Source organism: Dipodomys spectabilis, unplaced genomic scaffold, assembly GCF_019054845.1.
Source record: "Dipodomys spectabilis isolate Male_0828 unplaced genomic scaffold, ASM1905484v1 ptg000492l, whole genome shotgun sequence".
In the NCBI taxonomy this organism is placed as follows: domain Eukaryota; kingdom Metazoa; phylum Chordata; class Mammalia; order Rodentia; family Heteromyidae; genus Dipodomys; species Dipodomys spectabilis.
This window is the reverse complement of record NW_024871169.1, coordinates 548,726-689,820: the sequence shown is the minus strand read 5'-3', so window position 1 is coordinate 689,820 and position 141,095 is coordinate 548,726. Positions and strand designations below refer to the sequence as shown.

The 141,095-nt window shown below is 45.7% G+C and overlaps 4 protein-coding genes and 3 non-coding genes across 10 annotated transcripts in view; 3 read left to right on the top strand and 4 right to left on the bottom strand.

Annotated features, from left to right (window-relative positions):
• Tbc1d25 (TBC1 domain family member 25) overlaps positions 1–19,635 on the bottom strand; it is a 20,053-nt gene extending 418 nt beyond the window's left edge. The window contains exons 1-6 of one of the 2 annotated variants that reach the window (XM_042669269.1): positions 19,418–19,635; positions 14,897–15,006; positions 12,945–13,099; positions 2,265–2,389; positions 1,934–2,122; positions 1–1,188 (exon numbers count right to left, since the gene is read on the bottom strand). The exon at positions 1–1,188 is cut by the window's left edge and continues 418 nt beyond it. In XM_042669269.1, the coding sequence (XP_042525203.1) occupies positions 1–1,188; positions 1,934–2,122; positions 2,265–2,389; positions 12,945–13,099; positions 14,897–15,006; positions 19,418–19,528 (1,878 nt within the window). In that variant the 5' untranslated portion in view covers positions 19,529–19,635. The remainder of the gene's footprint in view (positions 1,189–1,933; positions 2,123–2,264; positions 2,390–12,944; positions 13,100–14,896; positions 15,007–19,417) is intronic. The other variant, XM_042669270.1, reaches the window with a different exon arrangement.
• A 12,416-nt stretch (positions 19,636–32,051) lies between these two features.
• Positions 32,052–40,086, bottom strand: LOC122098778 (EBP cholestenol delta-isomerase). Its single transcript, XM_042669226.1, has 5 exons — positions 39,995–40,086; positions 37,941–38,311; positions 33,418–33,454; positions 33,108–33,238; positions 32,052–32,489 (listed from the first exon to the last, which is right to left on the bottom strand). Exons 2-5 carry the CDS (start codon positions 38,239–38,241, stop codon positions 32,266–32,268), a joined length of 693 nt encoding a protein of 230 aa, XP_042525160.1. The 5' UTR covers positions 38,242–38,311; positions 39,995–40,086; the 3' UTR covers positions 32,052–32,265.
• Positions 40,087–41,056: 970 nt separating this feature from the next.
• Positions 41,057–57,420, bottom strand: Porcn (porcupine O-acyltransferase). 2 transcript variants are annotated; one of them, XM_042669239.1, is made up of 14 exons: positions 57,306–57,420; positions 56,467–56,651; positions 54,287–54,479; positions 53,768–53,811; positions 53,077–53,258; positions 52,864–52,994; positions 51,287–51,301; positions 51,063–51,188; positions 50,562–50,662; positions 48,080–48,156; positions 47,920–47,983; positions 47,729–47,814; positions 45,258–45,368; positions 41,057–41,471 (listed from the first exon to the last, which is right to left on the bottom strand). In XM_042669239.1, exons 2-14 carry the CDS (start codon positions 56,600–56,602, stop codon positions 41,370–41,372), a joined length of 1,368 nt encoding a protein of 455 aa, XP_042525173.1. In that variant the 5' UTR covers positions 56,603–56,651; positions 57,306–57,420; the 3' UTR covers positions 41,057–41,369. The 2 variants fall into 2 exon arrangements, with proteins under 2 accessions (XP_042525173.1, XP_042525174.1); XM_042669240.1 differs by lacking the exon at positions 51,287–51,301.
• On the top strand, positions 46,847–46,950 carry LOC122098821. Its single transcript, XR_006145811.1, has one exon. It is a non-coding gene; the product is annotated as a U6 spliceosomal RNA (small nuclear RNA).
• LOC122098824 lies at positions 55,362–55,486 on the top strand. The gene has a single exon (XR_006145814.1). It is a non-coding gene; the product is annotated as a small nucleolar RNA SNORA40 (small nucleolar RNA).
• Positions 57,421–70,495: 13,075 nt separating the features above from the next.
• Positions 70,496–108,592, bottom strand: Ftsj1 (FtsJ RNA 2'-O-methyltransferase 1). Of its 2 annotated transcripts, XM_042669272.1 has the most exons (14): positions 108,582–108,592; positions 100,853–101,004; positions 98,762–98,963; positions 98,431–98,500; positions 98,248–98,338; positions 97,591–97,669; positions 95,539–95,591; positions 95,399–95,452; positions 95,215–95,317; positions 95,024–95,107; positions 94,144–94,247; positions 93,877–94,059; positions 76,201–76,352; positions 70,496–70,639 (listed from the first exon to the last, which is right to left on the bottom strand). In XM_042669272.1, the coding sequence occupies exons 3-14, from the start codon at positions 98,880–98,882 to the stop codon at positions 70,549–70,551; spliced, it is 1,185 nt and encodes a 394-aa protein (XP_042525206.1). In that variant the 5' UTR covers positions 98,883–98,963; positions 100,853–101,004; positions 108,582–108,592; the 3' UTR covers positions 70,496–70,548. The 2 variants fall into 2 exon arrangements, with proteins under 2 accessions (XP_042525206.1, XP_042525207.1); XM_042669273.1 differs by lacking the exons at positions 70,496–70,639; positions 76,201–76,352; positions 108,582–108,592 and adding an exon at positions 91,062–91,194 and having other exon boundaries at positions 100,853–101,249.
• Positions 89,232–89,362, top strand: LOC122098823. The gene has a single exon (XR_006145813.1). It is a non-coding gene; the product is annotated as a small nucleolar RNA SNORA51 (small nucleolar RNA).
• Positions 108,593–141,095: the final 32,503 nt, after the last annotated feature.

Below are 141,095 nucleotides of genomic sequence, written 5' to 3'. Positions count from 1 at the left end.
ATCTCGGTGCTCCAGCAAGATGGCCAGGCAGAGGAAGAGCATGAATGGATTCCCCCGACCAAACTCTTGGGGTGGGGGAAGGCCCACTGGAGATGACAATGGCAAGGATTTCCCAGAGTGTCTTGGAGTGCCTACCTCGTGCATCAAGGGGGATCCTATGGTTATGTCACCAGAGGGAGAGGCTTCCTGGGTAGATGGTGGAGATGAGGAAGATGGAGAGTCAGGGCGGGAAGAGGAGGAGAGCAATGGGTCTGGGGAATTTAGCAAGGGTTCAGAGAGGGACTTAGAATTGATGAGGGCAGAGGGGTGGGGTAGGTGGACCAAAGGGTCCGTCATGGGATCCATGGTATCCCTGAGTTGCTGGAGGCCATCCAGGCTAGCTTGTCTCAGGAGACGCCCCCCACCACCAGGCTCTTGGCTGGATTTGGCCAAGTGGCGAACAGCATCTTCGAAGGCACTGCCTTCTCCACCAGCAGGCCTTAGCATGTGCCTCTGTCGAACTGGCCTCCCTCTGTGGCCACCAAAGCCAGTATCTGTCACGTGGCTAGGGGGTCCAACGAGCTCTACTTCATGTTCAGGAGGATCAGGGGGCAATGAGCTCCAGGTGACCTCAAGCATGCGGAGGGCATCATCGAAGGCAAACTCTCTCTTGAGCTCCAGCAATAGCCAACGGTAACAAAAGAAGAGATCATCAGCTCCTGCTTCGCGCAGATACTGGTAGAAGTCAGGGTCAGCATGTCGTAAGAGTAGCTTAAGGTGGGCAAATTTGGTGGCCATGGCACGGCCATCAGGATGGAAGTTGGCGGCCAGGCGCTTCATGATGCCACAAAAACATACAAAGGCATGACCTTCGTGGTCCATGACAGCAAGGATAGGGGATGCCAGGTCACTCATACCCTGGCAGTAGGACACCTGTGGGTGGGTAACCGCATAGGTGGTAAGCAGGTCATGAAGGGCCCGCAGATGTGGGCCATCCTCAGGCCCTGCATAGTAGGGGTGGGCGCGATCTGTGCGTAGCACATCCTTGAGGACTGTGCTGCGGATGAATTCCAGGTCCTCAGGGCTTGCTCGCTGGGCCCACTCACTCTTGAGCTGCTCATACTCACGGCTCTTGCGTTTCATGTAGTCCATCCGCTCACGGCCTGTCAGCCCATCTGGGTATACGTTAAGTAGGTAGCGCCACACCACCTGGTCAGGAATAGAAATGGAAGGGATGAGGATACGGAGAGTGTGTATGTGCGTGCATGTGCACGCACGTGTACTGGTTTTGAGGCTTGAACTCAGTGCCTGGGCATTGTCCCTGAGGCTTTTCACTCAAGACTAGGGCTCTGCTACTTGAGCTATAGCTCTATTTCCAGCCTTTTTGGTGCTTAATTGGAGATAAGCATGGACTTTCTTGCTCAGGCTGGCTTCAATCCACAATCCTCAGCTCTCATCCTCCTGAGTAAGTAGGATTATAGGCATGAACCACCAATACCCAGCACAACAGGGAGATTTTACAGGCCAAGTTACCACCCACCCAGCTCCTCAAGGCCTCTGTCCTTCTTGTCATAAGCCTGCCTTCCCACCAGTGAGTCTTAGCTCCTCTTAAAAGACAAGCATACCGGGTGCTGGTAGCTCATGTCTGTATTGCTGTCTACTTAGGAGCCTGAGCTCTGAGGATGGTGGTTCAAAATCAGCCCATGCAGGAAAGTTTGTGAGATACTTATCTCCAATTAATCACCATAAAGCTGGAAGTTGAGTTGTGGTTCAAAGTGGTAGAGCACTAGCCTTGAACACAAAGTTAGGGAAAGTCCCCAGGCCCTGAGCTCAAGCCCCGCAGTGGACCAAAACAAAAAAGGTAAGCATCCTGCCCTGGATATTTCCACTCTATCCATAGAGATACCTATTAGCACAGAAGGGATCAATGCAAGGAGGGACCAACAAGGCTCACCTTTCGCAGTGAGGGCTCCACACCGCCATGATAGATCCGCAAGCGCAACTCTTCTGGACGAGAGAGCTGGCCTTCATGGTTCAGATATGTGTGAAACTCAGCATCATTCAGTGGTGGTTTAAAGGGTTTCACATCTTCTCCATATGACCAGCTTAGCACCTGTTGAACCCTAGATAAGGTACGGCCCACCTGGAAGGGAAAGGAGGGAGGAAGGCCACTAGTCATCAGAGAAGGCAAGGAGCAGAGGCCAATGAGCAGGTTCCAGATCAGAGGTTCAAGGTAGGCCCTGCTCTCCAACCCCAACTGGGTCCCCAGAGTCCCTGAAAACCACCTGAGAGAGGATAGACTGTGTAAAAGGCAGAGCAGCTGTCAGCGATGACCGTTTCTCAGATAGTAGCACGTCAGAACCAATCACATCTTTGGGGCTGATTATATCCCAGTCTTCCAGTAATGGGCCTGTGTGAACAGAGTAAAGGGGCACCAATAAGAATGATGAGACTACAAACCTCAGGGCCAGGTCCTCTTCCAAAGCCTAGTTACCTATAGAGCAAATAGTGTAAACACCAAATAAAGCAAACCATCAGCAATCTTTCATGTACACATTTCACAAAATGGTTGTAATCCTAGAATCCCTCCTGTACTCTTTGTGTGTGTGTGTGTGTGTGTGTGTGTGTGTGTGTGTGTGTGTGTGTGTGTGTGTTTAAATTTGTGCTGGTCCTGGAGTTTGAACTAAGGACCTACACACTGTCTCTGAACTTTTTTTTTGCCAGTCCTGGGGCTTGAACTCAGGGCCTAGGCACTGTCCTGAGCATCTCTGTGCTCAAGGCTAGTACTCTACCACTTGAGACACAGTGCCACTTCCAGCCTTTTCTGTTTATGTGGTACTGAGGAATCAAACCCAGGATTTCATGCATGCTAGGCAAGCATCTACTACTAAGCCACATTCCCAGCCCTGTCTCGGGACTTTTTTGCTCAAGTCTAGTATTCTGTCACTTGAGCCACAGCTCTACTTCAGGCTTTTTGATGGTTAATTAGAGATAAGAATCTCACAGACTTTCCTGGACAAGAAAGCTTTTGAACCTGGACCCTCAGATCTCAGACTCTGGAGTAACTATGATAACAGGTATAAGCCACCAGTACCGGGCTAAAATGAATTTTAAAAAGGACAATAGGCATGTACGTCAGTGGTAGGGTACTTGTCTAGCATGTATGAGGTGCTTTATTTGCTCCTCAGCACAATTTTTTTTTCAAAAAAGGAAGGATAATGCTAGTTAACACTTCCATAATACTAAGTGCAAGATACTGTTCTGAGCCTTTTTCAAATACAAACTCATTTAATATTCATATCAATCCTTTCAGATAGGCACTACTAAAGTCACAACATTAAAAAATATTGAGAGCTGGGTGCCATTGGCTCATGCTTGTAATCCTAGCTGCTCAGGAGGCTGAGATCTGAGGACTGTGATTAGAAGTGAGGCCAGGCAGGAAAGTCTGTGAGACTATTATCTTCAATTAAGCACCAAGCAAGTCAAAAGTGGAGCTGTGGCTCAAGTGGTAGAGTGCAAGTCTTGAGCTGAAGAGCTGAGGGACAGCGCCCAGCCCAGAGTTCAAGCCCCATGAATGACAAAAAAAAAAAAAAAAAAATCATACAGAAGCCAGGTACCGGTGGCTTACGCCTGTAATCCTAGCTACTCAGGCGGCTGAGATCTGAAGATCATGGTTCAAATCCAGCCCAGGCAAGAAAGGCTGTGAGACTCTTATCTCCAATTAACTACCAGAAAACTGGAAGTGGTGTTGTGGCTCAAGTGGTAGAACGCTTGCCTTGAGCTGAAGCATTGAGGGACAGTGCCCAGGCCCAGAGTTCAAGCCCCACAACTGACAAAAAAAAATCATACACACAAAAAATAGAAATGTTCCAAAATTCCATTTCAAGGGCCAGGGAGAAAGACTGGAGGAAAAGCCCAGAGTCCTCTGCCAGCTGGGTACTGGTAGCTCACACCTGTAATCTATTTACTTAGAATGTTGAGATCTGAGGATGGAGATTCGAAGCCAACCCAGGAAGAGTCTCTGAGGATCTTTTTTTTTTTTTTGGGGGGGGGGGTCGGGTCCGGTCGTGGGGCCTGAACTCTGGGCCTGGGCGCTGTCCCTCAGCTCTTCAGCTCAAGGCTAGCGCTCTACCACTTGAGCCACAGCGCCACTTTCGGCTTTTTCCTTTTTGCTTATGTGGTGCTAAGGAATTGAACCAGGGCCTCAGGCATGCAAGGCAAGCGCTCTACCACTGAACCACCTTCCCAGCCCCTCTCTGAGGATCTTATCTCCAATTAAACAACAGAAGTTGGAAGTAGAGACATGGCTTAAGAAGTAGAGCACTGCTGGGTACCGGTGGCTCATGCCTGTAATCCAAGCTACTCAGGAGGCTGAGATCTGAGGATCAGGGTTCAAAGCCAGCTCGGGCAGGAAAGTCCGTGAGACTCATCTCCAATTAACCACTAGAAAACCGGAAGTGGCACTGTAGCTCAAGCGGTAGAGTGCTCGCCTTGAGCTGAAGAGCGCAAGGACAGCGCCCAAGCCCAGAGTTCAAGCCCCAAGATCAACAACAAAAAAAGAGAAGTAGAGCACTATCCCTGAACAGAAAAAGCCATGGGAAAGTATGGGATCTTGAGTTCAAGCCTCAGCACCACAAGAAAACAAAACAAAATAATGATTCTACTCTCAAGCCAGATATTGTAATGTACACCTGTAATCTTGGCACTAAGGAAGTAGAGGCATAAGAATCGTAAGTTCTAGGTCAGTTGGGGCTCATAGGAAGACTCTGTCTCAAAAAAATACAATCCAAATAATAAAAGATTTCACTGCCAACTTTTTTTTTAAAGCATAAATCCAGCTCTGAGGTTCTTCATAAAACTGGGTAGCCAAGAAAGGCTGAAAATTTATGAAACCTAAAAGTATACCAGGTGAACAAACACAACAATATGAATGTCAGAAAAAGCACCACAGAAGCCCAAAAGCATTTAATAGAGGGAGACATTATATGCCAATAAAACACCTTCACAAAACAGGCTGAGAATTTCCTCATCTAGTGGCAAAATCTGACCTGGATTGATAAGAGTTTATATATAGTTTTTACATAACCTGCTTGGTATGAATACACACACATTTCCTGAAGAAACAGCCAAATGCTTCATTATGTGCTGCTGGCCCACACTCTGCTTGTATTACATAATGTGTATGGCATGCACTGCCTTTCCTTTTCATGAAGTCGTCAAGCATGTTAAACTATATAATATATAAATCTAGTATAAAGCTAGCCAGAAATCTAATGGGGATTTTTCCCAGAACTTGATGAAACTATTTAAAGGTTTACATGAAGAAATTGTGGTTAAGAATAGCTAAGAGGGGCTGGGAATGTGGCTTACTGGTAGAGTGCTTGCCTAGCATGCATGAAGCCCTGAGTTTGATTCCTCAGTACTACATAAACAGAAAAAGCTGGAAGTGGTGCTGTGGTTCAAGTGTAGTGTACTAGCCTTGAGCAAAAGAAGCTCAGGGACAGCCCCCAGGCCCTGAGTTCAAGCCCCAGGACTGACAAAAAAAAATAGCTAAGAAGCTGGGCACTAGTGGCTCACACCTGTAATCCTAACTACTCAGAAGGCTGAGAGACTGAGATCTGAGGATTGTGGTTTGAAGGCAGCCCAGTCAGAAAAGTCCCTGTGAGACTCTTATCTCCAATTATCCACTCAAAAACTGTAAGTGGTGCTGTGGCTCAAGTGGCAGAGTGCTAACCTTGAATGTTCAGGTCCTGAGTTCAAACCCCACAACTGACAAAAAAGAATAGCTAAAAAAAAAAAGAACAATGGGAGAAAAGAGAGGTTTGCCTCATTAAAAATAACCACAGCTGGGTGCTAGTGGCTCACACCTTTAATCCTAGCTAGCAGGCTGAGATATGAGGATTAATGTTCAAAGCCAGTCCACGGAGGGAAGCCCATGGGACTTTTATAGCCAATTAACCACCAAAAAGCCCAAAGTGGAGCTATGGCTCAATTGGTACAATACTAGCCTTGGACAAAAAAGCTAAGGGTCAGGCCCTGAGTTCAAACCCCAGTAGTGGCACACACATAAATCCCAAAAACCTGACCACAAAAATAATATGGTGGCCGGGCACTGGTGGCTCACACCTGTAATTCTAGCTACTCAAGAGGCTGAGGGGTGGGGGAAGGTGGCTCAGTGGTAGAGCGCTACCCTTGAGCTGAAGAGCTGAGGGACAACGCCCAGGCCCAGAGTTCAGGCCCCACGACCAGAACCCCCCCCCCAAAAAAGAGGCTGAGATCTGAGGATCACGGTTCAAAGCCAGCCTGGGCAGGAAAGTCCATGAGACTTTTATCTCCAATAAACCACTAGAAAACAGGAAGTGGTGCTGTGGCTCAAGTGGTAGAGTGCTCGCCTTGAGCTGAAGAGCGCAGGGACAGCACCCAAGCTGAGTTCAAGCCCCACGACCGACCAAAAAAAAAAAAAAAAAGATACACCAAAAATAATATGGTATTGGCATAGCAACAGATAAATAAAGGCAGTTCACATAATAAGCCAACAAATAAATCCGAGTGTATATATGTACACAGAAATATCATATGTAATAAGTAACATTTACTTTACAATGCCACAAAAACTGGTTATTTAACAAATGATACTGATATATTTAACTACCTCAATTTTCTTTATTTTTATTTTTTATTGTAAAAATACTGTACAGAGGGGTTACAATTACATGGGCAAGAGTACATCTATTATCAAGCATTGTAGCCTCCTCCTTTGTCTGAATTTTCTTTAGGGTGCTAGGTAAGGAAAACAGAGCACCAAACAAGTAAGACAACTGTTCTACTACTAAGTTATGTTCACAGCTCTTTTCTTTTTAGGACATGGGGCTTGAACTCTGGGCCTGAGTGCTGTTTTGTTTACTAGAATTCTCAGTTCATATGCAGGTGGGGCTTTCATCCTGTTTATTATCTGGGCAAAGTTGACTTCTTTCCTGAAATATAGCCACCATGTCCATTTTACAAGTGAGGGAAATGAAGTCTTGGGATTACTTAAGTGACTAAGTCATTTAGTCAGGTTCTCATATCTTCTTGTCTCTGGCTACCTACTTCTATCCCTGTCTTCCTTTAAAATTTTTTTTATTGTTATTATAAAGGTGATGTACAGAGAGGTTACTGTTACATAAGTGAGGTAATGAGTATATTTATTTTTGGACAATGTCACCCTGTCTTCCTGACTCTTGTTTGTTCTCTCTCCGTCTCCACTCCTTTCCTACCTCTCTCCTTGCCTCTCTTCCTCAAAACTGCCAGTTGTGCTAGGCGCTGGTGGCTCACGCCTATAATCCTAGCTACTCAGGAGGCTGAGATCTGAGGATCACGGTTCAAAGCCAGCCCAGGCAGGAAAGTCTGTGAAACTCTTATCTGCAGTAAACCACCAGAAAATCAGAAGTGGCACTGTAGTTCAAGTGGTAGAGCACTAACCTTGAGCTGAGGGACAGCGCTCAGGCCCAGAGTTCAAGCCCAACGACTGACCAAAAAAAAAAAAAAAAACAAAACTGCCAGTTGTGCTAAGTGGCTCAGACCTGTAATCCTATCTACTCAGGAGACCAAGATCTAAGGATTGAGGTAAAAAGATAGCCTGGGCAGAAAAAGTCTGTGAGGCTCATATTTTCAATTAAATAACAAAAAGCCGGAAGCTGAGCTGTGACTTAGGGGTAAAGTGCCAGTCACAGTGAAAAATGTTAAGCAAGAGTTCAAGTCCCAGAACTGGCGTGTGTGCATACATGCACACGTGCACATACACACACGCATGCATGCACACGCGCACACACATGCACATGCACATCGTTAAATGACACAAGTAGTTACAAATAAGGACTCTGGAGCCTGTTCTACTGTCTGAACTAAAATCCAGACTTGGACACATCCTATCACCTCACTTCACTTTCCTCATCTATTACATAGCAGCCCTGTAAATTATTTTGATAATTCACTAAAAAAATATGTCCATAGCTGGGCACAGTGGCTCACGCCTGTAATCCCTACTCAGGAGGCTGAGATCTGAGGATCATGGTTCAAAGCCAGCTTGAGCAGGAAAGTCCGTGAAACTCTTACCTCCAATAAACCACTCAGAAAACCGGAAGTGCTGTAGTGGCTCAAGTGGCAGAGCGTTAGCCTTGAGTTGAAGAGCTGAGGGACAGCACCCAGGCCCAGAGTTCAGGCCCCATGACTGACCAAAAAAAAAAAGTCCATAGAATGGGCCAAATGTTCAACCCATGTTAGCTATTTGTTATTATATGTCAATAAGATGTCTGAGTTATGAACTTTACAACTTGGGGGGAGGGAGGAAAGAGTTGGGGAGGTAGGGAGGGAACAGATGGTAGGGAAAAACAAAGGAGGAGGTAACAATGCTCCATAGGAAATGTACTCACCACCTTACTCATGTAACTGTAAACCCTCTGTACAGTATCTTTACAATTATTTATATATATATATGTATGTATATATAAAAATGTCTGAGTTATCCCAAATGGCCCTCCTTAAGACTAATTTTTTGTTGATTAGTGTTTGGTCCAGTTAAAGTAGAAGTGTTGCTGTGCCTCATGTGGTAGAGCTCTAGTCTTGAGCTAAAAAGCTCAGGGAAAAAGGTGGGTGCGGTTGGCTCACACCTGTAATCCTAGCTATTCAGGAGGCTAAGATCTGAGGATGCAGTTCGAAGGCAGCCCAGGCAGAAAAGTCTGTGAGACTCATCTCCAATTAACCACCAGAAAACTGGAAGTAAAGGTATAGCTCAAAGTGGTAGAATGCTAGCCTTGAGTGAAAAAGCTCAGGGACAGCACCCATGCCCTGATTTCAACCCCTAAGATCTCCCCTCTCCCCCGAAGTCCAGGGATAGCTCTCAGACCCTGAGTTCATTACTGGCACAAAAAAATTTTTTTTATTAAAAAATAAAACTTGCAGCTGAGCACTGGTGGCTCATGCCTGTAATCCTAGCTACTCAGGAGGCTGAGATATGAGGATCATAGTTCAAATCCAGCCCAGGCAGGAAAGTCCATAAAACTCTTATCTCCAATAAACCACTCAGAAAACCAGAAGTGGCACTGTGGCTCAAATGGTAGAGTGCTTGCCTTGAGCTGAAGAGCTCAGAGACAGTGCCCAGGCCCAGTGTTTAAGCCCCATGACTGACAAAAAAAAATTTTTTTTGCCTTAAAATAAATAAAAGGAAAAGGGGGTAATGTTGAACTCAATGGTAGATTGTTTGCCTTTCAGGTACAAGGCCCTGGGTTCCATCTTTGCCACAGTGAAAAAAAAAAAAAAAAAAAGAATAGATTGGCCATCATATATCCCTCATCTAGATCCTGATAACCGGTTCTGCTACTTTTGCTTCATCACCCTCTACATGTTAATATTTGATGTCTGCTAAACTATTTGCATATATCCTGACACTTTATTTCTTTACACCTATGTTTTCCACTAGAGATGCAACGTGGTAGCACCTTGATCTTGGACTTCCTGGCTTCCAGATGTGTGAGAGATTGATTTCTGTGGTTTTTGCTTATTTGGTATTGGGGCTTGAACTCAGAGTCTCCTCACCGCTTTTTCTCTCCCAGCTTGCACTTTAATACTTGAGTCATACATCTCCTTCCAACTTTTTCTGGTTATTCAGAGATAAAGAGTCTTGGAGATTTGTCTACCTAGCCTGGCTCTGAACAGAGATTCTCAGATCTTAGCCACCTGAGTAGCTAGGATTATAGATGTGAACTACTAGCAGCCAGTTTTTATTGTTTTTTTTTTCCCAGACCTGGGGCTTGAACTCATGGCCTAGGAACTGTCCTTGAGCTTTTGTGCTCGAGGTTAGTGCTCTACCATTTGAGCCACAGTTTCACTTCCAGCTTTTTGGTGGTTAATTCAAGAGAAGAGTCTCAGAGACTTTCCTGTCTTAGCTGGCTTGGAAGGATCACCTTCAGATGATCCTTGACTGATCTCTTGAATAGCTAGGATTAGGGCTGGGAAGGTGGCTCAGTGGTAGAGCACTTGCCTTGCATGCCTGAAGCCCTGAGTTTGATTCCTCAGCACCACATAAGCAAAAAGAAAAAAAAGCCGGAAGTGGCGCTGTGGCTCAAGTGGTAGAGTGCTAGCCTTGAGCTGAAGAGCTGAGGGACAGCGCCCAGGCACAGAGTTCAGGCCCACGACTGGACCCTCCCCCCCAAAAAATAGCTAGGATTATAGATATGAGTCACTGGTGCTAAGCATCTGGCTTTAAATTTCTTTCTTTCTTCTTCTTTTTTTTTTTTCTTTTTGGTCATGGGGCCTGAACTCTGGGCCTGGGCGCTGTCCCTCAGCTCTTCAGTTCAAGACTAGTGCTCTACCACTTGAGCCACAGCGCCACTTCCGGCTTTTTTCTTTTTGCTTATGTGGTGCTGAGGAATCGAACCCAGGGCCTCAGGCATGAAAGGCAAGCACTCTACCACTGAGCCACCTTCCCAGTCCCTGGCCTTAAATTTCTGTTCTTTTTTTTTTTTTGGGTCTGGTCACTGGGCCTGAACTCTGGGCCTGGGCGCTGTCCCTTAGCTCTTCAGCTCAAGGCTAGCGCTCTACCACTTGAGCCACAGCACACCTTCTGGCTTTTTTCTTTTTGCTTACGTGGTGCTGAGGAATCGAACCCAGGGCCTCATGCATGCAAGGCAAGCGCTCTACCACTGAGCCACCTTCCCAGCCCCTAAATTTCTGTTCTTATAAATAACTAAGGCTGTGGTATCTTTCTTTTCCTTTTTTTTTTTTGAGGGGGTGACAGAGTCTGACTATGCAGCCCAAGCTGGCCTTATACTCACTAGGTAGGCCCAAACTGGCCTTACGATTGCAAGGGTCCTGCTTCAGCCTCCTGTATCCTGAGATTACAGGCATATGCCATTATACTTGGCATATTGTTATAGCTACACAAACAGCTGAAGACACACATCCTGGAAATTTAACATTGAAAGAATAGTTTTCTCTAAGCCAGCTATTACAGTTTGCACTGAGGCAGGACAATAAATGGTTTTGAGGTTAGCCTGGGTTAGATAGTGAGACTCTGTCTCAAAAGAAGTATTATCTAATGGTCCACAATCAAATTTTTGGAACTATGTGTGGATTTGCTTGTGTACTCACAGTGACCAGCATGGGCAGACATGGAGGAAAAAATATTAGAAGTAGTTGAGGCAGGGATTGGTGGCTCATGCCTGAAATCCTAGCTACTCAGGAGGCTGAGATCTGAGGATCGCAGTTTAAGCCAGCCCAGGCAGGAAAGGTCTGGTCGTGGGGCCTGAACTCTGGGCCTGAGCTCTGTCCCTCAGCTCTTCAGCTCAAGGCTAGCGGTCTACCACTTGAGCCACAGTGCCACTTCCGGCTTTTTTCTTTTTGCTTATGTGGTGCTGAGGAATTGAACCCAGGGCCTTGAGCATGCAAGGCAAGAGCTCTACCACTGAGCCACCTTCCCAGCCCCAGTGTGTGAGATTTTTATCTCCAGTTATCTACCCAAAAAGCCAGAAGTGGACCTATAGCTCAAGTAGTAGAGCACTAGCCTTGAGCACAAAAGCTCAAGGCCCTGAGTTTAAGCCCCATAACTGGCATAAAAAAAGAAATAGTTGGGGGCTGGGAAGGTGGCTCAGTGGTAGAGCGCTTGCCTTGCATGCCTGAGGCCCTGGGTTCGATTCCTCAGCACCACATAAGCAAAAAGAAAAAAGCCGGAAGTGGCGCTGTGGCTCAAGTGGTAGAGCACTAGCCTTGAGCTGAAGAGCTGAGGGACAGCGCCCAGGCCCAGAATTCAGACCCCACGACTGGATCCCCCCCCCCCCAAAAAAAGAAAAAGAAATAGTTGAGAAGACAGGTGCTAGTGGCTCATACTTATGATCCTAGTTACTCAGAGATTGACCTGGAGGATTCTCAGTTCTAATCCAGTCTGGGCAGAAAAGTTCAAGAGATTCTACCTCCAGTTAATATACAAAATGTTGGATTGGAGGTGTAGCTTAAGTGGTAGAGCTCCAGCCATAAACAAGAAAACCAAGCCAGAAAGTAAAGCCCTGGGGCTAGGAATGTAGCTTAGTGGTAGAGTGCTCACCTAGCATACATGAAGCCCTGGGTTTGATTTCTCAGTACCACATACATAGAGAAAGCCAAAAGTGTCCCTGTGACTCAAGTAGAGTGCTTGAGCAAAAGAAGCTCAGGGACAGTGTCCAGGTCCTGAATTCAAGCCCCAGGACTGGCAAAAAAAAAGTAAAGCCCTGAGTTCAATTTCTAGTATTGGCACACATGTGCGCACACATACACAAACAAACAAACACACAAAGTAGCTGAGAGAGCAAGGAAATGAATGAGTGATAAGAAATAAATATGTATTCAGGATGAATGAATGAGTACACCATCATTATAATAAGCACAGCTATGTGAGAATATGCAGGTACTGAGGTTTGAACTCAGATCCTTACGTTCATGATTAGCTTTTTCACTCAAGTCTGGTGCTTTATTTACCATTTGAGCCATACTTCCATTTCTGACTATTTGATCCTCAAATCTCAGCCTCCTGAGCAGCTAAGAGTATGGGATAAGCCATCAGTGCCTGGCTATGTTTAGATATCATTATAACGGAACCTATAACACTGAAGCTATATACTTGTTTATTGCTTTATACAATTAGGGCATACATTACTAAGTTCCATGCTAGCATAATACAATATCATTATAATTAGAGCTAACGCTTTTTGAGTATTCTCTTTGTGGCATGTCCTGTTGCAGGCATTTTATGTGGATTTCTCATTTACTTTACCTGTACTTACAGATAAAGAAACTGAGATCTACTTTGAAAGAAACTGAAACGGACTGAGCTAGGATCTTCTAGCCTAGGATACCTTGCTGTGTGGCCCAATAAGGACCTAGACTGTGAGGGGAGGAGTTTTCCTATGGGGAAAGGGTGGGCCCCAGAACAGTGCCCTTGGGCACTAGGTACTCACTGTCCTCTGAGGGTCGAATGTCTACACGTAACTGCAGGTGAGGTTTGGAGGCAGTGGAGAAAGCTGTACTCAGGTCCCAATCAGACAGTAAGGAGGAGTAAGCTTCCTGTCCTAGGCGATCTCGAACTAGGTAGCTGATGCCAAAGTTCTTCTTCCTGGACAGAGAATATGAAGGAGCTCTCAGGGGTTCCAGTTCCCTGGAAGCCTCAGGAACAGTTTCCAACAGAAGAGGGAGAATGTGGAAGGTGTTTGAAATAACTTTCTACTTCCTGTTGGGTACTAGGCTAAGGATTGTGGGTAGCCTGAGGTCATTTATAGCTATTTTGTTACACAAACACAGAAACAGATACAAACCTGCTTGTATCTGGAGGGCACACAGAAAACTGGTAAAATGTTGGTCCTCTCTGGGGAATATAACAATGTAGTTGAGTGATGCAAGTGGAAAGCCTTTTTACTACATGAAAAATAAAGTAGTCTTGTAAATTTGTTATTTTTTACAACAAAATATGTTTATGAACAAAAGTTAAAAACCAATTAACTATCCATTCTTCAGATGTACTTGTGAAACTATGCCATAATAATCAGTGTGACTTTGGAAACATCTTAACTCCCACTAATTCATCAATTCTATGCTCTTTCCATTTGTTACCACATGGCCATATATAGTCCTCCAAAACCAACACCATAACAAAATAACCATCACATTGGCTTCCCAGAAGACACCAACTTTTTTGTATGTTGGTACTGCGGCTTGAACTCAAAAGACTTGTACTCTTGCTTGGCTTATTTACTCAAGGCTGATGCTCTACTACTTGAGTCACACCCCAACTTCTGTTTTTTCATTGATTGAAGTAGGAGTCTCTCAAGTTTAACTACCCAGGCTGACTTCAAACTAGATCCTCAAATCACATTCTTGTGAGTAGTTAGGATTTCAGCCATGGGCCACCAGTGCACCCAGAGAGACACCAACTTTTGACTATTAGGTTGGTAAATTTTTCCATATAATTTATTTTTATTTTATTTTTTGCCAGTCCTGGGGCTTGAATTCAGGGCTTGGGCACTGTCATTGAGCTTCTTTTGTTCAAGGCTAGCACTCTACCACTTGAGCCACAGTGTCACTTCTGGATTTTTCTGTGTATGTGGTACTGAGTAATCAAACTCAGGGCTTCATGCATGCTAGGCAAGCATTTTGCAACTAAGCCACATTCCAAGCCCCTCTATATCTTTTAGTAACCCCTGTTTCTGAGGGTAAGAAACAAGTTTTGTAATTATAGTTTGTGAGATAGGGTCTCACTATGTATCCCAGACTAGCTTTGAACTTTCAATCCTCCTGCCTCAGCCACCTGAGTGCAGGGATTACAGTTTGAGCTATCATACCTAGTAAAACAAGTATTTTATTGTTTTTGTATGTGTTTGTGTGCCAGTAATAGGTCTTAAACTCAGGGTCTTGAGTTTGTTTAAAAAGCAAGCACTCTACCACTAAATCACATTCCCAGAATCTCACTTGGCTTTTTTGCTCAGCCTTTTCTGCTGGTGCTTTACCACTTGAGCCAGCCCAGCTTTTGGTTGGCTAAATATAAATAAGAGTCTCAGGGATTTTTCTACCCAGGTTGGCGTCAAACCATGATCTTTCTCTTTCAGCCTCCTGTTACCTAGAATTACAGGCATGAGTCACTGCCACCTGGTGAAACAAGCTGGTAATAAGGCTGTACATTGGTAAAACCTGTCTGGGACCATTTTGAAAAGGTCCATTCAAAGTTTAAAAGCACATGCCCTTTAGCCCAGTGATACAATTGCTTAGAATTTCTCTTATAATAACTTCCCAAATACTGAGATATTTATGTAATACCAAGATAAACAAACTAAAACCCTATCAAACAAAATAAATACGGACAAAAATCAGACAACTGCTGTTGAATTGACTGGCTAGGCCTTGTTCACTATCTACTCACCCGTTCAAGTCAAAAGCTCGCATAAGAATGTGCTGTAATACATCCAGTGAGGTGATCTGTGGGTCTAAGGCAAAAGATCGATATTCAGGTGGCAAGAAGTTTTCACATTTCTGGGGAGAGAAGATACGGTAGTCCATTCAAGGCCAAATCACTATGTTGAATGAGTGAGGTACAGAGCAGAAGGAGGCAAGGTCAGAGAGGTGAGCAGGGGCCAGAATGAGATGAGTATTCTGGGCCACTGTGAGAACTTGGGTTTTTGGTATTTGTTTTTGTTTTTTTTTTTTGTTTTTTTTTTTGGGTCCGGTCGTGGGGTCTGAACTCTGGGCCTGGGCGCTGTCCCTCAGCTCCTCAGCTCAAGGCTAGCGCTCTACCACTTGAGCCACAGCGCCACTTCCGGCTTTTTTCTTATGTGGTGCTGAGGAATCCAACCCAGGGCCTCGAGCATGCAAGGCAAGTACTCTACCACTGAGCCACCTTCCCAGCCCAGAACTTGGGTTTTTGATGAGTGAAGAAGTCACAGTGGGCTGGGAAGGTGGCTCAGTGGTAGAGTGCTTGCCTTGCATGCCTGAGGCCCTGGGTTCGATTCCTCAGCATCACATAAGCAAAAAGAAAAAAGCCAGAAGTAGTGCTGTGGCTCAAGTGGTAGAGCACTAGCCTTGAGCTGAATTGCTGAAGGACAGCGCCCAGGCCCAGAGTTCAGGCCCCACGACGAGACCTCCCCCCAAAAAAAAGATGTTACATTTTTTTGTTTTTGTTTTTGTTAGGTGCCAGTACTGGGGTTTGAACTCCAGGTTATGAACTCATGCAAAACTTTTTTTTTTTTGCCAGTCCTGAGGCTTGAACTCAAGGCCTGGGCACTGTCCCTGAGCTTCTTTTGCTCAAGGCTAGTGCTTTAGCACTTGAGCCACAGTGCCACTTCTGCCTTTTTAACTGGAAATAACAGTGTGAAGGATTTGTCGGCCTAGACTGGCTCAGAACCTCAATCCTAAGTCTCAAACTCCTAAGTAGCTAGGATTATAGATGTGAACAGGATTTTTTTTTTTTTTTGTCAGTTGTGGGGCCTAAACTCTGGGCCTGGGTGCTGTGCTTCAGCTATTGAGCTCAAGGCTAGTGCTCTAGCACTTGAGCCACAGTGCCACTTCTGCCTTTTTCTGTTTATGTGGTGCTGAGGAATCGAACCCAGGGCCTCATGCATGCAAGGCAAGCACTCTACCACTGAGCCACTTTCCCAGCCCTGTGAATAGGATCTTTATGGCTGTGATCTCTGATCTCTGTGATTATACGTTTGAGCTATTGGCAACCAGTGTAAGTGAATAGAATATTTATGATTCTGAACAGTGATTCTTTTTTTTTTTGTCAGTCATAGGGCTTGAACTCTGGGCCTGAGCACTGTCCCTGAGCTCTTCATCTCAAGGGGAGCGCTCTACCCCGTGAGCTACAGTACCACTTCTGGTTTTACTCTGATAAGAGTCTCATGGACTTTCTTGCCCCAGCTGGCTTTGAACTGCAATCCTCAGATCTCAGCCTCCTGAGTATCTAGGATTACAGGCATGAGCCACTGGTGCCTCATTTGAACAGTGATTCTTAGATCTCAGCTATGATTATAGGTGTGAGCCACCAGCATCCAAATTACCACAGGTTTCTGAGCAGAGAATGAATGTGGCCTGATGAAGAATTGAACAGAATCTTTTATTTTCTGTTTTCTTTTTTGGGGAGAGAGGGTCGGAAAGTATAACCTTCTATGTTTATAGCATTTAAATAGTAAATGTCACAAGACAGAAACTGTTTACATAATGAAAAATTGTCTGAGTTCATGTTATCAAATGCAGACGAAAATATTTAATTAATTTAGCTTTTTTTTTCTTCTGTCAGTTGTGGGGCTTGAACTTGGGGCCTGGGCCCTGTCCCTGAGCTAACTTTTTCTCAAGGTTAGTGCTCTACCACTTTAAGCCACAGTGCCACTTCCTGGTTTCTGGTGGTTAGTTGGGAGATAAGTCTCAGACTTTCCTGCCTGGGCTGGCTTTGAACAGCAATCCTCAGATTTCAGCCTCCTGAATAGCTAGGATTACAGATGTGAGCCATTGGTGCCTGGCTTTTATTTACCTTGTATCTTTTCTTATTTTTAGTGTGCGTGCACGCATGTGTGTATATGTGTGCGCGTATACACATGTGTGTACACACATGTGCGCACACATATGTGTATGTGTACTGAGGCTTGATCTTAGGACCTGGGCACTGTCCCTTAGCTTTTGCACTCAAGGCTGGAACTCTGCCACTTGAAGCTCTACTCCTAGCTTTTTGCTGATTAATTTGAGATAAAGAGTCTTAGGGACATTACTACTTAGGCTGAAAAGTAGGTTGATATTTTTCCTCAAATTTTATGTTTAATGTTTTTTTTTTTTTTTGCCAGCTCTGGGCTTGAACTCAAGGATCTGAGTGCTGTCCGTGAGCCTCTTAGTGCTCAAGGCTAGCACTCTACCACTTGAGCCACAGTGCTACTTTCGGCCTTTTCTGATTAATTTATTGGAGATAAAGGGTCTCATGGACTTTCCTGTCCAGGCTGGCTTGGAACCATGATCCTCAGATCTCAGACTCCTGAGTACTTAGGATTATTGGCATGAGCCTGATTAAAGGTACCCACCCTTTAAATATTTTTTACACTAGTTAAGAGACAAATTTTCAGGGCTGGGAAGATGGCTCAGTGGTAGAGTGCTTGCCTTGCATGCCTGAGGCCCTGGGTTCGATTCCTCAGCACCACATAAGCAAAAAGAAAAAAACCGGAAGTGGCGCTGTGGTTCAAGTGATAGAGTGCTAGCCTTGAGCTGAAGAGCTGAGGGACAGCGCCCAGGCCCCAGAGTTCAGGCCCCACGACCGGACCCCCCCCCAAAAAAAAGAGACAAATTTTCTAAAACTGAGTGATTTGATATGCCATTTTTTCTTTGTCCTCTGTGTGTGTGTGTGTGTGTGTGTGCACGTACACATGCATGCTGGTAGTGGGACTTGAATTCATAGCTTTTTTTTCTCTTTTGTCAGTTGTGGGGCCTGAACTCTGGGCCTGGGCGCTGTCCCTCAGCTCTTCAGCTCAAGGCTAGCACTCTACCACTTGAGCCACAGTGCCACTTCCAGCTTTTTCTGCTTATGTGGTGCTGAGGAATCCAACCCAGGGCCTCATGCATGCAAGGCAAGCACTCTACCACTGAGCCACCTTCCCAGCCCATGAATTCATGGCCTCTTGCTCTTACTTGGCATTCTCTCCTTTCACTCAAGGCTAGTGTGTTAGCATTTAAAACTACACCTCCAGTTCTGGCTTTCTGCTAGTTAAAACTGAAGCTAAGAGTCTCGGGGATTTGTCTTCCCAGGCTGTCTCTTAACTTCAATCCTCAGTCTCAGCCTCCTGAGTATCTAGGATTAAGGTGTGAGCTACCTGCTTGATCTTGATCTGTCTCTGTATCTGTCTTTCTTTCTCTATATATTTATCTTTTTTTGGTTCCTATACTGCAGCTGGAACTCAAGGTCTGGTCGCTATCACTTACCTTTTTCACTCAAGGCTGGCACTCTACCATATGAGCACACCTCCACTTCCAGCCTTTTTTTTCCCCGCTGGTTAATTGGAGATCTGAGTCTCGTGGACTTTTCAGCCTAGCCTGGCTTCGAACTGCTGTCCTCAGATCTCAACCTTCCCAATACCTAGCTTGAAGATACCTCTTGACACTGCCAAGACCACTTTCCTAGTCTGACCTCTGGGCACTGTTTGCTGGAGCTACTAGAAGTTTTTTTTCCCCTTTGAGTTCACACTAAAGGCCATGCCTAGGGAGAAATGAGAAGACCCCTTTCTTGCTTCTTACCACTCTGCTCTTCTTACTCTTTGCTCCTCCAGCAATATGGAAACCTACAGGAGTGTGTCAAGTGCATTCCCACCTCCCAGCCTTTACCAAGGCTGTTCCTTCTACCTAAAACTCTTTTCTCCATCTGAAATGCACATAGATGACCCCTTTTAATTCGTGTCTGTGGCCCTTCAATAACTTCTCTGAGGATTTTTCTATATATGAACTTCCAAGTTCAGAATCTTTGCCATTATTTTGCTATAGCACCAAGGATCCAAAGCACCACAGTTGTCTCCCCCGCCCCACCAGAACATGGGCTGAATGGTGGGGACTCACAAAAAAGTGTACTCTCAACACGTATATATTATTGACTGTAGGACTCCCCTTTCAGACAGCTAGGACACCTCTTCATTCCTAAACGCTCCACCCCTCAACTACTGCAACCCCAACTCTCAGCCCACCTCTCTACATAAGCTCCATCCACCCATTCCTGTCCGTCCCTCCATTTTCAGTCCCACACCCTGAGATACCTCCCTAAGACCCAAGCCTTCAGCCCCCTCTCCACTAATATGCTTTCAAGACTCGCCCCTTTGGTTATGCCCCAAGACTCAGGTCCCTCCCTCGATCCTATAATAGCCATCATGGTCCAATCCTTGGGGACACCAGGGCGGGTGGGCGGAAGGGTTGCTAGTCTCACCTTCACTCGTACTCGGACCACCTCTCGTTCTTCCTCCTCAGTCTGAAGTCTCCCACCGGGCGGGGGCACTCCGGGGCTGGCAAAATCTGAGGACCCGGAGGCCGTTGCCATCCCGCCTCCACCTGCCTCAGGGTGACGTTTGACCCCTTTGGCCCCCCCCCCCAACCTTTATACACGTAACCTACAGTGAGGGCACCCGTGGCCCCACCTTGAGCTGGGGCCGGAGCGCAGGCGCAGAACGTACCGTGAGACTCTTCCCCCCCCCCCCCACCGCCCCTCCCATCTGACCCCGGCTGGAAGTAGCATCTGCGCATGCGCTTAATATGCTCTCGCTCAGAGTCCCACCCCTAAAGTCAGGTACCGGTCCTGCAGCTTGGTTGTTTTGGCAGTCTACTTCCGGATTCATCTAAGGGCGTGGTAAACTGACAACTGGTTCCAGAGAGAAGTAGGCGGGGAAAGGAAGCTGTGAGTGACAGCTCCGCACCAAGTTTCCTCACCCCTCTGCTGACAGATGATGTCATCTGTCTCAGTTAGCTGTGACCCTTGCTTCAGGAATTTGCAGAACACAAAGAAAATAGTTTTTCCACTCTTATTAAAAATAATTTACACCTTGTGAAAATTCCTGGAACGATACTTGTATCATTTTTACCTTTCTTGTATGCTTGTTATACTCCATTAAGTAATTTACCCAAAAATGCTGTTTTAAGGTTCTCTGGAGGCCCTAGTTTCATTTCTTTTCATGTTGCTTTCGTACAGGCATCCAATGAAGTTCCCCTTTTACGTTTTATTAATTCCCCTCCTTACCTGGGGACACAATTGGTCAGTTAGGGTCCATGTGCTGACTTGGGCCCCTGATTGGTCTCTGCCGCTGGGCCAGAGTGCAAAAGTAAGTAGGATTGGCCAGGCTCAATCATGTATGGCAACATAAGTTCTTTCTCTTTCTCTCCCTCCCTCTTTTTGTAACCCAAACTGGCCTCTCTCTCTCTCTCTCTTTCTCTCTCTCTCTCTCTCTCTCTCTCTCTCTCTCTGTCCTGGGGCTTGAACTCAGGGCTTGGGCACTGTCCCTGAGCTTTTTTGCTCAAGGTTTAGTACTCTATCACTTGAGCCACAGCAGCACTTATGCCTTTTTCTGTTTATGTGGTACTGAGGAATCAAACCCAGGGCTTCATGCATGCTAGGCAAGTACTCTACCACTAAGCACATCCCCAGCCCTAAGGTTCCAGATTTTTGATATTTTTTCCCCTTTCTTGTGGTTCTGGGGTTTGAACTTGGGGCCTCACCCTTGCTAAGCAGGCACTCTGCCACTTGAGGGATTCCACAAGTTCCTCTTTTTTGCATTATTTTCCAGATAAGGTCTGGCTTATGCTAGCCTGGCTTGGACTTTGATATTCCCATTTGTGCTTCTTTGTGTCACTAGGATGGCAAGTACACATCACTGCATCTAGCCATTAGTCCAGATTGGGTCTTCAAATTTTTGCCGAGGTTGGCCTCAAGCCAAGATGCCTCCAATCTTTATCTCCCAAGTAGGATTACAGGTTTGAGCATTGGTCCTGGCAATGCTGGATTTCCTGATGGAACAGGAGTTTGACAGTCTACTCTCTCATTTGTTATCATGCAGTAGATAAGCAAACCATTATCCTGGAGCTTGGAGTTTTCCCTGAGAGTACTAGTGCACAGGTTTTAGACAGGCGTACAATGTTATCAGACACCTCTGCCCTGGATGTGCAGATGCTGGACCTAAAATGATCCTTGGCATAGTTCTGACGAGAATTTCTCCTTTGTTTATTGATTCTCCATCCAACAAATATAAAGTATATATGTTCCACAGTCTCCATATATTAATTTGTTTAATATATCCCAAAACCTCATATGAGGTATTATTATTATTATTATTTTGCCAGTCATGGGGCTTGAACTCAAGGCTTGGGCACTGTCTCTGAGCTTCTTTTGCTCAAGGTTAGTACTCTGTCACCTGAGCCACAGTTCTACTTCTAGTTTTTTGTTTAAGTGGTGCTGAGGAATTGAACCCAGGGCTTCAAGCATGCTAGACAAGTACTCTACCACTAAGCCACATTCCCAGTCCTTATTATGGACTGGTATGTGCTGGTACTGGGGCTAGAACTTAGGACCTGGGCCCTTTCCCTTAGCATTTCATTTCTTACCTACCCACCTGGAACTAGGACTTGAACTCAGGGTCTGATGCTTTTCCTCAAATGCTGGCATTTCTACCACCTGAGCTATATCTCCACACTTGTGAACTCAGAACCTCATGCTCTCATTTGGCCTCACCCCAAGGCTGAGATATGAAGTTCGGTTTGAAGTCTTCCAGGCAGAACAATCCAATTAAGCAGCAAAAATTAAGAAGTGGAGGTGTTACCTCCTAAGTAGTTAGGATTACAGGAATGTGCCACCAGCAATAGGCTGAGGTAGGTATTAGTATTAACAGTATTTTTGTATATGAGAGTGTTGCAGGCCAGAAAGAAACAAACTTTAAGTGGCACAGAAAGGAGGTAATGCAACAGAATGGACAGAAGATGGGGCTGTGCCTTGTGAATCTGAAGCGGAAGTTCAGCATGCATTTGAATAAATGGGGATGTGAGTGACAGCATGTAAGAGTTGAACTCTAGGTTACATGATGACTGGTTTGTGGTGATGCTGAAGGTCTGTTGGGACAGTTTGTGGGGTATTTGGTATGATTGTGTGTCTGTGTGGTGACTTATTCTTTTTTTTTTTTTTTTTTTTTGGTCCGGTCGTGGGGCCTGATCTCTGAGCCTGGGCGCTGTCCCTCAGCTCTTCAGCTCAAGGCTAGCGCTCTACCACTTGAGCCACAGTGCCACTTCCAGCTTTTTTTTTTTTCTGCTTATGTGGTGCTGAGGAATAGAACCCAGGGCCTCAAGCATGCAAGGCAAGTGCTCTACAACTGAGCTACCTTCCCAGTCCGGACTCAGTTTCTTTTCTTTTCTTTTTTTTTGGTTCGGTCGTGGGGCCTGAACTCTGGGCCTGGGCGCTGTCCCTCAGCTCTTCAGTGCAAGGCTAGTGTTCTACCACTTGAGCCACAGCGCCACTTCCGGCTTTTTTCTTTTTGCTTATGTGGTGCTGAGGAATCGAACCTAGGGCCTCATGCATGCAAGGCAAGCACTTTACCACTGAGCCACCTTCCCAGCCCTGTGTGGTGATTTATTGGGAGCCCAGTGGATGAGTGATAGGGGGCATGTGTGGTATGAATGTTGGAAATTGTGTGAAGCGTGGGATCTGGCATCTATGGGGTATATGATGAGATTTGTGGGGATAATGGTAGAGAATATTGCAGAGTAAATTTTTTCTCCTCCACTCGAATTACTTGAAGCTCTAACCACCAAGGTGACTGCATTTGAGATTGGGTCTTTAAGAAGGTAACTAAAGTTCATTGAGGTAATAATGGTGTGGCACTAATCCAATAGGACTAGTGTTTTTTTTTTTTTTTTTTTTTTGGTCGTGGGGCTTGAACTCTGGGTCTGAGTGCTGTCCCTGAGCTCTTCAGCTCAATGTTAGCACCCTACCACTTGAGCCACAGCGCCATTTCTGGTTTTCTGGGAGTTAATTGGAGGTAAGTCTTTCCTGCCAGGGCTGGCTTTGAACCACAATCCTAAGAACTCACCTCCTCAGTAGCTAAGATTACAGGTGTGAGCCACCAGCGCCAGACTAGTGTTTTCTTTCTTTTCTTTTCTTTTTTTTTGCCAATCCTGGGGCTTGAACTCAGGGCCTGGGCACTCTCCCTGAGCTTCTTTTGCTCCAAGCTAGCACTCTAGCACTTGAGTCACGGAGCCACTTCTGGCTTTTTCTGTGTATGTGTTACTGAGGAATTGAACCCAGGGCTTCATGCGTGTTGGACAAGCACTCTACCACTAAGCTACATTCCCAGCCCCAGGACTAGTGTTTTCATGAAAGGAGGAATAGACATTAGGGTGGTAAACCGAGAAAAGGATGCAGCAGGAAGCTGAAGGGTCAGGAAGAGGTTTTAGGAGATGCCAAACCTGCTGTCAGCTTGATCTTAGATCTCTCAATCTTGGGAACTGTAAGAAAGTAAATATTTGCTAAGTCACCAGGTATCTGGCATTTTTTTGCCAGTCCTGGGGCTTGAACTCAGGGCCTGGGCACTGTACCTGAGTTCCTTTGCTCAAGGCTAGCACTCTACCACTTGAGCCACAGTGCCACACTGCCTTTTTCTGTTTATGTGGTTGGTATTGAGGAATTGAACCCAGGGCTTCATGCATATTAGGCAAGCACTCTACCACTAAGCCACATTCCCAGTCCTCTGGCATTTTTTCTTACAGAAATCTGGGATGATTAAGACAGGGCATGATAATGGGCTATGGGGTCAGTAATGGAGCCTCTATTAGATGACTTCAGGAGACTATAAGTTGAGTGATAGGATCCCGGGTGTGAGGGAGTCTGGGGTGAGTGATGGGTTATGGAGGGGTGACTCATTGAAAATGGTTAATGATGGGGGCTGTGATTAATGAGCTGTCCATGGGGTTAGTGGTGGGAGTTTGTATGATGTGAATTCAGTGTTTTGAAGGGTGAATAATGTGGGCCTATAGGTAGTGATGGAAAGAATATGTGGGGTAAATATACAGGATGGAGAGTTGGTAGGAGATGACTGGTGCCTATAAATGATGGGAGGGGTATATGAAATATTAAGAAGTGAGCAAGGTGAATGTAGAGGGGTTTCCTGAACTGAATTACAGCTCCAAAAACATTTTTCTTTTTGTTCGTCTTGGGACTTGAACTCAGGGCCTGAGCACTGTCCTTGAGCTATTTCACTCAAGGCTAGCCCTCTACCACTTTGAGCCACAGCTCCACTTCTGGTTTTCTGGTGGTTAATTGGAGATAAGAGTCTCACAGACTTTCCTGCCCAGGCTGGCTTTGAACCACGATCCTCAGATCTCAGCTTCCTGAGTAGCTAGGATTACAGGCGTGAGCCACAAGCACCTGGTTCCAAAATATTTTTTGTATGTATCAGTATTGGAGCTTGAATTGAAGGCCTCACACTCTTAGTTGGCTTTTTAACTCAAGGCTAGCACTCTGCTATTTGAGCTACAACTTCATTTCTAGCTTTTTGCTTGTTAATTGAAGTCTTAAAGACTTTTCTATAAAGGATGCCTTTAAACCACAGTCCTCAGATATCAGTCTCCTAAATAGCTAAGGTCATAGGTGTGAACTATCAGTGCATGGCCACTAAAAAACCTCTCAGGGCCTGGGTACTGTTCCTGAGCTTCTTTTGCTCAAGGCTAGCACTCTACCACTTGAGCCACAGTGCCCCTTCTGGCATTTTCTGTTTATATAGTACTAAGGAATTGAACCCAGGGCTTCATGCTCTACCACTAAGTCACATTCTCAGTTTAATTTTTTTTTTGTCTTTTTTTGGTACTGGGGATTGAACCCAGGACATTGCACTTGCTAGGCAAGTGCTTTGCCACTGAGCTTTACCCCAGCCCATATCAACTCTTGTTGAAACCCTTTCCCCCATACCTCAGAATGCAATTGTATTTGGAGACAGGGCCTTTAAAAGGGATGATTTAAAATGAAACTGGTAGATTGGACTTTAATCCAACAAGATTGGTGTCATTCTAAGAAGAAATTAGTATACAAACCTGACTGCACAGAGGACACAGTGAGAAAGTGGCCATCTGCAAGCCAAGAGAGGTTTGTGAGTAATCAAACCTGACCTTGTAATCAATATCTTAACTTTGAACTTTCAGCTTCCCAGACTGTGAGAAAATAAATTACTGTTAAGCCATGTAGTTTATGGTATTTTTAAATAGCAGCCTGAACACTCTAAGGCAATTGCTTTGAAAAGATCAATGATAGAAGTATGAATGTAAAGGCATTTCTGGTCAGGTCTCAGATGGAAATGAGTAAATAGGTTATTGAAAACTGGAAGGCAAAAGAATTTGAATTTGTTTTAGTGTTTTTGGAAGGTAGAACTTGAGAGCAATTAAAATTAACTTGGATTTTTATTTATTTATTCTTTTTTTGTCAGTGTTTGGGCTTGAACCTTGGGCCTGGGCGCTATCCCTGGGTTCTTCAGCTCAAGGTGAGTGCTCTACCACTTGAGCCACAGTGCCACTTCCAGTTTTCTGGTGGTTTATTGGAGATAAGAGTCTTACTGACTTTCCTGCCCCAAGCCAGCTGGGGCAGCCAACCTGGCTTTGAACCGTGATCCTCAGATCTCAGCCTCAGATCTCAGTAGCTAGGATTACAGGAATGAGCCACTGGTGCCCAGCTTAACTTGGGCATTTAGCTGAGGTTTTTTTTTTTTGGGGGGGGGGTCAGTTATGGGGCTTAAACTCAGGGTCTAGGGACTCTCCTTGAGCTTTTTTTTTTTTGCTAAAGACTAGAACACTACCACTTTGAGCCTGCCTGACTTTTTTTTTTTTTTGCCAGGCCTGAGGCTTGAACTCAGGATCTGGGCATTGTCTTTGAGCTTCTTTTGCTCAAAGTTAGCACTCTACCACTTGAGCCACAGTGCCACTTCCAGCCTTTTCTGTGTATGTGGTACTGAGGAATCAAACCCAGGGCTTCATGCATGCTAGGCAAGCACTCTACCACTAAGCAATATTCCCAGCACCCCCCCCCCCGCCCCCAACTCTGGGCTGACTGTGAATGCTGATTCTCAGATCTCAGCTTCTTAAGTAACTAGGATTACAGTACTCAGCAGATGGTGTGTGTGTGTGTGTGTGTGTGTGTGTGTGTGTGTGTGTGAATATTAGGGCTTAAATTCAGGGTCAAGACTGGCTCTCTACTGTTTGAGTCACAGCTCCACTTCTAGCTTTTTGTTGGTTAACTGGGGATAAGAATCTTTCGAGGCCGATGGGGCTGGAAAGTTGGCTCAGTGGTAGAGCGCTTGCCTTGCATGCCTGAGGCCCTGGGTTCGATTCTCAGCACCACATAAGCAAAAAGCCGGAAGTGGCGCTGTGGCTCAAGTGATAGAGCGCTAGCCTTGAGCTGAAGAGCTGAGGGACAGTGCCCAAGCCCAGAGTTCAGGCCCCACGACGGGACCCCAAAAAAAAAAAGAATCTTTCGAGGCCGGGAGCTGGGAAGGTGGCTCAGTGGTAGAGTGCTTGCCTTGCATGCATGAGGCCCTGGGTTCAATTCCTCAGCACCACATAAACAGAAAAAGCCGGAAGTGGTACTGTAGCTCAAGTGGTATAGCACTAGCCTTGAGCTGAAGAGCTGAGTGACAGTGCCCAGGCCCAGAGTTCAGGCCCCACGACCAGACCCAAAAAAACCCAAAAACCAAAAACCAAAACGAAGTGAGAAGATCACAAGTTAAAGGTCAGTCTGAGCTACATAGTGAGACTCTGTCAAAAACTCAAATAAAACTAACAAAATAAATGACTAAATTTAGCTAATACTTTAAAAAAAATAAAAGAATCTTTCGAGGCTGGGCGCTGGTGGCTCACGCCTGTAATCCTAGCTACTCAGGAGGCTGAGATGAGGATCACGGTTCAAAGCCAGCCCGGGCAGGAGAGACCGTGAAACTCCTATCTCCAATAAACCACCAGAAAACTGGAAGTGGTGCTGTAGCTCAAGTGGTAGAGCACTTGCCTTGAGCTGAAGAGTTGAGGGACAGCGCCCAGGCCCAGAGTTCAAGCCCCACGATCGACCAAAAAAAAAAAAAAAAAAAAGAATCTTTCCAGATTTTCCTGCCTGTCTGGCTTCAAACTGGGATTTTCAGATCTCAGCCTCAGTAGCTAGGATCACAGGTTTGAGTCACTGGTGTGCCACCAGCTGAGATTTCTAAAAATAATAGTATTGAAGATGTAGCTTGTTTATACAAAAATACAAGTGTTGGATGAATAATTGACAGAGCAAATGTCAGGCAGACAGGAAAAAAAAAAGGATTTAGATAATTCACAGCTCAAACGAGGCATGGTTGGCATAAGCCTGTAAGCCCAGACTGAGTTCAAAGCTAGTCTGAGCAAAAACAATGTCTCAATTAAAAAAAAAAAAATCTCTGGGGCTGGGAAGGTGGCTCAATGATAGAGAGCTTGCCTTGTATGCCAGAGGCCCTGGGTTTGATTCCTCAGCACCACCGAAAAAGCAATGACCGAAAAAGTATTCTTTATTGGGGCGGGGGTGGGGGTGGGGGTGTCCCGTCATGGGGTTTAACTCTGGGCTTGGGCGCTGTCCCTGAGCTCTTCAGCTCAAGGCAAGAGCTCTACTACTTGAGCCACAGCAACATTTATGATTTTCTGGTGGTTAATTGGAGATAAGAGTCTCACACTTTCCTGCTGGGCTGTCTTTGAACTGTGATCCTCAGATCTTAGCCTCCAGATTAGCTAAGATTACAGGCATGAGCTACCAGGGCCTGGCTCAAGAAAGTATTCTAAGAACCACTGAGTAGAGCAACATGGTTTCACAAGCTGGACACAGAAATAGGATGTGTACCCTAGTAACCTCAGAAGACACAGTATCCATCCAAAGAGAACTCTTTTCAGGCCTTAACATAAATTGTTGCTGGCTACTAGATATATACAGATAGAGAGATCTCAGGAAACTGAGATCTGAGGATCATGGTTCAAAGCCAGTCCAGGCAGAAAAGTCCGTGAGACCCTATCTCCAATTATATAGCAAAACACTGGAAGTGAAGCTGTGGGTCAAGTAGACCAGCCTTCAACAAAAAAGCTAAGTAGAGTGTACTGGCCCTGAGTTCAACCCCAGTATTGGCACAAAAAAAACATTAAATGGTGTTAGCTTGTTTATTTTGGGATTTAACTTGGGACCTGTGATCCCCTTTCTTTCCAATTTCTCCACTTTGGGATGGGACTATCTATCTTTTTTGGGAGGGGGCTATCTATTTTACATCTGTCTATCACTACTGCATTTTGTAAGCAGAAAAGTGATATGGTTTTGCAGGCTCCCAGCTAAAGAGCAATTTGACTCAAAATGAAGATGTGTCATATTCCAAGTTTCCTAATTTGATTTACATATTTAGTTGAGAGTTGGATATGAAGTTTATGTGGAGGTTGGGAGAGGTGGTTTAGTAATAAGTGCTTGTACAATGCCCTGGGTTTAATCCCCTGGGCACTGAAAAAATATCTGTACCTGTATGTATCAATAGCCTACACCTGTAATTCTAGCTACTTGAGAGGCTAAGATCAGGAGGGTCATACGTTCAAGGTCAGCCCAGATATACACACTTGAAACTCCCTCTGAACCAATAGCTGGGTGGGCTGGAAAATGGCTCTCATCACAACTGTGTGGGAAACAGACACTGGTTTCAGACCAGTCCAAGTAGAAAAGTCTGATTCTATTTCAAGAGAAAGTAGTTGGGATGACACATACCTGGCATGTCAGCTATAAGGTGAAGCTCAGAATAGGCAAACTGCAGTTTAGGTCCATGTCTGAGCCAGAAGCAAAACCCCATCTTACATATTAGTGCTCAGCAACAGTAACCAGGATACGAGGACACATGCACCTCCATGTTCACAATAGCCAAGTTATGAAACAACCTGCTGCCCTACTACAGATGAATGGATCCAAAAATTTTGGCAACTTACTCAATGGAATATTATTCAGCCAGTAGAAAGGACAAAAAAAAAATCGGGTGCCAGTGGTTCACGCCTGTAATCCTAGCTACTCAGGAGGCTGAGATCTGAGGATCGCAGTTCAAAGCCAGCCTGGGCACGAAAGTCCATGAGACTCTTTTCTCCAATAAACCACTAGAAAACCAGAAGTGGTGCTGTGGCTCAAGTGGTAGAATGCTCACCTTGAGCTGAAGAGCGCAGGGACAGTGCCCAAGCCCAGAGTTCGAGGCCCATGACCGACAAAAAAAAAAAAGGACAAAATAATGGCATTTGTAGGGAAATGGATGGAACTAGAAAAAATAATTTTGAGTGAGGTAAGCCAAGAGCAGACACAAATAGCAAATGGTCTCTCTGATATGTGGATGTTAAATTCAAAATGCAAAGAGATATGACAAAGTAAGCAGGACTTGAGAAACAAAGGACCTCCACTCATCTTGTTGTTTTATTACTAAATGACCCCATGTGTTGACCACATATATGATACATGTATATATGTGTGTGTGTATAGATATATATACATATATATATATGCACATCTAAGGGAAGCTAGGAGGAGGACACAGAATCAGAGGGAAACAGAAAGAAACATACAACAGAGTGGCCCATCAGCTGCACTGGACATTGATGAAAACAAACTAAGCAACTCAAGAGCAGCGATGGGAGGATGGGAATGAGGGAAAGAGGGGACGGCTAACACTAAGCAAAAGGAAAGAAATGTACATACCATCCCATGTGGAAGAAGTAGTTGTATTGTCAAAGCTCATAGAATTCACAAACTTTATAGATCATGATCATGACCATTTGCCTCATGAAGGTTAGAGTGTGTTTGTGACTTTAACTATCACTATCACAATACTGTGAAATTTGTGAAATTTATGTAATTATTTAATCACAATAAAAAATATTTTAAAAAATGGCTGGGAAGGTGGCTCAGTGGTAGAGCGCTTGCCTTGCATGCCTGAGGCCCTGGGTTCGATTCCTCAGCACCACATAAGCAAAAAGAAAAAAGCCGGAAGTGGCGCTGTGGCTCAAGTGGTAGAGCGCTAGCCTTGAGCTGAAGAGCTGAGGGACAGCACCCAGGCCCAGAATTCAGGCCCCACGACCGGACCCCCAAAAAAAAAAATTAAAAAAAAGAAAAAAAAAGTCCCCTGACTGAGGACCTAAATATAACCAGGACATTGATCATAAATTTGCCCCAGGGTTTAGACAGGAGGTCATGCAGCTGAGTTATAGACAAGGGTCACTATAGTGGTTGTAGAGTTTATGTCCTGATTTTGACACCTCTAGACAAAATTCTTCATCATGTGCTGTCTCCAAACCTTATCAGATAAGATAGGCATAGATGAAAAGAATGGCTTATGATAAATGTTATGGGTCATTGCTGTTTTTGTTTTTTCCTTTTGTCTTGTTTGTTCATTTATCTATTTTTGAGAGGGCAATGGGGAGTACAGAAATGGAGGGACAAAGGGTAAGCAAATACAGCAGTGATATTCACTAGACAGTATGTTGAAAATGAACTTTACAACTTGTGTGTGGGGATGGGAGGGAAAAACTGGGAGAGAATGAGGGAAGGGGTGACATTGTTTAAAAAGAAATTGCACTCATTACCTGACTTATATAACTGTAACCCCTCTGTACATCTCCTTTATAATAACAATAAAAAACTTTTGAAAAAAATCAGTGCTCAGCAGTATAGCACCTGCCTAGCAAGCATAATACCTAAGTTCAAATACCAACACTAGAAAAAAGTAAAGAAAAATTTGGCAATGAATAGAGTTTGGGCTGCTGGTATGAGAGTAAATAAAATATTCATGCAAGAAGGTTATGTAGTGAGCACCAGTGACTTATGCCTAAATTCCTTATTACTCTGGAGGTTGAGATATAAAAATTGGGGTTCAAAGTAGCCCAGGCAGGAAAGTCTGTGAGACTCTAAGCTCCAATTAATCACCAAAAAGCTAGAAGGGGAATTATCCTTGAGCAAAACTCAGGGACAGCTCCCAGGCCCTGAGTTCAAGCCCCAGGACTGGCACACAAAAAAGGATATGAATTTGGGGAGACCAGATGGCAGAATGTTATGGACTATTTTGTTTCCTCCACAAATTTGTTTTGAAAACTCCATGATCCTCAGGATCTCTTGAATAGCTAGGATTATAGGTGCAAGCTGTCAGTACTTGGTTAACTGGTATTCTGAGAAGAAATTTGGATACAAACATACTATAAATGAAGTGTACAGAGCAAAGACCATGTGAGAACACTGAAAAAGAAGTTACCTAAAAGCCAAAAAACAGGCCTCAAAGAAACCAAACACATGCCTTTAATACTGTCTTCTCAGATCTGAGGGTTATGGTTCAAAGCCAGCTCAGGAAGGAATACCCATGAGACACCTGAGTTCTAGCCCCAGGACTAGCAAAAAGATAAAGAAAAAAAAAAAAGAAAAAAGAAAAAAACCAAACTGGTTAATACCTTGAATAGCTTCTGAGAACCTTTCTTTCTGTGGCTTAAGCCAATCAGTCTCAGGCTTTTTTTTTTTTGGTAGGTCATGGGGCTTGAACTCTGGGCTTGGGTGCTGTCCCTCAGCTCTTCAGCTCAAGGTGAGCGCTCTACTGCTTGAGCCATGGCGCCACTTCCAGTTTTCTAGTGGTTTATTGGAGATAAGAGTCTCACAGACTTTCCTGCCCGGGCTGGCTTTGAACCATGATCCTCAGATCTCAGCCTCCTGAGTAGCTAGGATTACAGGCGTAAGCCACCAGCGCTGGCTTAGGCTTAGGCTTTTTGTTATGGCAGCCCAAGCTGACTAATACAAGTGAACCATGGAATCAATGATAGGGTCTATGGTGCGAACCATGGGATGGTCTTAAAGGGGGAATCTAGGTAGTAAATTATGGGATCTGTAGGGGAAAATAATAGGCATGTATGGGGTCAGTGCTAGGAGTTGGTGAGGTTAGAGTTGGGAGGTCTATGATGATGATTTGGATCTGTGGATGAGTTAGTGATGGGTGGAAAGGGTCTGTGGGGGTTAATGACAGGGCATCTTTGGATTCATAATTAAAAGTCACTCTATGTTAGATTGAAGAGCTTTTATTAACTGGTTGTAAAAAGTCTTTTTCCCAATTGCTCCTGACAATACCTCCAATATAGCCCTTATTTTTTTGGTTATTGGCCTGAATATGAGAGATCAGTTCGCTTTGTTCCTCCAACATGTGAGATCAGGTTTAGATTCTTCTGGTAAATGGAGAGTGCGTCTTCATGAAGTCCTCCAGTTCAGTCCACTGGTCGTTAGTTTAACTTCCTCTTGGTTTTTGTGACTCTGGAGTCCAACATACTCTGAGCATGAGTAAGCTGCTTCACAGAATCGAGCAAGAGGATTCCAGGTATCACCAGCCATAAGGCATTCATGAAGACAAAATAAAACCAGAAATAGACTGGGTGGCCCATCTCCGAATGCTGGAATTCATCTCGATACTCCGTCATGAAGTACAGAACATCTCCATAGATCTGGCCTGTGGGAGGGAAGAGGAAAGAGAAGCCCCCATGAGGAGAAGGAAGGGCTAGCCCAAATTCTCTATTTCAATGTATCCTTCAAGGTCTCAAAGCTCAGGATCTCACACTCAAAGAACTCTGAAATCAGAGCTGAAAATCCGAGAAATCAGGAAAGTGAGATTTAAAAAAATAGTGTGGAAACATTCTGAATTTAGGAACACTTCATAGCTCCAGAAATTAAAGAAAAAAAATTTTGGTGCCAGTCTTGGAGTTGAAACTCAAGGCCTGGATCCCTGAATGCTTTTGCTCAAGGCTGTCTATCGCTCTACTACTTGAGCCACAGCTCTAATTCTGGCTTTTTGGTGGTTAATTGGAGATAAGAGTCATGTACTTTCCTTCCTGGGCTGGCTTTGAACCATGATCCTCAGATCTAATCCTCCTGAGTAGTAGAATTATAGGCTTGAGCCCCTTGCTGGATAGATAAGTTCAGAGCATGGCTGGGTTGTTCTACTCAAACCTCAGGATATTTTTGGCATTCAGTCAAACTTATCCCTGGATAATAATCTCCACAGGGATGTTCCTGTGTCTGTGGATCCCACCTTCAAGCCCTCTAGTGCCCAGTATGATCTTTTTCTCACCCAGAGAGACCATGAGCTGTAGAACATAACGAACTGGTTGTTGGCGGAGAAAGGCAATCACTGCCCACAGGCTGAGTGGTCCCCACATGCTAGCTGTGATGGTCTCCATACAGACGATAAAGTTGTCACAACTGTTAAGAGAAAGGATGGAGGGACATTGGTCTCAGTGTGCTTTGTCTTCAGGGCACCCCATTAGTGCTCCCTGACTCACCACAAATTACTGCAGGTGTCACATAATCTGTCTCATAAAAATAAATGAAACTGTGATTTTTTCCTTCACAATGAAAAAAAAAAAGAAGTAAACACTTACATGATGTAACGGCTGTCTCCCTTGGAATACTCTTTCCCTAAAAGGAAACAGAAAGATATGAGAAAAGGCAAAAATAGAGATTCACATTTGTGAGTGCCCCAGTAAGACAGACTTCATAACATCCTTATGCCTCAGTTCCCTCAGCTGTGAAAAGAGAGTAGCAGTTTGAATTTTAAGTGCTCATGCCTGTAATCCTAGCTACTCAGGAGGCTGAGATTTGAGGATCATGGTTCAAAGCCAGCCCCAGCAGGAAAGTCCATGAGACTGATCTCCAATTAACCACCAGAAAACCAGAAGTGGCGCTGTGGCTCAAGTGGTAGAGCACCAACTTTGAGCAAAACAGTGAAGTAATAGCATGAGGCCTAGTTAAAACCTAGTTAGAAACACACACACACACACACACACACACACACACACACACACACACACACACACACAACCACCAAAACCCCACACCCACCACAACAGCAGAAAGCATAAAAGGAGGTATGTATAGATAGTGAAGTGCATAAAACAGGCAATGAGGGGGTAAAAGAAAATGGAGGAAGAGTATGCTAAATCTCTAAGTTTCTGAAGTATTAGAAGTAGAGATGGCCTAGTAAAGATGTAGTAGTGTGTTTTATACATTTTGCATGTGTTTATTTTTCCTTATGTTCTCAAAAGGTGACTTATTTGTTCATCTCATTGATGTTACAACTAAAAATCATTATTGAAAGGAGAAGCAGTCTCCAGATAACAAGTCAAATATTTCTTATTATTTTTTTGAGTTGGATTTGTGATTCTAACACTTTTCTACATACAAAACACAAGTGGTGTGAAGGGTCTTCATGATTGCATTATAGAAGAATTTAATATGCCATAATTAGTTAATTTGGCATTCAACTGTAATGTCCGTATGTTAATTTCCATATGAGCCCCATGATGTAAAGACTTAAAGATGAGTTTGAAAAAACAATGAAAGAATTTCATTTATCAGGTTCTGTTAAATTGTTACATGTATCTTGCTTAAGTTTCTGTTCATTAATTTATATTCATCCAATTATATAAAGCAAATTTGGAGGAAAAGAAAAGAAAATGGAGGAGGGAGAAGATACAGATGAACAGATGAGTGAATAAAAAGTAAGCAGAGCCAGGCGCTGGTGGCTCATGCCTATAATCCTACTTACTAAGGAGGCTGAGATCTGAGGATCACGGTTCAAAGTCAGCCCAGGCAGAAAAGTCCATGAGACTCTTATTTCCACGAAACCACTCAGAAAACCATAAGTGGCACTGTGGCTCAAGTGGTAGAGTGTTTACCTTGAGCTGAAGAGCTCAAGGCCCATGAGCTCAAGGCTCAAGAGCACCTAGGCCCATGACCAAAAAAAAAAAAAAAAAAAAGAGTAAGCAGAAAATAAGAAAAAGGGAAAGGGAGAGGGAGAGGGGGAGGGTGGAGGGAGGGAAAACTGGGCAAGGGCTGGAAATGTGGCTTAGTGGTAGAGTGCTTGCCTAGCATGCATGAAGCCCTGGGTTCGATTCCTTAGTACTACATAAACAGAAAAAGCTGGAAGTAGCACTGTGGCTCAAGTGGTAGAGTGCTAGCCTTGAGCAAAAGCAGCTCAGGGACCATGCCCAGGCCCTGAGTTCAAGCCCCAGGACTGGAACCAAAAAACATTGGGCAAAAATGAGGGAGGGGTGACACTGGTCAAAATGAAATGTACTCATTATCTGACATATGTAACTATAACCCCTCTGTACATTACCTTTACAATAAAAAAAGAATAAATTTCAAAAAAAGAAGTAGAAAAAGATCACCAAGTATAGGGAATGTAGCTCAGTTAAAAAAAGAGAGAGAGATAATAGATTCTTCACAAAAGAGGATTCCAATATGGTCAAACTTCCATTAGAACACTAAAGAAAACAAATCACTTACATCCATTAGAATGACTAAAACTTACCACCTGAATATACCAAATTTTGATGCAGATATTGAGGAACCAGAATTATCCAGTTCTGGTGATAGAAATATAACACAGCATACCATTTTTGTGTGTGCAGTCCTAGGGCTTGAATTCAGATACTGTGAAGCCATAGCTTCACTTCCAGCATAATTTTTTGTCAGTTGTAGGGCTTGAACTCTGGGCATGGGCACTGTCCCTGAGCCCTTCAGCTCAAAGCCAGTGCTCTACCACTTAAGCCACAGTGCCACTTCTGGTTTTCTGGTGGTTAACTGGAGATAAGAGTCACGGACTTTCCTGCCTGGGCTGGCTTTGAACCGTGATCCTCAGATCTCAAACTCCTGAGTAGCTAAGATTACAGGCATGAGCCACCAGCAATATTTTGGTAGGGATATTTATTTGGTGCTGGGCTGGAACCCAGAGCCTCACGTATACTAATAAGCAAGCACTCTAACACTAATCAACATCCATAGCCTCTGGTAGTTTTTCCTAAAGTTATATAATACATAACATATACCTACCGTAAGACCCAGCCATTTTACTTCAACATATTTACCCAAAGGAGATAAAGCAATGGTCAATACAAAGACATATTGCTCACACCTGTAACCCTAGCTACTTAGGAGAGAGGCTGAGATTTGAGGAAAATGGTTTGAAGTTAGCCTAGGCAGAAAGGCCAGAGTATCTTTTCTCCAATTAAGCAGCAACAATGAGACAGAAGTGGAAGTGTGCCTAAAGTGGTTAAGCAACAAGTGTAAACTGAAAAAGCCAAGCAAGTGCTCAAGGCTGTGAGTCAAGCCCCACTACCAGCACACATACAGACAAAAACTTCATGAGACCAAAAGGAGTATTGTCAAGAATGCAGAGATTGGAGAAGGGAGATACATGCCAAAAATGTTTATAATATACATGTTTTGAAAGTGTGAGTCCTTGAGTTCCAATTCCAGTATCATAAAAAAAGCAAGCAAGCAAACAAGCTCTTTATGGAATGATAAGGAGTGACTTCCCTAAAAAAGCAAAGTTCAGAAGGAGAATGTTGGGGTTGGAGTAGTGGCTCAGTTGGTAGAGCAGCAGCCAATGAGCAAAAGTGTAAGGTACTGTGTTCAAATCCCAGTTTAAGCCAAAAAGAAAAAAAGAAAGAACAAATAGAAGTAGTAATGCCCACAGCCAGTGGCTCATGCCTGTTATCTTAGCTACTCAGGAGACTGAGATCAGAGGATCTCAGTCTGAATCTAGCCTGGGCAGGAAAATTTGTGAGATTCTGATCTCCAATTAACCCCCTAAACGAAAGCTAGAAATGGAGTTTTGGCTCAAGTGGTAGAGTGCTAACCATGATGAGCAAGAAAAATTCAGGGACAGCACCCATACTCTGAGTTCAAGCCCTAGCACTGGCACACTGGCACACTTACACACAGAAGAAGAATGTTACTATTTATGTAAAAAGAAATAAAAATAATAATAAAAATAACAAAAAAATCATTACATAAAATCTACTGCTTGCCACTGCTCAATTATTTGAGACATGGTCTAACTATGTAGCCCAAGCTGGCCTTGAGCTCACAATCATCCTGAGTACTGGGATTACAAGTATATACCACCACACTGGAAGCTTGCCACTGTTCTATATTTCTGACATATATTTGAGTACTGACTATTACCTTCTTTTATTTCCAGTTTTCTAGTGGTTTACTGGAGATAAGAGTCTCACAGACTTTCCTGCCTGGGCTGACTCAGCCTCCTGAGAACTATTTTTTTTTTTGTCGGTCGTGGGGCTTGAACTCTGGGCCTGGGCGCTGTCCCTCAGCTCTTCAGCTCAAGGCGAGTGCTCTACCGCTTGAGCCACAGCGCCACTTCTGGTTTATTGGAGATAAGAGTCTCACGGACTTTCGTGCCCGGGCTGGCTTTGAACCTCGATCCTCAGATCTCAGCCTCCTGAGTAGTAGGATTACAGGCGTGAACCACCGTTGCCCGGCTTCCTGAGAACTATTACCTTCTTACAATTGACAAACTGAGGTTTATGCGTATTATTTATGTATAAACTCAAGAAGGAGCCAGGCATGGGCTGGGAAGGTGGCTCAGTGGTAGAGTGCTTGCTTTGCATGCCAGAGGCCCTGGGTTCGATTCCTCAGCACCACATAAGCAAAAAGAAAAAAGCTGGAAGTGGCGCTGTGGCTCAAGTGGTAGAGCGCTAGCCTTGAGCTGAAGAGTGCCCAGGCCCAGAGTTCAGGCCCCACGACTGGACCAAAAAAAAAAGAAGGAGCCAGGCACTGGTGGATCCCTCCTGTAATCCTAGCTACTCAGAAGGCTGTGCAATCTGTGGATCATGATTCAAAGCTAGCCTAGGCAGGAAAGTCAATGAGATTCTTATCTCCAATTAACCACCAATAACCCAGAAGTGAAGGTGTGGCTCAAGTGGTAGAAAAGTGAGAAAAGTTAACTCAGGGACAGTGCCCAAGATCAGAGTTCAAGTCCCAGGACAGGCAAAAATAAAAAAACAATTAAGTTAATGGAAGACTTGGTAGGTAAAACATTCAAACCCTACCCAGAAAATTCCTTCCCTCCAATCTAACACAAGAACTTAGGACTTACAGAGTTGGGATAAGAAGGCTTGGTCTGTAAGAAGAGTCTTGTTGTAGAAACTGAACCACCCCTCAATCACCAAGTGAATGAATGCACATACTGCAAACCAGCACAAGGACAGTTTCCGCCAAGTTCCCAGTGGGACAACTGAAGTACGACTGGCTAACAGCCATGTGGTCAAAACTAGGGCTCCAGAGACAGAGAACAGGGCAGCTAGGATGTGCCAGGTGGGAATGTCATTAGGCACAAAGTTGTCAAGCTTCAGGTTCCGAGGCCAGTAGGGATGCAAGGGACTTTTGTTGGTAGTCATGTTTCTATGGGCTGGCTGGCTGAGTAACTTCGAGTGACAATCAGGGAAGAAAAAAGAGGAACAGAAATACCTGGGTAAACAGAAAAGACAGAGATGATTAAATCAAATGCATACAGTATCACTACAAAAAAATGTAAAGGAACTGAATTTACCTTTTGATAAGACTGTAAAACTGGATGAAAAATAATCTAATGATAAAAATGAACAAAAGAAGCTGGGTACTGGTGGCTCATACTTGTAATCCTAGCTATTCAGGAGGCTGCTATCTGAGGATCACAGTTCAAAACTAGCAGAGGCAGGAAAGACAGTGAGACCAAAAGTGGAGGTATGGCTCAAGTAGTAGTGAACCATCCTTGAGAGAAAAAGCTAAGGATCAGAGAGTCTAGACCCTGAATTCAATCACTGGCATGTGCACATGTGCGAGCACACACACACATACACACACAGAGAAATAAATACATAAATCTGATTGCTTGTGGTTTTATTTTATTTTATTTTTGGGTCCGGTTGTGGGGCCTGAACTCTGGGCCTGGGCACTGTCCCTCAGCTCTTCAACTCAAGGCTAGCACTCTACCACTTGAGCCACAGCGCCACTTCTGGCTTTTTTCTTTTTGCTTATGTGGTGCTGAGGAATCGAACCCAGGGCCTCATGCATGCAAGGCAAGCACTCTACCACTGAGCCACTTTCCCAGCCCTGCTTGTGGTTTTAAAAGCTGGACTAAAGGCCCAGCACCGGAGGCTCATGTCAGTAATCCTAGCTACTCAGGAGGCTAAGAACTGAGGATCATAGTTCAAAACCAGCCTGGGCAGGAAAGTCTATGAGACTCTTATCTCCAATTAATCACCAAAAGTAGAGTTGAAAAAGGTAAGGGCAGTGCTCTGACCCTCAGTTCAAGCTCCAGCACTTGCACACCCAAAAGTAAATCGATAAAACAGATAGCTAGGGGGAGGGGGAGGGAAAGTGGAAGTAAAACAAGGGAGGGGGTAACAACTTTTGACAACAAATGTACTCACTACCTTACATATGTGACTGTAACCCCTCTGTACATCACCTTGACGATAAAATTATAAAAACGAAACCAAACCCAAGAAACAGACAGCTAGTTCCAGGCCTTGGTCCAGATCTCAGGGGTCACAATCTGATAAGGGACATACAGGCTTAGGCCCAATCCTCACTGGTCACAGTCTAGTGGAGAAGACAAAGAACTGGACCTGGTCTCAGCCCTAGGGGGTGGTGTGGAGGGGATGGGGGATGGAGTGGGAGTGTGAGGGGTAGGGTAATGGTCTGACGTGGGACACCTGAGAACCACTGAGAGACACTGTCAAGAGAGCCTGTTGCCAGCACGGGGTGCTCAAGGTAGGGTAGGATGGCACAGGAAGCTAGTGGGGACCAGAGCCTAGAAATCTGCCACAGGACAAATGAGATTAAGAAGTCAGTCCTAAGGCCCAGTATTCCAGAAGCCAAAGCCTCCAGGCAATAGCATACAATGCCGGCAACCTGTCAGAAAGTCTAGGAGAAGTGGGGTCCGACCCCACAGGCTACGCTAACCTGGTAAAGGGGAGCCCAGCACAGAGACTACCAATCTTAGCCCCCCACCCCCACCCTGCCTCAGCATCCCGGTGAAAGGGCGAGCCTTCTGTCGTCCAGACTATGGTCCTGGGAGTCCTGTGTAGGACCAGACGGGGGACGGGGCTCGGGGCGGCTGGTGGTGCAGGCCTAAGTGGGGTTGGAGGGGGTGCGCAAAGCACTCACCTGAGCAGCGTGGTAGATGCTTCTTTCCCCTCAGGCTTCCGACTCCAGTTGGACTGGCTGACTGGGTAAAACAGCCCTGGTTTAAGTCCCGCCCCACGGGCTCCCCACCTAATGGAGTGGGCCAATAGGGAAAAACGAAAGCGAAACACAACCAATAGGAGCTTTGGGTTTGTCGCTAGCCTAGTCCTCACGCGTTGTGCGGTTTTCGCAGTTGGCTGCAATCAAATCAGGAGCGAGATGGGGTGGGGATTCGCCAAATTTGGTAGATGTTTAAGCTTGTAGCCATTCTGCAGCAGTTCTTGACTTCTAATTTTCTGTTCCGCGTAGAATAATCAAGGTGTAAGTCTTCCACGTTCACAGCCTAGTCTTCTACCCTGTGCCTTTGTTCTCTGGGCAACTAGTAAGTTCCCAGACCAACTCCCACTCTTAATGTAAGGAAAATAAGTGGCTGACCACACCGTGCACGCTACAAAACCTTGTCCCTGGTCCCCGCAGTCCTCAGAAACCCTCAGTCCTAAAGGCACGGTCAGCTTCACCGCCACGGACTTCAAATCATAACCAATCAGGACCCAGACCCCTCAGTCCGACAAGGTAATTGGCATGGAGATCCTCAACCCTGCCAATTCTAAATAGCTAACCAGAATGGCATAATACTAAACTAGTGAGCATCCACAAAGCATTCAGTCAGAATCCAGACAACCATAATCCTCAGTCCTAAGGACCAATAATATCAACCTGTCATCTGTCTTGCGTTCTTTCTGGTCCCAGTACGATAAATCATTTGGAATAGTGATCTCAGTTTTCTAGCCAATGAATATCTGTCTTTCCCCCCCAGAATCCAGCCCCATTCAAATCAAATAGCACCAAGACCTTGCCATCCTCGGGCTTATCAGCCAATCAGGAACAATCATAAAAGAGTGAACCAATCACAGTCTGCTCCTTCCTCATAGTTTTCAGTTTCCAAACTTTTTCCTACTGCTGTGCTTGCTTCATTGTTCACTCTATTTCCCTCTGAGCAGTGAAGAAAGAGCCTATTTTATATTTCTACTTTTATTTGACAATAACAAACTGTATATAAAAAAGAAGAGGGCAGGCAGGGAGGCCCTGGATCTCCCCATCTCTGCTTCCCCAAGTATCCCCCATTCCTAAGCCCCAGCAAGGACCACCTTTTCCTGCCTGATGGTGAGGTGGGGATTGACAGGCATGGAGATTGTGTGTGTGTGTGTGTGTGTGTGTGTGTGTGTGTCTGTGTATAGGGGTGGTGGGGGTTGAGGACACAGAGGAGTCAAGGAGTAGTGATAGAGCCTTTCTGCATCCCCCATCAAAGCTGGCACCCTGAAGAGGGATCTTAAGGGGGCTATGAGGGGCATATGCTTCAGCCTATGAGACGGTAGAAGATCCAGCATCCAAAAGTGACCCAGTGACTGGCCCAGCTGAGCTCTGACCACTTGTGGACAGTGTACGCCATGCCGTAGCCCTGTGGAAAAGAGAGATACAATAGTTCTACTAAGCAAAGACAGTGAGTCTCAGGAAAATCCAGCCCAAGAACATTTCAATTACTCACTGATATCCCCAAGGTATGGAAGGGCCTGAGTACAAATAAAAGCTAACCAGATATAGTCTGTGTTTCCGTGTGTGTGTGTGTGTGTGTGTGTGTGTGTGTGTGTGTGTGTGTGTGTGTGTGGCGGGGGGGGGGGGGGAAGGAGGGGTTGTTGGTACTGGGTTTTGAACTCAAGGCCTGGACACTCTCTCTGTGCTCAAGGTTAGTGTTCTATTACTTGAGTCATAGCTCCACTGCCAGCTTTTGATGGTTAATTGGAGATAAGAATCTCATAGACTTTCCTGCCTGGGCTGGCTTTGAACCATGATCCTCAGATCTTAGCCTTCTGAGTAGCTATGATTACAGGTATGAGCACTGGCACTCAGACATGTTTTTTCTTTAATCCTACCTACTCATGAGACAGAGACCTGGAAGATCATGTTTTGAAGTTAGCTTAGACTGAAAAGTCCAAGAAATTCCATCTCCAAAATAACCAGCAAAAAGCCAGGCTGGAGGCATGGCTCAGTGGTAGAGAGCCAGCCAAGCAATTTGAGGCCCCGATTTCAACACACACACACACACACACACACACACACACACACACACACAAAATCATTCTAAGGAACTGTGAGTGTAGATTAGTGTGTGTGGGATTATGTTTAGTATGCATGAGGCTCTGGATTTGATCCCCACTCCAAAAAAATTATTTTAAGAAACAGGAGAACTTTCCTATTCTGTAACCTGTAAACTCCTTAATAAATAAAGAACGTTAGAAAAAAATCTTTTTTTTTTTTTTTTTTGGTTGGTCCTGGGGCTTGAACTCTGGGCCTGGGCACTGTCCCTGCTCTCTTCAGCTCAAGGCAAGCACTCTACCGCTTGAGGCACAGTGCCACTTCCAGTTTTCTAGTGGCTTATTGGAGATAAGAGTCTCACGGACTTTCCTGCCCAGGCTAGCTTTGAACCATGATGCTCAGATCTCAGCCTCCTGAGTAACTAGGATTAGAGGTGTGAGCCACAGGCACCTAGCTACCTTAGAAAAACATTTCAAGACAAAAAAAATTACCAAAGAAGGTGTGTAGTCCATTCAGTAAATACAAATAGATCGTGTGTGGACTGGGAAGGTGGCTCAGTGGTAGAGCGCTTGCCTTGCATGCATGAGGCCCTGGGTTCAATTCCCCAGCACCACATAAGCAATAAGAAAAAAAAAGCCGGAAGTGGCGCTGTGGCTCAAGTGGTGGAGCCCTAGGCTTGAGCTGAAGAGCTGAGGGACAGCATCCAGGCCCAGAGTTCAGGCCCCACGACCAGACCCCCCCAAAAAACAAAAACCAAATAGATCGTGTGTGTGTGTGTGTGTGTGTGTGTGTGTGTGTGAAAGAGAGAGAGAGAGAGAGAGAGAGAGAGAGAGAGAGAGAGAATACTGTGCTTTGACTCAGGACATCGAGCTCTCATTTGGCTTTTACATTCAAGGCAGGTTCCTTTTTAGGGGGGGGGGCAGTCGTGGGGCTTGAACTCAAGGTCTGGGCACTGTCCACGAGCTCTTTTGCTCAAAGATAGTGCTCTACCATGCTTGCCTTGCATGCATGAGGTCCTGGGTTCACAATTCCTCAGTACCACATAAGCAGAAAAAGCCAGAAGTGGTGCTGTGGCTCAAGTGGTAGAGTGCTAGCCTTGAGCTGAAGAGCTGAGGGGCAGTGCCCAGGCCCAGAGTTCAGGCCCCATGACCAGCAAAGAAAACAAACAAAACCCCCCACAAAGATAGTGCTCTACCAATTTGAGCCACAGCTCTACTTCCACAAGGCAGGTTCTTTTCCACTTGAGCTTCATTCCTCAACTCTGACTTTTTGCTGGCTAATTGAAGATAAGAATCTCATGGACTTTTCTGTCTGGGATGGCTTTGAACCATAATCCTCGGATTGCAGTCTCCCAAGTAGCTAGGATTACAGGTGTGAGTCACCAGAACCTGGCTACAAGTAGCCTTTACAGGTGGCTTATGCCTGTAATCCTAGCTACTGAGGAGGCTGAGATCTGAGGATCATGGTTCAAAGCCAGCCCGGGCAGGTAAGTCCCTGAGACTCTTATCTCCAATAAACCACCAGAGAACTGGAAGTGACACAGTGGCTCCAGTGGTAGAATGCTAGCCTTGAACTGAAGAGTTCTGGGACAGTGCCCAGGCCCAGAGTTCAAGCCTCACGACTGACCCCCCCCCCCCCCCGCCGCCGCCAAAAAAAAAAAAGTATGAAAGAAAAAAGAAAAAAAAAAGACAGAACATTTATTTCAAGCTAGGTGCTGGTGGCTCATGCCTGTAATCATAGCTACTCAGGAGGCTGAGATCTGAGGTTCACAGATTGAAGCCACCCCAGGTAGGAAAGTCCATGGGACTCTTATCTATAATTAACCAACAAAATGGACAGAAGTGGAGCTGTGGCTCAAGTGGTAGAGCATTAGCCTTGAGCACAAAAGCTCAGGGACAGTGTTCAAGCCCCAGTACTGGCACACACATATACATACACAAAAATCCAGAATTGGTGCTGCGGCTCAAGTGGTAGAGTGCTAGTCTTGAGCAAAAGAAGCTCAGGTACAGTGCCCAGACCCCAAGTTCAAGTCCGAGTACTGGCAAAAATAAATAAATGAAATTAAAAAAAACAACAACAACAACAAAAACTCTACTTAAAAAATAAATCAAGGGCCGGGCGCTGGTGGCTCATGCCTGTAATCCTAGCTACTCAGGAGGCTGAGATCTGAGGATCGCAGTTCAAAGCCAGCCCGGGCAAGAGAGACCGTGAGACTCCTATCTCCAATAAACCACCAGAAAACCGGAAGTGGCGCTGTAGCTCAAGTGGTAGAGCGCTCGCCTTGAGCTGGAGAGCTGAGGGACAGCGCCCAAGCCCAGAGTTCAAGCCCCACGACCCACCAAAAAAATAAAAATAAAAAATAAATAAATCAAGGGCTGGGAAGTTGGCTCAGTGGTAGAGCGCTTGCCTTGCATGCATGAGGCCCTGGGTTCGATTCCTCAGCACCACATAAGCAGAAAAAAAAGCGGGAAGTGGTGCTGTAGCTCAAGTGGTAGAGCGCTAGCCTTGAGCTGAAGAGCTGAGGGACAGCGCCCAGGCCCAGAGTTCAGGCCCCACAACCGGACCAAAAAGAAAAACAAAAAAAAAATAAATGAAACCCAGAATGTACCTAAACTGAATAAAGTTGAATATTGTTTATTAAGCCCCTACGCATACTCACACACACACACACACACACACACACACACACACACACACACACACACACACACACACACACACCTATTTGAGGCTAGGTACCAGTGGCTCATGCTTGTAATCCTAGCTACTCAGGAAGGAGGCAGAGATCTGAGGATGTAGGTTCAAAGCCAGTTCAGGCAGACAAACCCAATAGATTCTATTTCCAATTAACCACCTAAAAGGTAGAAAGTAGAGATGTGGCTTAAATGATAAAGTCCCAGCCTTAAGTGAAAAAGCTAAGAAACAGCAACTAGGCCCTACATGCAAGCCCCAGTACCAGCACAAATGTACAAAGCCAACAGTGTGACTCACTGTGAGGAACAATGGAAAAGAGGTTCAAGCCAAGTCACATAACCAGAGATGCTCTTGGCTGCCTCTAGCCTCTGTCTACATTTTCCCATGATCAGGAAGTGCCATTCCTAGTTAACTCCCCCCACCTCCCACCCCCCCGCAGTGCAGAACCCCTCCTCACCTGCTCCTCTGTGGCGTCGTCCACATCAACATCAAACAGGGATCCCAGGTAGGACAGGTGGAAGATGGCCAGGGCCCCAAAGAGCAAGTTTAAAGCTCGTACCCACAGGCTCTGTGGAGGGCAGATAGATACACTCCACAGCTGGACCTCCTCACTGCTTCACACCCCCTCCCACCTCCACCTGTGTAGGGAAGCCCAAGGGGCCACATAAGGCACCATGGGTGCCAGGGATCAAAATGCCCAGGGTATCCCAAGGTAGGAAAGAGAAGTTACAGGAAGGCTTTTGAGGGACACACAGAAGCATCCAAGGTCAAGGGTGCTTATATTAACCATGAAGGCATCTGGGTTGGGTGAGAGATGAACATTCAGGCAGAAAAACAAAAATAGGCATTTTAGGCTGGGAGACTATGGTGGTGAGCATTGGTGCAGGGTGGGAGACAATTTGAGATGGTCTGTATGGTTTTTGTTTTAATGATAAACAGAACGGATATCAACACAAAAACAATTCCTGCTGGGTGTTGGTGGCTCATTCTTGTAATCCTAGCTACTCAGGAGGCTGAGATCTGAGGATCGTGGTTCAATGCCAGCCAGAGCAAGAAAGTCTTTGCGACTCTTTTTTTTTGGGTCCGGTCGTGGGGCCTGAACTCTGGGCCTGGGCTGTCCCTCACCTCTTCAGCTCAAGGCTAGTGCTCTACCACTTGAGCCACAGCGCCACTTCGGGCTTTTTTCTTTTTGCTTATGTGGTGCTGAGGAATCAAACTCAGGGCCTCATGCATGCAAGGCAAGCGCTCTACCACTGAGCCACCTTCCCAGCCCCTTTGAGACTCTTATGGCCAGTGGAAATATGGCTCAAAATGGTAGAGCACTAGGCTAGAACAAAGCCTCAGGGACAGTGCCCAGGCCCTGAATTTAAGCTCCAGGACTGACAAAAAAAGTCCCATCGTGGCCTAGAAGACATGCATCTCCCTCACTTTAGCCCTTGCTTATTCAGCTCACTGAGGGTTCCTTAAAGATTGCAGGCTCACTCCCAGCTCATGTCAGGCCTTTACTTTGGCTGTGCCCTTTGCCTAGGATGCCTCTCCCTGTCCCTTCCTTCACGCAAAGAACTCAAAAGTCACTTGGTGCTGATGGCGCACATCTGTTATCAATCCTCGCAAACTATTCCGAAGGTTGAGATCTGAGGATCACAGTCCAAAGGCAGCCAGGTTCAGGAAAGTCTAAGAGACTCTTATCTCTAATTAACCAGCAAAAAGCCTGAAGTGCTGCCAGACACCGGTGGCTCATGTCTGTAATCCTAGCTACTCTGGGATCATGGTATGAAACCAGCCTGGACAGGAAATTCCACGAGATTCTTATCTCCACTAACCTAGGAAAAAGCCTGAAGTGGAGCTGTAGTGTTAGCCTTGAGCAAAAGAAATGCAGGGACAGAGCCCAGGCCCTGAGTTCAGTCCCCAGGACTGGCAAAGAAAAGCCTGAAGTGGAGCTGTGGCTCAAGTGGTAGAGTGCCAGCCTTGAGCAAAAATGCTAAGGACTCAGACGCTGATGAGCTCAAGCTTCATTACCAGCAGGAAAAAAAAAAAAAGACTGCAGTGTTCGCTTCGGCAACACATATACTAAAATTGGAACGATACAGAGATTAGCATGGCCCCTGCGCAAGGATGACATGCAAATTCGTGAAGTGTTCCATATTTTTCAAATGTTTTTTTTTTCTTTCATGTGATTGTTTCTAACACATTTATTTCTTTGTTGCTTTGTATGTCCCTCCCCCACAGTTTAAGCCCTGCTTTCACTGTATTTGATGTCGGTATAATATGTGGAGGGGAAGGGCAAAAACAAATCATTTAAATAGGGATACAGGTGGACACATTGCAACAATGAAATGTACAAGTCATGTCAAAAACGAACTTTACAACTTTGGTGGGGGGGGCGGGGAGAGGATGGGAAGGGATGGGAAAGGGAAACAAAGGAGGAAGCTACAATGCTTGATAAGAAATGTACTCATTATCTTGTCCATATAATTGTAATCCCTCTGTACAGTATTTTCACACACACACACAAAAAAAAGACTGCAAAAGTCACTACCACTTGGGGGCTTCCTTTGTGTTTAGGGCCACTCACTACCTGGCAAGCTATTATCAGACTTGATTGACTTAGTCACTCCCTTTAATGTGCTTGTCCCACAGGGCCTGAACTTGGGCCAGTTTTGTCACACCTGTGTCTCCAGCTCCTAGAACCAGCAGAAGCTTAAAAAATGTTGGTGAAGGGGTGCAGATGACAGATATGTACAGAGCAAGTGCTCAATAAATGCTTCTTTGGAAAAAACAGATGCAGAGGAGTAGAGGTGAAGTTATGGGGGTAGCTCAGGCACCAGAAGAGAAACCTGGGGTCCCCTTGACACAGATACAAGATGAAGACAGAAGTGCCAGTTTTGAGGAGTGCTGAGCATGACACGGCCCAAGCTGAAACCTCACCAAGCGATGCCTGTGTGCACAGTCTGGTGGACACTGCTTCGACAAGACACAGGCACTGAGGATCCGAGCCAGGCGCTTCCGGAGGACTGGGCAGTGCAAGGAGGTAAGGAGGGGAGGTTAGCTTCAGAGGACAGTGACTTCAGACTTTAGTCAGCTTTCCAACTGTCTGTTGGGCTGGGCCCTGCACTTACCGTGTTCCACATAAGTGATAAATGCCAGGGACAGCAGTACTGCAGCCAGGTGAAAGCTAAAGCCCTGGGGGCCAAGGGGAGCAATGAGGTGAGTAAGGAGGAAGCCTTGCCATCCCATCTCCCCATGTCCCCCACCCCCATCCCATTTGGTCCTTCTCACATGTAGGAGGGCACTGGCTGCATAGGTGACAAGCACAGCTGAGAAGGTCCCCAGACGAAGAGCATTCTTAAAAACATCTAAAGGAGAGAGATCTGGGTCAAAATTATCTAGAACCAGGCATGAGGGGCTCATGCATATAATCCTAGTTACTCAAGAGGCTGAGATCAGAGGATCATGGTTCAAAGCCAGCCTGGGCAGGAAAGTCCTGAGATTCTTACCTCCAGTTAACCAGCAAATTCTGGAAGTAGAGCTGTGGCTCAAGTGAGAGAGTACTAGCTTTGAGTGAAAAAGCTAAGGGCCAGCACTCAGGCCTTGAACTCTAGCCCCAGTACCAGAAAGTGAGCACGTGCACACACACACACACACACACACACACACACACACACACACACACACACACACACACACACGATTGTCTAGAAATGTCCTCTGCTCTTCCCCAGAGCCACAGACAGGATGAAGATTGCTACAGTCCCCCAAAAAAGTCCTTAGGATATCCTCAAAGTTCACACACTCAAGACTTAGTTCTAGGCTGGGAATGTGGCTTAGTGGTAGAGTGCTTGCCTAGCATGCATGAAGCCCTGGGTTTGATTCCTCAGTACCATATGAACAGAAAAAGGCAGAAGTAGCACTGTGGCTCAAGTGGTAGAGCGCTAGCTTTGAGCACAGAGAGGCTCAGGGACAGAGCCCAGCCCTGAGTTTAAGCCCCAGGAGTGGAATAAAAAAGATTTAGTTCCAGATTTTTCAACCCCCCACTTCCACCTCAGCCTGCTTCTCTTAAGTAATTCCGAGTTCAATCACTGGCAACTCTTCCACATTCTTAGAGCGAAATTTTCAAACTCATGATCTTCCCACTCCTATACCTAAAATCCAAACTCTTAGCAAATCTTGTCAGTTTCTTCTAAAGAACTTATCCAGAATTTGATCTCGACCCTCCCCATGTGCCTTGTTGCTACCACTAACCTTGACCTGGTCTGCTACCTGGCCTCCTAAGTTCATTTTCCCCTTCCCCTCAGTCTGTCAGCCAGAAGAGATCCTGTTACAACCCATGTTACTCACAGCTGTTCTCTGCTCAGAGCCCTCCCTGAGGGACTGTCTCTCTCTAAAACAAAAATGCAAGTTCTCTTCAAGGCCCCCTAGGCTCTCAGCACATGTCTCGCCACTGACCCTCTTTCTTACTCTGTACCTGCCCCCAATGACCTTCTTTCTTTTCTCCAGGTAGGAATTGGACCTGGGCGTTTGCACATGTTACTAAGCATAAGCTCTACCATCTTCCCAATCCCCTCAACAACCTTGATGTTCCTTATATACATCAAACTCCTGCCTCAAGGCCTTTGCACCTGTTGCTCCCTCCATCTGTCACTGTCTTTCCCCACATACCTGTGTTCCTTTTTCCTTCACCTCCTTACATCTTTCCTTAAATGCCATGTCCTCCTTGACACTTGCCTGATCTCATTTATTTAAAATTGCCACACTTCTCCTGACTCTGGCTAGTATTACTAGATAATCTTTACCTGCTTTGTTATTCTTTTTTTTTTTGGGGGGGGGGGTCCGGTAGTGGGGCCTAAACTCTGGGCCTGGGCGCTGTCCTTCAGCACTTCAGCTCAAGGCTAGCACTCTACCACTTGAGCCACAGCGCCATTTCCAGCTTTTTTCTTTTTGCTTATGTGGTGCTGAGGAATCGAACCTAGGGCCTCGAGCATGCAAGGCAAGCGCTCTACCACTGAGCCACCTTCCCAGCCCCTGCTTTGTTATTCTTATGATTCTTATTATTTTTATCATAGCACTCATCACCATATGAACTATTGTATCTTTTTCTCTTATCTATCTATCTATCTATCTATCTATCTATCTATCTATCTATCTATCTATCTATCTATCTATCTATTTACTTTTTTCCAGTCTTGGGGCTTGAAGTCAGTACCTGAGCACTGTCCCTGAGCTTCTTTTGCTCAAGGCTAGCACTCTACCACTTGAGCCACAGTGCTATTTCCGGCTTTTTTTCTGTGTATGTGGTACTGAGGAATCAAATCCAGGGCTTCATGCATGCTAGGCAAGCAGTCTACCACTAACCCACATTCCCAGACCTTATTTACTTAATTTTTGTGCCAGTATTGAGGCTTGAACTCAGGGCTTGGGCTCTGTCCCTTAGCTTTTTCACTCAGCACTCTACCACTTGAGCCACACCCCTGTTTCTGGGTTTTGGTTATTTAAGTGTAGATAAGAGTTTCATGACGTTCTTGCTTGGGTTTACTGGTGGTTAACTGGAAATTAGTCTCAAGGATTTTCCTGCCCAGGCTGGCTTTGAACTATGATCCTTAGATCGCAGCCTCCTGAGTAGCTAGGATTACAGGCATATTTTTTTTTTAGTCCTTGTATCTTTAGTATTCAACACATAGTATTTGTTTAATATATTTACTGTATAAATGTTTAAAGGGTCCTGGATTATCAACTCCCCTGGAAAGGTGACTTGGTGACTCACAGTTGTTTAACCAATAAGACATAGGCAGGTTCCAGCTTGTGACGACTTCCACCATAGATCGGGGCAGTTCTACTTTCATTGGCTTGGACACTGTCAGGTCCCTGTAGATGAAAAGGATGTGTAAATCTTATTGGGATCTCAACCCATCTGGCTTCCACATTTGTGTGTGCTAGTCCTGGGCCTTGAACTGAGGGCCTAGGTACTGTCCATGAACTTTTGTGCTCAAGGACTCTACTACTCAAGTCAAAGCTTCACTTCTGATTTTTTTGCTTGTTAATTGGAGATCACTGTCTCTTGGACTTGCCTATATGGTCTGGCTTTGACCTGATTTTCAAATCTTGGCCTTCTGAGTAGCTATGATTACAGGCATGAGTCACTGGTGGATGGCCGGTTGCCACATTTTTGTCTTAGCTCTTTCTTCCCTGGGTATCCCCCTTTTCCCTCCCTGTAGCTCCTCTAGGCAGCACCCTGTGTGACACTAGGCCCCCAAGCCCTCCCTACCATTTCAGGTGATCCTTCTCTTCTGTGAAGCCAGCCCCTGCCAACGTGGCTGTGGCCTCAGACAGGAAGCCCACAAAATAGTTGCTAAAGTGGAAGGACACAGCACTCTCGTAGGCTCGGAGCCACCTAAAGACAGAGGGGCAGGGAGAGAGGCATCATACCTACGCCCCACCATGATACCCCACCATGTGTCAGCATCCCTAGCCCCCACTCTGTGGACTCACCTTACCAAGGTGCCTCTAGGGCCCCCCAGGGGTCAGGAAGGCAGCAGAGAAGAAAGAAAAGAAGAGTCAGAGAGGCCCTGGGAGCCGGCCTGAGTTCTTCATAGACAAGACAGACAGAAGCATAGTGGCAAGAGGCAGATTATGAGAGTCATACACCCACATACACTGTCAGGCAGTGGGTTTTAAGTGGCTTAAAAGGATGCATAAGCTGTTCTGTGATATGACATGGTCCTGCACCTGGAAATGGCCACCCAGCCAAACACAAATGCTTTCAGCTTTCCAGCCTTCAAGTTCTCTAACAGAATTCGCTAACAAGACCAATCACACACACACACACACACACACACACACACACACACACACACACACACACACACACACACACACACAGAACGCACTAGCTTCATCATCAGATATGTTCAAAGCTGGGCAGCATTGTGCACACAGTCTGAAATCAGCTCTGGGATTCATGCCTGCCTGCTTAACTTGGGGATGCTGGTCATTGATGTGTGTGTGTGTGTGTGTGTGTATACATGCGCATGTGCACGTGAGCAATACTGGGGCTTAAACTCAGGGCCTCATGTTCTTGCTTGGTTTTTCACTCAAAGCTGGCACTCTACCATTTGAGATACACCTCTACTTCTTGCTTTTTACAGGTTAACTGCAGATAAGAGTCTCAGAGAATTTTTCTGTCTAGGCTGGCTTTGAACCATGATCTTGAGATTTCAGTCTCCTGAGTAGGATTACAGGGGTGAGCTACCACCACCCAGTTCATTTGACTTTTTGAAGTTGCTTTAGCATCAGACATAATCAACAGCCAGTGGATTAGGGATGGGGGTCAATCATGTAGCCAGACCCAATGCTGGTGTAAAAGCCAGAGGTAGACAGGCACAGGCTTACAGTTGGCCATAATCTCTCAGTTAGAGAACACCACACAATCAGAGAAGGCAGACACACAGGCAGGATCCATCATAGAAAGACACACTACATATTATAGGCAGACTACAATTAGCAGGCCAGAATCATCAGCTCAGCTTTTTCCCAGCCAATGATGGCCACATACCCCATCACAGTCCCACATTCACGGCATCAGTGACCATCAGCAAACAAGTCATGCATCCCCCTAGCCAGAGTCAGAGACACTTTAGATTCACCAAGCAATACACACTTGTCACTTCCCATGAGAGCCATGTAACTTGTTTCTAATGGTGAAACAAGTGAACAGATGGACAGCCAGACACATTGTGTCAGAGTGTCAGTCATCCATGGAGTCACAGAGCTGATCCTGGTCAAACAGGCATCCACTGATGGACACTCAATCTCTGTCTAGCCATGGTCAGATAGATTCAGACTTCTGGAACCAATTGGTCCAAAGCTGTGCCCCCACCCTGGGTCATCCCATTCGCCCTCAGCACCTGCCCTCATTTACCTGGCCTTGCGTTTCTTGCTGTAGTAACAGAAGACAGACAGAAGCATTAAGAGACAGGCTCAAAGTTGGGCAGACCCCAGGCCCCTAGCCCACCCCATTCTACCCCCCCCCCCCACTGCTGGGCAAGGGCCTGGAAGGCTGTGCTCACTTGCGAAGGAGGCGGTCACCATCAAGGGGGATGAAGTAGGGGAAGAGGTAGGGGCCCACACAAGTGGAAAGTACGAGGCACAGCAGGGCCAAGGCCAGGCTCCAGGCCACCTTCCGTAGCCATCGGCGACTCTGTAGGAATTAAGACTCCATAAACTCTGTCCCATGGCAGCTCCCACAGCCCCTGTCCCCACTTTTCCACTGGGGAACTCACCAGTGGGCGGCCTTGGACAGCCTGTAGGTAGCTGTGAAAGGATATCCAGGGCCCAAAGACAATGGTGCCCACGAAGTAGAGGTAGCCCATGAACTCCACAGGTGAGGGCACTGCACCCACCTCGCCCCGGTCCAAGTCGAAGCCCAGAGACACTGCCTTCATGGCCACGATCATCTGGGCCCCTATGTATGGGGCCCATGGTCAAGTGGACAGGCAAGTGAGCAGGTCAGTTTGGAGGGATAGGGTGTACCAGGTGGGAGGTGAGTAGGAAAATGGGGGTCCTGGGCTGGGGCCATAGCTCAGTTGGTAGAGCATGTGTCTAGCAAGTGCAAGGCCCTAAGTTCAAACCCCAGTACCAAACACATACACACGCACACACACGCGCGCGCACACACACATACACACAAACACAAACACACAAAGGAAAAAAGTGGTGGGTGGGTACAGAGTTAGACAGCTTAGTAGGCAAGTTGGTCCAGGACAGGTAGATAGCCTTACTCAAGAGCATCAGACCCATATAGATGGACAGACAGACTGGTGGGGAAAACGGTGGGAAGAGCCACAGATTCAAGGGGAAAGCAAGGTCTGCATGGTGGGGTGATGGAAGAGGAGAAAAGTACGGGAGGAAAGAGTCAGGGCAGGGGTAGCTGGGATATGGAAGGGATAGGAGGGCTGGGACAAGGCCACCTACCTCGCATCTTATGCCATGTCACTGTGTCCACCATATGCATCTCACTGAGGAAATAAGGTACTAGTTTTAGTCCCCCAGTACCCATGACATCATGGAGATCACAGAACAGGAAGGTGGGGGATTCCAAGGTGCCTTCTCCTGCTCTGCACAATTCACAGGATCCCTTTTCCAGGACAAGCTTATGCCCAACCCATTCTATACAGTTTCACAAAAGGACAAGTCTACAGGGTACCCTGTTTGAACAATTCTCCCAGACTCCTTTCTTTTTTTGTGCCAGTACCGGGGCTTGCACTCAGCATCTGGATGCTGTCCCTTAGCTTTTTCACTCAAGGCTAGTCTTCTACCACTTGAGCCACACCTCCACTTCTGACTTTTTGGTAGGGAAAGATATGAGTCTCATGGACTTTTCTGCCCCAGGCTGGTTTTGAGGGTCAATCTTCAGATCTCAGCCTCCTGAATGAGCAACCTGGCTACCTTTGACTTTCTTTTAACAGGGAGGATGAAGACACAAACCCATACCCCATGAGTAGGTAGATGAGGATGGTGACGGAGAGGAAGACGCCTCGGTGGGAGGAGTGTCGGCAGAGGAACAGCACGAGGTAGCACAGGAGGCTGAGCAGCACGACCCAAACCATATGCAGCTGGAAGAAGTGGTAGAGGCTGAAGAACCCGCCTGCTACGGTGCTTGCATGCTTCAGGTAGGATGGTAACCCTTCAGGTGACAGGGAGAGAGAAGAGGAGAGAGGGAGAGAAAGAGGGAGAGATAGAGAGAGGGAGAGAACAAGAAAAGGGGAGGTTGGTGGACTGGTGGGAAGGGGAAGAGGACCTGGGCAGAGGGCACACAGCCTGGGCAAAGGTCTAGAGGTTAGAATGTGATGGGACTGGAGGGGACCCAAAGCTGGTATTGGGGAGCTGACTGGGGTGCCAGAGCCTGGGTTTAAAGAAAAGAAACAACTATTAAGGATATTTTGGAGACCCTGGAAGAAATTTAAATATCAGCTCACGTTGGACAATATGACTATTCCCAAGTGTTGGGTTTTTTTTGTTTTGTTTTGTTTTTGGTTCTGGTACTGGGGCTTGAACTCAAGGACTAGGTGCAATCCCTTGGCTTTTTTGCTCAAGGCTGGCACTCCACTACTTGAGCCATAGTTTCACTTCTAGCTTTTGGTGGTTAACTGGAGATAAGAGTCTCTCAGACTTTTCCTGCCCAGGCTAGCTTTGAACCATCCTCATTTCTCAGCCTCCTAAGTAGGTAGATGAGAATGGTGATGGAGTAGGTGTGAGCTACCAGTGCTCAGTAGGTTAAAATTTTTAGGGGGGAGATGGTTGAAACCATGGGAGAAGATTTTCTTGTTCTTGGGGCCCATAATACATTGAAGGTTTTATAGTGAAATGTCATGTCAGCACATTATTTAAGTGGTTCAGGAAGATTATGGATGGATAGATGGTAATAAATAGATGGACAGAAAGGAGGGTAAAGCCAGCTAACATGACAAGATGGTAAGTTTGGGGAATCTGATTACACATATATGGGTGTTCATTGTACTGTCCTATTTTTCAGTAGCTTTGAAATATGTAAAAATAATGATCCCATAGCATTTGTGTGTATGTGTCTTTGTTTAATTTGTAACAAAGCCTTACCAACAGGTGCAATCAGCGAATCCTCTTTGGCAACCCAGAACTCTTTGTTGAGTACGAGTACATGTAAGAAGGTACATGTAAGAAGGACTATGATTCCTACAATAGTTGGCAATGATGAGGGTATTGTAAACTCATGCAGGTTGGCTCTGAGAATTAAGATGATGTAAAAGCTAAATAATCATCATCATCATCATCATCATCCTGGGGAAAAATAAGATATTCACTTAAAATAAAATGGGAAATGAGTAGAACTTTTGAATCTAAGGTTTTCAAAAATTTTGCAACCTACAGAAGTTCTCAGGACTTCAAACCTTTTTGTGTCTATGCCATACTGGGGCTTGAAGTTTGGGCCTCATGCTCTGGATTAATCTTTTCTGTTCAGAGTTGATACTTTACCACTTGAGCCACAGCTCCACTTCTAGCTTTTTACTGATTACTTGGAGATAAGAGTCTCTTGGGCTTTTCTGCTCAGGCTGGCTTTAAACCATGATCCTCAGATCCCACCCTCCTGAGTAGTGAGATAGGTCACCACTACTAAGCTCAAGGGCTTCGAATCTTATCATTTGTATGCGAGCCTGCTGTAAATGTGGTAACACTCCAGGATCCCAGAATCCTGAAATCTCATCATGCCTTGATTATAGAAATCCAGAGTACCCACATTTGGAAACCTAGAAAGTGAGAACTTCAACTTGTCAGTATCTCCAAACCCTCTAATCATGGTACTTTGGGATTCCCTAATCCTGTAACATCAGCATTCCACAATCTCATAACCTTAGGCTATAAATATTTCTATCTCAAGATAGGAAGAAGCTTGACTTTCCAATCTCCAAAATCTAAGATACTGAAAGACAAGACTTGCTATAACGGGTTGTGGCTTTGCACGTGTGGCATGATGTGCTGAAGCACTGTATGATGGGGTATGATGGAGTGGAGCCTGGCCTGATGAGCTAAGTCTGTTGGGGCTTGGCTTGGCCTGGCACGATATGGCTTGGTATGGATGAACTGTGGCAAATATACTAACATCTGACATGGTGTCACATGGTGTGACAGGCACTTACCAAGCCTCCAGAGGAGGCGGCAGGCGAGGCAGATGGCAAGGAGTAGCCAGATCTGGTCAATGCCCTGCTGGACAGTAGGCAGGAGACAGCCCTGCAGTAGCTGCTGGAAAAATTCCTGGCGGCTGAAGGTGGCCATTGTGGACCCCCACGGATGGATGGATGGAAGGATGGACAGGTGGTTAGATCTGCCAAGGGGGGAGGGGGGAGACAGAGAAAGGAAGCACAGGGTGTCCATGGGGCCTCCTAGTCTTTGACTTGAGGACTCAAGATTTCAGCTTGGGGCTGTTGATCCCACAGCTGGTACTCAGGGCTTGGGGAAAGATGTGAATCTAAAGTACATCAGACTGAGCCACCAGCTGTGAGTGTTGGTGGGTGTTCTGAATGCACTGTGACCTTAAGTGAATGAAGGACCTGTGTCTTGAATACAGTCAACAATCTGGTGTGATGATGATCGAATGATGTACATTCTAGGCCCATATATCACATAGGCCAAGGGGAAAGGGAGATCTTTGGTTTCCAAGGTAGTCACTCTGTGTGGAGGGCACAGAGGGGGGATTCTGTGACAATTAGAGGCCGAGTGCATCTTTCTATGTATGGTTGGGGAGGGTTCCTGTATCCGCGGAGTCCATCTCACCCCCACCAGGCAAAAGGCCGCCAACAAAGCCCTTCTAGGGTCCAGGGACTACAGGGAAGCGAAGGTGTTGGCAGGGGACACGACAAGAAAGGGAGTCTGAAAGGTGATGTGGAAGGGATCCCAGGACAAGAGCTTTTGATCCTGGCTGGGAGGCCACCTCAGAGATGGGAGCAGGGGAACCGCGCGCGAACTACTGGTGACTTACCTGGCAGGAAGGAAGCTTTGATCCTGGGGGTCAGGGACGCACGGCCGCTGCCACAGTCGCCGCCTCCTCCGGGCAGCCTCCCCCGCAGGCCGCAAGGCCGGGACCAGCAGCGGCTCTCAAGGTGGCGCGGTGAAGCGGGCCCTTTAAATCCCGGGGCGGGCCAAAAGGCAGGCTCGACCAATCCGAGAGCTGGAGCGGGGCGGGGAACGGGAGGAGGGAGTCGGAGGACCAAGGGGGAGGAGGAGCAGTGAGGTTGAGGGGCGCGGGGCTTAGGAGAACGTCGGTGCGCCGAACATTCGCGCGGACTTTTCCGGCTGGCTGGGACTCCAGCCTTGGAAGGTTCTTTGCCGGAGGTTGTCTGGGCTTCCCAGAGGCAAATTCCTAAGGGTCAATTTCTAACCGTTAGGCCCTTGAGATGGGAAAGACAGGTCTGGGGCGAGGGTGGGGGAGGGGAAGCCCCCGGTACCCCACACGCTCACGTAAGCGGGTCCTCTAACTACGAGTACCGAGACTAAATCCAACTCTCACTTTTTCGGACCTTCTAGGGATCTGAACTAATCTCTAGTCCTCCCTACCCTGGGGACAAGCCTGGAGCATTAATAGGTAATGACTGTCACCTAAGAGCATACATTAGACACCCGTGAGTCCCCTGAGGGCTACCTGTAGGCACTTGGCTTATCTTTAACTGATAAGTCCGTTTAAAGACAAGACTCCGTCAAAACAGTGATTCTAGGGACTTATAATAAGTCATTCCAACTAGAAGGAAACCAGTAAGGCATTTGTTAAGCGGCCCCAACAGAGATCTGTTTTAGTCTTTAGCTGCACCCACACTGGGGATTTATGCAACACCTGCTCTCTACTTACCATACTCTGCGGCTTGAGACCTTTTCGCCTTCAGACCTTTTCGCCGTATTCCTAGGCTCATGAAAGGTCTTTTCTCTACACAAAGAGAAGCCCATTTTAACAAAGGAGTGTTTATTGGGCACTAGAGTGCTTCACCCTATGTGGCGGGGAGAAGGAAGTCTAAGTCATATCTCACAAGTAAGGAAACAGGTTCTAAAAAGAGTGGTGAATGACCAATTTGTAAAAAAAAAGTTAAAACAAGTTAAAAATAGTTTAAAAATTGCTGAAGGTTACAGAGTTCCTAAGCAATGTAGGTTAAGGTGAAGATGACTATCTTTGTGAAGATTAAAAGATTATAGGCTCAGGCCTATAATCCTAGCTACTCAATTAGGAAGTTGAGATCTGAGGATCGCAATTCAAAGGGAGCTCCAGAAGGACAAGTCTGTGAGATTCTTATCTCCAATTAACCACCCCAAAACCAGAAGTGGTGCTGTAGCTTAAGCGGTGGAATGTCAGCCTTGAGCTGAAGAGCTGAGGGACAGCGCTCAGGCCGAGTTGACAAAAAAAAAGATTGATGCATGCCTGTATAGACTTAAGGACCAGGCTGTATTCTTTCAGTTAAACAAAAGGCTGAGATTAGCAATTTTTAGCTTAGAAATACCAGTTGTTTAGAAATGTTCCTTCCCCCACTTCCCCCCTTCCTTCCACCCCACCCCCACCCCCTCTCTGCTGGTCCTGGATGCTGTTCTTGTTTTTTTTTGAGTAGTTTATTGGAGATAAGAATCTCATGGAGTTTCCTGCCCAGTCTGGCTTCAAACTACTATTCTCAGATCTCAGCCTCCTGAGTAGCTGTGATTACGAGCATGAGTGACCAGCGCCCGTCATCTTCTCTCTTTAAAACAAGATTTAACATGGATCTAAAGTTATATGTCATAGATTAAAATCCATATAGTACAAATGAAAAATATTTATGCTGGATGCCCGTTACTCACATCTAGAATCCTAGCTACTCAAGAGACTGAGATCAGAGGATCGCTATTCAAAGCCAGCCCTGGCAGGAAAGTCCATGAGACTCTTATCTCTAGTTTAACCACTCAAAAATCGGAAGTGGTGCTGTGGCTCAAGTGGTAGAGTGCTAGCCTTGAGCACAAAGAGGCTCAAGAACAGCTCCCAGGCCTGGAGTTCAAGCCCCACAACAAACAAAAAAAAAAAAACAAAGAAAGAAAGAAAGAAAGAAAGAAAGACATATACTCACTATGCTAACTTTTTTTTGGTCAGTCTTGGGGCTTAAACTTGGCCTGGGTGCTGTCCTTGAGCCTCTTTGTGCTCAAGGCTAGCGCTCTATCACTTGAGCCACAGCACCACTTCCAATTTTTGAGTGGTTAAACTGGAGATATGAGTCTCATGAAGACTTTTCTGCCTAGGCTGGCTTTGAACTGTGATCCTCAGACCTCAGCCTTCTGAGCAGCTAGGAATATAGGCATGAGCCACCAGTGCCCAGCCATTATATGTATTTTATACAAGTATGTACATAAATGGATGAGCATGTTGGCCAGCTACACAAATACTAATTCCTTAACAGTAAAATGAAGATAAATAAATTTCATGAATTAGATTACGCTTTCTTTTTTTTTTGAAAATTTTTTTTTATTTTAATTTAATTTTTTTGTGAACATACTGTACAGAGGGGTTACAATTACATGGGCAGGATAATGCGTACATTTCTTATCAAGCATTGCAGCCTCCTCCTTTGTTTACCCTTCACCTCCCTTCCCTACCCGCACCAACGTTGTAAAGCTCGTTTTCGACATGACTTTGTACTTCTCATTGTTGCATCAGGTCCATTTTTTCTCAGTTGTCAAACACACTCATAGAATGAACCAGGGAAAGGGTGACATTGTCCAAAAAGAAATATATTATTTACCTGACTTATGTAACTGGAACCCCTCTGTACATCACCTTTATAATAACAATATTTTTTTTTACTTTTTTTGGAGGTCCAGTCATGGGACCTGAACTCTGGACCTGGGCTCTGTCCCTCAGCTCTTCAGCTCAAGGCTAGCACTCTCCCACTTGAGCCACAGCACCACTTCTGGCTTTTTTTTCCTGCTTATGTGGTGCTGAGGAATCGAACCGAGGGCCTCAGGCATGCAAGGCAAGCGCTCTATCACTGAGCCACCTTCCCAGCCCCAATAATTTTTTTAAAAGAGGGTCAAGGGACTGGGAAGGTGGCTCAGTGGTAGAGTGCTTTCCTTGCATGCTTGAGGCCCTGGGTTCGATTCCTCAGCACCACATAAGCAGAAAAAGCTGGAAGTGGTGCTGTGGCTCAAGTGGTAGAGTGCTAGCCTTGAGCTGAAGAGCTGAGGGACAGCGCCCAGGCCCAGAGTTCAGGCCCCATGACCAGCAAAAAAAAAAAGAAGAAGAACCTATTCATATGCAACAGTGTAGTCCCAACCTTCCTTCCTTGACTGCCTTCTTTCTTTTCTTTTTTTTTTTGTGTGTGTGGGGGGGGGGGGGGGGGGGGAGTGTTCGGTTGTGAGGCCTGAACTCTGGGCCTGGGCACTGTCCCTCAGCTCTTCAGCTCAAGGCTAGCACTCTACCACTTGAGCCACAGCGCCACTTCTGGCTTTTTTCTTTTTGCTTATGTGGTGCTGAGGAATCGAACCCAGGGCCTCAAGCATTGCAAGGCAAGCACTCTACAACTGAGCTACCTTCCCAGCCCCTTGACTGCCCTCTTTCATCTAGGACTTGCCTGCTTTCACCTAGGCTTTTTTTGTCTTTTTTTTTGGTGGTACTAGGATTTGAACTCAGGGCCTTGTGCTATCTAGGCAGGGGCAGTGACATTTGAGCCACACCCCCAGTTCTTTTTGTCCTAGTTATTCTGTGTGTGTGTGTGTGTGTGTGTGTGTGTGTGTACATGCAGACATGTATGCCATGCTTGGGCTTGAATTGAAGGCCTCAAGCTCTCACTTGGTTTAGATTCTCAAGGCTGGCAACTTTACCATTTGAGCTATACCTGCACTTCTGGATTTTAGCCTCCTGAGTAGCTAGGACTGTAAACATGAGGTACCAGAGCCTGGCTCAAAAATTTTATATGTATATGTAACATATTAGTAAAATATTTTCATTTTCCCAGACTGAAATTCCATGCCAATTAAACATTAACTTTCTATTCTTTCTATCCCTAGCTGCTGAGAATTTGCATTTTGCTGTCACTAAGAATTTCACTACTCTAAGCACCTCATGGACTCAGAGTATTTGTAATTTTATGATTGGCTTATCCTTTTTGGGGGTAGGTGGGTTTCCAGGGCTTGAACTCAGGCCCACATGATTGCTTTCCCCTCTCCCCTCTCCCTTCTCCCCTCTTCCCTCCCTTCTCCCCTCTGTCCTGTATGTGTGTGTTTGTGTGCTGTTACTAGGCCTGGAACTCTGCCTTCAGCTTTTTTGCTCAAGGATAGGGCTCTTATCACTTGAGCCACAGTTCCATTTCCAACTTTCCTCAGGTTAATTGGAGAGAAGAGTCTCACAGACTTTCCTGCCCAGGCTTGTTTCTAAGTGCAATCCTCAGATCTCAGCCTCATGAGTAGCTAGAATTGCACACATGAGCCACCAGTATCCTTTCTTTTTAAGGCTATTAATATTCATCATAGATGTATACTGCATTTTGCTTGTCTATTCATCCATCTGTCAATGAACATGAGCTGCTTTTACTTTGAGGCCATGGTTAATAATACCCGTATGCATATGGGTATGCAAACATCTCTTTGAGATCTGCTTTTAAATCTCTAGCCTAGCCAGTTGCTGGTGATTCACATTGGTTCAAAGCTAGCCAGGCAGCAAAGTCCATCAGACTCTTCAGTTAACCTCTAAAAAAACCAGAAGTGGGGCTGTGGCTCAAGTGGTAGAGGACTAGTATTGAGCACAAAAGCACAGGGACAGAACCCAAACCCTGAGTTCAAGCTCCAGGACAGGCACAAGAAAAAAAATCTCTTGCCTATCTCAACAGTAGTGAGGTAGCTGAATCATATGGTAGTTCTATTTTTTTGAGGACGTTCCATACAGTTTTTGGCAGATGCTGCACTGTTTTGCATTCCCACTAACATCCTTGTTAACTTTATTTTTTTTTAAGTATATGAAACAATGCTGAATGCCAGTGGCTCATCCCTGTAATCCTAGCTATTCAAGAAGCTAATATCTAAGGATGGTGATTCAAAGCCAGCCCAGGCAGTAAAGTTCATGAGACTCTTATCTCCAAATAATTACCAAAAAATCCAGAAATGGAGATGTGGTTCAAGTGGCAGAGTGCTAGCTTTGGACAGAACAAAAAGCGAAAGGACAGTGTCCAGACCCTTTGTTCAAGCCATTGTACTTGAACCAAACAAACAAACAAAAAAAACAAGCCTAGTTTTTAATCCTGTCTGAGCACAGATATATACATGAATATTTTTCAAGCAATTTTCCACTCCTGGGCATTAATCCAAAAGATTACAAACCAAGATACAGTAAAGCCAACAGTGCAACCATGTTCATTGTAGCAAGGTATGGAATCAGCCAAGATGCCCTCAATGGACAAATGGGTCAAGAAAATGTGGTATATATAAATGATGGAATTTTACTCATCCATTAGAAGGATATTGTACCATTTGTAAGGATATGGAAAGACCTGGAAAAGATTTATGTTAAGTGGAATAAGTCAGACCCAGAGAGACAAAGAATGCATGTTTTCCCTTATATGTGGAGGGTAGAGTTATCCTATAAACTCATACATAAATATGTTGGGTGGAATGCAAGTATATACAAATGTATTAACTGACATCCACTAGACTCAAGGGAGAACTCAAGTAGTGTTAACTCCTTAGATAGGCAAAGTCAAAACTTCCACAAAATAAACACTAGTACACAGGTACTTGATAAGGGTGGAGTGGGGTCAAAGAGGGGTAGATGAATGAACAAGAGAAGAGAATAATGCAGTCAAGAATTCTACAAAATTAAGAAGAGGGAGGGAGAGATGAGTAAGGGAGGGATAAGTGAGAATGTTGAAATGGATAACATTGATCAAGATACATTGTATTCATAAACTTCCTTGTTAAATGGCAACTCTGTTGTACAACTACTTAAAGATAATTTTAAAAACAAACTTAGGGCTGGGAAGGTGGCTCAGTGGTAAAGCGGTTGCCTTGCATGCGTGAGGTCCTGGGTTTGATTCCTTAGCACCACATAAGCAGAAAAAAAGCCGGAAGTGGTGCTGTGGCTCAAGTGGTAGAGCGCTAGCCTTGAGCTGAATAGCTGAAGGACAGTGCCCAGGCCCAGAGTTCAGGCCCCACGACTGGACCCCCCCCCCAAAAAAAAAACCCCAAACAAACAAACATAAAAAACGAAACAAATGAACAAATTATCTCCCAACTGGCTATATATGCTTGTGTGTGTGTGTGTGTGTGTGTGTGTGTGTGTGTGTGTGTGTGTGTGTGTGTATGTTAGTACTGAGGCTTGAACTCAGGGCCTTGCACTCTTGCTTAGCTTTTGCACTCAAGGCTAGTGCTCATCCACTTGAGCCACAGCTCTACTTCTGGCTTTTTGCTGGTTAATTAGTCATAAAAGTCTTTTAGATTTATCTGCCTGGGCTGGCCTTGAAACTTGATCCTCAGATCTCAGCCTCTTCAGTAGCTAGGGCCTGAGCTACCAGCACCTAGCTGTTTTGAGATCTTGATAGCACTTACAGCACTTACAGAGCTGGCTTCATATTTAAGGGTTCTTTATTCATAGATTCCATCTATACTTTATTCATAGATTCCTTGTTAAGCGGCCTAGAGCATCAGTAATAACATTAAATGGAGGGATAAAATTAAATCTGCCAAGACATAGTGTCTGACACCTGTAACCCTCGCTACTCAGGAGGCTGAGATCTGAATATCTTGGTTAGGAGCCAATCTGGGCAGACAAACCAGAGACTATTCTCTCTAATTAACCAGCAGAAAGTTAGAAGTGGAGATGTCGCTCAAGTTGTAGAGCTCCGTCCTTGAGAAAAAAAAAATACAAACTAAGGGACAGAGCCTAGGCCCTGAGTTTGAGTCCCAATACTGGCACAAAAATAATAACCAGCAGAACACAGAGCTAGAAATGTGGCTCAGAGAGTAAGAGCTCCCACTTAGAAAGCATGAAGCCCAAGGCTCAGGTGCACTGAGGGAGGGAGAAAGGGACAAATGAAGAGAGGGAGGAAGAAGGGAGAGAGCAAGACTGAGAATCTAGTTCCATCTAGGAAGAGAGGGAGAGGGAAAGAGGAATAGGGAGTTCCATCTCTGGAATTAGCCTGTCCTGAGCAAACCTTTTGTCCATAGGCTTTTGCCACATCTCTGCCCTGTTTAGGATCGTCATTGTTCCAGATGATGTCTGGCCAGTGTTATTAACTACGGGACTCCACCAACCTGGCTACAGTAGGGATGAGTGTGAGGTGGCCTTTACCTGCCTGAATAAGTGCCTAAGATAGAGCTGATGCAGGACTTCTTGGCTTTGGGGACACTGAAGCCCCTTCTCACCCTCTAGTCCCATTGCCCTTGGCGTCCAGCATTACTCTAGAAGCAGGCTACAACCTCCTTCTTTGAGAGGCAGTTGGGGTTTCTGCGCAGTACCTGGCCCCTAGGAGCTTCCTAGTACACTGTGTCCCCTGCTCCAAATGCTCTAATACTACAGAATCTGCTAGCAGTGGCTGTCAGGAAGGAGAGCTGTTGCTGACTAGGTCCTGACACCTAGAAGCCTGGCAGCACGTAACAGGCAAGGTTGGTTTGGTCACTGAGCCTTGTTCTCTTCCACAATGTTGTTCCTAGGACAAATTCTCAACTGTTATACTAGCTCTCACTCTCTATGAATGACAGTTCCTTCCAATGGAACCAACAATGCCCAGTGCTCCTGACAGAGGCCTAAGATGGTTTCATTGGATCAAAATTCAACTACATTCGGGAAAAATTCGAAGCTGTTTTCCTTAGGGCTGTACTCAGCTGCAAGCAGCCTAGATTTTCTGTGTCCTTCCCTTGGCAACATAGCCATGCTTCCTGCCAGTCCCCCTAAGCTTGATTGAGCCAGTTACATTGGGGTCTACACGCCTGTTGCCCCTGACCATGTTCCATCTCTGGCACATGTGCCCAGAATGCCTGGTGTGGATCGGACCTCATGAGTGCCCTACATACTATACTATGTAAGCATTCATTTGTCCATCTGTCCATTGGTCTCAGGGATGGTACCTATGAACCACATCCTTCCTGGAGTTTAGTCTTTTGATTCTTTGAGTCATATGCTAGAGGACGGTTTGTCTATCTCCTTGGGTCCTGCAGCAGGAGTCTACTGGCCATCTCAAGCTACTAGCCATGTTCTCCTGGTACTGGCGTTTTTTTGTCAGTTGTAGGGCTTGAACTCGGGGCCTGGGCACTGTCCCTGAACTTTCTTTTTCTTTTTGATAGTCCTGGGGCTTGAGTTCAAGTACTAGGCACTGTCTCTGAGCCTCTTTGTGCTCAAGGCTAGCTCTCTACCACCTGAACCATAGCACCACTTCTGGCTTTTTCTGTTTATGTGGTACTGAGGAATCAAACCCAAGGCTTCATACATGCTAGGCAAGCACTCTACCACTAAGCCACATTCCCACCCCCCTGAGCTCTTTTTTCTAAAAGTTAGCACTCTACCACTTTGAGCCACAGCTTCTCTACTGTAGGGTTTTTTTTTTTTTTTGGTAGTTAATTGGTGATAAGAGTCTCACAGACTTTCCTGCCTGGGCTGGCTTTGAACTGTTATCCTCAGATCTTTGCCTACTGAGTAGCTAGGACTATAAGTATTAGCCACCAGTGCCTGGTGGTCCTGGTTCTGTACTTGCTAAAAGCTAGCTGAACAGGTGGTTGTCTCCCCTTTTGGACTAGAAGAGAATGTCAAGGGTAACAGTCAGATATAGTTCATGTCTGTGTGCTCTTAATTCACACACAAACCTGGATGCCCAGCAGGCATCAGAAATGTTGGTGCACATTAAGGAGTTAGATAAATGAACAGAGAGAGTAAATATGGGTTGATGATGAGAGTGAGGCTAGCTGAGTGCTTGAGTATATTACAAGTGTGTTTAAGAGCAGGTTGATAACTGTTCTAATTTTTGAATGTGTTTCATCTACCCTCCAGTCCTTGTCTCTAATCCTCTTACACACTGCCCATGTTTAATGGCCTATAAAGGAGTATACCTTCCCCTGTCCTTCAAAAAAAAATCAAGGTTTGCTGGGCACCGGTGGCTCATACCTATAATCCTAGCTACTCAGGAGGCTCAGGTCTGAGGATCCCAGGTCAGAGCCAGCCTGGGCAGGAAAATCCACGAGACTCTTCTATTAACCACCAACAAAACAACCAGAAGTGGAGCTGTGGCTCAAGTCCTAGAGGGTTAACCTTGAACAAAAATTCTCAGGTAGCCGGGCGCCAGTGGCTGACGCCTGTAATCCTAGCTACTCAGGAGGCTAAGATCTGAGGATCACAGTTCAAAGCTAGCCCGGGCAGGAAAGTCTGTGAGACTCTTATCTCCTATAAAAACCATTAGAAAACTGGAAGTGGCATTGTAGCTCAAGCGGTAGAGCGCTCGCCTTGAGCTGAAGAGCTGAGGGACAGCGCCCAGGCCCAGAGTTCAAGCCCCACGACTGACCAAAAAAATGCTCAGGTACACTGCCTAGGCTCTGAGTTCAAGCCCCCAAACTAGCACGAGTGTGTGTGTGTGTGTGTGTGTGTGTGTGTGTGTGTGTGTGCATGCGCGCGCGAGCGCGCACACCCCCACCTTCCCCTTCATTTTATCAGCGATAAAATTGAGCTCACTTCTATTATCCTAGCTACTCAGGAGACTGAAATCTGAATCTAGAGGGTTGTGATTAAAAGTCAGGCTGAGCAGAAAAAGATGTGAAACTTTATATCCAAAATAGGTAGCAAAATGTCATGCTGGAGGTGTGGTTCAAGTGGTAGAGCACCAGCTGTGAGTAAGCAAACTGAGCAAGCCAGAGGTTCTGTTCGAATCAGAGTCAGAAACTGATCTTAGGGTTGCAGTTCCATGACAGAACCATTGCTTAGCATGCATGAGGCTGTTTGATCCCAAGTGCTGAAACCAAAATTAAAAAGAAAGAAACTCATGCTCAGTGAATATATACCTACACAACAGCATTTGGAGCAGAGCCAAACTGAGAGATTGACAGGGGGACACATATTCTCCCAGAGGAAGGGAGCAGCATTTGCAGAAACTCTTCAGTGCCTACAGGGCCATCTGCTCTGCAGAGACATAAGCTGGGAAGGAGGTTGCTCTCTTTCCTCCTCCGCTGTCTCGGAGTTGGTTCACTGAGTACTTGGAAGTCTCCCCAGAGAGCCTCCCTCCCCCATCCTTTGCTGCATTGCCCTAAATTCAGCCTGAAGAGCCTTCGTCTTTATAGACAGCTTCTGTCACAAACATGTTTCACCACTCCTGGGAATCATTTCCATTTTAGTATAAATTATCTTGCCATCTGTCATAGCAGCCAGAATTTCTGGTGGCTATGAGAGGTGGGTAATTTTGTTGCATAACTAACCTCAGCCACATGCTGGTGGCTCATGCCTGTAATGCAGCATTCAGGAGGCTGAAATCTCAGGATTGTGATTCAAAGCCATTCTGGGCAGATAAATCCAAGAGACTATTATTATTATTATTGTGAGTCCTGGGGCTTGAAATCTGGGCTTGGGCGCTCTCCCTGCACTCTTCAGCTCAAGGCAAGCACTCTACTGCTCGAGCCACAGTGGCACTTTCGGTTTTCTTTTGCTTTTTTTTTTTTTGTCGGTCGTGGGGCTTGAACTCTGGGCCTGGGCGTTGTCGCTCAGCTCTTCAGCTCAAGGTGAGCGCTCTACCACTTGAGCTACAGCGCCACTCCCGGTTTTCTGGTGGTTTATTGGAGATAGGAGTCTCACGGTCTCTCCTGCCCGGCTGGCTTTGAACCGCGATCCTCAGATCTCAGCCTCCTGAGTAGCTAGGATTACAGGCGTGAGCCACCAGCGCCCGGCTGCTGGTTTTCTATTGGTTTATTGGAGATAGTCTCACAGAGTTTCCTGCCTGAGCTGGCTTTGAACTGAGATTCTCAGATCTCAGCCTCCTGAGTAGCTAGGATTACAGGTGTGAGATACTGTCTTCCGGCTCCAAGAGAATCTTATTTCTAATAAGCCAATAAAAAGGCCAAAGTGGCTGGGCACTGGAGGCTCTTGCCTGTAATCCTAGCTACTCAGGAGGTTAAGATCTGAAGATCACAGTTCAAAGCCATCCCAGGCAGGAAAGTCCATGAGACTCTCATCTCTAATTAACCACCAAAAAGCTGGGAATGGAGTTATGGATCAAATGGTAGAGCACTAGCCTTGAGTAAAACAGCTCAGGGACAGAGCCCAAGACCTGAGTTCAAGCCTCAAAACTAGCAAAAAACAAAAACAAAAATCTTGGAGTGGCTAGTAAAGCACTAGTCTTGAGTGGAAAAAAGCTAAGCAAGAGTATGAATCCCTGCCCCTGCAAACACAAAAAAGTTAAGGACTGGGCTGGGAATGTGGCTTAGTGGTAGAGTGCTTGCCTAACATGCACAAAGCCCTGGGGTTCAATTCCTCAGTACCACATAAACAGAAAAAGCTGGAAGCAGCACTGTGGCTCAAATGTTAGAGTGCTATTCTTGAGCAAAAGAAGCTCAGGAAGAGTGCCCAGACCTTGAGTTCAAGCCCCAGGTCTAGCAAAAAACAAAACAAAACAAAAAACAAAAAAACTCTAAGGACTGAGCAGGGCACTGGTGGCTCACGCATGTAATCTTAGTTACTCAGGAGGCTGAGATTTGAGGATCACACTTTAGAAGCTGAAGCAGGAAAGTTTGTGAGACTCTTACCTCCAATAACTACCAAAAAGGAGCTGGAAATGGAGCTGTGGCCCAAGTGCTAGAGCACTAGCCTTGAGCAAAAGAAGCCCAGACTGTGCACAGGCCCTGAGTCCAAGCTCCAGGACCAGCACAAAAACAAATACTGACTCACACCTATAAACCTAGCTTCTCAGGAGGCTGAGATCTGAGGATCACAGTTCAAAGCCAGTTTAGGCAGGAAAGTTCATGAGGCTCTTATCTTCAATTATTATTATTATTATTAGTTAATAGTAATAATAATAATAATAAGAAGAAGAAGAAGCTAGAAGTGGCACTGTGGCTCGAGTGGTAGAGCATTAGCTTTGAGCAAAAGAAACAGGTATAGCATCCAGGCCTGAGTTCAAGCCCCAGGACTCGCACAAAAAAAGAAAAGAAGAAACAAACTAAAGATCTTCAAATGAGTTTCAGTGGGAATGCCAGGCACCAGTGGCTCATGCCTGTAATCTTAGCTACTCAGGAGGCTGAGATCTGAGGATCACCGGTCAAAGTCAGGCCAGGCAGGAAAGTCTGTGGGACTCTTACCTCCAGTTAACCACCAGAAATCCGGAAGTGGTGCTATAGCTCAAGTGGTAGAGCGCTAACCTTGAGCTGAAGAGCCAAGGAACAGCACCCAGGCACAGAGTTTAAGCCCCACAACTGACAAAAAAAGCCCAAAAACCAAAAAACAAAAAACCATGAGTGTCAGAGGGAGCAGGGAAGCTAGTTTTTTTTTTCCCCTGAAGGATTAATGACTCACTGTAGCAGTAGCAGTTCACATTCCTATTGCCAAATCAGCATATGCTAATTTCCTTCAATTAAATGCCACCCACTCTCCATTTCCTTTTTTTTCTTCTTTCTTGTGATACTGGAATTTGAGCTCCGAGCCTTGCATTTGCTAGGCAGATACTCTACCACTTGAACCTTAACTCCAGCCCAGCTTTTTGCTGGTTATTTTGGAGATGAAGTCTCAAATATTTTTCTACCCACAGTAGTTTTGAACTCTGATCCTCAGATCTCAGTCTCTTGAGTAGCTAGGATTACAGGCATGAACTATTGGTGCTTGGTGCCTGGTGCCTGGTTCATCATTTTTATACTTCACCTTGCTGATCGCATGTGGTTCTTGAGCAGGCATTGAGGGGAGGCTCCCACAGAGGAACTGATTAGCCTAGCCAATGAGAGCAGTCCCTAACGTTGACCACAGGATCAAAGCAAGCCACGAAGCTCGAACTGAGAGAAACGTGAGATTTTTTTATTTTATTTTATTTTATTTGAGAACATACTGTACAGAGGGGTTACAATTACATGGGCAGGATAATGCGTACATTTCTTACCAAGCATTGCAGCCTCCTCCTTTGTTTACCCTTCACCTCCCTTCCCATCCTCCCCCCTCCCCCCCCCAATTCCAATCCTTCTCCTCCCCCCCCCCCCCCCCCCCCCCGATGTTGTAAAGCTCGTTTTGGACATGACAACTTGTACTTCTCATTGTTGCAACAGGTCCACCTGTATCCTTAAACGAAATTTTTGTCAAGATCTGGGGCTCTTAACTGTTGCGGGTAGGTGAGGCAGCACCCCACTGGGAGATCCTGCCAGTGGTCCATGCTGTCAAAAGGAAGGCAGATCCCCTTCAGAGATTCACATAGAGTCTAGTGCATTGCTGTGCTATGCATTCCTGTTGCTCCTGCTCACTTAGCCCCATGTCTTTTTCATTACTCCCTGCTACCTTTAACTGATTTGACTTGGCTTTCTGCCCTTTACCATTCACACACCCCACTGAGTATATCTGCTCTTTCTGCCTTGGTGGGACTATCTTCCCATTTCATAGGAGTCCAGACATGAAGGAATCCCTCAGGCTCCTCAGTCTATTCTGTGGCCCCACAAGCTCCCCAAGCAGACCTAGGGAGCCTATGCCTATTTCATTTAGGAACTCCTCCCTGGCCCAGAAACTTGGGCAACCGGGTTCTCTGTTGCTCAACTTGCTGGGTAACTTCCCATGCTGGGTATGTGAGGAGGAGTATATTCTCCATTCTTGTCTGGTGGACTTCATTTTCAAGAGCAGGGTCTGCCCTAGGGGAAGAGGGAAGCTTCAATGTCTAGCTGATAGAAGCCAGGAGACCATCTGTTCCCCGCCCCCTCCAAATAATAGTTGAAGGCCTGGGGATATGACTCAGTGGTAGAGCATCTGCCCTAACAAGTGTGAAGCTATGAGTTCAAAACCCATCATTACTGGGAAAAACTTAGTTGCAGATGCCTTTAGCAACTCCAGCCCATTGTACAGATGTGAAAACTGAGGCCCCAGGAGGCTACACATGCTTTTGCTTCTCCTCCTTTAACTCCCAGGCCCCAGGATCCCCTAAATGACAGTCTGGAGGCTCCAAAGAGAAAGGGAGAGAGAAAGAGAGAGGGTGGAGAGAGAAAGGGAGAGAGAAAGAGGGAGAGAGAGAGAGAGGGAGGGAGAGAGGGGGGGAAGCACATCCTCCCTGCCAGGGATTTGACTTCTGTCATCTATTATTACCCAGGAAGAACTTATTGTGGGTCTTATTCAAGCATGAAGCATCTGGGACCTACTAGGTTATTATCTGGAAAGGGTTCTAGAAACCTTTAAAAAATATCTGCCTCGGGGCTGGGAAGGTGGCTCAGTGGTAGAGCGCTTGCCTTGCATGCCTGAGGCCCTGGGTTCGATTCCTCAGCACCACATAAGCAAAAAGAAAAAAGCCAGAAGTGGCACTGTGGCTCAAGTGGTAGAGTGCTAGCCTTGAGCTGAAGAGCTGAGGGACAGCGCCCAGGCCCAGAGTTCAGGCCCCACGACCGGACCCCCCCCCCCAAAAAAAAAAAAAAAAAACCAACAAACTGTGATCCTCATCTCTCAGCCTTCCTGAGTAGCTAAGATTACAGGTGTGAGCCACTAGTGCCCAGCTTAATATCTGCCATATTGGGGCTTAGTGTTTCACGCAAATAATCCTATCTACTTGGGGGTGGAGATTGAAATGATTGCAGTTTGAGGCTAGCCCAGGCAAGAAGTTAGTTAACTCTCATCTCAACCAATAAACTGAAAGTGGTGAACACACACATGATTCTAGCTATGCTGGGAGCTTCTTGGCAACTGGATCGTGATTTGAGGCCAAAAGATAGGAGGCTCAATCCACAAAATAACTAAAGCCAAAAAATGCCCTGGGGCTCAAGTGATAGCTAACCTACCAAGCCAGGGTGAGATGCTAAGTTCAAACCCCTGTACTACCAAAAAAGAAAGGGGTGGGGGAATGAAAGAAAGAGAAAAAGAAAAAGAAAGACCAAAATCTGTTATTAGCTAGGCGCTGGTGGCTCATATCTGTGGTCCTAGCTACTCAGGAGGCCAAGATCTGAGGTCTGAGGTTGGAAGCCTTCCTGACCAGGAAAGTCTGTGAGACTTTTAACTACCAAAAAGCCATATGCAGAGCTGTGGCTCAAGTGGTAGAGCACCCACATTGAGAAAAACAGGCTCAGGGATGCACCCAGGCCCTGAGTTCAAGCCTCAGGATTGACACAAAAAGTAAAAATAAAGCCAGGTGCTGGTGGCTCACGCCTGTAATCCTAGCTACTCAGGAGGCTGAGATCTGAGGATCGCGGTTCAAAGCCAGCCCAGGCAGGAGAGACCGTGAGACTCCTATCTCCAATAAACCACCAGAAAACTGGAAGTGGCGCTGTGGCTCAAGTGGTAGAGTGCTAGCCTTGAGCTGAAGAGCTGAGGGACAGTGCCCAGGCCCAGAGTTCAAGCCCCACGGCCGACCAAAAAAAATAAAAATAAGCTGAGGCCCAGCAGTTGAAATAACCTATCTAAGAGTAACATCCTGTCCATAGTTGATGCCAGCACAAAAGCTCATGATAGCAATGGGGAATTTCAGCATAGCCACTGGTCAGGGTAACTTGGGGGGGGGGGGAGGTGGCAGCCCAGCTATACCATGGCTCTCAATCAGCACACAGTACAGAGGGTGGGAACTGACAGAGGAACCCTTAACTCCAGTGAGTCATTCTTCCATAACCCCATGGTGAAGATTTCACAGCCCCCCCACTCCCTATCCTGTGCATCATCTAGCCCCCTTGCTCCCTCCAGGGACAGGGCAGAGCCCAGTCATCTGGGTTTAGCTCTGCCTCCTAGTCCTACTCCCTGACAGTAACATCAAGGAAGACCCATTCCTCTACCTTGTGACTTCATCTGTACAATGAGCTGGTAGATGCAGGGGGAAACTGTCACTTCCAAGATGATCACTTCATGATTCAGAAATAGTAAGTGAACACATGTTAAAGGTTTGTGCCAAGCTGGGTGCTGGTGGCTCACACTTGTAATCTTAGCTACTCAGGAGGCTGAGATCTGAGGATCATGGTTCAAAGCCAGCCCAGGCAGGAACATTAGTGAGACTTTTATCTCCAATTAACCACTAGAAGACCAAAAGTGGCACTGTGGCTCAAGTGGTAGAGCACTCGCCTTGAGCTGAAGAGCTCAGGAACAGCGCCCAAGCCCAGAGTTCAAGCCACAGACTGACAAAAAAAAAAAGGTTTGTACAGGCAAGTGCTGCTCGCTCAAACCTGCAATCCTTGCTATGCAGGAGGCTGAGATCTGAGTGAGAATTGCTGTTCAAAGCTAGCCCAGGGAGTGATACTTTTATTCCCAACCACTAGAAAAAACAGAAGTGGAGCTGGGGCTTAAAGTGGTAAAGTGCTAACCTTGAGCAAGAGTTCGGGGACAGTGCCTAGGCCTTGAGTTCAAGGTCCATGAACAAACAAATACATAAAAGACTTGTGCCAGTACTGGGACTTGAACTCAGGCCTGAGGTGCTATTCCTTAGCTTTTCTACTCAAGGCTGGCACTTTACCACTTGGGCTATAGTTCCATTTCCAGCTTTTTAGTGGTTAATTGAAAATAAGAGTCTCAAGTGTGAGCCACTGAAATTCAGTATTTTTTAAATTTTTAGTCAATTACTAATTAACAGATCTTTACTGCTGGACTCAGTCTTTACTCCAGGACGCAAGCAAACTTCCTCAGCTCAAGCTTCAACCACTTAAGTAAAAGAGTGTACCTGGCTTTGTATTTGCAATCATTTTGGTGGTGCTGGAGTTTGAACTCAAGGCTTGGTTTAGGATAAGCACCCTACTGCCAAGCCACACCTGCAGTTATTTTGGTTTTAGTTTGTTTCTGATGTAGCATTTCTAGGTTTTGCCTGGAGGAAGGGCCTGTGACCCAGATCCTCCTTCATCCTACTCTAGAGTAGCTGAGACCACATGCCTGGGAAATCACACAAGGCCTTCACTTTTTTTTTTTGCCAGTCCTTGGGCTTGAACTCAGAGCCTAGGCACTGTCCCTGAGCTTCTTTTGTTCAAGGCTAGTACTCTACCACTTGAGCCACTGTGCCACTTTTGGCTTTTTCTGTTTTAGTGGTACTGAGGAATTGAACCCAGGGCTTCATGCATGCTAGGCAAGCACTCTACATTCCCACATTCCCAGCCCAAGGCCTTTATTTTATTTTATTTTTTTTTTGTCTGTCATGGGGTCTGAACTCTGGGCCTGGGCGCTGTCCCTCAGCTCTTCCATTCAAGGCTAGTGCTCTACCACTTGAGCCATAGCACCACTTCCGGCATTTTCTGCTTCTGTGGTGCTGAGGAATGGAACCCAGGGTCTCATGCATGCAAGGCAAGCACTCTACCACTGAGCCACCTTCCCAGCCCAAGGCTGGGAATGAGCAGTCATTAGCTTTGCATGGGATAACTTTTACTTCTATTGTTTAAAAATTGTCCCACACATAAAAGAAAGAAAATAAGGTGGGTGCAGTGGCTAATGCCTGTAATGCTAGCTACCCAGAAAGCTGAGATCATGCTTTGAAAGTCAGCCCAGGCAGGAAAGTCCATGAGTCTTTTTATTTTCCTGGTCCTGGGGCTTGAATTCAGGGCATGAACACTGTCTCTGAGCCTCTTTGTGCATAAGGCTAGCACTCTACTACACTAGCCCCAACCCCACTTCTGGCTTTTTTGGAGTAGTTTATTGGAAAGTCTCATGGACTTTCCTGCCCAGGGTGGCTTTGAACCTCAGATCTCAGCCTCCTGAGAAGCTAGGATTACAGGCATGAGCCACATTGTGTCTAGCTATGAAACTTTTTAATTAACCACCAAAAAAAAGTTGGAAGTAGATCTGCGGTTCAAATGCAGCTGTGGCTCAAGTGGTAGAGTGCTAGCCTTGAGCAAAAAAGCTCAGGGACAGAATCCAGGCCCTGAGTTCAAGCCCCAGGACTGGTACAAGAGAAAAAAAGAAAGGAAAGAAAAAAAACAGGCTGAGAAGGTGGCTCAGTGGTAGAGTGCTTGCCTTGCATTATGAGGCCCTGTGTTTGATTCCTCAGCACCACATGAACAGCAAAAGCTGGAAGTGGCTCTATGGCTCAAGTGGTAGAGTGCTAACCTTGAGCTAAAGTGCTGAGGGACAAAGCTCAAGCCGAGTTCAAACCCCACAATCAAAAAAAAAAAAAAAGCAAGCTATTGGTTTTGGGTTGAAGTAGAGATAGAGCAGGTTGTGATACTGAACCTGAGGGTTTTGGGGGCCAGGCTGAGGTGCTGAGACCAGAGGGCCGATCTTTCTGCCCACTCCAAATCTGTTCCTCAACTAGGCTAGATTGGGAATTTAGAATCAACAGTTATTCTTCTCCAACCAAATCCAGGAGGAGGCTTGGGGTGTCCCTTGCCTTCCCTGCCACACTCACATGAGACCAGGGCTTACAGCCCCTTTAGGCCTAGTTTCCCCCATAACAGGTCTCTCTCAGCGGGACTGTGGTTCCCCAGTACACTTCCAAGCTTTGTTCCTGGGGACAGGGTGTGTAACAGGAAGGGTTTTGGGTCCAAAAGAGTGGACTCTTTGTCCACTTACTATGGGTTATTCTTTCCATTCAATGCTTGCCTGACCTGGGCTGCAGATAGGCTAGCCATTGGTCAGTGGACAACCCTGAAGCTCCAGAGACTAGTGGAGTCTTGGACAGATAAATGCTCTCCCCTAAACTTCCCACAGCTCTGGACTCCTCCCAGGACTAGGAAAACGTTGCCATAAGTTAGGAGATTTAGATAGTTTTCTGGCCAAACAAACTCTACTCCCAGGTTCCAGCCTTGCCAGGGCCCCAGCCTCCCTTGTCTATTTGCAGACCCCAGACCTGAAAGTCCAGATCTTCTCCATCGCTGCGGGCAACCTCTGAGAATGAGCACACATCTTCTCTCTGCTGGATGGGCTTCTTGGCACCTCTGTCTCATGTTGTGGATGCCTCTTAACTTTATTCATCACGAGGTAGGCGAAAGCAGAGAAAAGCTGTGGAAAATGACAGCCAGGAATTCACAAACACTACATTCATGAATAAATGGCCTGAATAAAAGCACACAGGTTAGCTGGGCACTGGTGGCTCACACGTAGCTACTCAGTAGGCTGCTATCTGAGGGGCGAGGTTCAAAGGCAGCCCAGACAAAAAAGTCACCAAAAACTAGAAGTAGAGTTGTGGCTCAAATGGCAGCATGCCAGGGCTGGGAAGGCCACTCAGTGGTAGATTGCTTGCCTTGCATGTATGAGGCCCTAGATTGGATTCCTTAGCACCACATAAGCAGGAAAAAAAAAAAAAAAGCCTAGGCTGAGTAATTTTTTTTGGGGGGGGTCCGGTCGTGGGGCCTGAACTCTGGGCCTGGGTGCTGTCCCTCAGCTCTTCAGCTCAAGGCTAGCGCTCTACCACTTGAGCCACTTCCGCTACTTCCGGCTTTTTTCTTTTTGCTTATGTGGTGCTGAGGAATCGAACCCAGGGCCTCAGGCATGCAAGGCAAACGCTCTACCTCTGAGCCACCTTCCCAGCCCTAGGCTAAGTAATTATAAAATACATTTTATCTGTGTATGGAGATGACATACAAAATCACATTGAAAGGCATTAAACAATAAGAGAGTGAAGAGATGAGACTAAGATATACAATTTTTTAAAAGAGAGGAAAAACATTTATGCTGTGTATGGGAAATACTTGAGAAAATTACTCCTTTGGGTGCAAAAACTGCTTGCAAAGGAAAATATTTTTCTCAAATATTTCTCAGCTTTGAAGGGAGCATCTGACAGAACATGATTCTTTTTCTTTTCTTTTCTTTTCTTTTTGACAGTCGTGGGGCTTGAACTCTGGGCCTGGGCGTTGTCCCTCAGCTCTTCAGCTCAAGGCTAACACTCTACCACTTGAGCCACAGCGCCACTTCTGGTTTTTTGGTGGTTAATTGGAGATAAGAGTCTCATGGACTTTCCTGCCCAGGCTGGCTTTTAACTATGATCCTCAGATCTCAGTCTCCTGATTAGCTAGGATTACAGTTGTGAGCCACCGGCACCTGACCATTTCTTTTTAATAACTTTTTCTTTTGGTGCCAGTACTGGGGATTGTACTCAGGTCCTGGGCCCTAATCCTTAGCTTTATTGCTCAATTCTGGCACTCTACCACTTGAGCTGTGGCTCAAGTGGCCTTTTTATTGTTATTTGGAGCCTGGAAAGTCTCGGGTACAAACTGTGATCTTCAAATCTCAGCCTCTTGAGTAGCTAGGATAATGATGATAAATGTAAGCCACCAGTGATTGGCTCTAACATTTTTTCTTTTCTGTGTGTGTGTGTGTGTGTCTGTGTGTGCGTGCGCGCGTGTGCGCATGCACGCACGTGTGTGCACGAGCACACATTCATGTGCACAACACCCTCAAAGGCAGGTACAAACCTCCCTCCTCTTAGAGATCTTCCTGAAGCATTGCTGGTTTTAGTAATAATTTGCAGCCCTTTGTCATCTGGCTACATTGTCTCTGGGTTGGCACAGAACTCTAAGAAGTGGTCCACTCAGGGGGAGGGGGCTGGAGGAACAAAGCTACAATTTAGTTCCAAATGAAAAAGTTTGACAGGAGTCAAATGGTCCTAATTTCAATCCCTTGGTTCTGCAGAAAACTAGATTCTTAGGGGGAAAGCATTCCTCGGTTTCCCTTAGGATCCTCAGCCAAATGAATGTGCACATTAATCTCCAGCTCATGGCCACAGAAGCATGCATGACTGTTAAACATAGTTCCCCAAAGAGACATGTGCAGACACCAAGATCCTAGCCCCTGACATAGCTGTCCTAGGGGAATAGCCATGCATGAATAGCCACCAAGGCCTAGGGCCACACCTGAAACCTGAACACACACCTATACACAGGCCTCAGGGTTGCACATGAGTGCGACCTAGCCCTGTAGGTACACCTGCATTTGCTTTAAAAAAAATTGGCTTGGGCACGGGTGGCTGACACCTGTAATCCTAGCTACTCAGGAGGCTGAGATCTGAGGTTCATGGCTCGAAGCCAGCCAGGGTAGGAAAGTCCATGAAACTCTTATTTCTAATAAACTACTCAGAAAAAGCTGGAAGGGGCACTGTGGCTCAAATGGTAGAGTGCTAGCCTTGAGCACAAAGAGGTTCAGGGACAGTGTCCAAGCCCTGAGTTCAAGCCCCACAACCGACAAAAAAAAATTATAGGTCCTGTTTGAACTACTTGAGCTATACTACTTGAGCTACAGGGGTCACTTCTGGTTTTTGAGTAATTAATTGGAGAGTTTCATGGGGACTTTTCTGCCCTGGCTAGCTTTGAACCATGATCCTCAGATCTCAGCCTCCTGAGTAGCTAGGATTGAAGACGTGAGCCACCAGTGCCCTGCATTTTTTTAAAATTGTTCTTATAAAGGTTCTGTATAGAGGAGTTACAATTACATAAGTCATGTAAAAGAGTACATTTCCTTTTGGACAATGTCACTCCTTCCTTTCTTCCTTCTCTCTCAGTTTTCCCCTTGTATTCCTACTCACAATTTTATAGTTCATTTTCAACATAGTGTCTAGTATCACTGCTGCATTTGTTCACCCTTTGTCCCTCCATTTTTTTTTTTTTTTTGGTCCGGTCATGGGGCCTGAACTCTGGGCCTGGGCGCTGTCCCTCAGCTCTTCAGCTCAAGGCTAGCGCTCTACCACTTGAGCCACAGCGCCACTTCTGGCTTTTTTTTTCTTATGTGGTGTTGAGGAATCGAACCCAAGGCCTCAGGCATGCAAGGCAAGCGCTCTACCACTGAGCCACCTTCCCAGCCCCTTGTCCCTCCATTTTTGTGCCCCCTTACCTCCCTCAAAGACAGATAAATGAATAAACAAGACAAAACACACTTGCATTTGTATACACACACATGCAAGAATATGCAGACACACATGCACACAGACACTAAGGGCCAGGTCTATAAGCACACCTGGTCACTTTCACACACATGTGTTTACACATACATCCCACTCCAGGCCCATGGAGAAATATTCATCTGTATACATGTACATGTTTATGGGCACCTGGGGATGTATAACATTCAGGCCCAGCCCAATGGAGATCTTTGCACACACACACAGTGTGCATGCACATAAACATGTACATACAGGCTTTCACAGATATATAAGTACTGACTTCCAGGCCCAGGCCTATGTGTATACCTGTTATTCGTTCCTGCACATGTGTATCACCTAGAGGTTTATATGAGTATACACCAGATAGACCAGCTTTGACCAGGGGGCCACCTGTGCCTATACACAAACACACACAGAATTCATGAGCACCCAGATGCACATATGTGCACACAGACATGACCCATTGCTATAGGTTTTTGCTTATAGAATCAAAATCATATGCACAATTGCTTATGCACAAATGCCCAAACACCCCGCTGCCATCTGTACACTAACATCTCCATGAGAATATACACTTGCACTTGGCTAAGCCCTGTGTACATATAATTACACCTGTACCTGAGGCAGCAAAATTATAAATTCACACACATGTATTGTGCATGCATGCACAAAGCTTTGTGAATTTTCACACACGTATAAGCAAAAGCATACTGGGTGCATGCACACAATTTCACTCCATGGGCTGTAAGCATCTTCATGAAGACAAGCCCACCCACCTATCTGCACAACTTATCATCTACCAACACTGCCTGGCTGGCAATCGCTTCCAGCTTCTACATTTGACAGAACTTTCTACTGAGGCATGGTCTGTGGTCCTTGATTTAGCTCAGCTTTCCACAGTCCCTGTGTCACCATCTAATCAGAGTAAGACACTCCTTCCCATGGGCTGCTACTAGGCCTGAGCTGATACACAGCACATGCTCTTTGAACAAAGGCATGACTGGCTCCTCTGGCACATGCAGGGAACATGCTTGGGTGGAGCATTAAGAGGGTAAACTCAGACCATTTTGAATGTTCCCTAAACAGTCATTACTCATCCTGCAGCATGGCAAGGAGGATGTAAGAAGCAATTTTCCTTCCTTCATTTGAGGGCCTGCTGCCCTGAAATCAGCCCTGAAACTGAGAGGCAATGAATGTGTTAATTGCTAGAAATATAACAAAATACCATAGGCTAGTGGGGCGGGCACTGGTGGTTTATACTTGTCATCCTAGCTACTAAAGGTTCAAAGCCAGCTATGGTAGGAAAGTCCATGTGACTCTTATCTCCACTTAACCAGCAAAAAGCCGAAAGTGAAGGTTGTGGCTCCAGTGGTAGAATGCCAGGCTTGAATAAAAAAGCTAAGGGACTGGGAATGTGGCTTAGTGATAGAGTGCTTGCCTTACATGCATGAAGTCCTGGGTTCAATTCCTCAGTATCACAAAAACAGAAAAAGCGGGAAGTGGCTGTCGGTCAAGTGGTAGAGTGCTAGCTTTGAGCAAGAGAAGCTCAGGACAGTGCACAGGCCCTGAGTTCAAGCCCCATGACTGGCCAAAAAGAAAAAAAAAGCCAAGGGAGAGTATAAGGCCCTGAGTTCAATCCCCAGTAAGACACAAAAATAACCACATACTTGAAGAGGTAGGGTGCAATCAAGGCGAAAAAGGTGGACAAATGAAGAGGAGTGGGGGAGAATGCAGTTTAGAATCCAATGTATGGGGCTGGGAAGGTGGCTCAGTGGTAGAGTGCTTGCCTTGCATGCATGAGGCTCTGGGTTCGATTTCTCAGCACCACATGAGCAGAAAAAGCCGGAAGTGGCGCTGCGGCTCAAGTGGTAGAGCGCTAGCCTTGACCTGAAGAGCTGAAAAGCAGTGCTCAAGCCCAAGAGTTCAGGCCCCACGACCGACCAAAAAAAAAAAAAAAATCCAATCCAATGTATATCCTACAAAATTAAGAAAAGTAATGGAGGGATGGGTAGGAATGTAGAAGGGGTGACAATGAACATGATATATTGTATTCATGAGCTGCTTTGTTAAAATGCAACTCTTTTGTTCAATTAAAGATAATTTAGAAAAAACAATTTTATTTCTTTATTTTTGCTGGCACTTGTAGTCTTGCTCAAGGCTAGCACTCTACCACTTGAGCCACAGCACACGACTGGCTTTTTCTGTGATTAATTGAAGAGTCTCACAGATTTTCCTTCCCCGGTCTGGCTTTGATCCACAATCCTCAGATCTCAGCCTCCTGAGTAGCTAGGAGTACAGGTGTGAGCCACCGGCACCCAACTCTAAATTATATTTAAATAATAAAGTTCCTGAGATGCTCTGTGTAGGTTATATGAGACTAATATACTATAATACAAGGTACTTGCACATCTGGGCAGTTAGGTGGTGGTAGGTTCTGGGACCAATTTCCCATGAATATTCAGGGTGATTGACCAGAGTCACATTAGGGTTTAGAGCCTGACTATTTGCATTTGTTTAAGTCAGAATCCAGTTGGCAATAGACAATGTTTGCTACCCAGAGCAGATGCCTGGCAGCCAGGGCTTTCACTTACTTGGTACATTCTTGGACATGTCTGTGCAGAAGCCATGCACAGGAGAGAGGCAGAAGCAGTGGGAAAGATCTCAGCAAACATTTTCCCAGACAGAGATCTGTTTAGCATAACATTTTTTTTTTGTGAAAATACTGTACAGAGGGGTTACAATTACATGGGCAAGATAATGAGTACATTTCTTATCAAGCATTGTAGCCTGCTCCTTTGTTTCCTCTTCCCATCCCTTCCCATCCTCCCCCCACCCCTCACCCAATCCTCCCCCCTACCAAAGTTGTAAAGTTCGTTTTTCCATTTGCAATAACTAGTTTATGTCTGAGTCAAGCAGAAAAGGTCAGAAAAGTTGATGTTAGGGAAATTAACCCTAAAATATGTATTCAAATGTTTTTTTCTTTCAGGTAATTGTTTCTAACACATTTATAAGATTAACATAACATTCTTTATTGTGTGCAAAATCCTGCCTTTTTTTGCTTTGTTTTTGGTGGTGGGGCCTGAACTTGGCCTAAACGCTGTCCCTTGGCTCTTTCGCTCAAGGGTAGCGCTCTACCACTTGAGCCACAGCGCCACTTTCAGATTTTTCAGCTTGTGTGGTGCTGAGGACTCAAACCCAGGGCCTCATGCATGTAAGGCAAGCACTCTACCACTGAACCACTTTCCCAGCCCCATTAAAGAACTGTTTTTATTTTTATTTTTGTCTTTGTCAGTCATTGGGCCTGAACTCAGGGTCGGGACACTGTCCCTCAGCATTTCAGCTCAAGGCAAGCACTCTACCACTGAGCCACCTTCCCACCATTTTTTTTTTTTTTTTTTTTGGTCAGTCAGAGAGGGCCTGGGCGCTGTCCCTGTGCTTTTCAGCTCAAGGTGAGAGCTCTACCACTTAGCCACAATGCCACTTCTGGGTTTTTGGTGGTTATTTGGAGATAAGAATCTCACAGACTTTCCTACCCTGGCTGGTTTTGAACGGCGATCCTCAGAGCTCAGCCTCCTGAGTAGCTGGGATTACAAGCATGAGCCACCGGTGTGTGACAAAATCCTGCCCTTTTATGAAGGTATAAGTTACAAAGAGTTAAAATTTTCCTACAGTAAAGTTCACCCTTCTAGGTTCCACTTCTTAGAGGTGTTTTTTCTTTGTCAGTCTTGGGGCTTGAACTCAGGGCCTGGGCAGTGTCCCTGAGCTTTTGTTTACATCTAGCACTCTACCAACTGAGCCACAGTGCCACTTCCTTTTTTTCTGTTTATGTGGTACTGAGGAATTGAACCCAGGGCTTCATGCATACTAGGTAGCACTCTAATTTTAAGCCACATTGCAGCCAGGTGGGGTGTTTGTGTGTGTGTAGCACTCTAATTCTCAGCCACATTGCAGCCAGGTGGGGTGTGTGTGTGTGTGTGATTAATTGGAGAGAAGAGTCTCATGGACTTTATTGCCCTGGCTAGCTTTGAACCTCAGATCTCGATCTCCCGAGTATTAGGATTATAGACACGAACCACCGGTGTCTAGCTTAGCTCTCTTAAATTTTGATAAGTGAAACCACAGTAACATGAGGGATCTTGTTATAATCCAAGTTAGTTTATGGCCCTTCTGCATGGAGCCTTACTCCATGTTATTGCATCTCTGAGTTAAAAAAGTCCTCCCCATGGCCCATGAGTCCCTATAGGTCCTATCTGATTTCTTGTCCTACCACTGGCCCCCCTCACTCATTTACTTTAGCTCCACCACTGGTTTCCTTGCTGTTCTTTGAGTATGCCAGGTTTTTTGTTGTTGTTGTTTCCAATGGCCTAGATTACTTCCTCCAGACATACCCTTCCTGGAATCACATGAACTGGCAAGAGACCATGTTTGGGGTGCTAGTCTTAAAGATGGACAGTTCGTTTTTTTTTTTTTCCAGTCCTGGGGCTTGAACTCTGGGCCTGGGCACTGTCCCTGAGCTCTTCAGCTCAAGGCTAGTGTTTTACCACTTGAGCCACAGCACCACTTCCTAGAGATGGACAGTTCTGAGGTTGCTACATGGGGCCCAAACTACTCCTGGAATACCACATCAGCTGTATACTGGGGCCACCCACTGGGGCCACCCAGACTGGAGAGCAGATACTTGAGGTATGACAAGATCGGGTTGTGAGGGCTGGGAATGTGGCTTAGTGGTAGAGTGCTTGCCTAGCATGCATGAAGCCCTGGGTTTGATTACTCAGCACCATATAAATAGAAAAAGCCAGAAGTGGTGCTGTGGCTCAAGTGGTAGAGAGCCAGCCTTGAGCACAGAAAGGCTCAGGGTAAGTGCCCAGGCTCTTGAGTTCAAGCCCTAGAACTGGCAACCCCCCCAAAAAAACTAGGCTATGGCAGGTTCTGTGGCTGCAAACTAAGCTTTACTGTCAGCTGGGATCCCAGACATTTGCAGACAATGGAGTCTGCTCTGTAATAGATGTGGCTCCACCTGTGATCAAAGTCTTTTGTGGGCTCTCACCAGGCTTTTGCATATTCCTGGGGCCAGAGGGGTGTGTGGACCTTTTTGGAGTCCCCAAACAGGTGTGGCTACTCTTGTGGTCAGAGATTTAAAGCACAGACACCTCTACACACACACACACACACACACACACACACACACACACGGGAGCACACACATGCACACACAGAGTTGTTTCCACACTATTTTCAGTGGGAGGACTGCAGTCATGGATTTGAGGCTGTGTACTCTTGGGGCCACACAGACATGGGTGTGGCCACTGGTCAGGCTACAATCCAGTCTGGAAAGACTAGGATCTGACTAATCCTTGGGTCACAGAGGATGTGGGCTTCTAAAACCACAGACTAAGCTGGGAAGTCTAGGTCAGTTCCTGTTTGCTAAATTCAAGACTGGACAGACTTTGGTATATATATATATCTCAGTGCTGATGATGAAACCTGGGGTGTTGCAGGTGCTAAGTATCAAGCGTTTCCTTTTTTATTGTAAAGATACTGTACAGAGTGGTTACAGTTACATGAGTAAGGTAATGAGTACAATTTCTATCGAGCATTGTTACCCCCTCCTTTGTTTTCCCCCTACTATCCCTTCCCTCCCCACCTCCTTCCCCTTCCCCCCTGAAGTTGTAAAGTTCATTTTCAACATAGTCTCTTGTACATCTCATTGTTACAATGGGTCAACCCGTATCCTTGTTTCAGAATTCTGTTATTTCCCTTCCCCTCCCCAAATTAGAAAAATGTATATACAAGATGCAGGGTACCAGAGTTAAATACAGTGACAACATGGGTAATACCATGGGGGAAGAACATACAATAGAAACGAAAAAATCTCGTGTATCTTGGGGTTCATTTCACTTATCATCATCTTATTTGACATATGTATATAGCTTTAACCTTTTCTGCTTGTCTGGTAAGATTATCCTAGATGTATACTAGTTATTGCAAATAAGGGAAACCATGAGACCTGTTTCTTTGGGTCTGGCTTACTTCACTTAATATGATTTTTTCCAAGTCTTTCCATTTCCTAACAAATGGGGCAGTGTCATTCTTTCTGATGGAGGCATAGAATTCCATTATATATATATCTCGCATTTTCTTGATCCATTCATTTATTGAGGGGCATCGGGGTTGGTTCCATATCTTAGCTATGGTGAATAATGCTGTGATAAACATAGTTGTGCTGGTAGCTTTAGTATGGCCTTGTTTGTGCCTAAAAGTGGGAGCTCTAGACCTGAGGACCAATGGAATATAACTGAAGACCCAGAAAGAACCCATACTTACAGCCACCTAATCTTTGATAAGGGAGCTGAAAAAATAGAATGGAAGAAAGCCTCTTCAGTAACTGGTGCTGGCAAAATTGGCTAAACACCTGTAGTAAACTAAAAATAGATCCTTATATATCACCCTGCATCAGAATCAACTCCAAAGGGATCAAAGATCTTGAAGTAAAAGGAGACATTACAGGAAATATTAAAGGAAAGAATAGGAGAAACTCTAGGGCTCTTTGGCACAGGCCAAAATTTTCTTTCCTTTTTTTTTTTTGTCAGTCGGGCTTGAACTCTGGCCTGGGCATTGTCCCTCAGCTATTCAGCACAAGGTTAGCGCTCTACCACTTGAGCCACAGTGCCACTTCTGGTTTTCTAGTGGCTTATTGGCGATAAGAGTCTCATGGACTTTCTTGCCTGGACTGGCTTTGAACTGTGATCCTCAGATCTCAGTCTCCTGAGTAGCTAGGATTACAGGTGTGAGCCACTGGCGCCTGGTTCTGAAATTTTCTTAATAAAGACCCAGAAACAATCAAAGAAAGGTTGAACAAATAGGATTGCATGAAACTGCAGAGCTTCTACATGTCAAAGGACATAGCCAGCAAGATCAATTGAAAGCCTATGGATTGGGAGATCTTCACTAGCCATACAACGCCCTCATATCTAAAATATACTTAGAACTCAAAAAGTTAAACCCTCCAAAAATAAATCCTCAAAGAAACAACTGCCCCATTAATAAGTGGGCTAAAGACTTAAAGAGAGACTTCTCTGAAGAGGAAATAAGAATGGCCAACAGACACATGAAGAAATGCTCAACTTCTCTGGCCATAAAAGAAATGCAAATCAAAAGAACATTGATATTCCATCTCACCCCAGTTAGAATGGCTATAATCAAGAAATCTATTAACAGATGCTGCAGGGGATGTGGCCAAAAAGGAACTCCACTGCATTGTTGGTGGGAATGTAAACTTGTTCAACCACTTTGGAAAGCAGTATGGAGGTTCCTCAAAAGACTACACATAGAATTCCTTTATTTTTTTGTGCCTGTCCTAGGACTTGAACTCAGGGACTGAGCACTGTTTTTTAAGATTTGTTGCCCAAGCCTAGTGTTCCATACCTCTTAGGCCACAGCTGTACTTGCAGCCTTTTTTTTGGTAGTTAACTGGAGATAGAGTCTCACTGACTTTCCTGCCAGGGCTAGTTTTAAATCTAGATCCACAGGTCTCAGCCTCCTGAATAACTAGCACTATAGGTGTGAGCCACTGGTACCAGGCAAGAGTTTCTTAACCCAGTTTGCTCTTGGAAATATCAGTTAAATCTGTGGCACCAGCCTGACACTGGTGGCTCATATTTGTAATCCTAGCTACTCAGGAGGCTTTGATCTAAGGATCTCGGTTCAAAGCCAGCTCAGGCAGGAAAGTCCTTGAGACTTTTTTTTTTGGTCCGGTCATGGGGCCTGAACTCTGGGCCTGGGTGCTGTCCCTCAGCTCTTCAGCTCAAGGCTAGCGCTCTACCACTAGAGCCACAGCGCCACTTCTGGCTTTTTTTCTTTTTGCTCATGTGGTGCTGAGGAATTGAACCCAGGGCCTCATGCATACAAGGCAAGCGCTCTACCACTGAGCCACCTTCCCAGCCCGTCCTTGAGACTTTTATCTCCAATTAACTACCAGAAAGCTGGAAGTGGTGCTGTGGCTCAAGTGGTACAGTGCTAGCCTTGTGCTTAACAGTTCAGGGACAGTGCCCAGGCCCAGAGTTGAAGCCTCATGACCGTCCCCCCTGCAAAAAAAAAAAAAATATCTGTGGAAACGTCACATAAAGTTATTTGAGTTGTGTGTGTCTGTGTGGAGGGTATCTCACTATGTTGTCCTGGATTCATGGTTCTACCTCAGCCTCTGGGACTACAGGTGGCAACACTTCACAATTTTTATTTTTGTAGAGTTGGGGATGGTATCCAGGACTTCACACATGCTGGCCAAGAGCTGTTACCACTGAGTTGCATCTGAACCCATTACAGAATATTTTCTAAGCATACATCCAAACATACATTGACACATAATTACAATGAAAACCACTCACACTAATTAACTTATTGCAGGTGCTGGGGTCTGAACTCAGGGCCTCACACTCTTGCTTGTTTTTGCCCAAGGTTAGCACTCTACCACTTGAGCCACAGTTATACGTCTAGCCTTTTACTGGCTCATGGATTTTCCTGCCTAGATTAGCTTTGAACACTGATCCTTAGATTTCAGCTCCTGTGTAGATAGGATTACAGCTGAGCCTTTGGTGCCCAACCTAATTACATTTCTATTGGTAAAAAAATAAAGATCCAAGTTGATGGAGATCACTGATCCCACTTTTGGAGAAGATCCTAGACATAATCAGAACATTTCAGGACAAGTTTAGAGAAAAAACAAGTCCTCACACAGACCAAAAAAAGGTCCCACTGCAGTGAGGCTGATTTCCAAGCAGTTTCTTTTCTTGTTTTCCTCCTGGGGCTGTTGCAATTGCCTGCTCAGACATCTTGCTCCATATTTGATTGATGAGATTTGAAATCAAGTCAATTAACCCATGATCTGGTTTTCCTGACAGTTGGCAGCTTCTGAGCTCTAATAGCTTCCTAGCTAACTAATGGTTAAAGTTTCAAACCAGTAGTCCAGAGCAAGCAAAGCATGCACAAAGCATAGATTCCATCTTTAGCACCACTATCACAATAAAAAGTTCCGACTTCCTTCTACTAAACTGCTAACATTTCTATCAACTTTTCAGATTTTTACTATGAACAATGCCATGGAAAATGCATAAAACAGGAGACTGCACAATGGTTCAAGCCTGTTGGTAAGCAGGAGACAGAGGTAAGGAGGACTGAGGTCTGATGCTGGCACTGGGCAAAAGTATGATACCTTATCTAAAAAATAAAACAGAAAAGGTTGGGAAAGGGGTGACACTGAAAAAGATTCATTGTACTCATAACCTGACTTTTGGAATTGAAGCTCCTTGTACAAGTATGTAATTAAAAAAAAAAAAAAGGTTGGGCTGGGTGCTGATGGCTCATGCCTGTAATCCCAGCTACTCAATTGGCTGAGATCTGAGGCTCATGATTCTAAGCCAGCCCCAGCAAGACAGTCTGTGAGACATCTTATCTCCAATTAGTCTCCAGATAACTGGAAGTGGCACTGTGGCTCTAAGTGGTAGAGCACTACTAGCCTTGAGCACAAAAGCCCAGGGACAGCACACAGGTCCTGAGTTCAAGCTCCATGACTAACCAAAAAATGGTTGGGGATATGGTTCCACTGGTAGAACATCTGCCTATGAAGTGGTAAGGCCCTGAGTTCAATCATTAGTACTACTCCTTAACCCCTCTTCAAAATGCATTATAATGGCTGGGAATGTGTTTGCCTAGCATGCATGAAGTCCTGGGTTTGATTTCCTCAGTACCACATAAACAGAAAAAGCTGGAAGTAGCACTGTGGCTCAAGTGGTAGAGTGCTAGCCTTCAGCAAAAGAAAAGAAACTCAGGGGCAGTGCCCAGGACCTGAGTTCAAGCCCAGGACTGGCAAAAAAAAAAAAACAAAAACAACCAAAATGCATTATAACACAGCCAATGTGGCAGCTTATGACTAAATTCCCAGTATTTGAGTGATTAGTCTGAAGCCAGCTTGGGCCACAGAGTGAGAACCTGTCTCAAAAAAACAAAACACAGGCCTCTGGGTGCTTACCACAGGCTGTGTTCTTACACTGACTATATAGAAAGAGGAGGCAGAGTAAACCTACCCAATATACACCTCAGCCCAGGCCTGTGCCTAGTCTGTATTGTGACAAGGGGGAAAAAAAAACAAAAAACAAAACACAGAAAAATGCATGAAATGTAAGTTCCACTTATTAAGTAAAAGGCATGATTTTGTAAATTATAGAATGTTGGTTCTCATTGATGTGAACAGATCATGGTTTATAGGGGAGGAGGGTACTAGAAATAGTGCTGCCAGGAATATTCTAATACTTATGTTTTAGGAGTAGAAATGGTATACGTGCCACTTTAGTAGGTAAATTTTCCTAGTGTCTGCACCATTTGATACTCTGAGCACTATGAGTCAAAGTTGTAGTTATGGAATAATCTGCCAGTGTTAGCAATCTTTTTCAGTGTTAGCCTGCATTTTCTTTTTGTTTCTTTTTTTTTTTTTGTCAGTCGTGGGGCTTGAACTCTGGGCCTGAGCAGTGTCCCTCAGCTCTTCAGCTCAAGGCTAGCACTCTACCACTTGAGCCACACACACGACTTCCAGTTTTCTGGTGGTCTATTGGAGATAAGAGTTTCACACCTTTTCCTGCCCTGGTTGGCTTTGAACTACGATCCTCAGATCTCAGCTTCCTGAGTAGCTAGGATTACAGGTGTGAGCCAGTGGCACCTGGCTTGCAAATTTTTTTTTTTTTTTTGCCAGTTCTGGGGCTTGAAGTCAGGGCCTGGGCACTGATCTTGAGCTTCTTTTTGCTCAAGGCTACCACTCTACCACTTGAGCCATAGCACCACTTCCAGTTTTTTTTTTAATGTGGTACTGAGGAATCAAACTCAGGGCTTCATGCATGCTAGGCAAGCACTCCACCACTACTAAGCCACATTCCCAACCCTAGCCTGTATTTTCATAAGCAGCTTTTCATTCATTCACTGGCCATTGCCATTTTTTTGTCTCCTTATTTATACAACCTTCTCTAGTGTTGGGGATGCAACTCAGGGCCTTGTACTTGCTAGGCAAATGTCCTACCATGGGTATATACCAGCCCTATAGGACTTCCTCTTCTGGCTTTTTGAGACAATATCCCAGGCTGGCCCAAACTTGTGATCCCTTGCTCCAGATGCCTGAGGGCTGGAATTATAGGCATTTGAAATCATGCCTGGTTCTTATAGAACTTTCCTAGTATTAAGAATAAGGAGTGACATTGTTCAAAAAAAGAATATAGGGTTGAAGGCATGACTCAAGTTGCAGAACACCTGCATAGTAAGCTTGAATCTCTGATTTCAAATCCAAGTCCTTAAAAAAATACACTACAAGGATTTTAAGTACCTTTCCCACAGTGATTAATTGTCATTACTTTAATTCTTTTTAAAATATGGTGCTGGAAATGGATCCAGGGCTTCAAACAGGCTTGGGAACATGCCAGCAGTAAGCTGCAATTCCAGCCCTGTTTCGGTCTTGCTATTAGCTTAGGTTAGCTCTTTCAATCCTCTGTCTCATATTCCTGAGTGTCATGATTTCAGACATATACTAACTACCACGCTGATTAAATAAGTAAGTGTGATTTTCATTCACAGCTGGCTTCCTACCACTTGAGCCATGCCTCCAGTTCTGGCTTTTTGCTAGTTAGTTGGAGATAAGAGTTTTGGAGCTTTATCTGTCTGGACTGGCTTTGAATCTTGATCCATGGATCCCAGCTTCTTCAGTAGCTAGGATTATAGGCATGAGCCACTGGTGTCCAGCTTCAGTTCTGGCTTTTTGCTGGCTAATTGGAGATGGAGTCTCTTAGACTTTTCTGCCTGGTCTGGCTTCAAACTTCCATCCTCCAGATCTTAATTCTCCTGAGTAGCTGAGATTACAGGCGTTGTCAACAGCAATGCCTGCTTCTCAGCTACTTCTTTTCATATTTGTTCTTCCACTTCTGTCTATGCTGGTTCCTGTGAACACAGATAAGAGATAAAAATCTAGCAATTTGTTTACCTGGGCTAGTTTTAAAGCAGATCCTCAGATCTCAGCTTTTTGAATAGAGCTAGGAATAAGATACTAGCATCTGACCATTGCTATTTTTTCTACCATGCTAGGAACAATTCTACCTTTGGAACTTTGCGGTATTCTTTCTCTGGAATGCTATTCTCCTAAAGAAATACGTGGATTCCCTCTCTCTGCTTAAACATTATCTAAAGGAGGTACCATTATAACTCTGTTTATTTATTGATTTAGTGCTGGTTGTAGGGCTTGAACTCAGGGCCTGGGCACTATCCCTGGACTCTTTTACTCAAGGCTAGTACTCTACCACTTTGAGTCACAGCTCCACTTCTGTTTTCTGGTGGTTAACTGGTATGAGTCTCATGGACTTTCCTGTCTGGGCTGGCTTTGAACTGCGATCCTCAGATCTCAGCTTCCCGAGTAGCTAGGATTACAGGTGTGAGCTACCAGCGCCTGGCCAACCCTTTTTACTTAATTTATTGTGCTACTGTGACTTGAACTCACAGCCTCTTGCTTGCAAGGCAGTCTACCAATTGACTCACATCCCTAACCCTTTTATTTTTCAGGTAAGGTCTTGTGGTTTTGCCTGAGATGAGCCTCAGGCCTCAAATCAACCTAATTATGGCCCCCTGAATAGCTGGGATCACATGTGCCCACCACCATCCTTGGCTTATTTGTTTATATGAAGTCTCTTTGTTCCCTTCTCGAGCTTCAAACTCGAGTACTGGAAGAGTACCAGACACATAATCCGGCTCTTAGATATACTGAATGCCTCAATATATATATAGCACATAAAATGCTTGAAGCAGTTCTCAGCATACAACAGATGGTTAATAAATATTTGCTGACTTTATTCTTGAGACAGGGTCACATTGTGTAATCCATTCTGGCCTTGAACTCATAATCTTCTTGGATTATAGGTGTAACCACCATGCCAGGATCCCAACTGAAATCTTATCAGTTGGCACAATATTTCAAATGTGAAATTTATTTTGTGGGACTAGGGAGTGAAGCCAAGGTCTTGCCCACACAGACAAGTGCTTTCCTATAAGTCTCATCACAAAGCTGAAATTTAGCTTGCTATAGGGGTACGCATCTGTAGTCCCAGCTATTGAGAAGTTGAGTTGGGTTGACTGCTTGAGACCAGGAGTTCAAAACCAGCTTGGGCAATATAGTATGACTCTCATCTCAAAATACACCCTACCTAAAATGAACCACTCAAAACTTGGAATTTTACTGAACATTTTCTTATTCAAACCCTTAAGATTAAAAGGCAAGCCAGGTGCTGGTGGCTCATGCCTGTAATCCTATCTACTCTGGACACTGAGATCTAATCTCCAGCTAACCACTCAAAAACCTGAAGTGGAGCTGTGGCTCAAAGTGGTAAAGGGCTAGTCTTCAGCAAAAGAGCTTAGGGACAGCACCCACATCAAGTTCAAGTCCCACACAAAAAAGGGACAACTTAAAGCCAAGCATGGTGGCAAATGCTTATATTCCTAGCTACTTAAAAGGAGGCTGAATGATTGTGAGTTTGAGACCTGCCCCAAGCAAAGTTACCTGGAAGACTATCAAAAAAATACAAAGCAAAAAGGCTGGTGGTATGGCTGCAGTGACAGAGTGCTTACTTAGAATGTGTCAAGGCTCTGGGTTCAATGCTCAGAACCATCAAAATAGGGGCAAACTTATCCTAATGTGTTAAGGTGAACAATTTATTTCACTGCCTCCCATGTACCCAAGGAAAAGAAAAGGGACTCAGATACTGGACTAAGTTATTCCATGTGCCATGCTTGGATTGACCAGTTTTTGGGTTGTGTGTGTGTGTGTGTGTGTGTGTGTGTGTGTGTGCACGCGCGCGTGCACGTGCACCAGTCCTAGGTCTTGAACGTGTGTGTGTGTGTGCGCGCACGTGCACCAGTCCTAGGTCTTGAACGTGTGTGTGTGTGTGTGCGCGCACGTGCACCAGTCCTAGGTCTTGAACGTGTGTGTGTGTGTGTGCGCGCACGTGCACCAGTCCTAGGTCTTGAACGTGTGTGTGTGTGTGTGTGTGCGCGCACGTGCACCAGTCCTAGGTCTTGAACTCAGGGCCTGAACGTTGTCCGTGAGCTTTTGTGACCAAGGTTAGCACTCTAGCACTCTCACTTAAGCCAAAGCTCGGCTGGGAATGTGGCTCAGTGGTAGAATACTTGCCTAGAATGCATGAAGCCCAGGGTTTGATTCCTCAGTACCATATAGGCAGAAAAAGCCAGAAGTGGCTCTGTGGCTCAAGTGGTAGAGTGCTAGCTTTGAGCAAAAGAAGCTCAGGGACAGTGCTCAGGCCCTGAGTTCAAGCCCTAGGACTGGCAAAAACAAAAACAAAAAAACAAAACGCCAAAGCTCTCCTTTTGGCTTCTTGATGGCTAACTAGAGATAAGTCTCATGGCCTTTCCTGCCCAGGCTGGCTTCAAACAGTGATTCTCAGATCTTAGCCTCCTGAAGTTAAGATTATAGGCGTGAGCCATTGGAGCCTAGCATGACCTACAGATTTTTATAGTTAGTAGGAAACAGGAAAGAAAGAAGCAAAGAGAAACCAATGAGTCATGAAAGGAGACACACTGGAAAGGGATCAGTTTAGGCTCAGAGCCCCATTTTCAGACCTTGGGAGCCAGGACGGTGTGGTGGTAAGGGACGGGCTGATCTACTTTGCTGACAGCACAGTACTGGGTATGGACCTCCTTGGCCAGCCGCCCCTTCTTCTTCAATATGCAGGCCTCCTGGTACGGGGGTGAAATGGGGGGCTGTGTGGGTGGAGTGTACTCATATTTGGAGCCATCCTTGAGCTGCAGGGACACAGGAACAGGCAGATGGTGAGGACCTGAGAACCACAGTCTTCCCCACCAGCCTTCTGCTGGCTATGCACTCACATCCAAAGAGTAACTGCAGTCTGAGTCGTAGGCGCTCAGGTCCCCACAGGTCACAAAAGGCACAATAAAGCGAGTGGGACCATTCAACTGGTTGAAGTCTGAATCTTAAGGAAAGGCAGAAAGGAGACCGAAGATGGGGCTGGTTATGACTCAGGCCATGGAGTGAATTCTCCCCACCCCCAATCTCCACTAACCACTTTCTCATCCCTTTGGTGACAACTCATCCTTTAGTTCCGATGACCTGTTCAGGGCCCCCTTGACTACCGCCTCTAGGATGTAGGCCTCTGCTCTGCTTTTCATTGAACTTGTGTGCACCTGCCAAGATCTTGTCTCACCCAAGCAAGATCTCAGGGGTGAGGCTACAGACCTACAGGGAACAAATGTTCATTATGGGGGGCCATTTCCACTTGGGAGCATGACTGAGGATCTTCCTAAGAATTTCCTGCCAGGAGCTGGCATCTCATGCCTGTAATTCTAGCTACTCAGGAGGCTGAGATCTGAGGATTGTGGTTCAAAGCCAGCCCATGCAGGAAAGTCTATGAGACTCTTATCTCCAATTAACCACCAGAAAACCGGAGGTGGCACTGTGGCTTAAGTGGTAGAGTGCTTGTCTTGAGCTGAAGAGCTCAGAGACAGCACCCAGGCCCAGAGTTCAAGCCCCAAGATCCACACACACACACAAAAAGAATTCCCTTAAGCAGGTGAAGTTCTTCCCTGGGGCAAGGCTTAGGGGCCAGATGAAGTAGAATTGTCATAAATGATCCTGCAAGGGTGGGGAGTGTCTTAGGCTGGTAGAGGCTCAGGATTCTCACGAGACATGAGCTGAATGATGTGGGGGACACTTCCCGTGGGGACCAGGCCCCTGGGCACCAGCTCTCACCGTATGAGTGGTCCAGCAGGGGTTTGGCCAGGTCTGCCACGAAGCCCTCAGGAGGGTCATAACCCCTACAGACAGCGAAGGCCTCTGAGGGAGGGAAATAAAGAAGTGTGGGGGAGAGGGTGATGACCACTTGCACCTCATGCAGTCCATATTCCCAAGTACCCCCTTGCTGCCAGGCCCAGCTCACAGACCAATGCTGGAGTTCCGGCTGCTCCTGGGCTTGGCACAGAGCACACTGGCAAAGAAGACCCGCAGCTGGCTGTAGAGCAGTGTCACATCCCGGCCTCGGAATATCTGCAGGGTGGAGACCAAGATGAAGGGTAAGGCCAGTTCAAGGACCTCTTTCTACAGTTTACCAGGTCCCCCAAGACCTACCTTGGCCACAAAGCAGCCACCTGGCTTCAAGACATGTGTAGCAATATTTAGTGCCTGTGGGTAAGGACAGAAGGCTGAGGCAATGGTGAAGGCTGCCAAGAGGGGGACAAAGCTGGGCAGGGGTGGCTGGGGTTACTCACGGCTAGGAGGAGCTGAGCCTGCATGTACTCATCAACATCATGGAGGCCAGTGACTGTGGCAAGAAGAACAGTGTTAGGAGCCCTCTGCTTCTAGGCAACTTCTATCAGAGATCAGAAAGCTAAAAACACTATGTCTCAGTTTTTGCAACTTACAATCTGTCAACCCAAGTAGCCTGAGTTCCAGGCCCATGATTAGGAAGTTATGTAAATTCTCACAACTTACTCCCCTCCTCTCCCCCCCCCCCCCCCCCGCCCACAAGTAGCATTACCATTCAACCTCCAGCCAGATAGCTGCTCTGAGGTTGCTTTACTGACCAGATGTCACTCACCCACAAACAAATCCAAAATGCTTTATCTCCCTTCCCAAACCCACTCCTTTGATCTCCATCTCCATCTGATTTTATTCTCTTTTTTTTTGACCTGAGAGCATTCCCTGAGCTTTTTCACTTAAGGTTAGTGCTCTACCACTTTGAGCCATAGCACCACTTCCAGTTTTCTGGTGGTTAACTGGAGATAAGGGTTTCATGGACTTTCCTGCCTGGGTTAGCTTCAAACTGTGATCCTCAGATCTTATCCTCCTGGATAGCTAGGGTTATAGGAGTGAGCCACCAGTTCCTGGTTTTTTTTGTGAGTGCCAGTCCTGGGCCTGGTCATTGTTCCTGAGCTTTTTTTGCTCAAAGCTAGTATTCTACCACTTATGCCACAGCACCACTTCCTGCTCATCCTATTTTTTCCCTCACCAGGTCAAAGTCTTCAATTCTTTTTCTTTTCTTCTTTTTTCTTTTTTGGGTCCGGTCGTGGGGCCTGAACTCTGGGCCTGGGTGCTGTCCCTCAGCTCTTCAGCTCAAGGCTAGCGCTCTACCACTTGAGCCACAGTGCCAATTCCGGCTTTTTTCTTTTTACTTATGTGGTGTGGGGGAATCGAACCCAGGGCCTCAGGCATGCAAGGCAAGCGCTCTACCACTGAGCCATCTTCCCAACCCTTCTTTTTTCTTTTTATGGCGATCATGGGGCTTGAATTCTGGGCCTGGGCGCTGTCTCTGAGCTCTTCAGGTCAGGGTGAGTGCTCTACCACTTAAGCCACAGTGCCACTTCCAGTTTTCTGGTGGTTTATTGGAGATAAAAGTCTCATGGCCGGGCCGGGCGCTGGTGGCTCATGCCTATAATCCTAGCTACTCAGGAGGCTGAGATCTGAGAATTGCGGTTCAAAGCCAGCCCGGGCAGGAAAGACCGTGAGACTCTTATCTCCAATAAACCACCAGAAAACCGGAAGTGGCGCTGTAGCTCAAGTGGTAGAGCGCTCGCCTTGAGCTGAAGAGCTGAGGGACAGTGCCCAGGCCCAGAGTTCAAGCCCCATGACCGACAAAAAAAAAGTCTCATGGCCTCTTTCCTGCCCGGGTTGGCTTTGAATTGCCATCCCCAGATCTCAGCTTCCTGAGTAGCTAGAGTTACAGGCGTGAGCCACTGGTACCTGGCCTTCAGTTCTCTTTCACACTCCCTTCCCTATAAAGAAAAACCCTCCTCACACCCACACTGCAGTCACTGGCAAATACTGGGGCTCCAACTGCCAAAGACTTCCTGAAGTGACCCTCCTCTCCGTATCATCACTCATCTGGACTACTGAGTGGCCACTTCCTCCCCATGGTCTCTGCTTCCTTTGTTCTTCACAGTGCCCAAGTAGCTCGAAGGGTCCAGTCACAACCTGACCAAGGCAGTCCTTCTCTGCCCACAACTCCCTCCTGGTTTTCTCCAAATTCTCCTCTCAGTGAAAAAGGCAACACCTGTACTATACTTATCTCCTGCTTCCCACCACTCTTCCAACCACACTCATCTCGCTGTTCCTTATACATCACAAGCACTCACCTACCTCAGAAACTTTGCACAAAGGCTGGAACTTCACATGGCTCACTCTACTTCCAGACATATATGAACCATATATGTCCTTTAGTTCTCTGTTGTCAAGTCAGTGAAGCCTCTCCTGTCCATTTAATTAAAAATTCCAACAGATACTCCCCGCTTCCTTATTCCATGATTTCCCTGGACCCCATTTACCATCAGGAGCCCCATCGCACACCACTAGGTCAGCAGGGCAGCCCTCAAAGTGCTGGATAATCTCCTTGGCGGTGGAAAGCTATGGAGAGAGGGAGGACAAGTGGGTCTAGGACCCTCAATGCTGCTCTCAAGCCCCACTTGCTCATGGCTGTGGTCCCAAAGCCTCTGGGCCAGCTAAATTCTCAGGCTTTGTCTATCTAACACCATGTTCTATCTCTGGGGACTTAGTCTCATCATTTTTTCTTTGCTAGTCCTGGGGCTTAAACTCAGGGCCTAGGCACTGTCCCCGAGTGTCTTTTGCTTAAGGCTAGTACTCTACCACTTGAGCCACAGCACCACGTCCAGCCTTTTCTGTTTCCCTGCTCCCCTTACCTTGCAGTGCGGGGGATGGAACCAGGGCCTTGCTTATGCTAGACGAGCACTCTACCACTGAGTTACAACTAAATCCTTCTCCCTTTCTCCTTCCTTTACTTTGTCTTTTCAAGGCAGGGTTCTAGCTAGCCCAGATTAGATCAAATTTAAGATCAGCCTCTTGAGTGCTGGGATTACAGGTATATACCACCACATCCAGCTCCATTTTGATTCTATAGATTGGTCTCACTTCCCCTTTCCCATAGCACCTAGGATATTTCCCAATACCCTCTGCTATGTTCTCACCTGAGTGATGTCCCCTTGGATCTGTATCACACCTGTAAGGGGAGCCATAGCTTGCAAGTCCACAGCCACCACTTGGCAGGATCCCTGGCTCCTATGGACAATGTGTTCCATTTCAACCCAGTTTTTTTTACCCCCTCCCCCAGACCCTCCTCTACCCCACTCTCCTGGGCTTCCCACACTTACCCAATTTTCCGGCTCAATACCTGGCTCCAACTGCCAGGGGCTGCACATAGGTCAACTGCCCGTGTCACGCCTGGGCACACACAATGAAAGTGTACTGGTCAGCAGTACCTAAAACTCCAACATGAGGACCCTGCAAAGTTCACTCCTTGCCCCTGGGGAGCATCATGTCTAACTACTGCCCAAGTGCCCATCTGCTCTAGGGCCTCTGTTTCATCTTCCCACTTATCTCCCTGCTGTAACGACCCTCCAAGTTAGCCCTCCAACCACAAGGAGCTCTGCAGACAAAGCCTTTCCACCCCACCCCAGGGTGATTTGCCAGTCAGTTAGGGACCTTGAAAGAGCTGAAATTCCTCATCAAGCTGTAGCAGCTTGAAGGCACTTCGGGCCCGCCAGCCATTCTCCTTGGCTAGGCGGTAGTAGACATCTCGCTTGTCCTTCGATGTCCGTCCCATCTCACACACTGTTGACCTAGCAACTTGCTGGCAGTCAGCTGATGCTGCCTGGTTTCAGTCTGTCCCAGGGGAGTAGATGACCTGTGCAGGACAGAGAAAACCATTCACAGTGACTGAGTTCATGTGACAACTCACTCAATATCCAAGAAGACTGAAACCCAGGTACTGATCCTATAAAGCCCCCAAGGATCCTGTTACTGAGCTCTAAGGCTTCATTACTTATCACACAACCCCTTCTCCCATCACTTACCCCTTGAACCTACCACAGACCTCATAAACCCAACATTTACTTGACAACCCATTACTGACCCTGTCTACCTGTCTTCACTGTCAGGAACACTCTACACAGTAATCTCTGTGTTTCTCAACTCTTCTCTGCCACTTCCTACCCATTAACACCTCCTGCTCACCTCTCCAATTGTTGTTATTGTCCCTAGATTCATAGAACTCTCTCAGTCCCCCTTGCTTTTTACTCCCTCCCACTTTGTAGTATATCTGTCTACTCTGCAAGCCATTAATCCTTTAAATGACTAGCTCTCCAATTGTTTCCTTTATTCTTTTTTTCTTTGGGGGGGGGGGTTGGTTGTGGGTCTTGAACTCTGTCCCTGTGCTCTTCAGCTCAAGGCGAGCGCTCTACCGCTTGAGTCAGAGTGGTTTTCGAGTGGTTTATTGGAGATAAGACTCTCACGGACTTTCCTACCCAGGCTGGGTTTGAACCATGATCCTCAGATCTCAGCCTCCCAAGTAGCTAGGATTACAGACATGAGCCACTGGCTCCCAGCTTGTTTCCTTTATTATTACATACTTAACCCTTATTAATGCCTGGAAAACCACAGCCTGTTACTTTCCCATTGCATTCTCTTGATTACTGATTTATCAGCTCTCATTAACTTGGCACTCCAGCTGACCACTTACAGATCATATCACTGGCCTCTGGTATCCCCTACATCAACACATAACACATTACTGCCTGATGCTCACACATTAGTTTGCCATTCTCACCTCTGCTGGTCCCAAAGATCACTCATTAGATGCCCAATGCTATCCTTGTTCACTTCTTCTTTTTTTTTTTTTTTTGGGTCCAGTTATGGAGCCTGAACTCTGGGCCTGGGCGCTGTCCCTCAGCTCTTCAGCTCAAGGCTAGCGCTCTACCACTTGAGCCACAGCACCACTTCTGGCTTTTTGCTTATGTGGTGCTGAGGAATCAAACCCAGGGCCTCATGCATGCAAGGCAAGCACTCTACCACTGAGCCACCTTCCCAGCCCTCCTTGTTCACTTCTTTGTGGTCATGTAACAATGTAACAATGCTTACTACAACACTCATCCCTGCTCATCACTGCCCAACCCCACCCCATCCCTTATTCCCTCCATAGCTTCACAATGAGCACTGAGATTACTGTGGCCCATCACTCTTCATTAACTCACTGAATATCTATCTCCAGCAATCCTCAAGGACCACACACTCCCATCCACCTCCATCTTCTCTAGCTGTCAAATAAAAAACCTCCTTAATCAATGAACAACCTCATCAGCCCCTATGAACATTTCACCTAGAACACTATTGGCCTACACAGATCTACCCCCCTCTCCCCACCTCCTGCCCCTGACTCCATCTTACATTAACAGCCTTCTGGCCACACCCCTAGTCCATTCTCCTTACCTCAACCATCACGACCCCATGTGGAAACACTAGATTCCCTTTCAAAGCAGATCCATCGATAACTTGGACCGTGGCTTCACTACCTGCTCCAGCCCTACGAGCTCATCCTGCATTCTGGTACTTCGTAGGACACAAGCTTTAGGTCTGGCCCCACACCGAGGCGAACCGTGCTGCTGTTAGAAGCGCCGAGAAGGGACCACTCTCTATTGCCCCCCGCCTCCGGCTTGGGGAAGTGCAGGTATAGGGGAATGCTGGCGTGCTTTCACCATTCTGGCCGGAATCCTCGGACTCAGTGAGCCTGGAACCTACCTTAGCTCTCGGAGCGGGAAGCTGGAGAAGGAAGGAGGCTGGCCTGCCAGCAGCCACAGCCGCAGCAAAATCGTAAACCAGAAAGGGCTTCAGTTCAGAATCGTAGTTGGCCCAAATGAGCGTGGCAAACTTTTCATTGTGGAACACAGTGGCTCCGGCAAAGTCCAGACCTAAACTTACCACGTGAGTCCCGTCATCTAGGGTCGACGAATCCAGGTCACGTGAACGCCGTCCCCAGAAGGCAAAGGGCAGCCGAACAGACGCACAGCGTGGTGGAAACGTAGTTAAACACATGATAGCGGTCCTTTGTTCTTTTGTCCCAAGGTTAAGATCAAATCCTCTGAGATCGAGAGTTCAAGACTAGCCTGGACTATATAATGAGACCTTATCTCAAGACAAACATACAGAAAAGAGTGTACGATCAATTTACTCTCCCTTTTTGGACCACGGTGGTGTCTATGGACTACATCTCCCAAGATGCAACTGTCCATCTCTTTCCTGCGCGAAGCGTAGATAACTCACAAAGGGGGCCAGAACGTGAGAGTATGCAAAGTAGCAGATAAATGCGCAAGCGCTGGAATTCGCTAATGTGCTTACGCGCAAACCTACTCTGGTATATTTTCTAACTTCACTTCCGCACGTTTTGCTGTCTTAGAAGTTCAATTTCCCATTCTGGAAAATGGGGCTGATCAGTGGTGCGAAACTCATTGCGTTATTACAGTATTTAGCATGTGCTGGCACGTGAAATGAACACAGAATTCATCCGTGCACCGTTATGTATTATTACGATCCTGCCAATAAAATAGGGGTGAGTGAATTCAAGAGCACAGGGAATGAATGAAAAGCAGTAAAAGTAATTAGGAAGTGAATTCTGAGCATATTACCTTTAAAAATCCAATTAAATAGCTCAAGTGGTAGAGCGCTTGCCTTGAGCTGAAGAGCTGAGGGACAGCGCCCAGGCCCAGAGTTCAAGCCCCACGACCGACCAAAAAAAAAAAAAAAAAAAGAATCTTATAAAAAAAAATCCAGTTAAAATAGAATTCATTTCAGAATTTACATTATTTTATTTATTTTATTTTTTTGGGTCCAGTCGTGGGGCCTGAACGCTGTCCCTCAGCTCTTCAGCTCAAGGCTAGCGCTCTACCACTTGAGCCAAAACCCCACTTCTGGCTTTTTTCTTTTTGCTTATGTGATGCTGAGGAATCGAACCCAGGACCTCATGCATGCAAGCGCTCTATCACTGAGCCACCTTCCCAGCCCCTACAGTATTTTATTAATTCTGGTTGTTTTTTTTGGGGGGCGGGGGAGTCCGGTCGTAGGGCCTGAACTCTGAGCCTGGGCGCTATCCCTCAGCTCTTCAGCTCAAGGCTAGTGCTCTACTACTTGAGCCACAGCACCACTTCTGGCTTTTTTTCTTTTTGCTTATGTGGTGCTGGGGAATCGAACCCAGGACCTCATTCATGCAAGGCAAGCACTCTACCACTGAGCCACCTTCCCAGCCCTATTAATTCTGTTTTGACACAGAGGCTCCTAATGTAGTTCAGGCTGTCCTCAAACTCGAGATCCCTTGCTTCTTTCTACGGCTTTATTTTTTTTCTTTTCTATTTGGTAGTTAATTGGAAATAAGAGTCTTGTGGACTTTTCTGCCTTGGCTGGCTTCAAACCTCCATTCTCAGATCTCAGTGGCCTAAGTAGGTAGGATTACAGGTGTGAGCCACTGGTACCTGGCTAGCTTTTGCATTTTTCTCTACACAGAACTCAACATGTTTCTCTCATACCTCCTGTTTTTTACTCATTCATCATGGGAATTTTGTGTGTGTGTGTGTGACATAGAGAGAGGGGAGGGAGAGAGGGACAGAGAGAGGGACAGAGAGAGAAAGAGAGAGAGGGGGAGGGGAGGGAGAGGGAGAGGGAGAGAGAGAGGGAAGAAGGGAGGGAGTCTGGGGCTTGAACTCAGGGCCCGGACACAATTCCATAGCTTTATTTATTTTGTCAGTCGAGGGGCCTGCATTCTGGGCCTAGGTGCTATCTCTGAGCTCTTCAGCTCAAGGTTAGCACTCTACCTCTTGAGCCACAGCACCACTTCTGGCCTTTTCTCCTTATATGGTTTTGAAGAATTGAACCCAGGGCCTTATGCATGCAAGGCAAGCACTCTACCACTTTTTTTTTTTTATTTTAGTCAAGGCTGGTACTCTAACCACTTGAGCCACAAGTCCACTTCCAGTATTTATTTATTTTTTTGATCATGAGGTTTGAACTAAGAGCCTGGCCATTGTCCCTGAGCTCTTTTGCTCAAGGATTTTTCTCGTGGACTTTTCTGCCCGGGGTGGCTTTGAACCGTGATCCTTAGATCCAAGCCTCTTGAGTAGCTAGGATTATAGGCTTGAGCCACTGGTGCCTAGCACAGTATTTAGTGAATTGGAGAGAAGTCTCCTGGGTTTTTCTGTCGGGGCTGGCTTTAAACCATAATCCGCAAATCTCAGCCTCCTGAGTAGTTAGGATTATAGGCATGAGCCAGCTGTGCTCTACAGATGCCTTATTAATTAATTATTTTTTTTTGGCCAGTCCTGGGCCGTGAACTCAGGTCCTAGTAACTGTCCTTGAGCTTAAGTGTTCAAGGTTACCACTCTACCACTTTATCTACAGTTTCACTTCTGGCATTTTTTTGTTAATTAATTGGAGATGAGTCTCTAGCAGGGTGCTAGTGATTCACCCATGCAATCCTAGCTACTTAGGAGGCTGAGATTTGAAGATCTCAGTTTGAAGCCATCCAAGGCAGAATAGTCTATGAGACACTTATCTCTAATAAGCTACTCAGAAAAAAAGCTAGAAGTAGTGCTGTGGCTCAAGTGGTAGAGCACAAAGAGGCATAGGGACAGTGCCCAGGCCCTGAGTTCAAGGGCCAGGACTGGCAAAAAATAAAAACAAAAACAAGAGTCTGACAGACTTTTCTACCTAGGCTGGCTTCGAACCACAATCCTCAGATTTCAGCCTCTTGAATTAGAATTACAGATGTGACCCAGTGGTGCCTAGCTGGTACCTTGTTTTTAAGAGTTTAAAAGTGCATCTGGATGCTGGCCACTGGTGGCTCATGCCTGTAATTCCAGCTACTCACAAGGCTGAGATCTGAGATTTGAGATTCGAAGACAGCTTGAGCAGCAAAGCATGTGAAGAATCTTATCTTCAGTTAACTACCCCCCCCCCCTACACACACACACCAAAGCTGAAAGTGGATCTGTGGCTCAAGTGGTAGAGTGGTAGCCTTGAGCAAAAGAAGCTCAAGGACAGCATCCAGGGTCTGAGTTTAAGCCTTAGGTTATATATTATTCTCTCTCCTCTCTCCCTCTCCCTCTCCTTCCCTCCCTTCCCCCCTCTCCTTCTCTCTCTCTCTCTCTCACACACACATACACATCATATACTGGGTATGGGTGTCTCATGCCTATAATCTTAGCTACTCAGGAGGCTGAGACGTGAGAATCAAGGTTCAAAGCCAGCCCAGGCAGAAAAGTCCGTGAGACTCTTTTCTTTGACTAATAAGAAAAAAAAAGTGCATCTTTATGGCCTTACACAGCCAGAGTAACTTTTATATATTTGGTTGACATAAACCATACATCGACACAGACAAGTTTCTCAGACTGTACATGTGTGAAGATTTTAGGCATCTGATCTCCTCCAAGTCAAAAGTAAATTTCCTATTTTATTTTTGGGTTGGTCATGGGGCTTGAACTCAGGGCCTTGGGCACTGACCCTGAGCGTTTTTGCTCAAGGCTAGCACTCTACCACTGAGCCACAGCTCTGCTTCTTGTTCTCTGTTAATTGGAGTTAATAGTCTCATGGATTTTACTGCATGGGCTGACTTCAAATCATGATCCTCAGATCTCAGCTTCCTGAGTAGCTAGGATTACAGGCATAAGCCATCAGCGCCTGACTTAAAAGATTTTTTTAAATTGTTATTATAAAGGTGATGTACATAGGGGTTACAGTTAGTCAAGTAAAGAGGTCATTTCTTTTTGGACAATGTCAACTCTTCCCCTTCCCTTAAAAGTAATTTTTTGTCAGTCCTGGGGCTTGAACTCTGGGCCTGGGCGCTATCTCTGAGCTCTTCAGCTCAAGGCAAGCACTCTACCACTTGAGCCACAGTGCCACATCCCATTTTCTGGTGGTTAATTGGAAATAAGAGTTTCACAGACTTTCCTGACCGGGCTAGCTTTGATTCGCAATCCTCAGGTCTTAGATTCCTGAAAAGCTAGGATTACAGGCATGAACCACTGGCGCCTGGCTCTGAAAAGTAAATTTCTTTTACAGCTGTGTCATACTGGCATCCTTTGGGCCCTCTGCTCAAAAAATAAAATCATATTTCCTGGTACCATATTTTATGTGCTGGTACTGAGGCTTGAACTTAAGACCTCATGCTCTCAGTGTTTTTAGGTCAAAGCTGGCAATTTACCACTTCAACCACACCTCTTTTTCTGGCTTTTGCTCCTTAACTGGGGATAAGAATCCCACAGATTTTATCTGCCCAAGCTAATGTCAAATTGAGTTCAACAGATCTCAGACTCCTGAGTAGCTAGGATTAAAGGCATGAATCATTGGCTCCAATTAACCAATAAAAAGTTGATAGTGGGGCTGTGGTTCAAGTAGTAGAAAGCCAGTCTTGAGTGAAAAAGCTAAGCGACAATGGCAGGGCCCTCAGTTCAAGGCCTAGGGCTGGCAACAAGCAGACAAACAAATAAAATAAAACAGAACAAAACCAAATGTCACACACAGACTGAATCAAGAAAAACTTTGAGGGCTGGAGATGTAGCTCAGTGGTCGAGTGCTAGCATGCATGAAGCCGTGGGTTTGATTCCTCAGTACCACATAAAAAGAAAAAGCTGAAAGTGGCATTGTGGCTCAAGTGGTAGAGTGCTAGCCTTAGCAAAAGAAGCTCAGGGACAGTGCCCAGTCCCTGAGTCCAAGCCCCAGGACTGGTTAAAAAAAAGAAAAGAAACGAAAATCTTTGAATGATCTTGACAGTGGTCCTACCCCACCTCCCTACTCCTTAGCCTCTAGCCCTAGTTCCCCACTTCTCACTGGCCTCAATCACAGGCTTCATTCCCTCAGTGATCTGAACCCACATCCCGGCTATAAGACCTGCATCTTCACTTCCAGACCTCACATGCACATTCCAGACTCTACCCCCAAATTCTACCCTAGCTGCTGAGCCTTCACCTCTAGACTCTTTCACTTCCCCAAGTCCAGGCTCCCAGACCCACTCTTCCCACTTCTTACACATACCCTGACTTCCTGACCCACAATCCCATTCCTTCCTGCCCACTCCCTAGGCGTGCAGATTTATAAGCAGCTGGAACAGAGGCCGTTCAGGCTTGTAGGGAGGTAGTGGTGGCCTTGTTCATGTGTCTGCACAATGTTGGGGTGAGGACTCTGGGAGATAAGGAGTCAACAGGGGAAAGAGGGTGGAGTAAGGTGGGATTTCCCTGGCTCGGCTAGGGAGGTCAGAAGGAAGGGAGAGAGGAATCCTTCCATTTCTTTGTATCCCCACCAACACCAGTGGGGCTGTTACCTGTTCATTATCATAATGAATTCCCCCTAATTATTGGCCCTTTCCTGCACATGGACCCTGATGGTGAGTGCATCCTGTCCCCTGGCTGGTTTCAGAGCTTGACTACATTTGCATTCCATTTTGCTTTTCCAACAGTGTGTTTCTGCCTGACTCACAGGCATTATTATTATTATTAGTGTGCTAGTTCTGGGTTATGAACTCTGGGTGTGTTCCTGTCCTTTAGAGTTTTCATTCAAGGTTGGTGCTCTACTATTTGAACCAGAGCTCCACTTCCTGGTTTTTGTTGGTTACTTAGAAAAAGAGTTTCACAGAATTTCTTGTCCATGTTCTCTCTGAACCATGATTCTTAGATTTCCACCTCAAATATTCTAGCTGGCAGTGGGTTCCAAATAGCCAGTGTGTACCGATGGGTGCGTGTTTCATTTGTATTCGTGTGTGTGTGTGTGTGTGTGTGTGTGTGTGTATACTCATCCAGTATCTGTGAACTCAGTTTAGTGGGGCAAGGAGGCCCAGGATATGTGGTGCTGGTGGTGAATGTTTGAATGTTTGGAATGTTTGGATGGAGGCCTTAGCAATGGGGTACTGGATGGAAGAGGATGCAGGAATGGACACACAAGAGAATAGAGTTCTCTGATGGACAGAGAAGGCAAAAATTGGTGTTCTGGTAGAAGGAGGCAGGGATGGCAGGACAGAGTCTTAGCAGGGAACAGGGCTAGTTAGTTGGATGGAAGAGGAACAGATGCTTGGCTAAAAAGAAGTACAGAGGTGGTTAATCAGAGGATAGATGCATAGATAGAATGAAGATACAAAATGAGGCTGGATGTCCTGACACATGTGTATATTCAACAGTCAGGAGGCTGAGGCAAGAGGATCTCAAGTTTCAGGTCAGGCTGGTCTCAGCCTAGCTCAAAAATTGGTGGGCTGATGGTTATAGGAGTTGGAGGAGGGATAATCATGATATAAGTATTTTATACTTATGAAACTAGGATGATAGACACTAAAATTGGCTAAAAAGGGTGGGGGAAAAGAAAGCAATAGAAGATTCAATCATATGTACTGTACACAATGAAACCTCATTAACAATTAAGAGGAAAATGACAGAAAAAATGTTCAGAGAGAATACATGGTAATATTATATGAAATAAGGTTTTTCATTTCACATTTTACTAGATTAATTTTCTTTATTGTGATTAAATTCTCATTAATATACTTTTAGCATTTTGTGGAAAATATCTCAATAATAGATGTACAATATTCACATTTACTTCTTTAGTATTGCATTTTTTTGTTTTGTATAATTTTAAGTACCTTTGATTTCCTACTTGGAAAAGTGGCTCATACCTGTAATCCTAGCTACTCAGGGGGCTGAGATCTGAAAACCATGGTTCAAAGCCAGCCCAGGCTGGAATGTCCAAGAGGCTCTTATCTCCAATTAACCACACACACAAACAAAAGCTGGAAGTGGAGTAAGGACAGCACAAACCCTGAGTTCAAACCCCAGTAACAACAAACATGACCTGGTAATGTAAAGGAGGAGAAACACATGAGTCCTCACCCTTGACCTGCCTTTCTCTCAGCACAGATCCACTTAACACTGTTCCTTAGAAGTTACTGCTTCTGGGCTGGGAAGGTGGCTCAGTGGTAGAGCACTTGCCTTGCATGCCTGAGGCCCAGGGTTCGATTCCTCAGCACCACATAAGCAAAAAGAAAAAAGCCAGAAGTGGCGCTGTGGCTCAAGTTGTAGAGTGCTAGCCTTGAGCTGAAGAGCTGAGGGACGGTGTCCAGGCCCAGAGTTCAGGCCGCATGACTGGAGCCCCCCCACCCCCCAAAAAAAGAAGTTACTGCTTCTGCTTGCTGTATCCCTGATCTTGCTGGCTGTAGTTATTATTCTAGTCATCTTGTACCATCCATCTGCACTATTTTTGGAGTTATCAGTATTTCCCATCCAAGTCTGTAGCATGACCTTACTAGGCCAGCTTTGTACCCAAACATACGTTGATGCCTGTCCCTTCTTGTCCTCCAAGCTCCACCTAAGCTGCAAGCTTCCTCTGCATCTTCACAAGCATCCTCTACCATCATCTGGTACCTTATTTTGGGGAGCCCCCTTTTTCCTAGCCCAATAATCAGGTGAGCATCCCATGAGCAAGGGTTGGGGAAAAGAGCAACGTTTAGAGGGACTGTTTGTTCTCAGATTCCTGTACACATCAGAAACATTCTCAGGATGTGTTTGGGGAAGGGGCTTGAGGAAGAGTGAAGCCAGGAAGAGGGTGGATGATTTTGGAAGAAGGAAAGCAACTGCCTTAAGAAAGGGCAGAGCAGAGAGAGCACCAGCAAGGTTCAGGAGCACGAGGGACAATCAAAGGGGCAGGTGGGCTGGTGGTGGTGTTTTTCTGGCAGGGTGTTTTTCTAATGTGCATGACCTTTTGGGTCCCATCTCTAACAATGTAAAGGGGAACAAGGTTACACACAGGGAGGATTTCCCAGATAGATGTAGGGAGCACTATTGAAAGGCAGGAGCAATAAAAAATGGTGGATATTGAAAGTACTTCCTAAGGGATGTGAGAATATGAAGAGATTGAAAGGAAGGTGCTGGCTTTAAGGAAGGACAGGTTGGACCAGGTGTAGTGGCTCACACCTATAATGGCAACTACTTGGGATGTGGAGTTAGGAGGATTGTAGTTGCACTCTAGATAGATACCCTCCTCCCCACCCTCCAAAAGTTATTGAGATTATATTTCAAAGAACAAGTTGGCATGGTGACTCATGCCTATAATCCTGTCTATATGGAAGGTATAGTTAGCAGAATATTAATCTGAAGCTAGACTAGACAAAAAGTTTGAGACCTTACCTGAAAAACCACTAAAAAAAAACAACGTATGAATGAGTATAGGGCTCAAGTGATGGAGAACCTGTGTAGCAAGTCTGAGGTCCTGAGCCCAAACTCTAGTAAGCCCCTGGGACTCTGTAGGTTAGAAATTTCAACTCTCAACTCTTACAAGCATATGGTGTGTCTGGCTTACATATGCTTCCAGATGCAAATAGTTATTTAGAACAACCACAGCAGGTAATGGATTTAAAAACTTAATTGCTCAGAGAAAAAATTCAGTGGGATGGATTGGAAATTACGATGATGCAGGGGAGGACTGGAGGCATGAGTGAAACCATAAGATGTGCAAGACCCCGACTTAAAACTCCAGTAATAACAAAAAATGATCCAGTTGAAAAGGAAATAAAGAGATGAAAAGGATTCTTTTTTTTTTTTTTTTTTGGTCGGAAGTGCGGCTTGAACTCTGGGCTTGGGCAACGCCCCTGCGCTCTTTAGCTCAAGGTGAGTGCACTACCACTTAAGCCACAGCGCCACTTCCGGTTTTCTGGTGGTTAATTGGAGATAAGAGTCTCACAGACTTTCCTGCCAGGGCTGGCTTTGAACCGTGATCCTCAGATCTCAGCCTCCGGAGTAGCTAGGATTACAGGCAGGAGCCACTCACACCTGGTGAAAGGGATTATTAAAGAACTCATAATCCAGGCATCAGTGATTTAGCCTGTGATCCTAGTTACTCAGAAGTTGAGATCTGAGGATTGCAGTTTGAAGCCGTCTGAGCAGGAAAGTTTGTGAGATTCCTCCAATAAACTACCAAAAATCCTGAAATGGAGATGTGTCCCAAGTGGTTGTAGCCTTGAGTAGAAATGCTCAAGGATAGCACCCAGGTCCTGAGTTCAATCCCCAAAACCATCACCAAAAAGAAAAAAAAGAACTCTTATAAAAGTCCTCAAGAGTGAAGCTGGTCCTAGCTACTCAAGAGGCTGAGTTCTGAGGATCACAGTTCTAAACCAGCCTGAGCAGAAAATTCCCTGAGACTATTATCTTCAGTGAACTAACCAAAAGGCAGAAGTGGAGATGTGGCTCAGGTGATATGAGTCAAGCAAGAATGAGAGGCACTGAGTTCAAATGCTAGTAATGGCACAAAATAACAAAAAAGTGAAACTAGGCTTGGTGGTATTTACATGTAATCCAAGCTCCACGGGATGTAGTGGCAGGAGTATTGTCAGTCCAGGGGCAGCTGGCAAAGTTAGTGAGATCTTGTCTCATAATAAAAAAGAAAGAAAAGACTGGGAGCATGATTAATGTGTTAGAGGACTTGCCTATCAAGTTCATGGTTCTGGGTTCAATTTGCAGTACAGAAACACAAAGTAAAACATATAAAGAATGTCCAGTGGTAGAGAAAATGAAATAAAATTAACACGTGAGAAATAAAAATGAAAACACTGATTGTGTAATTAACTCATGAGAACAATACAGGAATTTGAAAAGAGGAAAGACTTCAATAAGTGAGTTTCTCATGTTTAGACAACAACTTCATATTTAGAAATAGCACACTAAACAGGAGAAGAGAAACGCATTTGCACTTCTCAATATACACAAAAAATTTGAGATTATGAAAAATGAACATTTTCTTTAATGTTAGTACTGGGGCTTGAACCTAGGAACTCAGGCTCTCACTTGACATATTCGCTGAAGGCTGATGTACCACCATTTGAGCCAGCCAGATTTTTGCTGGTGAGTCTCTTGGATTTCTCTGCATGCAGTGGTTTCAAACCTTGATTCTCACTTTTCAGCTTCCTGAGTAGCTGGGATTGCTCAGCATCTGACTTTGAGCTCAACTCTGTCTCCAATAAGGCTAAGTGGGGATTTGCAGTCAAGGAGCAGGTTCCGGGGATGATTAGTGATGGAAAATTAGTAAGAGAAACATAGGAAAAAGGAGAATAGACTTAAACTAATTTCACCAATGTGGGAACAAGCAGAGATGGTGGACTAAGGGCAGAGCTCACCATTTCCCATACTCAGAAAGAATACCCAAGAATATCCAAGACATGTAAGTCACAAATTGGTTATTCTACACACAGAGTCTCATGACCTATTCTCGCCAGGCTGAGTTTGCCCCGATCCTCTAGATCTCAGTCTCCTGAGTAGACTACTTTACACTCATGAGCCATAAGGGCCAAAGAAAGATGTCTTTGATTCTGTGTATTTGTGCTAGTTCTGGGGCATGAATTCAGGTCTTGGGTGCTGTCCGTAAGCTTTTAAAATTAAATTAAATTAATTTTTTTTGTGATGGTCATAGTGCCTGAACTCTGGGTCTGGGCACTGTCCCTCAGCTCTTCAGCTCAAGGCTAGCACTCTACCACTTGAGTCACAGCGCCACTTCTGGCTTTTTCTGCTTATGTGGTGCTGAGAAATCAAACTTATGGCCTTATGCATGCAGGCAAGCGCTCTACCACTGAGCCACCTTCCCAGCCCATTTAATTTAATTTTTTTTATTACCAAGACTACTGCTCTACCACTTGAGACACAGTTCTACTTCCAGCTTTTGGGTGGACTTTCCTTCTTGGGTGAGGTTCAAACAGTGATTCTTAGATCTCAGTCTCCTGAGGAGCTAGGATTACAAACGTGATCCATGACCACCCAGACAGATGTCTTTCTTAAGGGCCCCTGAGCCATCTTGCAGTGAGACCATAAGAAAGTTAAAAGCTTTGTCTCCCTGTCACCAAGGAGTTTACCTAGGTAAACTTGCACCAAGCTGTTAGCATCTGCTTGTCATAAACAGTAGTTTTATTTTTTCTTCAGGTCAAGGCAATTTCCTGGCACAAAAGGCTCCTTCCAGTCCCAGGTGAACTTGTGTGTGACTGGGAATATTGAGTGTCCACACAGCCTGGCCAGTGAGGGTATACTTGGACTTTCTGATTTCTTACCCCACTTTTGAATGGTGTGAAAAGCTGCACCTCAGAGTATGGGATCCACTTCCCAGAGAGTTGCTCCCACATCCTGGCTCCAAGACCTGCATCCTCACTTCCAGACCTCACATGCACATTCCAGACTTTATCTCCAAATTCCACCCTAAGGGCTGAGCCTTCACCTCTAACCTCTATCACTTCCCCAAGTCCAGGCTCCAAGACTCCACCCTTCCCACTTCTTACCCCAACCCTGACTTCCTGAACCCACGATCCCATTCCTTCCTGCCACTCCCTAGGCATGCAGACCTCTGAGCAGCTGGGACAGAGAGCATTCAGTCCTGTAGGGAGATAGTGGTGGCCTTGGTGATATATCTGCACAATGTTGGGGTAAGGTCACTGGGAGGTGGGAGTCAACAGGGGAAAGAGAGTGGAGTGAGATGGGATTTCTGTGGCTGGGCTGGGGAGACTGGAAAGAAGGGACAAAGCAATCCTTCCACTTACATGTACTCCCACCAACACCAGCTGGGCTGTTACCTGTTCATTATCATATCTGAACTCATCCAAGATATTGGCCCTTTCCTGCACATGGACCCTGATGGTGAGTGCACCCCATCGCCTGGCTGACTTCTAGATCCTTTACTCTACCTGTAAGGCCTGGCTGGCTTTTCAACCCTTGCATATCCATCTGCCTCTCAGGTGTGTGTGTGTGTGTGTGTGTGTGTGTGTGTGTGTGTGTGTGTGTGTGTGTGTGTGTGTGTGCTGATACTGGAGCTTGAACTCAGGCTCTGGGTACTGTCCCTTAGCATTTACACTCAAGGCTGGCAATCTACAATTTGAGCATCATCACCACTTCTGGGGTTTTGGGATTAAATGGAGATGAGAGTCTCATAGGCTTTCATCTCTGGGCTGGATTTGAACCACAATCCTGCAATCAAGTCTCCTGAATAAGTAGGATTACAAACGTAAATTTCATTAGTCTTGGTTTATTAACTCTGTATTTACCTGAGCTGGATTCAAAGATGATGGTGGTAGGGCCCCCTGGGAAAAATGGCCCTTCTCCATTCTTCTCCCTTGGTGCACATGTGGCCCCTTCCTTATAAGTTCCCACGCAGCACTCACATCCCAGGTAACTGGTACACCTGGGGACAGTGGGAGCTTGCCCCTTGCCCTTTGCCCCCCCCCACCCCTCCCCACCCCCGCCTGGGCTCTGAGGTCTTAGCTGGAGCCACACCTCCTCCCTACCCTCTCCTTATATATCAGTCTCCATTACTAGTTCTGCCGCTTTCCCCCTTTTGCCTCTGGCCCCCTTGCAACCTTTCCTGTGCCTCCTTTCTCCTTCTCCCTTCACTTTCCCTTTCCCTGCATGCCTTGGCTCCTGAACCCTCCATCTTGTGCAGACTGGCCATGTGCTCTCCCCCCAATAAGCTGTTCTGACTCAACCATGTGGTACTTTCCTTTCGCTGAATCTTACAGATGGGTCTTCCTGATCTCAGCTTCCCACATAGCTGGGATTATAGTCATGACCCCCTGTCCAGCTCACAAGTGGAATCAGACAATTGCATACATACATTTCAGAAGGGATGTTTAGTTCTGTGGTAGAGCATGTGCTTAGTGTGCACAAGGATACGGCTTCCATCTCCAGCAGCATGAAGGTCAGGTAGCTTTTCTGAGCTTACATTTTGTGGCAGTAAAGAATGAATAATGAGGGCTAGGAATGTGGCTTAGTGGTAGAGTTGCTTGCCTAGTATGCATGAAGGCCTGGGTTCAATTTCTCAGTACCACATAAACAGAAAAAAGCCAGATGTAGTGCTGTGGCTCAAGTAGTAGGGTGCTATCCCTGAGCAAAAGCAGCTCAGGTACAGTGCCCAGACCAAGTTGAAGCCCAGGACTTGCACACACACAAAAAGAATGCTAAAAGCCAGTGACTCATGCCTATAATCCTAGATACTCAAGAGACTAAGATCTGAGGATCCTGGTTGAAAGCCATCAGGGCCAGGAAAAGTCCATGAGACTCTCACTCCACTTGACCAGCAAAAAATCCAGAAGTGAAACTGTAGCTCAAGTGGTAGAGCATGATCCTGGAGCTAAAAAGCTAAGGGACTGCACCTATGCCTTGAGTTCAAGTTCTAGTAAGGCACAAAAAGTTACCTGGGAGGGACAGATGTGTGGCTCACACTTACAATCCCAGTTCCTGGGGAGGCAAGTATTAGAAGGACTGAGATTCAAGGCTAGCCCAAGGCTACAAGTTATCAAGACAATCCATCTTTACAGATAAGCCTGGCTTTTTGGCACAGATATGTCAGGTCATCTCAACTGTGTGAGAGAGAGGTCTAGCTGTGTACAATAATGGTTCACACCAATCTGATCCCCCCACAACACAGTGAGATATTATCTAAGAAATGTTTCAGGGGCTGGGAAGGTGGCTCAGTGGTAGAGCGCTTGCCTTGCATGCATGAGGCCCTAGGTTCGATTCCTCAGCACCACATAAGCAAAAAGATAAAAGCCGGCAGTGGCGCTGTGGCTCAAGTGGTAGAGTGCTAGCCTTGAGCTGAAGAGCTGAGGGACAGTGCCCAGGCCCAGAGTTCAGGCCCCACGACCGGACCCCCCAAAAAAATTAAATAAAAACAAATTATCTGGGAAGATTAATGACAAACTTGAAAAAAATGATAGATTTCCAAACTTTAGACTAATAAGTTTTTCATCTATTGTAGTGACAAAAATCTATGCTTTGTAATTTAGGTTTCTTGGCAAATTGGGGTGAATTTGGTCCTTGAATACTCACCCTAGCTCCTCCACACACTTGACTGGATCTGTCAGGTTCATATGTACCTCAGAGATTTGCAATTGCTTCTCCCTGTGCCTGACTCATTCTTTGCCTAGATAATCACAGGGCATGCTCCTTTCTAGACCTCCCAGGCCCCCATACAAGCTTTTTCTCCTATGCCTCCCCTACATAACATTCAATTGCTTCAGTTTTCAGCACTATTTCAAGCGCCATTTTTCCTCTGTCTGCTAAATCAGAGGCCAGTCAGCTTTTTCTTCAAAGAGCCAGAGAGTAAATAGCTCAGACTTTGCTGACCACATGGTTTGAATAGCAACTCCTCAGCTCAAGTCATGAAAGAATAGGTGAGTGGACAAGCTAGACTGAGTTCCACAAAACATTAGACATGGATATATGACTTCTGTATAATTTCAAGTATCACAAAAAATCCTATTCTTCTTTTGATTGTTTTCAATCATTTAGGAACAGGAATAATGTAATCAGTACAATTCACACAAAAGTAGCCACCACGCTGGATCTAGCCATGTGGGGCACCATTGTCTGCTGCATTTCTTTTGGGTTTTATATTGTATTTTATTTTATGTTGTTTGTGCTGTTACTGGAGCTTGAATTCAGGTCTGAGAATCATCCCTTAGCTTTTTTTCTTGAGGTTGGCAGTCTACCACTTGAGCAACAACTCCACTTCCAATTTTTTTTTGGGTCCGGTCATAGGGCCTGAACTCTGGGCCTGGGCGCTGTCCCTCAGCTCTTCAGCTCAAGGCTAGTGCTCTACCACTGGAGCCACTTCCGGCTTTTTTCTTTTTGCTTATGTGGTGCTGAGGAATCGAACCCAGGGCCTCATGCATGTAAGGCAAGCGCTCTACCACTGAGCCACCTTCCCAGCCCATACTTCCAAATTTTTTGATGACTAACTGGAGATGAGAATCTTACTGCTTTTCCTCCTTGGGCCTAGAATTGTCACCCTAATGTGAGCCTTCTGTGTAGCTGGGATTACAGGCATGTACTAATGGCTTCTAGCTTCTCTGCTTCAATTAATGCTCTATCTACCTCTACCATCTAGAACATTCACTGTTCAATCTCTAACCTGCCACTCTAAAGGTTTCCAATTGCTCTACCAATTCACTGGAGGAGAGAAGTGAATTAATGTACCTTTACTTGGATTCCTAGTTTACCCCTGCCTATTCTTAAATAGGTTCCCCCAAGATGTATTTAACAAAGATCAGAAGACTAAGATGAGTGTTTTCAAATAGTATTTTTATTCTTTTTTTATATCAGGGAAATTGGGTAGTGGAGTAGGGACTGGGCTGGGTGAAAACCCTCACCCTCCCTCTCCATTTTCTATAGCATTTGGGGTTGGGATATGGAGTAGGGTCACCACTCCATAGAAGAGGTTAATGGCCATTTCTCTTGACATATAGGCTACTGCTCACAGGCACAGAGTAGACTTAGGCAGTCCATGTTATTGTTCAAGAGTGTGGCTTTGGCCTCTAGCCCAGTTGATAAACAGTAAGGCCAAGTTGATGGTCTTGAGGAGGATGTCCAGGGCGCTAAAACACAGGGCCTGAAGGTGAGAGGCACTGTCAGGGAAGATGAGGATGTCAGGGACTCTTCGCTCAGATTCTCATGAGAAGACTGCCGAAAATTTAACCTGCTTCCCTGCCCCCCAAAGTGTCCATCCATTCCTGTCTCTCCTCTGTGCTCCATCTCATACTTGAAGAATTATTTATTGGTAATGGAGTTTGGGCTCAGGGCTGCACATTTGTGAAAAAGGTCCTCTACCATCTGAGCCATGTCTTCATCCTTTCTTGGTTTTAGTAATTTTTCAGGTGAGATCACACACATTTAATCTAGGTCAGTTTCACACCAAGATTTTTCTACCCAAACCTCCCAGATAGCAGGGGATTATAAGTATGACTACTGCACCTGGACCTAACTCTCCTCAAAGCCAGCACATTCCTCAATCCTTATTTTGTAGTGTTCTCACTTCTCTTCACAATAGTTCTCTCTTGCTTGTCTGAAGAATCCTCCCTCTATGTAGCCCTGACCTCCTTTGCAGTGCTAGGAATAGAATCCAAGTGTTCATGTAAGCTAGAAAAACATGTCGCCACTGGGCCCCACTTCCAGCCCTCGTGCTTCTTCCAGCATCCCCCGACTTCCTAGACCCTTCTGGTGCTCTGTCTGTGATGTCCCTTCATTTTTTGCCAGTCGTGGGGCTTGCAACTCAGAGCCTGGGCATTGTCCCTGAGCTAGCGCTCTACCACTTGAGCCACAGTGCCACTTCCAGCTTTTTCTGCGTACGTGGTATTGAGGAATCGAACCTAGGGCTTTCATGCATATTAGGCAAGCACTGTACCATTGAGCTACATTCTCAGCCCCTGTGATGTCCCTTCTTAAGACAATTGCCCTTGTTCATCCAAAACCACTCACCTACCAAGCTTCATCCAGAGAATGTTCCAGAAATGTCAAGGCATCTGAGATCATGCATTCCCTCTGAATGGTGCCTCTTTTCCCCAGCTCTTGCCCATGGGATGCTCACCTGATTATTGGGCTAGGAAAAAAGAAGCTCCACCAGATAAGGTACCAGACAAAGGTAGAGGATGCTGGTGAACAGCCCGATGAAACCTGTAGCTTAGGTGGAGCCTGGAGGACAAGAAAGGCCAGGAGCCTATTTAAGTTTAGGTACAAGGCCAGTCCAATGAGGTCAGATTGGGGACTGGGGTGGGAAATACTGACCGATAACCCCAAAGATAATCCAGATAGACGATACAAGATGACTAAGACAATAACCACAGCCAGAATGATCAGGGATACAGCTAGCAGAAGTTGTAGCCTGTAAGGAGCAGGGTTCTGTGGATCTGTGGGGAGGGAAAGGCAGGTCAGGGGTAAGGTCTCATGTGCTGCCCCATCCTGAAACAACCAGGTCTTTGTGTTTGTACCAGTAGTATTGTTTCTATTCAGGTGCTGTCTGACATCACTTTGCTTTTAGGTTCATGGGTGGTACTCTACCACTTGAACTATAGATCCACTCACAGACTTGCTTGCCTGCGCTAGCTTTGAACTATAATATCAGATCTCAGGCCTCTCAGTAGCTAGGGTTATAGGCCTGAACCACCAGCACCTAGCATTTTAACTCTACCCTTTCTGAAATTCCTGCTTTCTCCTCTGGAGACTGTGTCTCTACCTTCTCTGTCACTCTGTGCCTCCATCATCTAAATGAACTTCCTGCCTCCACCCTCTGACAAGACATTTTTCATCTGTCTGCCCTTTTATCACTGTTTGAACTCTTTTCTTCCTGTTTCTGTCCACTGCTGCCTTCCCTTAAGACTCGCACCTGTCCTCCCTGGTCTCAAAGCCTTGCTTCTGTCTCCATCTAACTAGCTGTATCTTCAACTGTCAAAATTATTCGGGCTGGGAAGGTGGCTCAGTGGTAGAGCGTTTGCCTTGCATGCATGAGGCCCTGGGTTCCATTCCTCAGCACCACATATGCAAAAAAGAGAAAAGCCGGAAGTGGCGCTGTGGCTCAAAGTGGTAGAGTGCTAGCCTTGAGCTGAAGAGCTGAGGGACAGCACCCAGGCCCAGAGTTCAGGCCCCACGACCGGTCCCAAAAAAAGAAAATTATTCTCACCTAGGGCTAGGAATGTCGCTTAGTGGTAGAGTACTTACCTAGCATGCATGAAGCCCTGGGTTCGATTCCTCAGTCCCACATAAACAGAAAAAGCCAGAAGTATCACTGTGGCTCAAGTGGTAGAGCGCTAGCCTTGAGCAAAAAAAGCAGCTCAGGGGCTGGGAAGGTGGCTCAGTGGTAGAGCGCTTGCCTGAGGCCCTGGGTTCGATTCCTTAGCACCACATAAGCAAAAAGAAAAAAGCAGGAAGTGGCGCCGTGGCTCAAGTGGTAGAGCGCTAGCCTTGAGCTGAAGAGCTGAGGGATAGTGCCCAGGCCCAGAGTTCAGGCCCCACAACTGGAATAAAAAAAAAAAAAGCAGCTCAGGGATAATGCCCAGGCCCTGAGGTCAAGCCCTAGGACTGGCAAAAATCAAACAAAAAACAAACAAAAATTATTCTCACCTCCCCATCCAAGTCTCATCCTTTCTGTACCTCCCCCTACTTCAGCCTCCATGTTTTCTGTCCCTTTGTTTTCTATTATACACCACTGAGGTGTAAATCCCAAACTGAGTACATGTGTGGTAAGTGTTCTATATTGAGCTACATATTTCTAATTCTTGGGCTTTTTTATTGCTGTTAGGAAACAATATATATTTTTTTGGTGCCTGTAATGGGGCTTGAATGTGGGCTATGGGCCCTGTCCTTAGACTACCACTTGAGCCACAGGTCCACTTTCAGCTTCTATTTGTCTATCTATCTATCTATCTATCTATTTTGGTGGATAGTTGGAGGTAAGAGGTTTCTGAACTGTCCAGCTCAGGTTGCCTTCACATTGTGATCCTCAAATTTCAGCCTCCTGAATAGTTACAATTATAGGTATAAGCCACTGTTCCATCAGGAAATGAAGCTATTTAATGAGAATGATCTAAAGCAAAAAAAAAAAAAAAAATTAACCCTGAAGTAGAAGTGAAAATTGTACTTTTTTGTATTGACATACTTTGCCCCAAACACTAAATTTAAAATAATGAGACTTTAATCTAATTTAAGAAAGTTAATCTGCTAAAATATGAAATAACATAAAATAATTTAGGCCACATTTTATTACTGTGTATCCCATGTGCAAATTTTTCTGTCATTTTTCTTTTGTTCTGCCAGTCCTGGGGCTTGAACTCAGGGCCTGAGCTTCTTTTAGCTCAAAGCTAGCGCTCTACCGCTTGAGCCACAGCAACACTTCTAGATTTTTGTGTTTATATGGTACTGAGGAATTGAACCCAGGGCTTCATGCATGCTAGGCAAGCACTGTACCACTAAGCCACATTCCTGGCCCTTTTTGTCACTTTTCTATTAATTGTATGAAGTGTTCTCATCAAGGAGAGTGTACTTGAATCCTCTATTGCTTTCTTTACACCCCACTCCCCTTTTAAACAGTTTTAATGGGTCTCATTATTCTATTTACATACATATAAAATACTTCAATCATGATTCTCTCCCAACCCTTGTAACTATCAATCCATCAGTCTTTCTTTCTTTCTTTCTTTTTCTTCCTTCCTTTTTTCTTTCTTTTCTCTTTATCTCTTTCTCTCTCTCCTTCCTTCCCTCTCTCTTTCTTTCTTTCTCTCTCCTTCCCTCCCTCCCTTCTTCCCTCCCCCCCTTCTTCCCTCCCTCCCTCCCTCCCTTCTTTCTTTCTTTCTTTTTCTCTCTTTCTTCCTTTGTGTGTGCCACTCTTGGGGCTTAAACTTAAGGCCTAGGTGCTGTCTCAGATTCTTTTTTCAGAGCTAGCACTCTACAACTTGATTCATGGTGCCATTTCAGGCTTTTTCTTTTTCTTCCTGTGCCTGTACTGGGGCTTGAATCCAGGGCCTGGGCACTGTCTCTGAGCTTTTGTGCTCAGGCTAGTGCTCTACCAGTTTGAGCCACAGCACCATCTCCAGTATTTTGGTAGTTAATTGGAGAGTCTCATGGACTTTCTTGCCAGGGCTAGCTTTAAATTATGATCCTCAGATCTCAACTTCCTGACTAGCAAGTATGAGCCATTGACATCTGCTCCAGGCTTTCCTGAGTAGTTTATTATAGATAAGAGTCTTACAGACTCTCCTGCCAGGCTGGCTTGAAACTGGAACCCTCAGCTCTCAGCCTCTTGACTAGCTAGGATTACATACATGAGCCAACAGTGCCTAGTAAGACCTTCAATTTTTGTGATAGGCTCTTACTGTAGATATGAGCCTGGCTTCAAACTCAAGACCTTCATGCCTCAGCCTCCTAAGCACTGGGATTAGAGACATGTGCTGCCACATCTAGCTTCAATCCGTTTCTTCATTCTATCTGTACTTCTATCCACTGACTAACTGCTTTTGCCTCTCCCTTTTGTCAGGCCATTTGTCTGTGCCTCCTCTCTCGAACTGACTATCCCTGCTTTCTGCTGAGTCTCTCTGTCCTGACCTCCATTTCTCCTTTTTCATCTGTCCATCATATTTTCTATCTGTTTTTGTTAATTGGGTCCGGTCGTGGGCCTGAACTCTGGGCCTGGGCGCTGTCCCTCAGCACTTCAGCTCAAGGCTAGCGCTCTACCACTTGAGCCACAGCGTCACTTCCAGCTTTTTTCTTTTTGTTTATGTGGTGCTGAGGAATCGAACCCAGGGCCTCAGGCATGCAAGGCATGCTCTACCACTGAGCCACTTTCCCAGCCCCATTACATTTTCTATCTATCAGACAACTGTGACTTCTTGTATGTTCATTTCTGCCTCATTCCTTCCATCCAGTCTTCCCCTCCCCCCCACTAGCTACAGTCTGCATCCAAACAACTATGTCCAGGTCCTCTATTCATCTACCTCCAGTACCCAGTTCTCTGGGCCTCCTCACCCCCCCCCCCCACTGGGATCAGCACCGTTGGCAGAGTTAGGGCCCCGACAAGGAGGGCGGCGAGGCACACGAAGAGGCTGCCCAGGTCCTGCTCGTTGTATATGTGGACCATCGCCTCCAGCATACAATCTGGATATGAGAGAAGAGACATGGTATTTAGGATGTGACAGGAGGATGAAAATTGAAGCCTCAAATCCCACACCCACAGTATCAGAAATCTACACAGGAAATGGCATGCTCCCACCCCTTGGATACTGATTGGCCCAAGGTCTGGGAAGAAAGGATCTCAGAGGCTTTTGTCCCAGCCCCTAGCCCTGGTCCAATCTGTATTCACTGGAGAATATGAGGAATCCATAAGTGACCATGACTCTCTACATGAAGAGCATGGCCCTGATTGACACATTAGCCACAGACTACATCCTAGGCTAGGGGGGACTAAGATCTACAGGCCATGAAACTGTCATGCTGAGAGCACTGAACTTGGCCCAGGCCCTCAAACCCAGCTTTAATCTCCAGAGTAGCCCCTTCCCAGACTAGCATTTAGCTGGTACACACTGGGGTGGTGTGTGACAGCCAAACCTCTCTTTTCTGTTCTCCTCTCATCCATTCTGTCCACCCCTACCTTTTTCTTCCATTTGAAAGTCTATACTGTGCCTCTGTGTCCCATCACCCATATATTTCCCCACTGCTTTATCCCTGCTTCCCTTTCCCATAAACATAACCCTCCTCAGCCATCTCATGGTCTTTGGTCACCAGCCCTGTCCATGCCAATTCCTATTCCAGCTGAGCCCCTGATCCTGCCATTCTCACAGCTACTGGGGTTAAAATAGTAGACAAACTCACTCAGGTAACATGGCTGTCCTTCAGTCCCTCAAGGCTCCTGATCATCTGAAACTCTTCCTTTGTCAGGGTCACACCTGAAACTAAAGTTCCAAGGCTGCTATGGGGACCATCAGACATAAGGAGAGCCCCTCCCGCTCCCAGCTGGCCCATCACACAGGCTCCATGGTTGCCCACTCACTGGCAGAATTCCATGGAGATGTGCATGTCATCAGGGTGACACAGAAGGCCAAAGCCATAATGGGCACTGTATAAGGCACATATGCAGGAGTAGAACAAGCCCATGGGTTCAGAGCATGGGACAATCAGAAGACCTCTTTTTCCCTCTCTTAACCTCCCTGTCAGATACATGTCAGCCCCCATGGTACACCACATGGCTCCACCATGAGTAATGCAGTAGGGGCCATGACCAGAGTGTCTGAGAGCTCCTACTCTCCTACACCCCTACTGTGAACAACTGGACCTCAAAGGTGCTGTTGAGCCTCTAAGATAGGGAGACTGAAGTGTCTTTTCCCTTCACTGCTGTCTCTTATGGACTTGTAATACAGCTTAGTTGTGCTTTTTTAATGTGTATGCTGGTACTAGGGCTTGTAACGAAGGCCTGGGTGCTTTCCCTTTATTGCTCAGATTAGCACTCTACCACTTGATTCATAGCTCCACTTCCCAGTTTTTGGTGGTTATTTTGAGGAAAGAATCTTAGAACTTTACTGCCTTGGATTACTTCGAACTGGAATCTCCAGACCATTAAAGCTACCACAGCTGGTTGCCATATCTCATGCCTATAGTAAGTGCCTGGCCTTGAGTTTGTACAACACAAATATAGAATTAGACATTCTTTGTCTCTGGATATTTTCAGAATCAAACCAATCATTTAACAGGATACACACAGATAATAAAAATCGAGCTTTCAGTTAGCCACAAATCAACCACTTCAGAATAGAAATGACAAAAAGATAAACACCATGCAAAGTCCAGTGACCAGAGTCAGGTCAGTTCTGAATACATAGAACTGTGTGTCAAAACAGAGGATTTGGGAGGAAAATTCATACCTGTAGTCCCAGAACTTTCTAACCCCGGCTCCTGGGAGACTGTGGTCAGAGAATAAGGAAGGAGGAATGCAATTCCAAGTGTAGTCCTAGCTACACAGTGAAACTCCATCTCAGAAAATGGGGAATTGTGCATGTGGCTCAGCAGTAGAGTGCTTGCCTAGCATGCAAGATGCCTGGCACAGTAAACAAATACAAATAAGTCAAGCCACAGAGGGGTAATGTGATGTGTTTGAAAACCCACTCAGTGGCATACCTGGAGTTTCAATAGATACAAACAACCTGACAGAAACTACTGTAGGACAGCTCTAAAATCAATCACAAAGAACCCGAGTGAAACCAGTGTGATCATTATAAATATGGATCACACATATACAAATCTACAGGATTTGTGAGAATAGTCACCAAATTAGAGGTGGATGGAATTGAATACACACACACACACACACACACACACACACACACACACACACACACACACACACACACCAGCACACAATGATTATTCAGAACCCACTGAATCAGCTAGAAGAACAATCCTAGAATCAGCACAGAGCCAAGCAAGAATTACATATACTATTGGTATTTACCATTCACAGGAGTCACCATCTGGGCAGCCCACGTTTCTAAATTGAACATCTGTGATGCTGGGCACTGGTGATTCATATCTGTATTCTTAGTTATTCTGGAGTCTGTGATCTGATAATCATGGTTCAAAGAGAGCCAAGGTAGAAAAAAAGTCTATGAGATTATTTTCCAAATTAGCCACCAAAACCCCAGAAGTGGATCTGTGGATCAAGTGGTAGAGCATTAACCTTGAGCAAAAAAGCTAAGGAATAACAACAGATCCTAAGTTCATACCCCAGAATTGACACACAAAAAAATAATACCTGAAAATCAGGTGGACACATGTAGTTGGAAAAGAAAGGTGAAAGTCACAGATAGAGGCACAGATCTTGAGGTCCACCAGGGGACAGGATGCACTTACAATTGGGGTCTATGTGCAGGAAAGGGCTGATGATCAGGGGGAATTCCGATATCATAATGAACAGGTAACAGCACAGCTGGTGTATATGTAAGTGGAAGGATTGCTCTCTCCCTTCCTTTCAGTCTCCCCAGCTCAGCCACAGAAATCCCATCTCACCCCACCCACTTTCCCCTGCTGACTCCCACCTCCCAGTGACCTCACCCGACATTGTGCAGACACATGACCAAGGCCACCACTACTACCCTACAAGCCTGAATGTCTTCTGTTCCAGCTGCTCATAGGTGTCATGGCCAGGGAGTGGCAGGAAGGTATGGGGCAGTGGGTTCACAAAGCGGGTAAGAAGTGGGAAGGGTGGAAGTCTGGGAGCCTGGACTTGGGGAAGTGATAGAGGTTAGAGGTGAAGGCTCAGCACTTAGGGGGGAATTTGGGGATCGAGTTTGGAATGTGCATGTGAGGTCTAGAAGGGAGGATGCAGGTCTTGGAGCCAGGATGTAGATTCAGATCACGGAGGGAAAGAAGCCTGGGATCAGGGAACTGGGGCTAGAGGCAAAGAGTAGGCAGCTGGGGTAGGACCCCTGTCAAGGTGGCTTGAAGGCTTTGTGGACACCCCCTTATTTCTGGATGTCATCATCTGCGCTTGGGGCAACTCTCTGGAAAGCAGATCACATACTCTGAGGTGTCGTGTTTCACCCTATTCAAAAATGGAGTAAGAAACCAGAAATTCCAAGTACACCCCTCACTGGCCTGGCTGTGTGGACACTCAATACTCCTAGTTGCACACAAGTTCACCTGGGACTGGAAGGAGCCTTTTGTGCCAGGAAATTGCCTCGATCTGAAGAAAAAATAAAACTCCTGTGTCTATGACAAGCAGATACTGATGGCTTGGTGCAAGTCACCTAGGCTAGACTAGTTGGAGACAGGCAGATAGGGGTGTCAACTTTCTTATAATACCACTGCAAAGTGGCTCAGAGACCCTTAAGAAAGACATCCTGGCTGGGTGTCTTTGGCTCACATTTGTAATCTTAGCTCCTCAGGAGACTGAGGTCTAAGAATCTGGTTTGATTCCAACCCAAGCAGAAAAGTACATGATACTTCATCTCCAATTAACCAGAAAAAGCTGAAAGTACAGCTGTGTCTCAATCAGCAGAGCAGTAACATTGAGTGAAAAAGCTCAGGCTGTGAGTTCAAGCTCCAGTACTACTGCAAAACAAAGAATGAAAGACATCCTGGTTGGGCACCAGTGGTGTAACCTGAGCTTCTCAAGAGACTGAGATTCAGAGGGTCAAGGTTCAGAGCCACCTGGGAAAAACAGTTCATAAAAGTCTTTGTGTAAAATAACCAGTTCCTGACTCAAGTTTCCTGGGTATTTTTTTTTTTTGTCATTTGTGGGCCTGGGTGCTGTCCCTCAGCTCTTCAACTCAAGACTAGCTCTGTACCACTTGAGCCACAGCACCACTTTCGGCATTCTGAGTGGTTTATTGGAGATAAGAGGCTCATGTACTTTCCTGCCCAGGCTGGCTTTGAACCACAATCTTCAGATTTTAGCCTCGTGAATAGCTAGGATTATAGGCATGAGTCACTGGTGCCAGGCCTTCTTGGATATTTTTTTCTGAATGTGGGCAATGGCAAGTTATGCAAATAGTCTCTGCCTATTTGCTGCATGGCAAACTTTTTTTTTTTTTGGGGTCCAGTCATGGGGCCTGAACTCTGGGCCTGGGCGCTGTCCTTCAGCTCTTCAGCTCAAGGCTAGCGCTCTACCACTTGAGCTACAGCGCCACTTCCGGCTTTTTTCTTTTTGCATACGTGGTGCTGAGGAATCGAACCCAGGGCCTCATACATGCAAGGCAAGCACTCTACCACTGAACCACCTTCCCAGCCCCGTGGCAAAATCTTTTGAAGTCACTTTAAGTCTATTCTACTTTTCCCTGTGTCTTCTTTTACTAATTTTTCACCACTAACCTCCCTCCACCCTACTTCTTGACTACAAATCCCCACTTAGCCTTGTTGGAACCAGAGTTGAACTGAAGGTCAAATGCTGATTGCATGAGCCATTAGCATGAGCTAGTAATTCTACTCAGGGAGCTGAGATGTGAGAATCAAGGTTCCAAACCAAGCCAGTCAAGGAAATCCAAGAGTGTTTTATCTTCAATTCACCAGCAAAAAGCTGACTGGCTCAAGTGGTAGATTGCCAGTCTTGAGCCAAGAGGCCAAGTAAGAGCCTGAGTCCCTGGGTTCAAGCACCAAAAGTAGCACCAAAAGAATATTAATTTTTCATAATCTCAAATTGCACAGTGTATAGAGGTATGCCATGTATTTCTCTTCTGTTCATCCTGTTCAGTACACTATGTCCCTTCTAGATAGGAAGTTGTTTAAATCTAAGAAAGTCAGTAGTTATTAAAATATTATCTCCTTTTGAATTCCTGGATTGTTTTTATGAGTTAAGTATATAATCAGTGTGCAGATTTTTTTATTTCTCATGTGTCAATTAGCTTTACTTTATTTTCTCTGTCTCTGGACATTCTTCATGTCTTTTTCTTTGTTTGTTTTTCAGTATTGGGAATTGAACCCAGAACTTGAATTTGCCAGCCAAGTGCTCTATCATGTCGGTCATAACTGCAGTCTTTTTTTTTTTAAATGCATTTGTGAGACAGGATTTCACTTACTTTTCCCACCTGGCCTTGAACTCACAACCTTTCTGCCTCTGTATCCTGAGTATCTGGAATTACACCACCATGCCTAGCTTCACTATATTTTTTGTTTTATGCCAGTACTAGTGCTTCAACTAAGGGTTACTCACTTTTAAAATGGGACTCTTACCACCGGAGCCATATCTCCACTTCTGCCTTTCAACTTGTTCAATGAGGATAAGGTGTCAGGGAATAGTCTGCTCAGGCTGAGTTAGAACAATGAGCCTTAGAACTCAGCCTTTTGAGTAGCCAGGACCAGCTTTACTCATGAGGACTTTTTTGTGCTAGTGCTGGGGATTGAACTCAGGGCCTGGGCACTGTCCCTGAGCTTCTTTTGCTTAAGGCTACTATTCTACCACTTGAGCCACAGTGCCACTTCTGGATTTTTCTGTTTATGTGGTATGAGGAATTGAACCCAGGGCTTCATGCACACTAGGCAAGCACTCTACCACTGAGCCACCTTCCCAGTCCTCATGAAAATTTTTTTTTGGGTCCGGTTGTGGGGCCTGAACTCTGGTCCTGGGCACTGTCCCTCAGTTCTTCAGCTCAAGGCTAACGCTCTACTACTTGAGTCACAGCACCACTTCTGGCTTTTTTCTTTTTGCTTATGTGGTGCTGAGGAATTGAACCCAGGGCCTCAGGCATGCAAGGCAAACGCTCTACCACTGAGCTACCTTCCCAGCCCCTCATAAAGATTTTTGTAAGAGTTAATTTTTTTGTACTGGTTTTGGGATTTGGACTTAGGGCCTGGGTGCTATCCTTGAGCTTTCCTGCTCAAAGCTTTAATTGAAATAAGGTCACTCAAACTTTATTATTTTTTTTGTCGGTCTTGGGGCTTGACCTCAGGGCCTAGGCACTGTCTCTGAGCTTTTTTCTGAAGGCTAGTACTCTACCACTTGAGTCACAGCACCACTTCCAGCTTTTTCTGTTTATGTGGTGCTGAGGAATCGAACCCAGGGCTTCATGCATGCTAGGCAAGCACTCTACCACTAAGCCACTTTCCCAGCCCAATCAAACTTTTTTAAATTTTGGCTAGGTTTGGTTTATTATCTTTTGATTCACCTGGGCTGACCTCTAACCTGGGTTCTCTCTCCTGATATCTGTTTCCCAAGTTGCTGAGATTACAAGCACGAATCCCTGTCTAGCTCACAAGTGGAATTAGACAGTTGTATGAAATAAATGTCAGAAGAGAGTGTGTGATTAGAATGCACAAGACTGCAGGTTTTCTCTCCAGCACTAAGCATGTCAGGTAGCATTTTCAGAGCTTACATTTATTGGCAGAAAAGAACAAAACATGAGCTGACACTGGTACTCACACTTGTAGTACTAGCTACTCAGGAGGCCAAGGTCTGAGATTCTGTTTTGAAGCCTGCTTGGACTCAAAAGCCAGGAAGGAAACTCTTAACTTCAGTTAACTACCAGAAAGCCAGAAGCTGGTTTGGTGCCCTGGCTCATGCCTTTAGTCCTAGTTACGCAGGAGGCTGATATCTGAGGATCTTGTATTGAAGCCAGTCCAGCAGGAATGTCTGTGAAGTTGAAAGCAGAACAGTGGTTCACCTGGAGCACTAACATTGCACAAAAAAAGCTCAGGGACAGTGCCCAGATCCTGTTGAAACCCCAGAACTGGTACAAAAATAAGTTAATAAAATAAAGCCAGAAGTAGAGTCACAAAGTACAACTTAAGTCTTGAGAAAGAGACCTAATGGACAATGCCTAGACACTTAGTTCAAGCGATAGTATGAGCATATACTCACTCAAAAATGAATAGCAAAATTGCTTGAGCCCAGAGCCACACACATACATACACAACAAAAAATATAGGAAAATGATTATGTAAATACATTAAAATTATCTGGGAAGAGCAGAGTATTTGTGGTTCATGGGTGTAATCCTAGCTACTCAAGGTGCTGAGATCTGAGGATCCTTGTTTGAAGCCAGCCCAGGCAGGAAATTCTGTGAAACACTATGCCCAGTTAAGCAACAACAAAATTCCAGAAGTGGAGCTGTGGTTGAGCTCCAGCCTTGAGGGAAAATTCTAAAGGACAGTACTCTTGTCCGAAGTTCAAGCCCCACTACTGACAAACACACACACACACACACACACACACACAAATTATCTGGAAATTATAAGTGTGGTTCACACTTATAATCCCAACATTGCAGAAGGAAGAAATCACCAGTTTTTATGTTAAATGCCAATCTAGGCAAAAAAGTTAGGAAGATGTCCATCTTGAAAAATAAACCTGGTCCTGTGAGACAGACCTGTCATCCCAAATGTGTGAGCCCTAGCTATATAGGATAGTGGTGTAAGTCATCCTGAACACACACACACACACACACACACACACACACATGAGTGTGCACATGTAAAATGAAACTCCATCAAAGAAAATTTCAGTATTAAACAACACTTACAATTATCGTGGTCAAATGAGCACTTTTCATGTTTTAAACCCCGGATTCAATCTGAACTTCAAAAATAATAAAAATTAAAATTAAAAAATCTAGGAAGATTAATGACAGTTAAACTTGGTCTCGCTATAGGCGACGACGTGCAGGGAGCGTGGGCCCTGGGCCAGGCCTTGGGTGGCTGCCTTGTGGCCTCGAGTTTCCAGGTGCCTCCGGTGGGTGACACAGCCTGCCGGCAGTCAGGAATTGGTGGGGGGGGGGGGAAGGGAGGGGATTAGGGGGAGGAGCTAGCCCTGCCAAGGTGGCGTGGCACCACCTGATTGGTGGTTGTGCTGGTCTTCCTGGGGCAGGGCAGCCAGGCAGTGGGTGTGGACTGTGGCCTGCTAGGGTACCCTCACGTCTGCAAGCTCTACTAGGCCTCCAGACATGTGCTGGACTATGATCTGCTGGAGCTGAGCCTGCGTGGCCCTCAGGAGGACCTGGACCACACCGTGTACTGCCAGCCCTCCATCTTTGTGGCCTTGCTGGCTGCTGTTGAGAAATACCATCATCTGGAGCCCAAGAAAGAATTGTGACTGCAAAATTTACAAGGTGCTCAGCACAGACCTGGCCCAAGCCCAGGGTCATTGAGAATGGTTGTGTTGCTGCTGGATTCAATGTGGGAGAATTTGCAGCCCTTGTGTTTGCTGGAGCCATGAAGTTTTCTGAAGGAAAGGTGGTATTTGTTTTTAGAGGGGTGGTCTTGTTGGACTCATTGGGACTAGGGACACTTCCAGCAATGAGAATGAACCGCTAGGGTGTCAGGGAAGGGAATGACATTGGATCTCAGGGACTAGATTGTATCATGATACCCTTGAAGCCTGAAAGATCCAGTAGGAAATTTCCTTTTTTTTTTTTTTTCATTTTTAAAATATACCTTTGTTAAATCTGAATAATCTTTAACAGTGAGCTGAACAAACCCACAATCAGATCCATTCTCTCCATATGGGCTGAGTAGAGAGCCCCAGGAAAGGTGCTGGCAGGAATTAGGATGGCTTTTTTTCCAGCACTCAGTAGGAATTTTCATTCTCTTTTGTAACGTTGTGAAATCTGTTTAACTATCTCCCCAACCACCCTGTGCATTCTGCTATTCCACCCCGACATGACTGTCACACTTGGTAAGTACTCAATAGATGCTCACGAAATTAAAATAGTACTCAAGTTGGGTGTTGGACCAGCACACAAAAAAGAAAAAAAAAGTTAAACTTGGGAAAAGTTTAAAAGTTAAATTTTGGAAAAGTCTTTCATAAATTTCTCGACTTTAAGGTAATAGCTTTCTCACCTAATAGGGTAGCAAAAATCCTTGTTTTGTAACTCAGACTTCTTGGGTGAAGTTGGCCCTTAAATATTTACTCTAGCTTTTCCTTATTCTTGCTTGGATTTGCCAGGCTGGTACCTACTTGAGGGCCTTTGCACTTGCTGCTCCCCTGTTCCTGATACATTCTTTTCCTTGATAATCATGGGAAATGCTCCTTCTAGACAGCTCAGGCCCATGCTGCTTGTTCCCTCCTCAGTGAGAGCCCCAAACAAGCTCTTTCCCTTATGCCTCCCCAACATTCACACTCACTCATTGACTTCAGTGTTCATCTCTATCTGCGATGGCATTTCCCCTCTCTCTGCTAAATCAGAGGCCAGTCAGCTTTTCCTGCCAAGAGCCAGAGAGTAAATAGCTCAGACATTGCTAACCATATGGTTTGAATGGCAACTCCTCAACTCCTGACTCATGAATAGTATGTGAAGAAACAAGCTTGACTGAGTTCCACAAAACACTATGCAGGGACATGTGACTTCCCTATAATTTCAAGTGTCACAAAAATACTATTCTTCTTCATATTGCTTTCAATAAGACAGAAACAAGAATAATGTTATAGGCAAGGTTCACACAAAAATATGCAACAGGCTGAATTTAGCTATTTGGGACCAGCATTATTTATTTCATTTCTATTTTATATTTTCCTTTTTTTCTGTTTGTGCTGTTGCTGGAGCTTGAACTCTGGGCCTGGGCACTGTCCTTGAGCTTTTCTTCTCAAGCTCGGTGGTTAACCACTTGAGCAACAACTCAACTTCCTAATTTCTGGTGGTTAATTGAAGAGAATCTCACAGACATTTCTGCTGGGGTTTGGATTGGCCATCTTTAGATGTCAGCCTGCTGTGTAGTACGATTACAGGTGTGAAGTACTGGCTTCTAGCTTGTCTGCTTCAATTAATGCTCTATCTGTATCCATGATCTAAATATTCACTGCTCAATCTCCAACATGCCACTCTAAAGGTTAGCTATTGCTGTACCAGTTCACTGAAGGAGGAAAGAAGTGACTGAAGGCGGATGTACTTGGGGCCTCAGTCTACCCTGTCTATACTCAGATAGGTTTCTCCAAGACATTTTTAAACAAAGATCAGAAGACTGAGACCAGTGATTTTAAACAGCATTTTTATTTTTTCTCATTACTTCAGGGAAGTCCTGAGTAGCTACTTGGGCTATGCAGTGGAGTAGGAACTGGGTTTGGTGAGGACCCCTAAAGTCTTCCCCTCCCTCTCAATTTCCCATGGCATTTGGGGTTGGGATTGGGACTAAGATGTCACTCCATAGAAGGGGTTCTGGAAAGTGGCTCATTTCCCTCTACATACAGTTTCGTGCTCATGGCCATAGAGTGGGTTAAGACAATCCATGTCATTGTTCAAAACTATGGCTTTGGCCTCTAGGCCAGTTGGTAAGCAGGAAGCCCAGGTTGGTTGTCTTTAGGTGGATGGTGAGGGTGCCAAAATGCAGGGCCTGCAGGAGAGAGGGACAGAAGATGAGACTGTCAGGGACTCCTCACCAGGCTCCCCCTGAGTAGCCTCCTGAAACCTTCAACGTCCTCTTCTTCCCAATAGTGTCCCATTTAGTCCCAACTCTCCTTTGTGCTCCCTTTTCTTCCTTTAAAAAACTTATTTGTCAGTACTGGCATTTGGTCTTAGGGCCTCACATTGTCTAGGCAGGTTTTCCACCACTTGATCCATGCCCTCATCCCTTTTCCTTTTAGTGTTTATTCAGATAAGATCTCAAACTGTTTGCCTTGCCTAGCCTCAGATGAATATTCTTCTAACTAAACCTGGTGTATACACAGGATTATAGGCATGAACCACCATGCTAACTTGTTCTGTGAAATTCAATCTTAATAACTTTATTTAGGGAAAGATTTATTTATTTATCTGGTTTAGACTGGAACCACAATTCCTCTAACTCCACCTTCCAAATAGTTGGGATTATAGGTTTGAATCATTGCATCTGGTCTATACTCTATTTCTTTAAATCCAGCACCTTCCTATCAATCTCTACATCTTCTCACACTCCTTCAGAAAGTACTTTCTGCATCCACCATTTTAAAACTACTACTGACTCTTCTTAATAGTGGTCCCTCCATCTATCTGAGGAGTCTTACCTCTATGTAGCTCTGTTTGCAGTGCCTGGGATGGACTCATGGGGTTATGCATGCTAGGAAATGCTGCTCCCACTGAGCCCCACCTCTAGCCCATCTGCTTCTTCTAGTGTCCCCCTGCCTTCCTAGACCCTGCTTATGCTGTTTGCTCTGTCCTTTCTTAAGACAATTGGCTTCCTTTTCCCAAAACCATCCACCTCCCTTCCTGACTACACCCTTCTCTAAGCCCTAAAACCCCATCCAGAGAATGTTCTAGAAATCTTCAGGCACCTGAGAACAAGCAAACTTCTCTGAATGTTGCCACTTTTCTCCAGCCTTTGTCCATGGGATGCTCACCTGATTATTGGGCTAGGAAAAAAGAAGCTCCACAAAACAAGGTACCATATGAAGGTAGAGGATGCTGGTGAAGAGATAGAGGAAGCTTTCAGCTTAGGTGGATGCTGGACGACAAGAAGGGACAGGAGTCAACATAAGTTTGGGTGCAAGGCTGGTACAATGAGGTCAGGCTGAGGACTGGGATGGGAGATACTGACTGATAACTCCAACAGTAGCCCAGATACAGAGTAGAATATGACCAGAACAGTATCCATAGACATAAGGATTAAGAATCCAGTGAACAGGAGGCATAGCTTGTAACAAGCAGGATTGTGCAGATGTGTGGTAAAGGAAAGGCAAGTCAGGGGTGAGGACTCTAGTGCTGCCCCTCTTGAATGTGATCATGCCATTTTGTGTGTGTTTGTGCCAGTACTGAGGCTTGAACTCAGGGCTTGTGCTGTCCTTACTGCACTTCCAGCTTTTGCTTGTGTGTGTGTGTGGTTAATTGGAGATAAGAGTCTTTTGGACATTCCTGCCTGGGTTGGCTTTGAATCATGATAATCAAATACTAGTCTCCTGAGTATCTAGGATTACAAATATCAGCCACTTTTTTTCAGTAGCAAAGCAAAAATATTTATTTAAAATTATCTAAAACAAAAAAATACAATTTTAGCTGGGTGCTGGTGGCTCATGCCTATAATCCTAGCTACTCAGGAGGCTGAGATCTGAAGGTTGCTGTTCAAAGCCAGCCTGGGTAGGAAAGTCCTCGAGACACTTATCTCCAATTAACCACCAGAAAACCAGAAGTGGCGCTGTGGCTCAAGTGGTGAAGCGCTTGCCTTGAGCTGAAGAGCTGAGGGACAGCACTCAGGCCCAGCGTTCAGATCGTACTATAGCTACCAGCACAACTATGTTTACTGTAGCATTATTTGCCATAGCTAAGATATGGAACCAACCCAGATACCCTTCAGTAGATGAATGGATCGAGAAAATGTATACACACACACACACAATTACAAGTGTGAGTGCCAGTACCCAGCTCAGTTTTTGTTCTTTTCTGTCACTAAATGTAACCTCTAAAAGGCTACCTGATATTCTTGGTGCTGGAGATGGAATCTACAGTCTTCTGCATACTAATCACACACTCCTACTGAGTCCTACTGAGGTAAACATCCCTTCTAATGTGTATTTTTTTTTGTCAGTCATGGGGGCTGAACTCTGAGCCTGGGCACTGTCCCTCAGCTCTTCAGCTCAAGGTGAGCACTCTACCACTGAGCTACCTTCCCAGCCCCTCTGATGTGTATTTTATCCAGTTGTCTAATTCCACTCTGGAGTTCAATAGGGGTTCATGCTTGTAACCCTAGCTACTTGAGAAGCAGACATCAGGAGGATGCAAGTGTTAGGAAAGCCCAGGTGAATAAAAAGTTAATAAACCAAGCTTAACCAAAAAAAAAAAAAAAAAAAAAAAAGAAAAGTATGACTGTCCTTATGTCAATAAATACCTATAATACTAGCTACTCCAGAGGATGAGGTAGGAAGTCTCAGCAGCCTGCCTGGGCAAATGTATGAGATCTTATCTGAAAAATAAAGCAAAAATGGTCTAAGTGGTCATTCAAGTAATAGGCTCCTACTAGCCTGGCAAGCCCAAGGCCCTGAATTCATGCCCCAGTAACATTTTAAAAAGGCAAAAACCACCATGTGCCATTAGCTGATGCCTGTAATCTTAGCTATTCAGTGGGCTGATGTCTGTGTATTGGTGTTTGAAGCCAGTCAGGCCAGGAAAGTATGTGAGGCTTTATCTCCAATACACTACTCAGGAAAAAGGTAGAAGTGGCACTGTGGCTCAAGTGGTAGAGTGCCAGCCTTGAACAAAAGAAGACCGTGCCCAAGCCCTGAATTCAAGTCCCAGGACCAGCAACAAAAAAAGATCAAAACCCATGGAGGGATTGGAGCTCATGGAAAAATGCAGTGCCATTAAAGGTTACCACAACTCAGTATCCCCTTCCTTACCCAGTACCCACCCTCCAGCCTAAGCAATTGCAGCTGATTGAATTCTAGATCCCTAGAGCAGGGGTTGGTGGCTAAGAGAGAAGTGCTGGTTGCTTCCCTGGGAGTCATAGACCAAGAGAAGGGAGACAAGGAGTGGGACTCTGTAGATTAGAAATACCAAATTCCAACTCTTCCAGTCACATGGAGTGTCTGGCCTTACATCTGTTCCCAGATGCAAATAGTCACTTAGAACAACCACAGCAGATACTGGATATAAATTTTTTAATTGCTCAGAAAAATTAACTGGAATGAACTGGATATTACAATGATGCAGGTCATGATGGAGGCCTGAGTCACATCCTCATATATGCAATACCCTGAGTTCAAAAACCAGTATGCCAAAAAAAGAAAGATGCAGTTGCAAATGGAATAGTGAGATGAAAAGGACTCTTAAACAGTTCTTATAATCCAGGCAGTAGTGACTAAGGACTGTAATCCTAGCTACACAGAAGGCTAAGCTAGTTTGAAGCCAGCTCAGGCAGAAAAATCCATGAGACCCTTAACTCCAATAAACTAGCAAAAAGACTAAGATGGAACTGTGGCTCAAAGGGTAGAGCACTAGCCTTGGCAGAAAAGTCCAGGGACAGCACTCAATCCCTGAGTTCAGGCCCCAAAACCAGCACCAAAAAAATGTATAAAAGTCCTCAAGCATGAAGCTGGTTCTAGCTACTCAAGAGACTTAAGTTCTGAGTATCACAATTCTAAACCACCCTGAGCAGAAAATACTGAGACTCTATTTCCAGTGACCAAGCCAAAGGGCAAAAGTGGAAATGTGGTCAAGTAATAGGAGTCCCACTCTTGAGAGTTAGAGGCCTAAATTCAAGCACTAGTACTGGCACAAACAAAATATAGAAGGTAGGCTCCCCCGCCTCCCAAAGCATGAAAATAGAAGGTAGGCTTGGTGGTTCCCACTTGAAATCCCAACTACCAAGGATGCAGAAGCAGGAAAATTGTAATATCAAGACCAGCTGGCAAAGTTAGTAAGAACTTGTCTCAATTAAAAGAAAAAAGAAAAAGACTAAGAGCATGATTGCATGGTAGAGGAAGTTCAAGATTCTGGGTTCAGAGGCTGGGAAGGTGGCTCAGTGGTAGAGCGCTTGCCTTGCATGCATGAGGCCCTAGGTTCGATTCCTCAGCACCACATAAGCAAAAAGAAAAAAGCCGGAAGTGGTGCTGTGGCTCAATGGTAGAGTGCTAGCCTTGAGCTGAAGAGCTGAGGGACAGCGCCCAGGCCCAGAGTTCAGGCCCCACAACCGGACCCCCAAAAAAAAAAGATTCTGGGTTCAATCCCCAGTACTGAAATATAAAAAAAGAAAAACACATTTGAGCCACAGCTCCACTTCTAAGTTTTTGGTGGTTAATTAGAGAAAATTGTCTCACAGACTCTCCTGCCCAGGCTCCCTCTGAACCATGATTCTCTGATTTCATCCTTCTGAATAACTTGGATTGCAGGTGAGAGCCACCAGTATTCAGCCTCTCAGGAGTTCTGTTTGGAGACTTGGGCTGGCCAGATGGTGACTCCTGTGAAAGGTTAAATGGCTCCAGTATCTGTGACTCTTGCTGATTCTAGGAGGCCTGTAGACCAAGTGCCGATTCTGGAAGTGGTCTTCTGGCTGACTCTGGCTGTCAGTGGTTTCTGAATTTCCAGTGTAGCTGATGCTTTTGTGTGTCTGTCTGTCTGTCTGTCTGTCTGTCTGTGTCTGTGTGTCTGTGTGTGAGAGACAGAGAGGAGAAAATAAAGAGAGACAGACAAAAACAGAGGATTTTGTGTATGTGAATGTATTGATCCAGTCTCTGAACTCTGAGTTTAACTTTGTGATTGTTGTACTGGCTGATTCTCTCTGGCTGGCCATGTGATGTGTGGGTGCTAAGTTCTGTATACTGTGATTCCAAACATTTCTCTGTGACACTCAAAACTTTCTTGTCCAGCTGATTATGTGAGTTCTAAATATTTGCTTGAGGGCCCCAGTGGTGTGGTGTGATGTTGTGTGGTATGGTATGGTATTGTGTGTGTGTGTGTGTGTGTGTTCAACTCCATTCCCCTCTGATTGATTTGGTGAAGGTTCTGATGAATCTTTTCAACTTGTGTGATTCCTTGTTGTAATGGTATATATCTTCTATATTGCAGTTACAATCAGAAAGGTTTGGCTGTTCTATGTGATTTTTTCCAGATCAGTCCTGTTAGTATTACGAGCACCTTTGGTCCTCAGCTCCACCCAAACCTGAGCCCCTCCCTTCCTCGGAGTTCCTGCCATACAGCTGACCCCTCCCTCCATCCACCCAGATCCACATGGGCTCCCATCTACCTCACTTCCGACCCTCAGACCCCCCCCTGCTACCTGGATGGTGATGGAGGCCATGTGCTCCCTCTTGGGGGAAATATGGCTCCTCTAATAAACCTTATAATAACCTTTCTCCTGTGCCAGCCTGCCTCTGTATGATCCCCTGGGATAGATGTGTGGGACCCTTCATTAGTGATGGCCCATATGGGGATAGGCTCCCTGGTGGATTCCACCCCCTCCACTTAGGAAGGGGGTTCGACTAGCTGCCCTGGGACCTGAGATCCTACACTCTGGTCACCAGAGGACCACCAAGGTAACTTTCTCCTGACCGAGCGCTTTACCTGCTATTCATCTAATACCACTAATTAAGCCTTACACAGGTTAGTAACCAGTATGGGAGTTCTGGGTTTCTGATTTCTATTTCTGTCTGTAAGGCCACCTGGACCTTGGTGGGCTAACCAAGCCCCACCCCTGCCGTCTGACCAAAATCTTGGCCAAGTGCCAAGAACTCACCACTAGGGCCTACCCTTAGAGAAACCCCTTCCCCCATTAGGAGCCAAATAGCACCACAGGGGATGCTCTGTGGCAAGTGCTTGGCTCTTAGTCACTATACCATGGGAAGGACACTAAATTTCTTTACATTAAGGCCACCTGGGCATTGGAGGGCTGCTGAGCCCCCATCAGAGTCTAATTTGGCCCCAAATTTAAACTCCTGTGAGCACTCAGGCAGGCTGGCACAAGAGAAAGATTATTATAAGTTTTATTAGAGGAGCTATATTTCCCCCAAGAGGGAACACATGGCCTCCATCACCATCCAGGTGCCAGGAGGGTTCTGAGGGTCGGAAGTGAGGTAGATGGGAGCCCAGGTGGATCTGGGCAGAGAGAGGGAGGGGCCAGCTGTATGACAGGAACTCCAGAGATGGGAGGAGCTCAGGTCTGGGTGAAGCTGAGGACCAAAGGTGAGCATAATACTAACATTCCCCACTCTGTTGTTTAATAAAAATAGGGGGTACCAGGCCAGGGGGTGTGGGCAGAGGTCATTTCTTCTGGAGCTACTTCCTGCTGTAAAGGGGCGAAGTAGTCAGGGGTCCCTGTTTTGTTTCTCGGCTGAGTACTGTCCAAGAAGCTTCTGCTTGACAGTGGTTGGCAAAGGTCCTCCTTTTTCCATTACAATAGTTATCTAAAATGCAAGACAATTAATAAAAGGCAAAAATTGTTGTTAGTAGCCCAAGAGAGGAATATGCCATGGAGGGACTGATTCCCAGAAGGGGCTATCAAAGACCTGAAATTGCCTTTTCTGTCTTGGATTGGAGACATAGCATGGTACCTGACTCCTGACATCCTGGAGGAGAGGGAGTAAGACTTTTCCTGCTTTAGGATCATAGTAACCTGAGGAAGGGATAGCAGAAATATTTACAGGTACCAGAGGTAACGGCTGTATTGGGCTTCTGGCTACTTCCTGCTGGACTGGGGCATCAAGGAGTCCCTGGAGCTGGGTTTTTAGGGTGCAGGTCTGTGCTGGGCAAGGCACGGCAGTGTAAGTGATGTATCTGGTTGCCTGTAGGAACAGGATTGCCTTGATATGTTTCCAAGTGGTATCCTGGGCAGGGGATGTTATCCTGTTGAAAGAGATGTTTGGAAATATCAGGCAAAAAGCTGACAAAAGATCAGGCAAAAAGCTGACACAGTGACAAGGTCAGTTAACATGAATGACACAGGAGAGCATACATTTGGCCATGGGCCAGAAATGTTCCATTCGGAATATAAGACCAGTTGCAGCCCATTACAGGGGAGGAATAACTGGTCTCGGGTCAGGAAGGCAGAAAGAGGGTGTCTAAGGTCTTTTGGGTAACTAAGTAGGGGAGAGCATAATGGACTGGTTGGTATCAGGGTGGGCCCCCAATATTGGGGTCCATGATCAAAGGAATAAGACTGAAACAAAGCGATAGTCAGACAAAGCTATATTTCGCGCCAAGCATCTAGAAACAGACTGACCGGCCAGGGCCGCCTTGGCAGAGAGCGAACCCTGCTCAGCTGCACAGGCTAACTTTTATAGGGAACAGTTAGGCTAGCCATGTGCAGGTGGCCAATAGCATTGCAACACTCGCACAGAAATGCAGTTATGTTGGGCCACACGCAGGTGACCAATGAGTTTACAACATCCTAAGCAGTTGTTTAAACTATCCTACCACTTTGGTCAGTTTGGGCACACAGGTTGGGGGGGGGGTTTGCATTCCTTGGGGGGGGGGTGTTACATATGTGCTCGTTTCTGATTGGACGTGTCCACTTGGCCTCTAGGCTCCGTTATCAGAGACTTGCAATCCACATTTTTCCAAAACTTGTAAACAAGATGGATGTTTAACCAGGGTGGAGTCCCATAGGTTCACTGGGTAACATTAAGATGGGGTCCCAACAGTTGGGATTACCAGTCAGAGGTACAAATAACAGGTAACAAAGGCAAGACTGTTAATTTTCTGTCCAGTTAGAAGGTAGACAGGTATGGACATTAGGTGGACAAGCAACTATTTCTCTTGATCTCCTGGCTCTGATTAATTTGAAAGGGTGAGCATAAAGTGACTCTATTTAGGATGTCATCTCCTCTTACTCCTCTCCATGGTTTTCCATTGTCAGGACTGACTTTGTTCTGGGGCATTCTCAGCATCCATTGCTGGGATAGCTTGTCCCAGTTGGCATTTACCGGGTTTGGACTCAAGGCCTGGGTACTTCTCCCTGAGCACTTTTTCTTGAGGCTAGTGCTCTACCCCTTAAGAGTCACAATGCCACTTTCAGCCTTCGGCTGGATACTTAGAGGTGAGTCTGGAGCCATGTTTCCAGCCTGGCTCTGTGCTGATTAGCTGGGAGATGGAGTTTTAGAGGGATTCTTTGTGCCCGGGATGTCTTTGAACTGTGGCAAAAGGAGTCTTAAACCCTTTTATTTCCAATTAAAGCAACAAGATCAATGAGATAGGGGTTTCCTATAACTTGTTAACAACTGATTAACAATTACTAGTCAGAGTTTTTTAATAAAACCCAAGTAGATGTTTTTAACCTGGACTGATTGGTACCACCACCCACTGCCTTTAGGCAGCCTGTTTCAAGTGACTTATATACAACATTTAACCTTTAACACATGTACAGGCTTTTTCTTGGACTACAGCAGCATAGCCTGTTTAACACACTGTTTTGGAAAAGCGTTTTTTTGTCTGGCAGAGGAACCTGATTTTTAGTGGCCCCAACAATGCCTACCTGTGTAGGCCTTTAGACAGATCTCAATAGGGACATAATCTCAGCTTTACAAGCTATTTTAACAGATGAATTTATGTGGTTGGTGCCAGCTCAAAAGTTACTGCCAATTAGGACTTTGAGCAGATACAGGGGGCTTGGGATTAAAATTTACTTTTACATTTTACAACCTTACTTTTACTGCCCACTATCACATGACTGACAAGTTTTGCCCAGTTGGACCAACATGGGTGTAGGCATGTCTACAAGCTATCTTTCCATGACTTCCTGGCTTTGATCAATTTTTGGAAGGCCAAGCTCAAGTAACTCAGGATCTGATACCATTTTTGTCATCCAAGCAAATGCTTGTAATTGCCTCTGGATTTTTTAATATTGCTGGGGTCCCAGGA

What these genes read in the sequence shown, in the direction of transcription:
- Porcn (XM_042669239.1), bottom strand. Translation starts at nt 56,602, where the DNA reads ATGGCCACCTTCAGCCGCCAGGAATTTTTCCAGCAGCTACTGCAGGGC. An exon ending in GTCTTATTGGTTAAACAACT is followed by an intron (nt 48,157 to 50,561) that starts GTGAGTCACCAA and finishes TCTCTCCTTTAG; the next exon opens with ATGTTTTTAAGAATGCTCTT. An exon ending in ACGACGCCACAGAGGAGCAG is followed by an intron (nt 41,472 to 45,257) that starts GTGAGGAGGGGT and finishes TCTTTTCCACAG; the next exon opens with GGCTACGGCATGGCGTACAC.
- Ftsj1 (XM_042669272.1), bottom strand. Translation starts at nt 98,882, where the DNA reads ATGGGACGGACATCGAAGGACAAGCGAGATGTCTACTACCGCCTAGCC. An exon ending in GTGGCTGCTTTGTGGCCAAG is followed by an intron (nt 95,318 to 95,398) that starts GTAGGTCTTGGG and finishes TCCACCCTGCAG; the next exon opens with ATATTCCGAGGCCGGGATGT. An exon ending in GAGAAGATCTGGACTTTCAG is followed by an intron (nt 70,640 to 76,200) that starts GTCTGGGGTCTG and finishes TCCTTTTGACAG; the next exon opens with CATGGACCACTGGCAGGATC.
- LOC122098778 (XM_042669226.1), bottom strand. Translation starts at nt 38,241, where the DNA reads ATGACTACCAACAAAAGTCCCTTGCATCCCTACTGGCCTCGGAACCTG. An exon ending in AGCCTTCTTATCCCAACTCT is followed by an intron (nt 33,455 to 37,940) that starts GTAAGTCCTAAG and finishes GTTTCCTTTTAG; the next exon opens with GGAAAGAGTATTCCAAGGGA. An exon ending in GGAGACAGCCGTTACATCAT is followed by an intron (nt 33,239 to 33,417) that starts GTAAGTGTTTAC and finishes TTCTCTTAACAG; the next exon opens with TTGTGACAACTTTATCGTCT.